Source organism: Malaclemys terrapin, chromosome 1 (genome assembly GCF_027887155.1).
Source record: "Malaclemys terrapin pileata isolate rMalTer1 chromosome 1, rMalTer1.hap1, whole genome shotgun sequence".
Lineage (NCBI taxonomy): Eukaryota > Metazoa > Chordata > Testudines > Emydidae > Malaclemys > Malaclemys terrapin.
This window is the reverse complement of record NC_071505.1, coordinates 345,977,467-346,083,730: the sequence shown is the minus strand read 5'-3', so window position 1 is coordinate 346,083,730 and position 106,264 is coordinate 345,977,467. Positions and strand designations below refer to the sequence as shown.

The 106,264-nt window shown below is 47.8% G+C and overlaps 3 protein-coding genes across 4 annotated transcripts; 2 read left to right on the top strand and 1 right to left on the bottom strand.

Annotated features, from left to right (window-relative positions):
• The first annotated feature begins 16,430 nt into the window (after positions 1-16,430).
• Positions 16,431-32,904, top strand: LOC128830177 (ecto-ADP-ribosyltransferase 5-like). Of its 2 annotated transcripts, XM_054015949.1 has the most exons (5): positions 16,431-16,494; positions 24,035-24,122; positions 26,113-26,809; positions 31,126-31,158; positions 32,126-32,904. In XM_054015949.1, exons 2-5 carry the CDS (start codon positions 24,057-24,059, stop codon positions 32,158-32,160), a joined length of 831 nt encoding a protein of 276 aa, XP_053871924.1. In that variant the 5' UTR covers positions 16,431-16,494; positions 24,035-24,056; the 3' UTR covers positions 32,161-32,904. The 2 variants fall into 2 exon arrangements, with proteins under 2 accessions (XP_053871924.1, XP_053871923.1); XM_054015948.1 differs by lacking the exon at positions 32,126-32,904 and having other exon boundaries at positions 31,126-31,214.
• Positions 32,905-47,176: 14,272 nt separating this feature from the next.
• Positions 47,177-73,618, top strand: LOC128830175 (T-cell ecto-ADP-ribosyltransferase 2-like). Its single transcript, XM_054015946.1, has 5 exons — positions 47,177-47,234; positions 67,078-67,165; positions 68,141-68,852; positions 71,956-71,988; positions 73,180-73,618. The coding sequence occupies exons 2-5, from the start codon at positions 67,100-67,102 to the stop codon at positions 73,284-73,286; spliced, it is 918 nt and encodes a 305-aa protein (XP_053871921.1). The 5' UTR covers positions 47,177-47,234; positions 67,078-67,099; the 3' UTR covers positions 73,287-73,618.
• Positions 73,619-98,986: 25,368 nt separating this feature from the next.
• LOC128831959 (ecto-ADP-ribosyltransferase 5-like) lies at positions 98,987-104,090 on the bottom strand. Its single transcript, XM_054018933.1, has 4 exons — positions 104,025-104,090; positions 102,365-103,082; positions 100,521-100,553; positions 98,987-99,673 (listed from the first exon to the last, which is right to left on the bottom strand). The coding sequence occupies exons 1-4, from the start codon at positions 104,088-104,090 to the stop codon at positions 99,567-99,569; spliced, it is 924 nt and encodes a 307-aa protein (XP_053874908.1). The 3' UTR covers positions 98,987-99,566.
• Between the last annotated feature and the right edge of the window lie 2,174 nt (positions 104,091-106,264).

Genomic DNA, 106,264 nt, shown 5'->3' with positions numbered 1-106,264 from the left:
AGGACTAATCAGAATTCCTATGAATGGGTGCCTGGCAAGAGGAGAAATACTCATTGGAGTGTGCTGCACTTGGGCAGATCTGGGACCCCTCTTCCCTCCCAACTACCCTCTCTGCTTCCCCCACCCAATGCTCACAATGATCAGAGTGCGAGCTCCCCTCCCAGCTGAGCCCTGCAAAGGGGTCACTAGTCAATCCCCTGCTGCTAACTAGACAGAGGGGGAACCTGAGGCAGAACAGTTCAGTGATTTGTCCAAGGACGGAGTCACTGGGAGAAGCTCTGGCTCCTAGGCCTGTGTTCCCAGCACCAGACCACACCTCTCTCCTATTGCTTTGACCAGTAAACCCAGTAGCTGCATCGCCTAATGCAGTGACTCTCTTGTAGGGCACCTGAATTTCCTAGGTCCCCACCCCCACCGCTGCCCCTACATGTGTGAGATGGGAATGCACAGAACCTCCCTTCACGGGGAACCAAGATCTGCACCTAACTTGCCTCCATTTTAGGACTGTAACTCCAGGGCAGATTCATAGGTGGTGAGTGAAGCTTCCCCTTGGGGAGGCTAGCCCCCTGTCCTGCCTCTCCCACGCACGGCCCCGCCCCTTCTGCCTGCAGGCTCACCCACACTGCATCCCCACTCCTCCCCCGGCCCCACCACTGCTCCGCCCCAGATCCCACTCTCGCTCGGCCCCCTTCCCTACTTGGCCCCCTCACTGTCCGCTCACTGTTCGCTCCTCTCATCTGCTATGGAGCTGCTTGGCTCCCTCCCTGTTTGGCCCACCCGCCTGCTGTCACCGCTCGCTCCTCTTGTCCGCCACGGAGAAGAGAAGTGACTCAGTGAGTGGCAGGTGGGGGGAGGGGCCATAGGAGAAGGGGTGGAGCAAGGATGGGAAGGGGTGGAGCAAAGGGGGCCTCGGGGGAAGAGCGGGGCCTCGGCGGAACGCAGGTGGGGCCACAGCGCAGGCGTTGGTGCTCAAAGGCGGCAGATTGGCTGTTTGGGGAGGTTTAGCCTCCCCTGAGCTATGATACCCACTGCCCATGGGCAGGTTGTTAATTAGCTGGACAGACCTGCAGGGAAGGACTCGGTCCCTGCTCTAAAAAGCTTATGACCAGCTTAGGGCAGAGATTTTTACCGTTGATCACTTTGAACCAACCAGGGTTGATGGGGATCAACTAATTATTGTGAGGCCCATCGGACAGGGGCACTGCATCAAGGGAAATAAACACCAGGCCTCCCAGAGCTACCAAAATCCAGAAGCCCCCTGATATCTAGTGTGTTTGAGAACAAAGGGGGACTGTAAGGAAGGCTCAATGAATAACCAGGCTGTGCCTAGAATCAGGGTAGTGCAGAGCATGTGAGGCACTAACTCCTCCCTCCCCTTCAAGGCCATGTGCTGCTCCCACAGTAACAGGGAGAACCGACTCCCCGGGCACAGGAAGAGCAGTGCTGGCCCCTGCTGCTCAAAGGGTGAACTGTCCAACTCAGCACTATTTCAGCTGCACTGGCTGCGTGTACAGGAGTGTGGGCTTCTTGTTATAAGCACAGGCATGGGTACTAGGACTCCTGGGTCCACCACTGCAGCAAAGCCACAGAGCAGGCTACAGCTGGAGTTCCTGCTAGGGTTGCCAGGTGTCCGGTTTTCAACCAGAACGCCTGGTCAAAAACGGACCCTGGTGGCTCCGGTCAGCACCGTTGACTAGGCCGCTAAAAGTCCACTTATCTGCAGTGCCAGCGGGGCACGCAGGCTCTGTGCCTTGCTCGGCATGGCTCCTGCACCCCAACCCCCTTGGACCTACCCTAGAGCCCGCACCTCCAGCTGGAGCCCTCACCCCCTCCCACACTGCAACCCCCCTGCCCCAGCCAGGTGAAAATGAGTGAGTGTAAGCAGAGTCAGGATGAGCTCTACCCTGACATCTGGTGGTGAATTATGGTGAGGGTGGAAAAGAACTTCAGGGGCTGATCTTGTTTGCATAGGCACACCCACCCACCTAGCCTGGGACAACAGCAACTGAAAGTGGTTACTTTGGCTGGTGTGGGATCCCCAGTTTCTCTGTTACTGGGGCAGGAAGAATAAAGTGTTGTTACCCTGATTCTGTGAATCAAGGCCAGTGGAACTGTTGTATGACAGAGGGACTCACCAGTAACTAAGTAGCACTTGCTAGACAAGGGGCATGGGTTACACTTCCTAGTGAATGGAGAAAGGCTGGGGATAGGTATTTGTACCTGATAGCATGGGTACCCTTTGAGGGCCTAGAACACCAATTGCACTATTGTCTCTCTCCACTGTTAAATAGAGCTAATTTTAATTCTGTTATGAGTCTAATTACAGGTGGCTATGCTGAATTCGTTTTGGGTCAATAGTACACTAGCACTGGGACTCCCCTACTACAAGCTGAAATCACTATGAGCTGAGATCACTGAGTGCTGTGTTAACTAGTGGGGGAGCCTGAAGATTTATTGCTAAGCAGTTTGTGGGACAGTTGGTGCAGTCTATGCGATGGGGAGCAGAGTGGAGCAGTTTGCGGGATGGCTGGAGCAGCTCACAGGACTGCTGGAGGGGTGGAATGGAGTGGCTTGTGGTGAAGACTGCAGCAGAACCCCATGGAGAGGCAGGGCAGTTGGCCTTGGACTATGTAAGGTGTCCCTTAATACCCCGTGTGCCCCTTTCTTCCCCCCATTTTCACCCAGGCTGGTGGGGGAGGAAAGACTCTGCAGATAAACTTTTGAACTCTGGGGCCTTGTCTACACTACGAGAGTAGTTCGATTTTACTTAAATCGAATTTTTGGAATCGATATTGCAAAGTCGAACGTGTGTGTCCACACTAAGGACAGTAATTCGACTTTGTGAGTCCACACTAACGGGGAAAGCGTCGACATTGGAAGTGGTGCACTGTGGTCAGCTATCCCACAGTTCCCGGAGTCCCCGCTGCCCATTGGAATTCTGGGTGGAGCCGCAAATGCCTTCTGGGTAAAAAAAAGGTGTCCAGGGTGCTTTTGGGTAACTGTCGTCATCCGTCCATCACTCCCGCCCTCCCTCCCTGAAAGCGCCGGCGGGAAATCAGTTCGCGCACTTTTCTAGTCAGTGACAGCGCGGACGCCACAGCACTGCGAGCATGGAGCCTGCTGCAACCATCACTGCAGTTGTGGCCGCTCTCAACGCCTCGCAACTTATCATACACCTTTCCCTGAGGCAGATGCAGAAAAGTCAGGCGAGGAGGCTACGTCAACTGGGCACGGGAAACAAGCACTGAGTGGTGGGACCGCATAGTGCTGCAGGTCTGGGATGAATCCCAGTGGCTGCGAAACTTTCGCATGCGGAAGGGAACTTTCCTGGAACTTTGTGAGTTGCTGTCCCCTGCCCTGAAGCGCAATGACACCCGGATGCGAGCAGCCCTGACTGACCAGAAACGAGTGGCCATAACCCTGTGGAAGCTTGCAACGCCAGACAGCTACCGGTCAGTCGCGAACCAGTTTGGGGTGGGCAAATCTACCGTGGGGGTTGTTGTGATGCAAGTAGCCAAGGCAATCGTTGATGTACTGCTGCCAAAGGTAGTGACCCTGGGAAACGTGGAGGCGATCATAGATGGCTTCGCAGCGATGGGATTCCCAAACTGCGGTGGGGCCATAGATGGAACTCACATCCCTATCCTGGCACCGGAACACCAGGCCAGCCAGTACATTAACAGAAAGGGCTACTTTTCCATGGTGCTGCAAGCACTGGTGGACCACAGGGGACGTTTTACCAACATCTACGTGGGATGGCCGGGCAAGGTTCATGATGCTCGTGTTTTCAGGAACTCTGGTCTGTTTAGACGGCTGCAGCAAGGTATTTACTTCCCGGACCACAAAATAACTCTTGGGGATGTGGAGATGCCTATAGTCATCCTCGGGGACCCAGCCTACCCGCTAATGCCCTGGCTCATGAAGCCCTATACTGGCGCCCTGGACACTGAAAAAGAACTCTTCAACTACCGGCTGAGCAAGTGCAGAATGGTGGTGGAGTGTGCTTTTGGCCGTCTCAAGGGGAGATGGAGAAGCTTACTGACTCGCTGTGATCTCAGCGAAACCAATATCCCCATTGTTATTGCAGCTTGCTGTGTGCTCCACAATCTCTGTGAGAGCAAGGGGGAGACCTTTATGGCGGGGTGGGAGGTTGAGGAAAATAGCCTGGCTGCTGATTACTCACAGCCAGACAGCCGGGCGATTAGAAGAGACCAGCGGGAAGCGCTGTGCATCCGGGAGGCTTTGAAAGCAAAGTTCCTGAGTGAGCAGGGTAACCTGTGACTTTAAAGTTTGTGTATTGAGAAGCTAAACCTGCCCCCATTTCTTTGCCCAGTTAATGTTGACTATCCTATCCAGTTACATACCCCCTTCACCCCACTTCCAACACACATTTCAAAATAAAAATAGTTCTACTTTGTTAAAGCACACCGTTTTCTTTAATACTGTATTCGCGGGAATTTTTTAAAACTGGGACGCAGACTGTGGTGCGGAGCGGGTGTACTGTAGTGGCGCGAATGCAGCTTCTAAACTCAAGGATTGACAGGCTCCGCTGCGGTGGGATGGTTGTTTCAACGGAGCCTGTCACCCCTCCTGATAGGGACTGTGTGTATGGGGGGGTCTATGTGACTTTGTGGCAGGGGGAGGACGGTTACAGATCCCCTGCTGTGTGGCTCTGTGATCCTGCCTAAGGACCGCCGCTTAAGATCTGTAACTGCCCTCCCCTGCCACAAAGTCACAGAGCAACCCACCCCCCACCACATAACATGAAAACAACCTCCCAGACTAACCAGGGTAACTAGTCACTGCATCACTGCACTATGTATGTGCCCTGCTGCTGTGCCTGCCCCCGACTATATACCCTGCCAAAGGTGACTGTCCTGTCGAATTACCAACCCCCTATCCCCCCCTCCTGCAAAAGAACATGATGGAAACAGTAGTTAACAGAAACGTATTTTTTATTATCAACCAAACATGGAACTGGGAAAGTGAAACTTGGACGGGGGCTTGTGTCAGGCGGGAAGGAAAGAACTTGTCAAATTTTGGGGAATGAGAGCCTTCTGCTACTAGAGCTCTCTGCAGGGGTGGAGTGAGAGTTAGCAGGGACTCTGCCGCCTCTCCTTCTGTGCACTTTGGGTGAGGGGAGTATGGGACTTGGTGGCGGGGGAGGGCGGTTAGAGATGGACTGCAGCGGGGCTCTGTCCTCCTGCCTCCGTTCCTGCAGAACATCCACAAGGCGCCGGAGCGTGTCCGTTTGCTCCCTCATTAGTCCAAGCAGGGTTTGAGTCGCCTGCTGGTCTTCCTGACGCCACCTCTCCTCCCGATCCATGTTGGCTTGGTGCATTCGGGTCAAGTTCTCCCGCCACTGGGTCTGCTGTGCTGCCTGGGCTCTGGAGCAGGCTATAAGCTCCGAGAACATGTCCTCCCGTGTCCTCTTCTTCTTATGCCTAATCCGCGCTAGCCTCTGGGAGTGTGATGACAGGCTAGGTTGTGAGACAGTCGCAGATGGGGCTGTGGGAATGGGAAAAAGGGAGTGAATTCCTCAGAAAGATAAATGTAGTTGTGAACAAAGAACATAGTCTTTCTCTGTTAACAAGACCATGCACAGCACCTCTCACATGCGCACTCAGCACAAGGTCGAATTCTCGGCCTTCGCATTCAGTGCCTGGGGTCTTGCACAGCACATTTGAGAACCGTGTCAGGACAACGGAATTTCTGTTGCAGGCAGACATGGTAAGCCGTAGACTTGTGGCAGCTTAAAACTTTAATATTAGCAATGGCCTCATTTCACATTGAAATCAATGTCAGTCCCTGCTGCCAGCAATTCGGCAAGCAGGAAGTCTGCTCCTGTCCCACACCCTCGCGGCTGTCCCCGGGAACGATCCCTTTCGGCTGCCCCTCTCCCGCCTCCACCGCGTGGCTGCAAACCAGCGGTTACAGTTCTGTAAAGGAACGGCAAAGCAGTCCCAACACTAACATTCCCCTACCTCATTCAAAGCAGGTCATCATGAGCGACATCACCCTCATGAGGATCTCTGACAGCGAGAAAGAGAGAATGCTCCGGGAAAGCCTGCAAAGACCAGGGCCGTATGCCGCCATGCTGTGCAGAGCAATGATTCCAGAGTACTTGATAGTCTCGTGGCGTGGCAACGTGTCCTACTACGGAGGACCCAATAAGGCCGCTCTCCCCAAGAACCTAATGCAGCGGATTTCCAATTACCTCCAGGAGAGCTTCCTCGAGATGTCACAGGAGGATTTCTGCTCCATCCCCGGACATATAGACCGCATTTTACTGTAGCTGCTGTAGCAGTGACTAACCAGTAGAGCGGCTTGGGCAGGACAATCATGCAAAACCGGACATTGCTAGATTTTTTTTCAATAGTTGCACTGCCCATGACTGAACCGTTAAGCTAATCAAACTAATCATGAGAAACCCATTTTTTAAATTGTTAATATTCCTGTTCTGTTACAAATAAATGTTTAGATTTTTACAACACTTACTGGCTGATCCTTCCCCAGATTCTGTGTCCGGGGTAACGGCTGGGGAGGGTTGGTAGGGGATCTCTGTAAGGGTGATGAAGAGATCCTGGCTGTCGGGGAAATCAGCGTTGTGAGCGCTGTCGACTGCCTCGTCCTCCTCATCTCCTTCCTCATCTTCCCCGTCCGCTAACATGTCCGAGGATCCAGCCGTGGACACTATCCCATCCTCAGAGTCCACGGTCACTGGTGGGGTAGTGGTGGCGGCCGCACCGAGGATGGAATGCAGTGCCTCGTAGAAACGGGATGTCTGGGGATGGGATCCGGAGCGTCCGTTTGCCTCTTTGGTCTTCTGGTAGCCTTGTCTCAGCTCCTTGATTTTCACGCGGCACTGCGTTACATCCCGGCTGTATCCTCTCTCTGCCATGTCTTTAGAGATCTTCTCGTAGATCTTTGCATTCCGTCTTTTGGATCGCAGCTCGGAAAGCACGGACTCATCGCCCCACACAGCGATGAGATCCAAGACTTCCCGATCAGTCCATGCTGGGGCCCTCTTTCTATTCTGAGATTGCACGGCCATCACTGCTGGAGAGCTCTGCATCGTTGCCAGTGCTGCTGAGCTCGCCACGATGTCCAGACAGGAAATGAGATTCAAACTGGCCAGACAGGAAAAGGAATTCAAATTCAAATTTTCCCGGGGCTTTTCCTGTGTGGCAGTTCAGAGCATCCGAGCTCGTACTGCTGTCCAGAGCGTCAACAGAGTGGTGCACTGTGGGATAGCTCCCGGAGCTATTAGCGTCGATTTCCATCCACACCTAGCGTAATTCGACATGGCCATGTCGAATTTAGCGCTACTCCCCTCGTCGGGGAGGAGTACAGAAGTCGAATTAAAGAGACCTCTATGTCGAACTAAATACCTTTGCGGTGTGGACGGGTGCAGGGTTAATTCGATGTAACGGCGCTAACTTCGACATAAACGCCTAGTGTAGACCAGGCCTGGGGCTGCACTGACCTGGGACAGAGACTTTTGGGTTGTTGGACTTTTGGGTGATTTTGGGGTTGCTGGACTCAAGAGACTTTTGGGGTGTTGGACTTTTGGGACTTTGGGGGGGGGGGTCTTTTGCTCCTGGTTTGTGCTATGAATCCTGTTTGTGGTGTTTTCCCAATTTAATGCTGATGTCGTTTACCTCATGTTATTAAACATTTTCTGCTACACTCAGACTCCGTGCTTGCGAGAGGGGAAGTATTGCCTCTTAGAGGCGCCCGGGGGGTGGTATGTAATTGTCCCAGGTCACTGGGTAGGGGCTCAAGCCGGTTTTGCATTGCGTTAATGAAACGGAACCCCTAGATACTGAACCCGGCCCTTGTTGCTGCCAACTCAGATGGGCAGAAGAGTTACACAAGTGAGCAAGGGTGGGGGAGAGCAAGCGACAGGGTGGGGATGGAGGGGTGGGGAGAGGGGTCTCGGAGAAGGGGTAGGTCCTTGGGGAAGGGGTGGGGCTGGGGGAAGGGCAAAGGTATTCAGTTTTCTGCAATTAGAAAGTTGACAATCCTAGCTCACGCTTCCAGGAAGAGCATGACGTGTTACCCAGCTTCCAAGGGGCAGTGCTGGCTAAGAGTCCCCCCAGCCCAGCCCCAGCCTTCTCCCTGCCCAGGCCTCAGACATAAGACATGAATTTCTGATCAGCAAAACGCTCTTCAGCTCCTGTTGAGCTTCTGGATTCTGCTCTGCGTCAGCGAGGGCCTAGACGGTGCCACTGGCTCCCAGTATCCCTGTGACCCCTCAATACCCCCAGCCCTGCATTACCCCGTGCTCCCCAGCCATTGCCCCTGGTCCTCGCAACCCCCCACTGCTGGGCAGGATGAGGGGATGGGTCCCTGCCTCCCCTCCTGTGTTTGCAGTGTGCAGAGGACCTGGAGGGGGAGCCTCACACCCATGTTGACTCCTGCTCCTGGACTGAGTCCCGCAGGTCGCCATTTGTCCTGTCCAGGGCCGTCCTTTGGCTTTATGGAGCCCTAAGCAGTGCCCCTATCCCCCAGTGCCTCTATTCCAGACAGCAGCCCAGACTCAGAGCCCGGGGGGGGAGGGATGAGGCAGCAAAGGATACTGAGCCACTCGGCCCGCCTCACAGTGGTGGAGACCCCTGTACCCTCTCCCTCATGTAGGATGTGCGGCGCCGGCGCATTCAGTTCTGTGAATACGGCCCCTGCCTAAGGACACTGCAGCGTGCGCTGGGTCTGCGGGAGCTGACCTGCTCTTACCTGCTGTCATGGGTGGTGGATGAAGCTGCCACATGGGGAAGCTAGCTCCCCACCCACCTCTTCTGCCTGTGCCCTGCCCATACTCCACCCCTGCTCTACTCCAGGCCCCGCCCCACTCTGCCCAGGCCCCGCCCTCTCCCCATCTCTCTCCTCTCTTCCCTCCCCCACCCTGCTCACCCCCTTCTAGCCAAATCCCTGAACCCTGAGTGAAGCAAATGACATTTGAAAAAAACACTCTCTGCAATTTCTTTCTAAAGAAAATGGAGCCTGTTTTCCACTGCAGGCCAGATGGGTGAAGACTGGACATGCAGAAGGTACCTAATGAAAAGCACTAAACTTGGGACTAAAAAATGTCAGTCACAGGTTTTTTGATATGCCCTGAAGTTTGTCAGAGATTTATTTGCAAAAACTTTGTAGTAAGGGCAAGTCATCTGTCTTGCTGAATCCAACATTCAATAGTATGGAATACATGCTGCAGCTCTTCTCTGTTTTACATTTTCTTAATCAGTATTTCTAAGCTGATTTACTATTTTAAATGTACTCTTAAGCCTTCATAAGGTAATGATTTCAGATTATTACATAGTTAACTCACTGAAACAAAGACATTATTTTAAATTAATCAGTCACAGAGATTTAGGGTGTTCATAACAATGTTCATTGCTTTTGGGAAAAGGGAACACTAATTTACTTTGTGTGGTGTCCATAACAATAGACGTGTTTATGAAATTTCACCAACTTTAAAAAATACGTTTCCAAAGATTTTAGGCATAACAGAGCATTTTATATCTGACTAGGTACTGATTTTGCCGGAGGGTTCTCTTAAAACTAGCTCATCAGATAGTCAGAAGTAAAGAAAGGGAAACTCTTTGTCCAGTTATCTGGAAGGAAAGGGGTGTTGTCCCTTAACGGGCTCTCTTCAAGGGGGGAGGAGGGGTGAAGGGAGAAAGGGATGGACAGAAAGGACAGGAAGACTTTAGAAGCAAGTTCTTTTTACCCTAGTAATTAAAATTAAAATGTGTATTTTAGATACGGGTGGTAACAACTCAGCTGCACCGACTTACCTTTCCAACTGCAGCGACTCAGCTTTCAGGCATGCGGCAACAGATTATCCCTGACCAGAGCCCAGGTGAGAGACCCCCAGGCTCAGGTATTTTCCCAACCCTGCCAGAGCTGCAAAGTCACTCTGTGAACAGCACCACCTGGCCAGGAACCCTCCTGCCTCCCAGTGTCATAGACTCTCTAGGCTCCCAACTTGTTCTTGATCTGGTTCCTGTACCAGCCTTGCCCGAGCCCTGTTCCAGCTGCTCCAGACTTGTCCCTGCCCTATTCTGGCCTTGCTCCAGCCCTGTTACTGACCAGCTCCCGCCCTGTCTCCGCCTTCTGGCCCCTCTCCTGGACACTTGGACACTTACTGCCCAGCCTTGACCTTTAGCCAGTATCTGGACTCCGGCTATGATATTGATTTGGCTTGTCCATGGACTCTGATCTTGGTTCTGGTCCTGGCCTGACCCCGAACCCTGGTTCCATGGCTGCCCTTGGCCCAGTCCTGACCCTACGACCAGCTTCTCATAACACAAGAACTAGGGGTCACCCAATGAAATCGATAGGCAGCAGGTTTAAAACAAACAAAAGGAAGTACTTCTTGACACAACGCACAGTCAGTCTGTGGAACTCTTTGCCAGAGGACGTTGTGAGGGACAAGACTATAACAGGGTTCAAAAAAGAACTAGATAAATTCATGGAGGACAGGTCTGTGACTGCGGTGCCAGGGGGCTGCACTGAGGTTAATCAATTAGGGCAAATTGCAAAAAATGGGGCAGACAATCCCCAAAACTGATGGTCATTCCATTACTTAGATCCACCAAGTTAGCATCAAAACAGCTTCTACAATACCTTCCTGTTACCCAGAAACCAAAACACAGCTCCCTTAAAGCAACCCAGCCTTAGGCCTGTAACCAGACACCCAAATCAAATTTGGTGAGGATTACTGAAAATCTTATTCACCATAGAAGAAAGTTCTACCAATCCCAAAGGATCAGACACATTACCTCCCAGGTCAATGAATATTTCACATCTCACCCAAATATATGCCTACCACCAATAATTATTAACAAAACTAAAATTTATTAAAAAAAATAAGAGAGAGAGTATTGATTAAAAGATCAGTATACATACACACATGAATACAGTTCTGAGATCAGATTCATAGTAGACATGTAAAAAGCAACAGAGGGTCCTGTGGCACCTTTGAGACTAACAGAAGTACTGGGAGCATAAGCTTTCGTGGGTAAGAACCTCACTTCTTCAGATGCAAGTAATGGAAATCTCCAGAGGCAGGTATATATCAGTGTGGAGATAACGAGGTTAGTTCAATCAGGGAGGGTGATTGAACCCTCCTCCTCACCCTCCCTGATTGAACTAACCTCGTTATCTCCACACTGATATATACCTGCCTCTGGAGATTTCCATTACTTGCATCTTAAGAAGTGAGGTTCTTACCCACGAAAGCTTATGCTCCCAGTACTTCTGTTAGTCTCAAAGGTGCCACAGGACCCTCTGTTGCTTTTTACAGATTCAGACTAACACGGCTACCCCTCTGATAGTAGACATGGTGAGCTTCGTAGCTGCAAAGAGTTCTTTCAGAATTAGTCCATAGTTATAGTCCAATATCCATATTCAGGATGATCCAGATGGACTGGAGATCTCAGTCTTACAACTCAAGCTTCCCCTGCATAAAGCATCAAGCAGATCCGAGAGAAAAGGACCAGGTCCCAAGAGTTTTTATACGGTTTTCTGGCAGCCTCTTGACCATACAGTCCTGGGTGAACGATGGGCTTTGGATGTAACCTTCTGTTTCCCAAACATCACCAGTAATTAACTACATGGATTAACATAAGGTATTTTATCCATTAAGCAGTTTATCACAAACTTTAAAGACACATATAGACAATGACATTATTTCACCCAAGATTCATCTAAATGTGAATATTCCCTTTTGATCTCTGAATCAATAGCTATAGTAATAGACAGGAACTGTGTTTACATGGCTAACATCTAACAAGATATAAGTAAACACACAATTAGTATCACCTCTAATTTACTAACAATACAGATTTGCATTTCAAAGTTCTAGCCTATCTAACATGGAATAGCCCTAATTACCATTTACATACTTTTCTAACATGTCTCTAAAGGTTGAATCTGGGTCATTTAGCCTGCAAGCTACTTATCCCTTTCTGGCCATGTGTCACAAGGTCCATCATTGGCTATTAGTCAGGATGGGCAGGGGTGGTGTTCCTAGCCCCTGTTTGCCAGAAGCTGGGAAACCCATCCTGACAATTAGGAAGTTTTTCCTCATGTCCAACCTAAAGCCATTTTCACAAGACAAAGACTCTGTTTGCCAGAAGCTGGGAATGGGCGACAGGGGATGGATCACTTGATGATTCCCTGTTCTCTTCATTCCCTCTGGGGCACCTGGCACTGGCCACTGTCAGAAGACAGGACACTGGGCTAGATGGACCTTTGGTCTGACCCAGTGTGGCTGTTTTTATGACCTCCACTGCAGCCACTAGGCTAGACTTTCTCCATCACTTACCTCCTTTGCCACCCAGCTTATACATTAAGGCAAAAGGTCATTTCATTTCAGCAGCCCATTTTCCAGGCCAGTGGCCCTTACACTTGCTACCAGGAAGCAGTGCCTGACACAGACAAAGAGTCAAAGAACCACAGTAACTGTAAGATAAGCAACCGTTCTTTTCTTCTAAAACATTTCAAAGATCCAACATTCTCTGCTGGCTGAACGTCAGGCTACAGGCACACCTGTGTGACAGGAGTCCGAGACTCAGGGAGGCGGCAGCAAATGAAGAGGCTGTTGCAGAGACACTTCACAGAATTTGTTGCATCATTTCTCTTTGCAAAGTTAGGTGTGAACAGACAGCAACACCGGTTTTGACAGAACTAGCTTGCAGAACTGGGACACCTCTGTGCTAGGAGCGAAATGTTTGCTCTAGGGGAAGAAAACAAAGTCTGGAGTAACTAACAGAAGTAACAGTAGAGGATCATGGGATGGTGTGAATCTCCCAGGAGATATTCGTTCAGTTGAGAACCTGGAAACTGCTTAAAAGTTTTCATATCTCTACATCTCAGCCACAAGATACAGAACTTGTTTGTCACAATGCACAGGAATGGAACGGAGAAACCAAAGACTTCTGTCATTTAAGTGTGTGATCTGCACTTCCTCTGCACCCCTGCTTAAACTATTACATCTGAGCCCTAAGGTACAGAAAGTTTCTGTCCTATGCACAGTTGCGCCGGTGAGACGTCTCTCATAATACACTCCCACGGTATTTCTACACATGGCTAGCCACAGCTCTGTCCTGCTAACCTAGATTGTATCTCCTTTCCGAAGGTAGAGGGTTAGGCAGAGTTCAGCTGCCCGGTAGCTGTTAGAAAATGAGCAGGCTGACCCAGAGGCGGATTGACTAAATGGGCTTCTTTATTGCGGTACTTGTTCCCCTCGACCCAATTGTCGAGTAAGCACTGAATTAGTTACAGCACACTCTTTTTATCTGAGTTAGTATGTAAATACCTACATTTACTACAACACCCCCCAAGGCCTTACTGAGTAATATGAACGCCCATACAATGAATATTAATAACTATATACGAATATAATTATCCCTGCTCCTGTTTACTGTTTACAGCATTGAGCATATTCTACAGACAATTTTACCTTGAAGATACATTTTTTTTCAGTAATTACAAATTCCCTTGATCAGCAGTTCTCAGGGAAGGGAGGAAGGGGCCATGACCCCGATCTCATTTATATAGCTGGAAAAGGAAGTGGGAGGAGATAACACCTCTTTGCACAAAGGGGATCCTTTAAACAACCACAGTCCTTATGCAGCTGCAACGCTTATCAATCCTTAACAAGCAGAAGGGAAGGGAGAGGGGTAACACTTTATCTATCAAGCGCAGAAACAGTGCACGCCCGTGTTTCTGCTCCCTAATACCATGTCAGCACACCAGCAGTTTCCCAGGTCTCTACTTAACCCTACATGTACCAACAGTATCGAGGGGCTTTTGCATAACATCATTGCTAGGGGAGCTGGAACCATGCGAGGATATTCCATCCAGTCCATTCCCAAGGCACTATGCAGAACTGTTTCCTGAACTATTTTATTTTGTTCCCTATATTTTCCAGTGCTCTTTTCCTCCATTGTTAAATGGCCCCAGGCATGTGGTTTCCATCACTTCCCTTAGGAACTTGTTTATAGACTGCTAGTTTAAAAAGGGTAAACGGGATGATCCAAGTAATTGCAATGTAGGCCTGGCTTTGACACTGATTCCAGGCAAAACAGAACAGCAGTTATGGGACTCTGTAAAGAATGGAAATATGAAACGAAAACTTCCTTATTGTCAGAGTGGTTAAGCCCTGGAATAAATTGCTTAGGGAGGTTGTGGAATCTCCATCATTGGAGATTTTTTAAGAGCAGGTTGGACAAACACCTGTCAGGGATGAACTAGACCAGGGTGGGCAAACTTTCCGAAACTGTATGGAGGGCCGGGTAGGGAGGGCTGTGCCTCCCCAAACAGGCTGGTCCCCGCCCCTTATCCGCTCCCTCCCACTTTCCGCTCCCTGACTGCCCCCCTCAGAACACCCAACCCATCCAACCCTCCCTGCTCCTTGTCCCCTGACCGCCCCCTCCTGGGACCCCCAGGACCCCTCCCATCCAACACCCTCCCCCCCGCTCCTTGTCCCCTGATATGGACTTTTGTAAGGTATTTGTCTTAGTACTGCAGGCAATTCTGATTTTAAACTAGCACTGTACAAAATCAATGGCACATATTAAATGGGTTAAAATCTGGCTAACTGATAGATCTCAAAATGTAATTGTTAATAGTGGTAAATCATAAATGAGATGAGGTGTTTCTAGTGGGATCCTGCAGGGACCACATTTTCAGACCAACACTGTAAATTATTTTAATCAATGGTCTGGAGGAAAATACAATATCTTTACTGGTAAAGTTTGCAGATGACACAAACGTTGGTGGGATGATAAACAACAAATAGCAAAGACAGCGATACAGAGTTATATGAATCACTTGGGAAGCTTGGCATGATCAAATAATGCACAGTTTAACACAGTCAAATGCAAGGGTATATATCTAGACCATGGGTTCTCAAGATACCTGTGTTTATGGAATTAGTGAGATCATTACTGGTTTTGTAAAGGGACCACGCAGTGCAAAAGAAACACACTTTACTTACAGTACCTCAGGCCGGGCCTGTGCTACTTGAACTACATAACAAATAGAGTGTGGAAAAACACCCAGCAACTAAACACCATCCAGGCCAGGGCCTTAAGATGCAGCCCCTATTCCCAGCTGGGAGTATCTGGGCAAAGTGCTCTCGTAGGACTCTTGGATCCCATCCTGGATTCTGGTTTGAGACACCACTAGAAGGAGTCCTGCAGTTTCTGTGCTATGCCCAAGGGCTGGGCTCAGACGGGATATGTCTGTTCCTGGAGGTGCTGGCAGAAGGTCTTTTCAGAGATCATTAAATGTTCCAAGATGGCAACTTAGATTTGTGGATAATTCTGCTCCGCTTCGGGATCCAGGCTACCATGGTTGACCTGGGCTGCCCCAATCAAATATGGAGCCACCTGGACCACCCAGTGTTCTGGCAGACAATGCACTACTACCACTGCCCATTCAAACATCTCAAGGAAGGCATCTGAGTCAACATTGGAACCCAGCTTCATTGGACCGGTATGGCTGAAGTCACCAGAGCTACAGCCATTGGCCTGCAGCAGAAGACCCAGTCATTGTGGGAGGTCACAAAAGGGCCACCATGTGGTGTATGAGCTGTTGTTGCTGGACAGACAGTTCCTGGGTCAGCTGCTGGATGGGCATTATTTGTAACAACTGCTGCTGCTGGAGTTGGGTGCGCGAGTGACAGTCCCTTGCGGCATTTGCTTGATATGTCCAAGTCACATGAGTTTTTTTTTTACTAACCAACGTTCCCGTGAATGAAATATCAGCACAGTTTAACACTTCCACATTTGTCAGCCTCTCTTCCCATTTTATTTGTAGAATTTTACGCAAGCATCTGATATGAAAACTGTTTAGTCTTTTGGTATCTTTGGTGTAAGTTGTCCATGTCTCTGAGCCATATAGAAGACTGGATAAAGCACATGTCTCACCAATACAGATTTTCACTTTAGTTGACAATTTGCTATTGTTCCAGGCTCCGTCTTGCAAAAGACCAAAGTTCCTGACAGCTTTGCCAATTGTACTAGTAAGCTCAGCATAATGATCTACATTGCTGTAACAGTAGAGCCAAGGTAGCAAAATTGCTTGGCTTTAACATCTGGGACAGGGAGGTAAAGAACGCTAGAACAGGAAGCACAGAGGATAAAACGGGGGTAGTTTTGTGGATACGTTTGGGAACAGGTGTTATTGGGAATACTCAGGAGCCCTGGCCCTAGCTCATGGTAACGGTTTGACTCTGTACAGGCCTGGTCCAACGCCCATTGCAATCAATGAGAGTCTTTCCATTGGCTTCAGTGGGATTTAGCTCAGACTCCTATTTCCTAAAAAAAAAACGTAGTTCATTCTGAAAGTGAAAGTCTGCAGGGAGATAAAGTCAAACTATTTCCCGTGTTATGAACACTGCAGATTAAGTTCTACAACTGCAGCCAGCTCTTGCTCGGGTCAGCAGCCTGCCAGGGACTCAGACACACTTGGGAAAGTCAGGTATTGTAACATCATTCAATTCTTACTCTTCATTATCCTAATTACAGACACTTCTGCTGCATTTATCTCTAGACAACAGGTCGCATAGTGGTTTAGACAATGATACAAATCTGCCCGCAGTTACATCTGTCCAGTACCTATGGAACCGAGGGGGAGGGTGGGCCAGTGGATAAGGCAGCTGGCTGGGAATGAGGAGACCAAGGCTTTCATCCCAGCTCTGCCCCTGGCCTGCTGTGTGTGACAATGGGCAAGTCACTGTACCTCGCTTTCTTCTACCAGCCTTTGTCTGCCCTAGACTGTAAGCTTTTGGGGATTGGCACGGCCTCCCTATGTACAGCCCCTAGCACAACAGGGCCACAATCTGGGTTGGGAGCTCTAGGCACTTTTGTTATGCAAATTGTGTAGAATCTGGGGGTGCACAGAATGAAAAGTCCAATATTTTCTGTTGAGTTGATTTTAGAGCTTTAATTTGTTATAAAATTATAAAAGCTTTTGGGACGGGGAAACTACAGAAATATTTAAAACCCTGTGTAGTGAAAACAAAAAAAATCTGCTTATTTTGCTCACATCTACATCATAACATACATTGACCACAACTATTTCCATAGAGTGCAAACAACCCTGATTGTTCATTGTTAAGATCCATCCTCTGTTGACACAACTGCTCAGACAATCTGTTCATAACATCAGGCGAGCCTCCCAAGCAGAACGCTGTTCATCTCTTCCCAGAGATTGCCAGGACAGCTGATATCGATCCATACCTAGCTGCCACTTTAGGCATCTCAGTCCCAGAATGAGGCCCCCACCCCAGATTCATAGAGCCCCTGCTCAGCAGCCCGTGAACGCTGTAGGCGCATAAACTCACTCGGCACCTACATTTCTGCAGTAACCAATTCCCCAGGCTCCTATGTTTCTACCTCTGAGCATGTGCACTGCAGGCCCATGCCAGGCCAGAGCATTTCATGTCCAAGGGGAAACAGGCGTTCCTGCACCTAACTCACCTGTGGGACCTGATATGGTAAGCGTGCTTGGACCTTGCTTACCAGATCAGCCCCTGTAGAGAAACTCACACAAAAAGCTAATTGGGGCGGGTGGGAGGGGAGGGAATGAGCATTTTCCTCATAACTTTTAGCCCAGTGGTTAGGGTACTCACCTGGGATGTAAGAGACCCCTGGTTCAAGTCCTCCCCCCAATGGAGGTGGAGAAAGGAGTGGAACTGGGATCTGTCAGGTGAGTGCTCTAACCATTGGGCTACAGAGCCATATTTCTTTTTCAGTACAACTTTAATTCTATTTTTTTGTTTGTTTGTTTCTGACTCTTTATACAAAGGAAACTGAGTCTATTCATAATATAGTGTGGCCGAGTTCATTGCGTACATAAATCATGTTCTATACAGCATATGATAGGAGCATAACTTGAACTCCAGTTTCCCCAGCATTCTCTCCTTGGCTTTTATCTAAATAAGCTTAAGGGGAAAAGCTTCCACCCATTTGGAGAATGGATCAATAATAAGTAGATATTGTTTTTTTCCTGATCGTAATGGTTGGATTGATCTAGGAAAGAGCAATATGCTTCGAAGATTTTTATTTTGGGAAGTATTAATGTGAAAAACTGGGTCAAGGTTTTTCCTTAATCATCCTCTGGGTACACATGAAGGTTCCCAGAATACAACAGGGCATCCAGCAATGGAGCTAAGGTCCATACTGGGGTCACTGTTATATCTTTGTCACGCAATACCAAAGCCCAGTGCACTAGCTGAGCGTTAGACACGTGTCCATCCTCAATTTGAATATAAAGCAAGAACTGGAGAGGGATGTGTGTGGAATGTAGAGCTATTGGATTTAAATAAATTAAAATGCAAAATGCTCGGTTGTCCAGCTGGTGAAAAATATATATTTAACAAGTGGAATATTTAAGTTCCACTAGGCTCATTCTCTTAGCGCAGTGGTTCTCAAACTGTGGGTCAGGACCCAAAGTGGTTTGTGAACCCGTTTTAATGGGGTCACCAGGGCTGTCTTAGACTTGCTGGGGCCCAGGGCCAAAGCCCGAGTCCACCGCCCAGGGCCAAAGCCGAAGCCCGAGCCCCACTTCCTGGGGTCAAAGCTGAAGCCAGAGGGCTTTAGCCCTGGGCATCGGGGCTCACGTTATAGGCCCCCTGCCTGGGCCTACAGTCCTTGTGCTTTGGCTTTGGCCTCCCTGCTCAGGGTAGTGAGGCTTGGGTTTGGGCTTTGTCCCCCCTACTCCCCCAGTGCAGTGGGTGTCTGGCGGGCTGAGGCTTTGGTCCTCCCTCCTGGGGTTGTGTAGTCATTTTTGTTGTCAGAAGGGGGTCGCAATGAGAACAGCTGTTTTAGAGCAGAGGCTACTGGGCTACATTTGTTCATGCCTTTCTTTTAGAAGCTATTGTTGCAAGTGCAATTGTGCTCAGAGACCTCTAAGGCCTGGTCTATACTACCCGCCTGAATCGGCGGGTAGAAATCGACCTCTCGGGGATCGATTTATCGCGTTCCGTCGGGACGCGACAATCGATCCCCGAATCGGCGCTCTAACTCCACCAGCGGAGGTGGTAGTAAGCGCCGCCGACAAAAAGCGGCAGAAGTCGATTTTGCCGCCGTCCTCACAACGGGGTAAGTCGGCTGTAATACGTCGAATTCAGCTACGCTATTCACGTAGCTGAATTTGCGTATCTTAAATTGACTCCCTGCTGTAGTGTAGATGTACCCTCAGTGATACGGGTTGCTGGGATCGGGAGTGATCAGCACAGGTGCTTGCATATTGGGGTGTACATGCATTATTACTCTATCCTGAACCACTGGCAAAGAATTGTTAACTAACGAATCAATACATCGAGGGTGTTTCCTTTCCAGGCATTTCATTAGGGATCCAAGCTGCTGAAAGTTTAGTGTGAAATTTAGGCAGGGACTCACCTTCCTGCTGTTCCATGTCAGCTACCAGGGTGACCCCGACTGTCCTGGGTGCCGGTCTAACAGACGTACAGTGTCCTTAACTGAGCTTTCTCCTGCTTGAAATTCTGGTGGCATTTCACAAAGCTCTGTCTACAGTTACCTGTCAAATCTCAACCAAGTTCTTTTTGTCTAAAAAATAATTTTACTGCTGTTTCCCAATGTGCTGCATGTGCTACAACTGGAGCTCCTTTTTTTATTCGCTCTCCCTAGTTTGCAATGGCATTTAGTGTTTTTACATTTGTAAACACTGCTATTGGAGAGACATGACGACTCAATCCTGACGGTTCCGATTTAGAAGTTGATTTTTTCCCTCCTTTACAGTTATATGTGGGATTTCCTTTTTCAAAGGAACCGGTGTCTCCCATGTTTGAGCAGCTTCTACAGTGGATAATTTAGGTGGGGAGTTTTGCTTTAACCTTTTATAACTTTTCTTGATTGGGGCAGGTACCTGCACCTTCTGACGGTCGGGTATTGGCCCTCATCCCCTTGCACCCAAATCCTCTGCCCCAGACCCATCCTGTACCCCAAATCCCTCATCCCCAACCCCAACCCAGAGCCCACACCCCCAGCTGGAATTCTCACCCCCGCCACACACCCCAACCCTCTGCCCCAGCATGGAGCCCTCTCCCGCACTCTGAACCCCTCATTTCTGGCCCCACCTCGAGCCTGCACCCCCAGCCCAGAGTCCCTAACCCCCCACCCACCCCAATCTCCCTGCCCCAGCCCGAAGCCCTCTCCAAACCCCTCATCCCCAGCCCCACCCTAGAGCCTGCAACCCCAGCCAGAGCCCTCACCTACCTCCCAAAACCCAACCCCCCTGCCCCAGCCCGGTGAAAATGAGTGAGGGTGGTGGAGAGCGAGCAGCAGAAGGAGGGGGGATGGAATCCTGGGCCCAGCCTTGTTGGGGTTACGAGGACTCTGCCACACAAGAAAATGGAAGGGGAGTCCTCAAGGGCAGGGAGGCCTCTGGGTAAGTGGGAGCGAAGACTCAGATTCTTTCACTAGCACAGGGGTGGTGTATAAGCCAGGAAAGTTCCCCACAATAGCGGGACCATTCCCCCGCTTACATGTTGTTTCCAAGTAAGCTGTTGCCCCTAAAATACCAGAGTGTTTGGAGTCTTTACTTGGCTTTAACATCTGGTTCAGGGAGGTAAAAAAATCTCCAACAGGATTCACAGGATAAAACGGGAGGTAGTTTTGTGGATATATTTGGAAATAGGTGATATTGGGAATACTCAGGAGCCCTGGCCCTAGATCACAGTAACCTTTTGAGTCTGTGTAGGCCCGATCCAAACCCATTGAAATCAATGGGAGTCTTTCCATTGGCTTCAGTGAGATTTAGCTCAGCCTCTTATAGCTAAAAACAATTCCATTAATTCTGAAAGTGAAAGTCAACATGGAAGTTTCTTAGCTAAAGACAGGCCATTTCCTGTGGTAGAAACATTTGCAGCTGTAGTATTTAGTCTGTAGCCATCTCTTGCTTGGGTCAGCAGCCTGCCAGGGAATCGCAGCCACTCGGGGAAGTCAGGTCTAGTAACAGCTTTAAATTCTTACTCTTCATTAACCTCATTACAGACACTTGTGCTACATTCATCTCTAGACAGCAGGTTGGTCTGTGGTTTAGCCAGTGATACAAATCTGCTTTGGTCGCTGAAACATTCATCTTGCAAAAATGGAAAAGTCCATCCCCACCAAACGTTAATGCCTGGCTCAGTGATATGGCCGACCTCGGAGCCAACCAATGACTGCATTCCGCAGTCTTTGTGCTGACTTCTTAGAGCTCTGTGATTAATGCAGAGGCTGAAGATAGATATGTCGCTTCCTCACCCCTTTGGCCTGACCCGCCTTTACTTACTGTCTGTATTATGATGAATCTGGTAGTTTGGACTATTTGTTGTATTTGGAAAAATTAATAACAAGTTATAAATGGAAAAAAAGTCAATGATACAGATCTCACCACAGCTACATCTGTCCAGCCCCAATGTACCTGTGAGGTGCTGTGGTCTGGTAGGTAAAGCACCGGTTTGAGAGCCAGGTGATCTAGGGTCTCGTCCCAGCTCTGTCATTGGCCTGGTGTGTGTCACATTGGGCAAGTCACTTTACTTCTTTCTCTACCAGCCTTTGTCTGTCTCAGACTGCAAACCCCTCGTCACATAGCGTGTTGGGGTTTTGGGGATTGTCTTGTTTTGCCCTTGTTTTCAATAGGATTAGGTTGACTTTTGGCTTATTCTGAAAGTCAGGGTGCTTATTTACCATGTGAAAGTTGGCAACTGTGCATTAACCCCAAGGCTAGGATTACTGGGGTTCGACGCCCAATCTTGCGCTACTCACTTAGGACAGGGTCTAGGGTGGCCTCACTCCAGGGTGCTTTCTCCTCACCAGTGACTTTCTTGACCCACTGATTACGTCATTAAGTTCAGACCACATACAATTTATTAAACAACAGCAGCAAGAGAAATAAGGGAAAATGGGAAAGGTTAAAGGAAACAGGGAACCCGCACTGTGGCTCTCTCCTTTACTCTGCCCTTGGCAGCCCCAGCTCACACCGGTCCCCAGGCTCCTGACTCCTTCATTGGCCTGCCTGCCCTGTCAATCAGGCTGACCTGGAGCGTTGGCCTCTCCCATTGGCCCTGGGGACTGCCAGCCTCAGGATCCTGATTTCTCTTCCACCCTTTCTCAATCAAGGAGAAAGTGGGGATTTTTAGTTGACCCTCCCTCTGAGTTTCAGTGAGGGACCAGCAGCCCCCTCACATAAGGTTCTATTCAATACATTTACAAGGTATCACCTTAAATAAATAACACATAGAAAAACATCTGCGGGATGATGTGTTAAGTGCTGTCGAATGTCATTGCTGTGGTAACACTGTCCAGACTGCTAGGCTATTACAGCTGCTCATTTTAGGGACAAAATAAAGGCCAAGGCACAAAACAAGATTAAACTAGCTAGAGACATAAAGGGTAAAAAAGAAAACATTCTACAAATATATTAGAAGCCAGGGAAAGACCAATGACAGGGCAGGCCTGTTATTCAATGAGCGGGGTGAACAACAACAGAAAATGTGGAAATGGAAGAAATGCTAAATGACTTTTTTGTTTCAGTTTTCACCAAAAAGGTGAGTAGCGATTGGATGTCTAACATAGTGAATGCACGTGAAAAGGAGGTAAGATCAGAGGCTAAAATAGGGAAAGAACGAGTCAAAAATTGCTTAGACAAGTTAGATGTCTTCAAGTCACCAGGGCCTGATGACATACATCCTAGAATACTCAAAGAGCTGACTGAGGAGATATCTGAGACAGTAGCGATTATCTTCAAAAAGTCGTGGAAGACGGGAGAGATTCCAGAGGACTGGAAAAGGGCAAATATAGTGTCCATCTATAAAAAGGGGAATAAGGACAACCAAGGGAATTACAGACCAGTCATCTTAACTTCTGTACCCGGAAAGATAATGGAGCAACTAATTAAGCAATCAATTTGTAAACACCTAGAAGATAAGAAGGTGATAAGTAACAGTCAGCATGGATTTGTCAAATACAAATTGTTTCAACGGGGGAAGTGGTAGACATGGTATATCTTGAGTTTAGTAAAGCTTTTGATACTGTCTCACATGAACTTCTCATAAACAAACTAGGGAAATGCAACCTAGATGTAGCTACTATAAGGTGGGTGCATAACTGGTTGGAAAACTGTTCCCAGAGAGTAGTTATCAGTGGTTCACAGTCATGCTGGAAGGGCATAACACATGGGGTCCCACAGGGACTGGTTCTGGGTCCAGTTCTGTTCAATATCTTCATCAATGATTTAGATAATGGCATAGAGAGGACACAAAGTTTGCGGACGATACCAAGCTGGGAGGGTTTGCAAGCGCTTTGGAGGATAGGATTAAAATTCGAAATGATTTGGACAAACTGGAGAAATGGTCTGCAGCAAATAGGTGAGGCACTGAAATATTCAGTTATATTGTTATTTTAGCCCCGTTCTCTAGGACAGGGGTTCTCAAACTGGGGATCGGGACCCCTCAAGTGGTTGCGAGGTTATGACGTGGGGGGTCGCGAGCTGTCAGCCTCCACCCCAAACCCTACATCACCTCCAGCATTTATAATGGTGTTAAGTATTTTTAAAGTGTGTTTTTAATTTAGGGGGGGGGGTCGCACACAGAGGCTTGCTGTGTGAAAGGAGTCACCAGTACAAAAGTTCGAAAACCGCTGTTCTAGGATACGATTGACAGACCTGTTCGGCCTGTTGGATTCTGTGTATTGTGCAACACTTGAACAGCACTTTTGAGTAAACACAGCAGCACTAGGTACAGTATTTCCACCCCCCAGAATCCTTTAGGAAGTGAAAGCAGGATTTCCCCACAACTACTCCCCACCCCTCCAGCTGAGAACTGTATTTCAGGGTCAAACCCGCCTCCATTACGGCTGGGCTGCTGTCCGTGAAATAACAATTCCTGCCTGGGAAATCCCAGTCACTGAATGTGGAACAACAGAACACAGTGAAACAATGGGGAGGATGTTTGGGTTTGATGTGTTCTTTCCCCCCAAATCTCCACTGACGTTCCTGATGGATTCTCCTGCAGCCGCACCGGGGAAGTTGGAACCATGCTGAGGCCTCTGCTGATCCCCTTGACGTACTTCTGTCTTCAGACCTGGCTGGGAATCCCTCAGGTAAACTCTTGAGCTTTGCCAGTGAAGCACTTTGTGTTTTCTCGTGTTTCTGCTCAAGGCTATGCAGGCAGCCATACTGCCTTATACCCATAGACATGCAGGGCTGGAAGGGACCTCGAGAGGTTATCTAGTGCAGCCTTGTGTGCTGAGGCCGGACCAAGTGCACCGAGACCAGCCCGGACAGGTGTTTGTCTAATCAGGGCCCCACACCCACTTCCACAGTGGTTCCAGTCCAGGGACCATCTGACCAGCAGCCAAGGTCTGCTCCGTCAGACTCCTTGCTGCTGCCTCCCTGGATATCTTCCTACCACAGCTTTTCCCAGCCCGCACAGCCTCTCCCAGCTCATCCTTCTTTCAGGGCCGGGCTCACAGGGATCCCCCGGGGAATCCCCCAACACAATCCCAAACAAAAAGGACAAAATTAAACTAATTTCTGCCTGGCTCAGGCTTCCTCCTCACCCTGCAGGAGCCTCCCTGTTCCCCTCAGGTCTCTCTGCTCTTTACTGCCAGGAGAGGGACTGCCGAGGTCTTCCCCCCCTCCCTGCCGCCCCTCAAACACCCCCTAGGCTTTACCAACACTGCCGCCGGCTTCCTCCTGGCCCGAGGCAACTCACCTCCGGCCACAGTCTTCACTGCCCCCAGCCTCCCAGGCCTCCTCCTGGCTCCGGGCCCTCCAGTTCTGGCTCCAGGCCTCTCTCTGCCTTTAGCCCACAAGGGAACGTCCCCAGCTGGGTTTGATCACCACCTATGCGTAATGCCCTCCAGGTGCTACCCAGTAGCCTAAAGGGGCTCAGGCTCCTGTCAACCCCTGGTTAACCAGTGTGGGGTTTATACAACCCACCACAACGGTGTTGCCTCCCTCCATGTGCATTCGGGGGTTGGATCCTGGATGGAACCTTCCCACGGGCATCGCCAGCCCTGTAGCATGCAGTGCATGCCTGGCATACGGAGATGGCAACCCGCTGCCTCCCCCTGAGGTAAATGGGTGTGATTTTAGATATCCCAGTGGGAGTGGATTGGGATCTCAGTCTCTCCTAGCTCCCTTCCTTCTATGTTCCTTGTTCTCCCTGCTTTGTCTTCCCTATTAATGTATCCCTTCCTGCCTTCTTCCTAACCCTACATCTAGACACAGCCCAGTAAACTAAAAACACCTCTGTCATGGGTACGTGGCTCACTGGTCTCTGAGTGCAGCCCTTCGGGTGTCAGGCCTTGTGCCTTTACCCTCCTGGGCAGGAATCCTGTGATTCTCCCTCTCTCAGACAGGGCCCAGAGCGGCGATACCTGTGAGTCCATCATGCTTTCCAGCAGCTCCGGCTGAGTTCAGGTCCCTGTGGCTCATCCCTTTGGGAGTCGGTGCCCAGTGGTGTATCTGCTGATACCAAACAAAGTGTTGTTCATTTTACTGTAAGAACAAATTGTTTAGAGAAACAGACTTTTAAAACAACCCACAGTCCACACTCACATCGGTCTTACCTAAAGGGCTACCATCCCCTTGGGCTAATGTAGGCAGGCTCTGCACCCCAGCAGGACCTGCGCCGGAGCCTGGCCCCCCCCAAACAACTCCCTCTCCCCTCTTAAATGAGTGTTCCTCTTTAAACCCGACACAGACCTTCTGATCACCTGCATTCCCAGACCTCTTGTATCCATCCCTGCTTCTTTTCCCCAGGAACCGGGCAACAGACAGTATTAATCCATTATTACAGGGCAGCTACAAATCCATCAGCTCCACCCCGCTCCTCCCTCCCAAAAATCAAGGCACCAATGTGGACATTTGCCAAACAACACACTGAGGATTCTGCTTGTGTGTTCCATCCCTTTCTCCCCCCTTTCCTCTGCCTTGTCTCTTTAGAGGTAAGCTTCTAGGGCAGAGGCCATTCCTAGTGTGTTTGTACAGGGCCGAGCACAATGGGGCCCTGATCCTGGGTGTGACCTCTAGGTGCTATTGTAACACAAATGCCAATGTGATTGTATGTTTCTTTTATTCTCCCAGGCAAAATGCCAGGTGGAGCTGAGCATGATGGATGACGCTTTTGATGACCAATATATAGAATGTGCTGAAGAAATGGATGGAATTGCACCTGAACTGCTAAAGGAAGAAAAGTTCATGCCCTCAGTGTTTAGCAGGGTGTGGGAAAACTCAGAACAAAAATGGGAACTTGTAAAGAAAAAGATTCCTCTGCCCACAGGCTTTAAAGATGAGCATGGACGAGCCATAATAGCCTATACTGACGATGACTTTCACAGTGAGTTGAATAAGGCAGTGAGAGAGAATGGGACATCTCGAGTTCATTACATGGCCAGTTTCCAGTTCAAAGCCTTTCATTATTACTTGACAAGAGCATTACAGCTCTTACGAGGGAGGTGTGATGTGATGTACAAAATGACGTTGTATCGGGGAGTTTCTGTCAGATTTCAGCACACGAGATCAGGTCACATTAGGTTTGGATACTTCGCCTCTTCGTCTTTTGATATAGGAATAGCTAAGAAATTTGGCAATGCCACATTGTTCACTATCCACACGTGCTTTGGTGCTGAGATCAGGAACTTCTCACACTTTCAGGAGGAGGAAGAAGTGCTAATCCCAGTCCATGAGATATTCAATGTGGCCCGAGGACAAGGGAGTAACAGCTTTGTCCTACGGAGCACAAACCGGACCTGCAGCCATTTTAACTGCGCGTATCTGGGCGGTGAGTACTGGGCTGAAGACGAGAAATATTTGGGTGGGGCTATTTGCTGCGGAGATTTGAAAACCCCACTTCAGGGAGAGCTGATGAGAGGGACGCTGAGTTGGGGACTTGCCACCAGGGTTGTGGGAGACAGGCTGCCACGACTCTTACTGCTAGAGAGGCCTCGGGCTAGGGTGGGTGGACACTGGGTCCCAGGTGCTCACTGAGGAAAGAGAAGGTGCCTAGACACCCTGGCGATGGGAGCACTAGAAAGGCAGGTGAAGGCCCCAAACCACCGCGAGTCTTCAACACACACACGCCCCGTACAGAGTCCACAGGAGCCCTGACAGAACAGCTGTGGCCCCTCAGACACGGCACAGCAAATCTATAGGGTGTGTGTGACGTTCCCCTGGTGCTATCTGGACCGGTGATCTGCTAGGTCACTCCAGTCCTTGACTCGGGGAGCCAGCCTTACCCTGCTCTGCTGTGAGAACCCCCACTCCTGGGCCGTTCACGCACAGCCTCTGGCATGTAAGCTGCTCCTTGGATTGTGCAACCGAATGACACTAGCCAATATCTCCGGTCCCAGACACAACCCTAGGAACCTCCGTCTTGCAGTGTCCAGTTATGCCCGCTGGACGCTGCAAGCTTATATGAGTTTGTCAATTTAACAAAAAAATGTATATGCACCAGGCTTGTTATCCCAAGAGGAGTCTCTGACACATTTCAAACCAAACGCACTGCTTCAGGTAGAATAAACAAACAGATTTATTAACTACAAAGATAAATTATAAGTGATTATAAGTCAAAGCACAACAAGTCAGATTTGGTCAAATGAAATAAAAGCAAAACGCATTCTAAGCTGATCTTAACATTTCAGTGCCCTTACAAACTTAGAGGCTTCTCACCACAGGCTGGCTGGTTGCCCTTCAGCCAGGCTCTCCCCTTTGATCAGCGCTTCAGTCGCTTGGTGGTGATGTCTGTAGGTGGAGGAGGAAGAGCAGGGCAAATGTTTCTCCCTTTTATCATGTTCTTTCTTTCCTTTTGTCTTTGCCCCCGCCCTTCAGAGTCAGGTGAGCATCACCTCATCCCAGTCCCAAACTGACCAAGGGAAGAGGGGTGACTCACTCAAGAGTCCAACAGATCCTTTGTTGCTGCCTAGGCCAGTGTCCTTTGTTCCTGTGAGTCTGGTCTGGTCTGGTCCCATACATGCCTGGATGAGGTGTGAACTGTCCCTCTGCTTTTAGAGAGTTTTTCCCTGGGCTTGCTTTAAGCCATAAGGATACATTTTCAGCCTCATAACTATATACCTGAAATTATAACCTATAACATTACTATAACATCACTATAACAACAATGCTCAGTGCATCATGAGCCTTCCGAAGACACCCGACATGACAAACTTTGCATTGGATACCACACAATCTATATGGTTGCCTCTATATAAATCCATGGTACGCTCACATCTTGAATACTGTGTGCAGATGTGGTCGCCCCATCTCAAAAAAGATATATTGGACTTGGAAAACATTCAGACAAGGGCAACAAAAATGAGTAGGGGTATGGAACAGCTTCCGTATAAGGAGAGGTTAATAAGACTGGGACTTTTCATCTTGGAAAAGAGACGGCTAAGGGGAGATTTGATTGAGGTCTATAAAATCATGACTGGTATAGAGAAAGTAGATAAGGAAGTGTTGTTTACTACTTCTCATAACACAAGAACTAGGGGTCACCCAATGAAATTAATCGGCAGCAGGTTTAAAAGAAATAAAAGGCAGTATTTCTTCACACAATGCACAGTCAATGTGTGGAACTCCTTGCCAGAGGATGTTGTGAATGCCAAGACCATAACAGGGTTCAAAAAAGAACTAGATAAATTCATATAGGATAGGTCCATCAATGGCTATTAGTCAGGATTTGCAGGGATGGTGTCCCTACCCTCTGTTTGCCAGAAGCTGGGAATGAGCGACAGGGGATGGATCACTTGGTGATGACCTGTTCTGTTCATTCCCTCTGGGGCACCTGGCACTGGCCACTGTCGGAAGACAGGATATTGAGTTAGATGGACCCTTGGTGTGACCCAGTAGGGCCATTCTTATGTTCTTAATAATTTTACAAGGATGAACATGGGAGTACTGGATGCTCCCTCGAGGTAAAAAGCGTCACAATGTGGAAAAGGGAGGAGTCGGGTGGCCTAGTGTGCAGATGGCACATTATTTGGGGCAGTCAGGACTAGGGACGACAGTGAGGAACTTCAGAGATCTAACCGAGTTGGGTGAATGGGCAACGCAACATCAGGTGAAATTCACTGACACACATTCAAGGTAATGCACATTGTGAGGAATAATTTCACTGGATTGTTAATGAGCTGTATCAACTCAGAAAGAGACCGGGCCAGCATTGTGGAGAGTCGGTGCAAATCTCAATGAAAATCTCTGTTCAATGTGCTGCTAGGTCTATAAAGCAAACAAAATGTTAGCAAACATGAAGAATGATGGGATGGAGAATAATGTGAAGATATTATAACACCATTATATGAATCAATGGGGCACTCTTCCTTGGGATACTAGGTTCAGTTCTGATTATCCTAGTTCTAAAAGTGTTGAAAATGATGAGAGGTCTGGAGAGATTTATAAAGGTGAAATTGGGATGTTTAATTAGCAGAAAAGACACATAAAAAGAAACATGATGGAGATATACAAAATAATAAATGAGACAGTGGCAAATTAGAGAGTGCCATTTTCCTGTTCTCATAAAACAAGAATAAACTGAAGGCAACAAATTTTAACTAGTAAAAGGGAATGCCCTGTTATAGAATGCAGGGTTAACTTGTGGAACTCATTGCCACATGGTTTCCATAAGGCCAAGAGTTCAATAGAATTCAATAAAAGAATTAGCCATTTATACAGAAAGTGAGAATCTCCACAGTTATGTTACATAGAATAAAATAATTGTTTTTAAAAGGAGTATAATCCCTTAGGCCTATGACATAAGGCAGTCACTAACTGCCAGGGTGGGGAAGAAACTTCCCCTATGTGTTGGTAATTCCAGAATTGTTCACTGGGGATTTCTTGCAGCTTCCCCTGAGGCAGCTGGGTCTCACCTCAATCAGGGACAGGATACCAGACTAGATGGAGCCCATTGGTGGAATCCAATTCAACAGTTCCTATGTTTCTTTGGAAACAGTAGAGTGAAGTTGTGACAATGCGGTTCTGGTGGAACCCAACTGAGAGCGCCAACTCAGGACAAATTGCTCAAATAGGGCAGTTACAGCCCAAGGCTGGGGTTTTTTCCACCTCTAAGGCAAACCAACCAGCCAGACTAGGAGGACTTCGGTCTCACCCCCTGGCTAACCGCAAGTCTCACAAGCAATCTCCTTAGACACCCCAGTTTCCCAGTATTACCACCAGTGCCACTCGTTATGGGGAAAAATGGTTATGAAAACCAATACCCCAGTAAAAGAAAAAGGTTCTCCTGATCCCAAAGGACCAAGCCCCAGACCCAGGTCAATATACAAATCAGATCTTACCCACAAATCACGCTGTTGCCAATCCTTTAGAATCTAAAATCTAAAGGTTTATTCATAAAAGGAAAAAGATAGAGATGAGAGTTAGAATTGGTTAAATGGAATCAATTACATACAGTAATGGCAAAGTTCTTGGTTCAGGCTTGCAGCAGCGATGGAATAAACTGCAGGTTCAAATCAAGTCTCTGGAATACATCCCCCGCTGGGATGGGTCCTCAGTCCTTTGTTCAAAGCTTCAGCTTGTAGCAAAGTTCCTCCAGAGGTATGAAGCAGGATTGAAGACAAGATGGAGATGAGGCATCAGCCTTATATAGTCTTTTCCAGGTGTAAGAACACCTTTGTTCTTACCGTGGAAAATTACAGCAAAATGGAGTCTGGAGTCACATGGGCCAGTCCCTGCATACTTTGCTGAGTTACAAGGCGTATCTGCCTTCTCTCAATGGGTCCATTGTATAGCTGATGGTCCTTAATGGGTCATCAAGCAGGCTAGGCAGAGCTAACACCATGTTGTCTGGGATGTCACCCAGCAGCATAGCCTAAGTTTGAAATGCAGATAGTATAGAGCCAATATTCCTAACTTCAACTACAAAATTGATACATACATATAGACAGCATAATCATAACCAGTAAACCATAACCTTGTCTTAGACACCCCATTTGACCTCCTTTACACAAGATCTGGGTGCCACTATAGGACCTTGGTTGCAACAATGATCTATATGGTCCCAGAGTATATCAATAACGTCACAGAAGTTGAAAATTCTACCTGGACAGATCCCATTTCATTGACCCTCTCTGTTTTGTACCGTAGGAGAAAAGGACCAATCATGTGTTTACAATTCTGGTAAGAAAGAATCTTTTTTTTTACAATTTTTGAAAATGATTTGCCCTTTGTATTGAAGTGCAGAGCCAAGAGCAACCCCACCAGGCAAACATGTCACAGGAAACCAGTTGAGAAATAAGTGGGTTTAACTGTAGGTTCTGTCTGTTTATCCAATTTCTCATATGTCCTTCATGACTAGTATCAGAGCATCTTCAGGTCTCAATGAATTCTAAGTGCAGTTGATTTCAGAAAAGAAAATGTGGGGAGAATTAGTCCTTAGAGCACTAAAGAGTCATCTTCAGTGTCCTGAACTATAATCTGAACACACATCCCCTAACGCAACATCACAAGTGTGTCTCCACATCCCTCCTCTCATAACTAGACACATTCTATCCCCAGTGGAACTACATCCTCTCAAGGACTAAACAGGACTATTTTACCAGAGCAGGTCAGAGAAATCTCAATGAAACATTTTCTTGTTGGAATTTGACAATAGGGCTGCCTAGGAATCATGGACCCCAGGACTTCCAGTGCCCCCAACCCCGGGACAGCCTGCTTGGTGCACTGCCCCAGAGCTGACGCTCCCTTCCCTTGTGTGGAGAATTTCAAAATTTTTGGTTTTCATTTCAAATCAGAACAAAATGAAATTTTGAAATATCAAAATCCTCCACAAAATGAAATGGCCTTTCTCTGCCCAGCTCTACATTTCCCCCTAAAGCCAATAAAAAACCCCAAGAGAAATGGTGCTACTGGTGTTTGTGGCCAGTTTCCACAGACTCATGTCTTTATTACTCATAACTGGAATACACTTACGCAGCAGACAACAAGCTGCAAATCTGAACCTCTGGGACTGTCTTGGGGGAAACGTGCTCACCAGTGATTCATACCAAAGGAACAAGCAGGCTGAGGAGGGAGGAAGCAGGTGAAATCTCTGTCAGTGTGAAATAATTTCCTATCAATTCTTTGATCTGCTTTTTCCTATTAACAGCTACCAGAAGAGGCCTGGCCTTCCCAGTGAGCTGAGCTCTTCACTGTTTGGAGGATCCGTCATCCTGGTCCACGTTGCTGCTCTGAAGCTGTTTGCCAGTTTCTAAACTGTCCTATTCATGTTACTCACTTTTTCTCTCTAACACAAATCATGGTGATGGGACTTGCCAGATCCAAAGCCGTCCTGCTATGCTATGCTGACAGCGTTCCAACCAGGAACATAGGCGCCGACTTCCCCTTTGCCGGGTGGTGCTTGACGTCCCCCCTCTGACCCTGACCCCGCCCCGTCCCTGCCTCTTCCTGCCCCTGCACCACCCTCGCCCCGCCCCATTCCACCACTTCCCCAAAGTCCCCAGCCCCATTCCACCCTCTTCCCCCAAGTCCCCATCCCTGCCCCGCCTAGTCTCCACCTCCTCCCCTGAGCGTGCTGCATCCCCAGTTCTTCCCCTCCCTCCCGGAAAGTCGAAAGCACCACCAAACAGCTGTTAGGCGTCAGGGAGGCAGGAAGCACTGGGAGGTAGGTGGAGGAGCGGCGATGCAGCACGCTCAGGGGAGGAGGTGGGGAAGAGGCAGGCTGGGGGGAGCTTGGCTGCCAGTGGGTGCAGATCACCTATGACCAGAAACATTGGGGAGTGTCGCTGGTACCTGCTTGGGCAAGCTTTGATTATACATTACTGACTGGAAGATCAAAATGTAAGCTCACAGTATTATTCCAGGTAGGATTTGTTTTACAATGGTAGAGCTTTAAATGGGTGCACGTTAGATAAATAATTACTTATATTCCTGTCGTGCTAGCACTTTTTGTACCGACTTTTGATGACTTCAGTAAAAGACTTTTCAGAAATGAACTAAGTTGGAGTATTTTCATTCATACACTGGACGGATTAAATCTGTGTCTCGGCCAGGTGAATCTGTAACAGCACAGTTTGTGGCATCCCATGTCTCTATCTCTCAGTCACTTTCATATCAAATTTGCTCAAAAGATGATATTTCTAACTGGTGAAATCAAAGGTCCAATTTTATATGCTCACTGGCTGTACTGGGATTGCACGGGGGCTAATCAGTAACAGCATGGAGGTAAGCCTGACCGCTACCATGGCAACTGACATATTCCAGCAAGGGGCAGGGCGTGTGTATGGATATTCTGAATAGCTAGATTGGGCCATCAGGAGTATACCAGAACTGGACACCGTATCAGTAATGGTCTCGCCAATGCTTTATATAGAGGTAGTACCACATCCCTGCTCCTATTCTATATTCCAGTCCCTTATCTTGTAAGTGTGAGCTACATCCTTTGTTCTGCGTTGTTTTAGATGTATCAAAATACCTGTTAATTAAATTAGCCCTCTTTACCAAATACCTAGATCACTCTGACCTGTATAACTGACTGCTTATATTTTGTTCCAGCTCTTTGATAAACATATTGAAAGCTACTTGGCCAAGAAGAGATCCCTACAGGACCCCACTACAAACACCCCATTGGATGTTGTGTGGGACTAGATCACATGCCGTACAGAAATAGAACTCTATTATGCCAAACCAGTTCTGCTGCCCTTGAGTCACACAAGGATAACAACCCTTTAGTACCCCTGCCCCAATAACAACGTGACTTGTGATCCAACACCAGCCAAAAGTGATCATTTGAGCAAAGCAATCCCATCATGCTGAGCACCTAGGCAGGGTGGAGGTGCCCATGGAAACAAGGTCGGCTCTTGAAGTCCTCTTCCCCAGCTCACCACTAGATGTCAGGGGAGAGCTCCTTCAGCGCTGCTTACAAAACACACTCAGCCCCTGCATGGGATGGGAACTCAGATCCAACTCCAGCTCCAGCCCCATCACGTCCAGGCATGGGGAGAAGAAATAGAGGGACACACACGCAAACACACAGAGTCAGACGAGACGCCCCATCACGTGGGGAGAACAGACCCTCTTGGGAGAAGGGAGGCTGTGAGGAAACAGAGCAGGGAGATGAACCCTGAAGAGGAGGACAGAGATGGAGGAGGGACACATGGCCAGATGGGGGGTGACAGACCAACAGAAACGGTCTATAAATTACAGGCCCTTCTGCTATTTCGTACTTTGTGTCCATCCTGTCCAGAGGTCAGAGCTGCAAGGAAAGAGATGCAATCAGCAGGTTCTGCCATCAGGAATATCGCAGCCCCTCTCCCCCAGCCCACGCCGGGCACTGTGTGGCTGTGGGGAAGGAGGCTGCACAAGCCACTTACCCTGCTGGTTTGTGCCAAGCCACTACTAAGTGGGGATGTGCCGCTGAGCTGGGGGTCTGCTGACTCTGCCCGGGTCCCAGGCCCAGCCGTGCAGTGGCCGGAGCAGCTCCCTGCTAGGTCCCTGCTGCCCTCGGTTTGCCCCAGACCCACTGCCCCGGGAAGAGGGGGCTCCCACTCTCCATTCTGGCCCATCCAGGGGATTTCATGGAGCTGCACGGAGGAATCCCAGGGGATGGGGAAGTTCCCTGCTCCTGGGGCACCCTGAGGAGAGACCCATTGACAGCTCCTCTGGGGCCAGCTGCTCCAGAATGTGGACAGGGCTGCTGGAGAACAGGTTGGAGAACACTTCAATCTCCCTGGACGCACAATAGCAGATTTAAAGGTAGCCATCCTGCAGCAAAAAAACTTCAGGACCAGACTTCAAAGAGAAACTGCTGAGCTTCAGTTCATTTGCAAATTTGACACCATCAGCTCAGGATTAAACAAAGACTGTGAATGGCTAACCAACTACAAAAGCAGTTTCTCCTCCCTTGGTGTTCACACCTCAACTGCTAGAAGAGGGCCTCATCCTCCCTGATTGAACTAATCTCGTTATCTCTAGACTGATCCTTGCCTGCATATTTATACCTGCCTCTGATGAAGTGAGTATTCACTCACGAAAGCGTATCCTCCAATATGTCTGTTAGTCTATAAGGTGCCACAGGACTCTTTGTCACTTCTTGCGGAGTAGATCAGCAAACCCCTTGTCAAGGCTGGATCCCCACTTTGAACTTTAGGGTACAAATGTAGGGGCCTGCATGAAAACTTCTAAGCTTAAGTACCAGCTTAGCTCTGGTTCCGCTGCCACCATTTCCCTCCCTGGGAAGCCTGAGAAACCTTTCACCAACTCCCTGGTGAGTACAGATCCAAACCCCTTGGATCTTAAAACAAGGAGAAATTAACCATCCCCCCTCCTTCCTCCCACCAACTCCTGGTGAACACAGATCTAATCCCCTTGGGATCTAAAACAAGGAGAAATTAACCATCCCCCCTCCTTCCTCCCACCAACTCCTGGTGAATCAAGATCCAAACCCCTTGGATCTTAAAAACAAGGAAAAATCAATCAAGTTCTTAAAAAGAAGGCTTTTAATTAAAGAAAAGAAGTAAAAATCATCTCTGTAAAATCAGTATGGAAATTAACCTTACAGGGTAATCAAACTTAAAGAGCTCAGAGGACTCCCCCCTAGTCTCAGGTTCAAAGTACAGCAAACAAAGATAAACACTCTAGTAAAAGGTACATTTACAAGTTGAGAAAAACAAAGGAAAACTAACACGCCTTGCCTGGCTATTTACTTACAAGTTTGAAATAGGAGAGACTTGTTTAGAAAGATGTGGAGAACCTGGATTGATGTCTGGTCCCTCTCAGTCCCGAGAACGAACACACTCCCAAACAAAGAACACACACAAAAGCCTTCCCCCTCCCCAAGATTTGAAAGTATCTTGTCCCCTTATTGGTCCTTTAGGTCAGATGCCAGCCAGGTTACCTGAGCTTCTTAACCCTTTACAGGGAAAAGGATTTTGGAGTCTCTGGCCAGGAGGGATTTTATAGTATAGTACACAGGACAGCTGTTACCCTTCCCTTTATAGTTATGACACACCTCCCAAATCACAGATAGTGTTGGACGTTCGGTTCCACACTGGCTGTGATTTCTTCCTGGAGTTCTAGGAGCAAACAGAGTTAATAAGACACATGTACCTTTAGACATACTACTGATTATATAAAAACTAACAATATGTTTCATTCCAAGAACAATTGTTAACCAGTTAACTCTGGGAAACTTTCCCGGGAGAGTGCATCAGCCACTTTGTTAGAAGCTCCTGAAATGTGTTGTATTTCAAAATCAAAATCTTGGAGAGCTAAACTCCACCGAAGAAGTTTTTTGTTATTTCCCTTGGCGGTATGAAGCCACTGTAGTGCAGCATGGTCTGTTTGTAGTTGGAAACGCCGTCCCCAAACATATGGGCGTAGCTTTTCCAGCGCATACACAATGGCATAGCATTCCTTTTCGCTGATTGACCAATGGCTTTCCCTCTCAGACAGTTTCTTACTGAGAAACACGACAGGATGGAATTCTTGATCCGGTCCTTCCTGCATTAAAACTGCTCCCACGCCTCGCTCGGACGCATCTGTGGTTACTAGGAACGGTTTGTCAAAGTCTGGGGCCCTTAGCACAGGGTCAGACATGAGTGTTGCCTTAAGCTGGTTAAAGGCCTTTTGACACTCATCAGTCCACCGAACTGCATTTGGCTGTTTCTTTCGGTTAGGTCTGTCAGCAGGGCGGCGATTTGGCTGTAGTGGGGTACAAATCGCCTATAATATCCAGCCAAGCCTAAGAAGGATTGGACCTGTTTCTTAGACTTTGGAACCGGCCACTTTTGGATAGCATCCACTTTGGCCTGTGGGGGATTTATAGTTCCTTGACCCACCTGGTGCCCCAGGTAAGTCACTCTGTTTTGGCCTATTTGACACTTTTTAGCCTTAACAGTTAGTCCTGCCTGCTGGATGCGCTCGAAAACTTTTTCCAGGTTCTCCAGGTGCTCTGCCCATGAATCAGAAAAAATGGCCACATCATCGAGGTAGGCAACTGCAGATTCTCCCAATCCTGCTAGGAGACCATCTACAAGTCTTTGGAAGGTGGCGGGTGCATTTTGCAACCCGAAAGGGAGTACATTGAATTCATACACCCCTGCCTGGGTGACGAAGGCTGACCTTTCCTTAGCGGGTTCATCTAGTGGTACTTGCCAGTACCCCTTGGTTAAGTCCAAAGTAGAGATGAATTGGGCATGTCCCAATTTCTCCAATAGCTCATCTGTGCGTGGCATTGGATAGTTGTCAGGACGAGTTACAGCATTTAGCTTACGGTAGTCCACACAAAAGCGTATTTCCCCATCTGGTTTGGGAACTAGAACCACTGGAGATGCCCATGCACTCTTAGAGGGGCGGATTATACCCATCTGTAGCATGTCCTGGATCTCCCTTTGTATAGCAGTTTTGGCATGAGGTGACTCCCGGTAGGGTGGGGTTCTAATAGGGTGAGCATTACCTGTGTCAATGGAGTGGTATGCCCGTTCGGTCCATCCTGGAGTGGCTGAGAAAATTGGTGCAAAGCTTGTGCACAGCTCCTTGATCTGCTGTCGCTGCAGACGTCCAAGGGTCGTGGAGAGGTTCACCTCTTCCACGCCACCATCCTTTTTTCCTTCGTAGTAGACACCTTCAGGCCACTCCACGTCATCTGTTTCCTGGGCTGTAAACTGGGAGACCTTTAATTCTCTGGAATAAAAGGGCTTAAGAGAATTAACATGGTATACCTTAGGCTTTATGTTGGAGGTGGGGGAGGCTATGAGATAGTTAACAGCTCCTAGGCGCTCCTGGACCGTGAATGGTCCTTCCCACGACGCTTCCATTTTATGGGCCTGGAGCGCCTTTAAGACCATGACTTGGTCTCCTACTTTGAAGGACCGTTCTCTGGAATGTTTATCATACCAGGCCTTTTGCTCTTCCTGAGCATCCTTTAGGTTTTCTTTAGCAAGGGCTAAAGAATGTCGGAGGGTGTTTTGTAGGTTGCTTACAAAGTCTAGAATGTTAGTTCCTGGAGAAGGCGTAAACCCCTCCCATTGCTGCTTCACCAACTGTAATGGCCCCTTAACCTCACGGCCATACACAAGTTCAAATGGTGAAAACCCTAAACTGGGATGTGGTACAGCCCTGTAGGCAAAAAGCAACTGCTGCAACACTAGGTCCCAATCATTGGAGTGTTCATTTACAAATTTACGTATCATGGCCCCCAAAGTTCCATTAAACCTCTCCACCAGGCCATTGGTTTCATGGTGGTAAGGGGTGGCAACCAAGTGATTCACCCCATGACCTTCCCACAGGTTTTCCATGGTCCCTGCCAGGAAGTTAGTTCCCGAATCTGTAAGTATGTCGGAGGGCCAACCTACCCTGGCAAAAATGTCTGTTAATGCCTGGCACACACTTTTAGCCCTGGTGTTGCTTAAGGGTACTGCTTCCGGCCATTGGGTAGCAAAATCCATGAAAGTCAGTACGTACTGCTTTCCTCTGGGTGTCTTCTTTGGGAAAGGACCCAGAATATCCACAGCTACGTGCTGAAATGGGACCTCAATTATGGGTAGTGGCTGGAGAGGGGCTTTAACCTGGTCTTGGGGCTTTCCCACTCGTTGGCACACCTCACAAGACCGGACATATTTAGCAACGTCCTTGCCCATTCCCTCCCAGTGGAAGGACTTCCCCAACCGGTCTTTGGTTCTGTTCACCCCAGAATGGCCACTGGGATGATCATGGGCTAAGCCCAAGAGCTTTACCCGATACTTAGTGGGAACTACCAACTGTCTTTGAGGATGCCAGTCTTCCTGGTGCCCACCAGAAAGAGTCTCCTTGTATAAAAGTCCTTGTTCTACAACAAACCGGGATCGGTTAGAAGAGCTGAGAAGCGGTGGGGTGCTCCGCACCGCCGCCCAAGCTTTCTGAAGGCTGTCATCTGCTTCCTGCTCGGCCTGGAACTGTTCCCTTGATGCTGGAGACATCAGTTCCTCCTTGGACTGTGGACTGGGGCTTGGTCCCTCTGGAAGCGATGCAGGTGCTGGGGCTGTTTCCACTGACTGTGAACCGCTGTCCGCTGGTGCACTATGTGGTAACTCAGGCTCTGGCTGAGCCTTTTGGGTAGGGTTATCTGCTGCTTCTGCCAGGTCAGGCTCGCTGGTGCCCTCTGGCGTTGGAGTTGTAGACGGGTTTGCAAGCGCTGGACTCAGTGCTGGCAATGGTTCTGGTGCTGGTTGCGTTGCCAGTTCCGGTTCTGGGACTGGCTTTGGCTGGGTCTCTGGGATTGGATCCACTACGGCTGTTGCAGTCGTTGGCAGGGGATCCAGTTCCACCACCTTTGTCTGGGTCTCCGGTAACACAGACGGGGCCCTGGTGGATGGCTCAGGAACAGGGATGGGGGTGAAAGTTTGCTTAGCCTGGCTGCGGGTGACTATTCCCACCCTCTTGGCTAGCTTCACATGGTTGGCCAAATCTTCCCCCAGCAGCATGGGAATGGGATAATTGTCATAGACTGCAAAAGTCCACATTCCTGACCAGCCCTTGTACTGGACATGCAACATGGCTGTAGGCAAGGTTACAGACTGTGACACGAAGGGTTGAATTGTCACTGTAGCCTCCGGGTTGATGAGTTTGGGGTCCACTAGGGATTGGTGGATAGTTGACACTTGAGCCCCAGTGTCCCTCCAAGCGGTAACCTTCTTTCCGCCCACTCTCAAGGTTTCCCTTCGCTCCGAGGGTATGAGAGAGGCATCTGGGTTTGGGGATCTTTGGTGTGATTGGGGTGTAATGAACTGTAATCGGTTGGGGTTCTTGGGGCAGTGAGCCTTTATATGTCCCAGTTCATTACATTTAAAACATCGCCCTGCTAAGGTATCACCGGGACGATGTTGGTTGGTGGAGACTGGTGTGGTGGGGTGAGAAGGCGTCTGGGGTTTCCCTTGGGATGTGGGTGGGGCCTTGGGTTGTCCCCGGTGGTAAGGTTTTGTTTCGGCTTGCCCCTTCTGATATTCGCTCCAACTGCTACTAGTTTTTTTCTTTTCTGCCACCTCCACCCATTGGGCTCCAATCTCCCCCGCCTCAGTTACAGTTTTGGGCTTCCTATCTAGGATGTACCTTTCTATTTCCTCAGGAACACCCTCTAAAAACTGCTCCATTTTTACTAGGGAAAGCAGATCTTCCAGAGATTTAACATTTGCTCCTGATACCCAGGCATCACAATTTTTGTCAATGTGGTAGGCATGACGGGTAAATGACACATCGGGTTTCCACTTTAGGGCTCTGAACCGCCGACGGGCATATTCGGGTGTTAGCCCCATTCTGAGTCTGGCCTTGTTTTTAAAAAGTTCATAACTGTTCATGTGTTCCTTAGGCATTTCAGCCGCCACCTCTGCTAAGGGTCCACTGAGCTGCGGCCTCAGCTCTACCATGTACTGGTCTGCAGCGATGCTGTATCCAAGGCAGGCCCTTTCAAAATTTTCTAAGAAGGCCTCAGTATCATCGCCTGCCTTGTAGGTGGGGAATTTTCTGGGATGGGAAGTGGTACCTGGAGGGGGGTCGTTAGCATTGGCTGGTGCACCCTGCTTAGCCTTTGCTACTTCCAGTTCATGCTTCCTTTCTTTTTCTCTCTCCTCCATCTCTTTTTCTTTCAGCTACATAGTTCTCTTGTGAGCCTCCTCTTTGGCTTTTTCCAGCTCCATCTCTCTTTCATGGGCCTCCTTTTTGGCTTTCTCCTCTCTTGCTCTCTGCTCTGTCTTGAGTTTTGTTAATTGAAGCAGTCTCTGATGTTTTCTTTCATTTTCTTCTGCTTCTAGTTTGGCCAGTTCTATTTTTTTAGCTTCTTCTTTGGTAGTCATTTTCCTGTTTTCTTGTGCTGGGTCACCCCCTCTGCAGTTGACTGAAACTGGGAAGCTCTCAGCTCTGGCTGCTGCTGAGTTAACAGAGACTTTCTAACTAGCTACTCCTGAGGATGTAAAAAGAAAAAGAAAAACAATTCAGCTTGTAAAGTCCTTTTACCAGTCAAGTTTGCTAATTGAACCCTTCTCTTAACAAAGGACCTTGTTAAAAAAACTTAACACCTCTGCCTTCAGGCAAGGAGAGATAAGATATGCATCTATCTACCTCCAGCTCGTCTTTCCAAGCAGCTGGAAGGAAAAAAAAATCTCACTGGCTTTTGGGTTTAAAATGATCCCACTGCTCTACCACCATGTCAAGGCTGGATCCCCACTTTGAACTTTAGGGTACAAATGTAGGGGCCTGCATGAAAACTTCTAAGCTTAACTACCAGCTTAGCTCTGGTTCCGCTGCCACCATTTCCCTCCCTGGGAAGCCTGAGGAACCTTTCACCAACTCCCTGGTGAGTACAGATCCAAACCCCTTGGATCTTAAAACAAGGAGAAATTAACCATCCCCCCTCCTTCCTCCCACCAACTCCTGGTGAACACAGATCTAATCCCCTTGGGATCTAAAACAAGGAGAAATTAACCATCCCCCCTCCTTCCTCCCACCAACTCCTGGTGAATCAAGATCCAAACCCCTTGGATCTTAAAAACAAGGAAAAATCAATCAGGTTCTTAAAAAGAAGGCTTTTAATTAAAGAAAAAAAGTAAAAATCATCTCTGTAAAATCAGTATGGAAATTAATCTTACAGGGTAATCAAACTTAAAGAGCTCAGAGGACTCCCCCCTAGTCTCAGGTTCAAAGTACAGCAAACAAAGATAAACACTCTAGTAAAAGGTACATTTACAAGTTGAGAAAAACAAAGGAAAACTAACACGCCTTGCCTGGCTATTTACTTACAAGTTTGAAATAGGAGAGACTTGTTTAGAAAGATGTGGAGAACCTGGATTGATGTCTGGTCCCTCTCACCAGTCCCGAGAACGAACACACTCCCAAACAAAGAACACACACAAAAGCCTTCCCCCCCCAAGATTTGAAAGTATCTTGTCCCCTTATTGGTCCTTTAGGTCAGATGCCAGCCAGGTTACCTGAGCTTCTTAACCCTTTACAGGGAAAAGGATTTTGGAGTCTCTGGCCAGGAGGGATTTTATAGTACTGTACACAGGACAGCTGTTACCCTTCCCTTTATAGTTATGAAACCCCTTTCAAGGTAAAATAGGAAACACCTCAGGCAGGAGGAGACAGGAGATCGCTGGCACTTCGCCCGCACTCCCCTTAGGCAGGGGAGACAGTCAGGGGATCGCCCGCACTCCCCTCAGGCAAGGGAGACAGTCAGGGGACACTTTGGATATGTCTTGTAATCTGTTAGCAGATTCAGGTACACCTGATTCCATGTGGAAGCCGAGGTCATGTTATTTCATTACACGAGAACACAATTTCTGTTAAAAGGATGTATGATATTGATAGTTCACAGCTAGTGCCTACAAACAATCTTAGCACTTTTCACAGCAGAAAAACCACTCTGACAATAAGGAAGTTTTCGTTTCATATTTCCATTCTTTACAGAGTCCCATAACTGCTGTTCTGTTTTGCCTGGAATCAGCGTCAAAGCCAGGCCTATATTGCAATTACTTGGATAATCCCATTTACCCTTTTTTAAACTAGCAGTCTATAAACAGGTTCCTAAGGGAAGTGATGCAAACCACATGCCTGGGGCCATTTAACAATGGAGGAAAAGAGCACTGGAAAATATAGGGAACAAAATAAAATAGTTCAGGAAACAATTCTGCAGAGTGCCCTGGGGATGGACTGGATGGAATATCCTCGCATGGTTCCAGCTCCCCTAGCAATGATGTTATGCAAAAGCCCCTCGATACTGTTGGTACATGTAGGGTTAAGTAGAGACCTGGGAAACTGCTGGTGTGCTGACATGCTATTAGGGGGCAGAAACACGGGCATGCACTGTTTCTGCGCTTGATAGATAAAGTGTTACCCCTCTCCCTTCCCTTCTGCTTGTTAGGGATTGATAAGCGTTGCAGCTGCATAAGGACTGTGGTTGTTTAAAGGATCCCCTTTGTGCAAAGAGGTGTTATCTCCCCCTCTTCCTTTCCCAGCTATATAAATGAGATCGGGGTCATGGCCCCTTCCTCCCTTCCCTGAGAACTGCTGATCAAGGGAATTTGTAATTACTGCAAAAAAATGTATCTTCAAGGTAAAATTGTCTGTAGAATATGCTCAATGCTGTAAACAGTAAACGGGCAGGGATAATTATATTCGTATATAGTTATTAATATTCATTGTATGGGCGTTCATATTACTCAGTAAGGGCTTGGGGGGTGTTGTAGTAAATGTAGGTATTTACATACTAACTCAGATAAAAAGAGTGTGCTGTAACTAATTCAGTGCTTACTCGACAATTGGGTCGAGGGGAACAAGTACCGCAATAAAGAAGCCCGTTTACTCAATCCGCCTCTGGGTCACCCTGCTCATTTTCTAACAGCTACCGGGCAGCTGAACTCTGCCTAACCCTCTACCTTCGGAAAGGAGATACAATCTAGGTTAGTAGGACAGATCTGTGGCTAGCCATGTGTAGAAATACCGTGGGAGTGTATTATGAGAGACGTCTCACCGGCGCAACTGTGCATAGGACAGAAACTTTCTGTACTTTAGGGCTCAGATGTAATAGGTTAAGCAGGGGTGCAGAGGAAATGCAGATCACACACTTAAATGACAGAAGTCTTTGGTTTCTCCGTTCCCTTCCTGTGCATTGTGACAAACAAGTTCTGTATCTTGTGGCTGAGATGTAGAGATATGAAAACTTTTAAGCAGTTTCCAGGTTCTCAACTGAACGAATATCTCCTGGGAGATTCACACCATCCCATGATCCTCTACTGTTACTTCTGTTAGTTACTCCAGACTTTCTTTTCTTCCCCTAGAGCAAACATTTCGCTCTTAGCACAGAGGTGTCCCAGTTCTGCAAACTAGTTCTGTCAAAACCAGTGTTGCTGTCTGTTCACACCTAACTTTGCAAAGAGAAATGATGCAACAAATTCTGTGAAGTGTCTCTGCAACAGCCTCTTCATTTGCTGCCGCCTCCCTGCGTCTCGGACTCCTGTCACACAGGTGTGCCTGTAGCCTGACGTTCAGCCAGCAGAGAATGTTGGATCTTTGAAATGTTTTAGAAGAAAAGAACGGTTGCTTATCTTACAGTTACTGTGGTTCTTTGACTCTTTGTCTGTGTCAGGCACTGCTTCCTGGTAGCAAGTGTAAGGGCCACTGGCCTGGAAAATGGGCTGCTGAAATGAAATGACCTTTTGCCTTAATGTATAAGCTGGGTGGCAAAGGAGGTAAGTGATGGAGAAAGTCTAGCCTAGTGGCTGCAGTGGAGGTCATAAGAACAGCCACACTGGGTCAGACCAAAGGTCCATCTAGCCCAGTGTCCTGTCTTCTGACAGTAGCCAGTGCCAGGTGCCCCAGAGGGAATGAACAGGACAGGGAATCATCAAGTGATCCATCCCCTGTCGCCCATTCCCTGCTTCTGGCAAACAGAGTCTTTGTCTTGTGAAAATGGCTTTAGGTTGGACATTAGGAAAAACTTCCTAACTGTCAGGATGGGTAAGCACCGGAATAAATTGCTTAGGGAGGTTGTGGAATCTCCATCACACGAGATTTTTTAAGAGCAGGTTGGACAAACACCTGTCAGGGATGAACTAGACCAGGGTGGGCAAATTTTCCGAAACTGTATGGAGGGCCGGGTAGGGAGGGCTGCGCCTCCCCAAACAGGCTGGTCCCCGCCCCTTATCCGCTCCCTCCCACTTTCCGCCCCCTGACTGCCCCCCTCAGAACACCCAACCCATCCAACCCTCCCTGCTCCTTGTCCCCTGACCGCCCCCTCCTGGGACCCCCGGGACCCCCCCCATCCAACACCCTCCCCCCCCGCTCCTTGTCCCCTAATATGGACTTTTGTAAGGTATTTGTCTTAGTACTGCAGGCAATTCTGATTTTAAACTAGCACTGTACAAAATCAATGGCACATATTAAATGGGTTAAAATCTGGCTAACTGATAGATCTCAAAATGTAATTGTTAATAGTGGTAAATCATAAATGAGATGAGGTGTTTCTAGTGGGATCCTGCAGGGACCACATTTTCAGACCAACACTGTAAATTATTTTAATCAATGGTCTGGAAGAAAATACAATATCTTTACTGGTAAAGTTTGCAGATGATACAAACGTTGGTGGAATGATAAACAACAAATAGCAAAGACAGTGATACAGAGTTATATGAATCACTTGGGAAGCTTGGCATGATCAAACAATCCACAGTTTAACACAGTCAAATGCAAGGGTATATATCTAGACCATGGGTTCTCAAGATACCTGTGTTTATGGAATTAGTGAGACCATTACTGGTTTTGTAAAGGGACCACGCAGTGCAAAAGAAACACACTTTACTTACAGTACCTCAGGCCGGGCCTGTGCTTAGGGTGACCAGATGTCCCGATTTTATAGGGACAGTCCCGATATTTGGGACTTCTTCTTATATAGGTTCCTATTACCCCCCACCCCCTGTCCCGATTTTTCACACTTGCTATGTGGTCACCCTACCTGTGCTACTTGAACTACATAACAAATAGAGTGTGGAAAAACACCCAGCAACTAAACACCATCCAGGCCAGGGCCTTAAGATGCAGCCCCTATTCCCAGCTGGGAGTATCTGGGCAAAGTGCTCTCGTAGGACTCTTTCAGCCACTTGGATCCCATCCTGGATTCTGGTTTGAGACACCACTAGAAGAAGTCCTGCAGTTTCTCTGCTACGCCCGAGGGTTGGGCTCAGAGGGGATACGTCTGTTCCTGGAGGTGCTGGCAGAAGGTCTTTTCAGAGATCATTAAATGTTCCAAGATGGCAACTTAGATTTGTGGATAATTCTGCTCCGCTTCGGGATCCAGGCTACCATGGTTGACCTGGGCTGCCCCAGTCAAATATGGAGCCACCAGGACCACCTAGTGTTCTGGCAGCCACTGCACTTCCACCACTGCCCAGTCAAACATCGCAAGGAAGGCATCTGGGTCAACATTGGAACCCAGCTTCATTGGACCCGTATGGCTGAAGTCACCAGAGCTACATCCATTGGCCTGCAGCAGAAGACCCAGTCATTGTGGGAGGTCGCAAAAGGGCCACCTTGTGGTGTATGAGCTGCTGTTGCTGGACAGACCGTTCCTGGGTCAGCTGCTGGATGGGCAGCTGCTGCTGCTGGAGTTGGGTGCGCGAGTGACAGTCCCTTCCACAGGTTGGGCACCCCCACGCACTAGCAAGGCTCTGAATCCGAGCAGCTGATTCTTTCCTCCTCTGACACCAGTCATCACAAAGCTTCATCCAGTCTGACTCGCAACTCCTCGCTCCATCTACAAGCTGACTCTGCCAACCAGAGCAGTATTCTGCACTCCTTCCCCAATCATCCACCGAGATTCCAAAGGATACTAAGTCATCTTTCCAAGCATCCCCAAGTCTGCGCAGTGGTCTGCCTCTTTCTAGTCCCTCCGTGAACTTCAGAGTACAGCACGCTCTTCGAGATCCTGTAATGCGGCATTCGCTTGATATGTCCAAGCCACGTGAGTTTTTTCTTACTAACCAACGTTCCCGTGAATGAAATATCAGCACAATTTAACACTTCCACATTTGTCAGCCTCTCTTCCCATTTTATTCGAAGAATTTTACGCAAGCATCTGATATGAAAACTGTTTAGTCTTTTGGTAACTTTGGTGTAAGTTGTCCATGTCTCTGAGCCATATAGAAGACTGGATAAAGCACATGTCTCACCAATACAGATTTTCACGTTAGTTGACAATTTGTTATTGTTCCAGGCTCCGTCTTGCAAAAGACCAAAGTTCCTGACAGCTTTGCCAATTGTACTAGTGAGCTCAGCATAATGATCTACATTGCTGTAACAGTAGAACCAAGGTAGCAAAATTGCTTGGCTTTAACATCTGGGACAGGGAGGTAAAGAACCCTAGAACAGGAAGCACAGAGGATAAAACAGAGGTAGTTTTGTGGATAAGTTTGGGAACATGTGTTATTGGGAGTACTCAGGAGCCCTGGCCCTAGCTCATGGTAACGGTTTGTCTCTGTACAGGCCTGGTCCAAAGCCCATTGAAATCAATGAGAGTCTTTCCATTGGCTTCAGTGGGATTTAGCTCAGACCCTTATTTCTAAGGGGGGGGGAAAAACGCCATTAGTTCTGAAAGTGAAAGTCTGCAGGGAGGTTTCTTAGATGAAGTCAAACTATTTCCTGTGTTATGAACACTGCGGATTAAGTTCTACAACTGCAGCCATCTCTTGCTCGGGTCAGCAGCCTGCCAGGGACTCAGACACACTTGGGAAAGTCAGGTATTGTAACATCATTCAATTCGTACTCTTCATTATCCTAATTACAGACACTTCTGCTGCATTTATCTCTAGACAACAGGTCACACAGTGGTTTAGACAATGATACAAATCTGCCCACAGTTCCATCTGTCCAGTACCTATGGAACCGAGGGGGAGGGTGGGCCAGTGGATAAGGCAGCTGGCTGGGAGTGAGGAGACCCAGGCTTTCATCCCAGCTCTGCCCTTGGTCTGCTGTGTGCGACAATGGGCAAGTCACTCTACCTCGCTTTCTTCTACCAGCCTTTGTCTGCTCTAGATTGTAAGCTTTTGGGGATTGGCACGGCCTCCCTATGTACTGTCCCTAGCACAATGGGGCCACAATCTGGGTTGGGAGCTCTAGGCATTTTGGGGTAGAATCTGGGGGGTGCATAGATGAAAAGTCTAATATTTTTTGTTGAGTTGATTTTAGAGATTTAATTTGTTATACAATTATAAAAGCTTTTGGGACGGGGAAACTACAGAAATATTTAAAACCCTATGTATTGAAAACAAAAAAAAATCTGCTTATTTTGCTCACATCTACATCATAAAATACATTGACCACTATTTCCATAGAGTTCCCTGATTGTTCCTTGTAAAGACCCATCCTCTGTTGACACAACTACCCAGACGATCTGTTCATAGCATCAGGCAAGCCTCCCAAGCAGAACGCTGTTCATCTCTTCCCAGAGATTGCCAGGACAGCTGATATCGATCCATACCTAGTGGCATCTTTAGGCACCTCAATCCCAGAATCAGGCCCCCACCCCGGATTCATAGAGCCCCTGCTCAGCAGCCTGTGAACGCTGTAGGCGCATAAACTCACTCAGCACCTAAATTTCTGCAGTAACCAATTCCCCGGGCTCCTATGTTTCTGCCTCTGAGCATGTGCACCGCAGCCCCATGCCAGCCCTGTGGGTCCTGATCTGGTACGCGTACTTGGACCTTGCTTACCAGATCAGCCCCTGTAGAGAAACTTACACAAAAAGCTGAGTGGGGAGGAGGGGAGGGAATGAGCATTTTCCTCATAACTTTTAGCCCAGTGGTTAGGGTACTCACCTGGGATGTAACAGAGGGTCCTGTGGCACCTTTAAGACTAACAGATGTATTGGAGCATAAGCTTTCATGGGTGAATGCCCACTTCATCGGATGCATGAGACCCTGGGATGAAGTCCTCCCCTCAATGGAGGAGGAGAAAGGAGTTGAACTGGGATCTGTCAGATGAGTGCTCTAATCATTGGGCTACAGAGCCATATTTAGGCCTGCTAAGAAGGAGGAGGGGGAATGGAGAATGGGGACAAAGGCAAGGCTCTGCAGTGTCAGAGCTGGGAATGGGGATGCAGGCAAGGCTCTGTGGTGTCAGAGCTGGGAAGCGGGATATGGAGAAAACGCTCTGCGGTGTAGGAACTGGGAACGGAACACTGGGGAACAGACTCTGCCGGCGTGTAGAGCTGTGGACATGTTTGCTTGGAACTAACCCCATGTCACATTGCCTGCACTTTGGACTTCTGGTCTTCTGCTTTCTGTCTGCGTGACAAGAACCAGGAGAGGGAATGAAGGGAAAGCCCTCTAACAATTGTTCTTTCAATCCTTGGTCTGAGTTTATTCATTCTTGTGTCCAGATCATTGTTATCTTTGCATCCTGAACCTCAATAGGCAAGTCTGAGTTCAGTTCCAACATAAAATTTTGATTTGCCTTCACTAGTCTTCGCTCTTGTTGTACAGGAATAATCTGTTGTTCAGTTTGAAGTGCAGTATTAAGGCAATAATATATCATCAATGTTGTTAAGACATGAATTTCTTTTCTTTTTACTGTGGCTGGCTCTCTGATCCTTTACTTCCTCTTTTGTGGTTAATGTCTCTGGTTCCTCCGCCTGTGGAGAAATATTTCTTTTCTGGTACAACTTTAATTCTATTAACATGATATAATTTATTTACCATTTTTTGTTTGTTTGTTTCTGACTCTGTATATAGAGGAAACTGAGTCTACTCATAATATAGTGTGGCCCAGTTCATTGCTTACATAAATCGTGTTCTATACAGCATATGATAGGAGCATAACTTGAACTCCAGTTTCCCCAGCATTCTCTCTTTGGCCTTTATCAAGATAAGCTTTTGCCTTCTGTTTGGATTTTTCTCAATTTGGCAGCTACCTTGTGGGGAGTTTCCAATGAAAGAAGACTTGTTTCACCAAGATTTTTGTTGTGGCTAAAGCAACATTTACCTTAAGGGGAAATGCTTCCACCCATTTGGAGAGTAGATCAATAACAAGATACTGGCTTTTCCTGATCATAGTGGTTGGATTTATCTATGAAAGAGCAGTATGCTTCTAAGATTTTTATTTTGGGAGATATTCATGTGAAAAACTGGGTTCAGGTTTTCCTTAATCAACATCTGGGCACACATGAAGGTTCCCAGAATACAACAGAGCATCCAGCAATGGAGATAAGGTCCATACTGGAGTCACTTATATCTTTGTCACGCAATACCAAAGTCCAGTGCGCTAGTTGAGCATTAGACACGTGTCCATCCTTGATTTGAATATAAAGCAAGAAATGGAGAGGGGGGTGTGTGTGCTCCACTGCCCAAGGCCAAAGCTGAAGCCGAAGCCCAACTTCCTGGGGTCTAAGCTGAACCCCGAGGGCTTCAGCCCCGGGCGGTGGGGCTCACGTTACAGGCCCACTGCCTGGGGCTGCAGCCCTTGGGCTTTGGCCTCCCTGCCCAGGGGGCAGTGGGGCTTCAGTTTGGGCTTTGCCCCCTCCACCCCCTGGAGGGGGGCAGCGGGTCTCTGGCAGGCTCAGGCTTCAGTCCCCCTTCCTGGGGTCATGTAGTAATTTTTGTTGTCAGAAGGGGGTCGCAGAGCAATGAAGGTTGAGAACCGCTGTTTTAGAGCACAGGCTAAATTTTTTCATGCCTTTCTTTTAGAAGCTATTGTTGCAAGTGCAATTGAGCTTTCTCCTTCTTGAAATTATTCTCAAAGCTCTGTCTACAGCTAACTGTGAAATCTCAACCAAGTTCTTTTCCTCTAAGTGAAATAATTTTACTGCTGTTTCCCAGTGTTGCTGCAACTGGAGCTCCTTTTTTCATTCGCTCTCCCAATTTTGCAATGGCATTTAGTGTTGTTACATTTGTTATCGCTGCGATTGGAGAGACACGACGACTCAATCCTGAAGGTTCCGATTTAGAAGTTGATTTTTTCCCTTCTTTACAGTTATATGTGGGATTTCCTTTGCCTCTTTTTTCAAAGGAACCAGTGTCTCCCGTGTTTGGTCAGGTTCTACAGTGGACAATTTAGATGGGGAGTTTTGCTTTAACCTTTTCTATCTTTTCTTGATTGGGGCAGGTGCCTGCACCTTCCGATGGTGGGGTATTGGTAGGTTTCTGTAGAGATTCTGGTTTTGGCTCTAAAGTGGCTTGGGGTACAATGGGCAGATCAGATTCAAAATGAATTATGCCACTTGTTCTTTTCATTTTTCCTTCTCACTCAATAGACTTAAAGATATCAAAATTACTTGCTGGAATTTCAGGTTGCAAAGACTTTCATCTTTCCTGAGAGGTCCTGATATCTAGGATTGCCTCCTTACAGGCCTTCACAGCAATGTCTATACTTCCCTGAGTTTCTTGTAATAAGTGGTCCGATTGCGGATGGGTTTGTGACGTGTCTGGCTTACTTACTCTTTGTCTTAACTTCTCACTAATCCCTTTCTCCTGGGATAAAGCTCGTTGTGCCTGATCCAACTGTTCTAATGTCCTTCTCAATTTTCTTTCTAAATTGTTACCTACAATGGATACATCGTCCCTTTCCTCCACCTCCTGAGATTTTCTCTTTAATTTTTCTTTCTCAAAATGGAACACCTTAAGTTCCATGGATCTGGGTGATCTATGTGGATTTGGTAATTCAGCATTTTTGCTGACACTCCACCATAGGTTTCAATGTAGTCGCATACAAAGGTCTTGAGGGGTGTCTGTGGGGCCATTAGGGCGACTACCTGAATTGGCACCTGACCTTGTTTAATGTATTCCTGAGGGAATCCTGCACCACTGTGGATGCGCAGGATTCATGTCCCCCATAGATTGCTTTGCTTCCCCACAGAAAAATGACTTTCTGACAGGGAAGCAAAGGGAAGCCAGACAGTATGTGTTGGGTGCCCAGGGCAGCCAGCAGAGAGGTAAATCACTGTGAGGTACGGGGCAGGACTGGAGAAGATCCAGCTGGTGGCTCCTACCCTGTGCCAGGCTCAGCTGTTGGTCCCAGCTGGACTGGGCAGGACAGGATTTCCTCTTCCTCTGCACGGCAGCCGGGTCCGGGTCAGACCCACCCCCAGATTTCTCCCCCAGGACACAGGAAGCTCGGCAAACTCTCCTCTTCCCTGCTCCCCCCCTCCCCGCCTGCTTCCTGCCCCCATCGCTCTTCAGCTGCAGGGGAGGGATCACTGTATGGGGAGCTGCTCCCCCATCCACCTAACCACCGTGCATTCAGACCCCCTCATACCTAGAGCTTCCTGCTGAGCCTCACCCTCCCCGCACCCAGAACCTCCCTGCCAAGCCCCACTCCCCTTGCACCTGGACCATCTCAACAAGCCACCTGCTCCCGTATCCCCACCAAGCCCCAACCACCAACATCTGGACCCCCCCACCCACAGCCTCCTTTACTGAGGTCTATCCCCCCACATCCAGACCCCCTCCGTTGAGCCCCAACCACCTTCACCAGGCCCCCACTGCAGAATCCCATTACTTTGCACCCAGAACCCCCGAACAAGCCCCTGTGCATCCAGATCCTCCCCACACCTGGATCCCCAACTGAGCCGCCCACACCCAGATTGCCCCACACAGAACCCTCTCAACCCACACCTGGATCCTCCCACACTAAGCCCCTCCACACTTGGATCCTGCTGGACTGAACCTGCCTGCCCACACCTGGAGCACCTGACACAGAGGGGCAGGGCCCTGGGATGTTTCTGGGGCAGGCCCAGCCCTTGTGCTCAGTCAGGGTTGGGTGCAGCCTCACCGCTGAGTCTGTGTCCTTGGGGGGAGCTGCAGTGTGATCTCCCATCTCTGTGCAGCCAGTGGCCTGTGCTCCCCAATGCCATGCTGGAGCCTCCACATTTATTTTACAAATAAAATTTGCAGAATTTTGCAGAATTTTAAATATTGTGTGCAGGATTATTAATTTTTGGCACCGAATTTTTATTTTTTTGGTGCAGAATGGCCTCAGGAGCAATTTAATGACTCTCTTAAGGGTTCTTTATTAGGAGTTCGGAAGGCGTCTCTCCCTTAGTTGCTTCCTAATTTAAATAAACATTTTATAGGGTATTACCCCTGCTGAGATGTGCTTGTGGTGCTTCCTTCCCCTTCAGCTGTTTACAGCTGGAGAACACCAAGAGGAGGGGCGGTGACCAAGGTAACTCCACAAAGTTTTACTTGATCCTCCATCGGCGGTGCAGTCCAGGGGAGTCCAGAGTTTGGGGAGCTTATTAACAAGTTTGGGGAGGTGATTAATGAAGGTGAACCATCTGACTCACTCTGCCACACCTGATAGGGTTTCTACCCGCACATGAATGCTGGGTCCCTTACACACAACTGCTATTTAGTTGTTTGGTACCATCCTATGATAATCTTCCCCTTAAATATTACTCTCAATAAGACATCTTCATTATTCTCAATACTTGCAGTATGAATAAGAGGATACTTCCCCTTTACATTTTTCCTGAGCTCAGTCGTTACATCACATAGACACACAAGCAAAACCACACAATGAATGCAATAGCAAACATAAGCAAAAGCAGGAAGTTCCCTCTGTTAGTTACTGTGAGCATGACAGGATTCTCCTACTTGCATGATTATCAATTGATTTTCAAAAATAGGAGTAAGTAAACCATTCCCTTGTTATCTAAGCTGGTCTTTTTTCTGTGTTCTCTAGAGCCATGTGTTGGTGCCACTCTGTAGCCTTTTATTTTATTTAAAGTGAATTTTGTACTGTGGCGTTACACCACCGTGGGTTCGGCTCTGATGGCTACGGTTTCATGCTAAACAGAGTGAACGTCACCTCTGCTAATTTGCTTCAGATTTAGAGTCTCTAGGAACATAAAGACCCAGGATAATGACCACACAAACATTCATAAGCAGGTTATTTTCCAGTATTGGCTTATGATTAGAGTTGCCAGACAATCGTTTTTCGACTGGAACGCCCGGTCAAAAAGGGACCCTGGTGGCTCCGGTCAGCACCGCCAACCAGGCCATTAAAAGTCCGATCGGTGGCATAGCGGGGGCCCAGGGCTAAGGCACGCTCCCCACCTGCCCTAGCTCTGTGTGGCTCCCGGAAGGGGGCACCAGGTCTCTGCGGCCCCTAGATGAAGGGCGGCCAGGGAGGCTCCGTGTGCTATCCCCGTCCCCAGGGTCTGCTCTGCAGCTCCCATTGGCTGGGAACCACGACCAATGGGAGCTATGGAGGTGGCACCTGCAGGCACCAGGGTAGCGTGCAGAGCCTCCCTGGCTGCCCATGTGTCTAGGGGCTGCAGGGACCTGGTGGCTGCTTCCTGGGAGCTGTGATAAGTCCTGCGGGGACCCCGCACCCCAACCCCCGCCGCAACCAGGAGTCCCCTCCCACGTCCAAACTCCCTCCCGGAGCCCTCACCCCCAAAAACCCCTGCCCCAGCTCCCTCTTGCACCCCAAACCTCTCATCTCTGGCGCCACCCCAGATCCCACACCCCCAGCTGGAGCCCTCACCCCCCTTGCATTCCCACCCCCTGTCCAAGACCCCTCCTTTACCCCAAACCCTTCATCCCTGGCCCCACCCCAGAGCCCATACCCCAAGCCAGAGCCCTCACCCCCCCTGCACCCCAAACCCTCTGCCCCAGCCCAGACCCCTGTCCTTCAGCCCAAACCCCTCATCCCTGGCCCCACCCCAGGGCCTGCACCCCCATCTGGAGTCCTCACCTCCCCCCCCACACACTCCCAACCCTCTTCCCCAACCTGGAGCCCTCTCCCACACTCTAAACCCCTCATTTCTGGCCCCACCTGCAGCCCGCACCCCATCTCCCTGCCCCAGCCCGGAGCCCTCTCCCACACCCCAAACCCCTCATCCTCAGACCTACCCCAGAGCCTGCAACCCCAGTCAACTTTCCAATCCAAGTGTAAAAACGTTATCAATGTGTTTGTGAGGGGACTGTTGGCCCCTTACTAAAACGCAGTGGGGGTTATGGTTGCTAGTTCCCAGTACCAAAAGAAAGGGGAAGGGTCGATGGGAAAGCAGGACTGTGAGACTGACAGTCCCCAGGAACAATGGGGAGAGGCCAATGCTCCAGGTCAGCCTGATTGACAGGACGGGCAGCTAATCAGGGAGTCAGGAGGCCAGGGGGCCCCATCCTCCAGGTGAGCTGGAATGGCCTGGGTCAGACAGAGTGGGGCTGAGCTAAGGAGAGAGCAAGAGCCCGAGCCAGAGCTGAGCTGGGGAGCAGAGCCGTGCCAGCCAGAGATAACCAGACAAGCAGCCCAGAGAGCAGACCTGCCCTGGGGGCAGAGCTGTAGCAACCAGAAGCAGAGGGGCCAGAGAACAGCCCAGGGAGCTGGAGGCAGAGCAGCAGCAGTGCTGGGGCAGAGTGGAGCTGGAGCTGTCCGGAGCCGCTGGAGAGAGCGAGGGGGAGCCTGGGCAATGGGACCAGTGCAGGGAGATTGCTGTTTAATAAATTGGATTTGCTTTGAGCTGCATGTAATGATCAGTGGGTCAGGGAAGTGTCCAGTGAGGAGAGAGTACCCCGGAGTGGGGACACTCTAACCCCTGCCCTAAGTGACCATGAGTGGGGGTCGAGCCCCCCAGGAATCCTAGGCCCAGGCTTGTTGGGGTTACGAGGACTCTGCCACACAGGAAAGTGGAAGGGGAGCCCTCGAGGTCAGGCAGCCTCTGGGTAAAGGCAGTGGGAGCGAGGACTCAGATGCTTTCGCTCGCCCATTTCACTGGGGTGGTGTATAAACCAGGAAAGTTCCCCACAATAGCGGGACCATTCCCCAGCTTACATGTTGTTTCCCTTGGTTTCTAAGTAAGCTGTTGCCCCTAAAATACCAGAGTGTTTGGAGTCTTTACTTGGCTTTAACATCTGGTTCACGGAGGTAAAAAAATCTCCAACAGGATTCACAGGATAAAAAAGGGATAGTTTTGTGGATACATTTGGAAATAGGTGATATTGGGAATACTCAGGAGCCCTGGCCCTAGATCACAGTAACCTTTTGAGCCTGTGTAGGCCTGATCCAAACCCATTGAAATCAATGTGAGTCTTTCCATTGGCTTCAGTGAGATTTAGCTCAAGCCCTGATTGCTAAAAACAATTCCATTAACTCTGAAAGTGAAAGTCAAGAGGGAGGTTTCTTAGCTAAAGACAGGCCATTTCCTGTAGTATAAACATTTGCAGCTGTAGTATTTAGTCTGCAGCCATCTCTTGCTTGGGTCAGCAGCCTGCCCGGGAATCGCAGCCACTCGGGGAAGTCAGGTCTAGTAACATCTTTAAATTGTTACTCCTCATTACAGACACTTGTGCTACATTCATCTCTAGACAGCAGGTTGGACTGTGGTTTAGCCAACGATACAAATATGCTTTGGTCGCTGAAACATTCATCTTGCAAAAATGGAAAAGTCCATCCCCACCAAATGTTAATGCCTGGCTCAGTGATATGGCCGACCTCGGAGCCAACCAACGACTGCATTCTGCAGTCTTTGCGCTGACTTCTTAGAGCTCTGTGATTAATGCAGAGCCTGAAAACAGATATGTCGCTTCCCCGCCCCCCCTTCGCATAGCCTCCTTTACTTACTGTCTGTATTATGATGAATCTGGTATTTTGGTCTATTTGTTGTATTTGGAAAAATTAATAAAAAGTTATAAATGCAAAAAAAGTCAATGATATAAATCTCACCACAGCTACATCTGTCCAGCACCAATGTACCTGTGGGGTGCTGTAGTCTGGTAGATAAGGCACCGGCCTGAGAGCCAGGTGATGATCTAGGTTCTCATCCCAGCTCTGTCATTGGCCTGCTGCTGGTGACATTGGGCAAGTCACTTTACTTCTCTTTCTCCACCAGCCTTTGTCTGTCTTAGGCCTGGTCTACACTGCGGGGGTTCGACCTACGATACACAAAACTTCAGCTACGCAAATAGCGTAGCTGAAGTCGGTGTATCTTAGGTCGACTTACCTGGCCGTCCTCACGGCGGCGAGTTGACTGCTCCCCCGTCAACTCCGCTTCCACCTCATGGGGAGGTGGAGTTCCAGAGTCGACACGGAGCGCGTTCAGGGATCGATTTACCGCGTCTAGACGAGATGCAATAAATTGATCCCTGATAGATCGATCACTACCCGCTGATCCGGCGGGTAGTATTAACATACCCTTAGACTGCAAAGTCCTCAGCAGAGGGACTGCGTCCCTATGTACAGCCCCAAGCACAATGGGACCACACTCCAGGGTGGGATCGCTAGGTGGTTCTGTAATACTAATTACAGTCTCAGAGGGAAGAATTTGGTGCTTAGAATTAAAAGTCCAACATTTTCCATTGAGTTGATTTTAGATCTGAGATTTGTTACAAGATTAGAAAAGTTTCAGGACGGGGAGAAGATACAGAAATATTTCAAACCCTAGGGAGTGAAAACAAAGAATCCACTTACGGTGCCCACATCTACATCCTAACACACTTGGACTGCAACTATTTCCATAGAGTGCAAACATCCCTGTTTGTTCATTTTAAAGATCCGCCCTCTATTGATACAACCACCGAGACGATCCATTCATAGCATCAGTGAACCTCCCAGGCAGAAAGCTGTTCATCTCTTCCCAGAGATTGCCCAGGTAGCTGATATCTATCCATCTATCCATCCCTAACTGTCACTTTTGGCACCTAAATCCCAGAATCAGGCCCCCATTGGGATTCCCCACTCAGCTGCTCCTGAACCCTAGAGGTGCGTAAACTTGCTTAGCACCTGAATTTTTCAGTAAAAAACATAGGCTCCTATGTTTCTGCCTCTGCACATGCCCCCTGCAGCTCCACAGTGGTGCATGAACAAGGGGAAAACAGGCGTTCCTCCACCTAACTTGCCTGTGGGACCTGATCTAATCCCCCCTATAAAGAAGCTTACACAAAAAGCGGGGGTTGGGAGGTAATATGAGGACTTCCCTCCTAACTTCAAGCCCAGGGCAGGAATACCCCCCATCTACCGGAGAGGGATTTGAACTAGGGCCTAGTACTTAGGTGGTGAGGGCACTAACCATTGGACTACAGAATCATTCCCATGCTTAGCTGCTTTGGTTCTCGCTTTCTCTGGCCCACTGCTGAATGTGTTCCATTGTGGAGACATAGTGAAAGAATCATTCACAGAATCATAGAATATCAGGGTTGGAAGGGACCTCAGGAGGTCAACTAGTCCAACCCCCTACTCAAAGCAGGACCAATTCCCAACTAAATCATCCCAGCCAGGGCTTTGTCAAGCCTGACCTTAAAAACCTCTAAGGAAGGAGATTCCACCACCTCCCTAGGTAACCCATTCCAGTGCTTCACCACCCTCCTAGTGAAAAAGTTTTTCCTAATATCCAACCTAGACCTCCCCCACTGCAACTTGAGACCATTACTCCTTGTTCTGTCATCAGGTACCACTGAGAACAGCCGAGCTCCCATCCTCTTTGGAACCCCCTTTCAAGTAATTGAAAGCAGCTATCAAATCCCCCCTCATTCTTCTCTTCTGCAGAATAAACAATCCCAGTTCCCTCAGCCTCTCCTCATAAGTCATGTGCTCCAGCCCCCTAATCAGTTTTGTTGCCCTCCCCTGGACTCTTTCCAGTTTTTCCACATCTTTCTTGTAGTGTGGGGCCCAAAACGGGACACAGTACTCCAGATGAGGCCTCACCAATGTTGAATAGAGAGGAACGATCACGTCCCTCGATCTGCTGGCAATGCCCAAAATGCCATTAGCCTTCTTGGCAACAAGGGCACACTGTTGACTCATATCCAGCTTCTCATCCACTGTAACCCCTAGGTCCTTTTCTGCAGAACTGCTTCCTAGCCATTCGGTCCCTAGTCTGTAACAGTGCAACATGTAACATTGGCCTGAGAGAGAGAGCAAGTGTGAGAGAGACCCTGTACCCTAGTGTTTCTGGCACCTGTCTTGGCAGTGGGATTTCCAGCCTCCCATCCCCCTCCTCCAAGGTCTCTTTAAAACTATGTATCCCCGGGGGAACAGCATGAACAGCAGAGATTGAGGGAGCCCCACACCAGACTATCCCATAAGCCAGTTGACAGGGCATTCCCCTCAAAGGTGATTGATACCTGTTCAAATCTCTTCTCCTCTCAGGTGGAGGAAGGACTTGAACTGGGGGGTCTCCCAGAAACAGGGCAACAGACTAATGTAATAGGGTGTGAACAGTTCTTAGCCAGTTGGCATTACTAAGTCTGTTCAATATTTTATTTCTGTCACAGTCAGAATAAGAGCTGGTTCACTTTGGAGGAAGAACATTGAGAGCCGTCCGACATTCTTTTACTGGCACAGTTTTGTAGCTGTTATTTACACCTATAAGGGGCTCTGTAGTTTTTACTCTGATGTAGCTGGGCAAGGTCACCACTGCATCCCCTCCCGCACACTCATGGCTGACCTTGCCTAGTCACACGGTGTTAATACTCCGGAGCCTTGTCTCCATTAGGGTTTTACAGCACTGTAGCTAAAGCACCGTAGTTCTCCTCCTGTGGAATGCTAGTGCTTTACCCTGGAGCTCAGCTGGAACAAACATTTGTGAAGTGTCTAAATTAGCATTTTAAAGATGTCTGTTAGGTGTGTTAATTGGCAATCAGTGAACTCCACTCAAATTAGGACTTCAAAACTCCTGTCTAGACATACACACATGGGTAAGTATAAGTGGGAGAATGGTTCTGTTAGTGTGGGGAACTTTCCTGGCTTCTGCACTACCCCTGGAATTGGCTAGTGAAAGGATAAGTCCTCACCCCAGTTCCCTTTACCCAGAGGCCTGCCTGACCTCAAGGACTCCTGTGATAAATAACGTGGTGGGGTAGCTCCCTTTGATGGACACCCAGACAGCCAGTTAGCTGTAAAATCTCTCTTGGTGGCTGTTCTCTGCTTGCTTTACTTGTAAAGGGTTAACAAGCCCACAGGTAAAAGAAAAGAAGTGGGCACCTGACCAAAAGAGCCAATGGGAAGGTAGAACTTTTTAAAATGTGGAAAAAACTTCCCTTTGTCTTTGTGCTGTGAGCAGAAATGCTATAAGCAGAAATGCTGAATAAGGGTTGAACCAGGTATGAAAATTCATCAGATCATACCTAGAATTACTTATTTGAAAACCCCCATATAAGTAAGTAAATTAGGAATGTTTAGCTAGACGTGATCAGGGTTATTTTTTTTTTGTTTTAGCTTGTGGATCTCCTCTGTGCTAACCCCAGATGCTTTTGTTTGCTTGTAACCTTTAAGCTGAACCCCCAAGAAAGCTATTTTGGGTGCTTAATTTTTGGAATTGTTTCTTTTAAGATCTAGCAAAAAGCCTAAGTTCCAGATGTATTTTTTTCCTTTTTTTTAAATAAAATTTACCTTTTTTAATAACAGGATTGGAAATTTGGTGTCCTAAAAGGTGTGTGCATGTTGTTTGATTAGCTGGTAGCCACAGCTAATTTCCTTTGTTTTCCTTCTCAGCTCTTCCCCGGAGGGGGGGTGAAAGGGCTTGAGGGTACCCCACAGGGAGGAATTCCCAAGTGCTCCTTCCTGGGTCCAAGGGTTATTTGTTTTTTGCATTTGGGTGGTGGCAGCATTTACCAAGCCAAGGTCAGAGAAAAGCTGTAACCTTGGGAGTTTAATACAAGCCTGGAGTGGCAGGTATTAATTTTTAGAATCCTTGCAGGCCCCCACCTTCTGCACTCGGAGTGACAGAGTGGGGATTCAGCCTTGACAACTCCCCTTCCACTCTCCTGTGTAGCAGAGTCCTCATAACCAGACATGCCAAACCAGCACACACACACACACAAAAAAAAGGCTGAAATTGGGCTTGTGTTTGGCTTAATTGGCTTGTAAGTTGTTTGTTGTAGTTTGTTATAACTTGTTGCTTCTTTTTTTGATCAGCTCCCGGCAAGCAGGGACAAGGGGGGCAAGGGGCAAACAGGAGCAAAGGGGGGAGAGAGTCAGGGGTGCACAGCGGGCCCACCACAGTCCCAGACTGCAGGCCGAGGGGGGGGGGGTGTGGAATCTAGTCACACACACAGTTGGGGTTTTTAGGGATTGGCTTGTTTTGAAATGGGATTAGGTTGATTTTTGGCTTATTGTGAAAGTCGGGGTGCTTGTTTACCATGTGAAAGTTGGCAACTGTGCGTTAACCCCAACAAGGCTGGGCCCAGGATTCCTGGGGGTTCAACCCCCAATCTTGTGGTGGTCACTTAGGACAGGGTATAGGATGGCCCCACTCCAGGTTACGCTCTCCTCAGCAGTGACTTTCTTGACCCACTGATTACTTCATTAAGTTCAAACCACATACAATTTATTAAACAGCAGCAGGAAGAGAAATAAGGGAGAAATGGGAAAGGTTAAAGGAGACAAGGAACCCGCCCTGTGGGCACAGGGGAAACCACAAACAGTGTCTCTGGGACATAAGTGAAGTTAATAGTCTGTTCCTCCCACATCCCAGGCCTCCCTCCCAGGCCCTGGCTGTGCTGCAGTGATACAGCAGGTCAGACACCTGCTTTGGCGGTGGCCACACGCCCGCAGGGTCTAGGTGGCGGGACCCTTCTCCCCAGCATCAGCTCCCCTGTTGGGTTCGTGTTTCCCTCCAAGTCCAGCCTGCAAGGGCTCTTGTCAGGTGACGTATCACTGCACTCCCCCGTCCCCCCGGCTCTCCCAGCCACTCACTGCACTTGGCTGCAGTGTTATATGTGGCACAGCCGGCATCCGCTAGCCTGGCTCTGGGCCCGCGGCTCCTCACTATAGCTAAGCCCTGGATCCTCATCAGGGCAACTGGTCTGCACTGCCCCAGCTCTGCCCCCAGCCCAGCTCTGGCTGCGGCTCTCTCCTTTACTCTGCCCTTGGCAGCCCCAGCTCACACCGGCTCCTGACTCCCTCATTAGCCTGCCTGCCCTGTCAATCAGGCTGACCTGGAGCATTGGCCTCTCCCATTGGCCCTGGGGACTGTCAGCTTCAGGATCCTGATTTCTCTTCCACCCTGTCTCAATCTAGGAGAAAGTGGGGTTTTTTAGTTGATCCTCCCTCTGAGTTTCAGTGCGGGACCAGCAGCCCCCTCACATAAGGTTCTATTCAATACGTTTACAAGGTATCACCTTAAATAAATAACATATAGAAAAACATCTGCAGTATGATGTGTTAAGTGCTGTCGAATGTCGTTGCTGTGGTAACACTGTCCAGACTGCTAGGCTATTACAGCTGCTCAGTGTAGGGACAAAATAAAGGCCAAGGCACAAAACAAGATTAAACTGGCTAGAGACATAAAGGGTAAAAAAGAAAACATTCTACAAATATATTAGAATCCAGGGAAAGACCAATGACAGGGTAGGCCTGTTACTCAATGAGTGGGGTGAACAATAACATAGTGAATGCAAGTGAAAAAAGAGGTAGGATCACAGGCTAAAATAGGGAAAGAACAAGTTAAAAATTACTTAGAGAAGTTAGATGTCTTCAAGCCACCAGGGCCTGATGAAATACATCATCCTAGAATACTCAAGGAGCTGACTGAGGAAATATCTGAGCCACTAGCAATTATCTTCAAAAAGAAGACAGGAGAGATTCCAGAGGAAAAGGGCAAATATATTGGCAATCTATAAAAAGGGGAATAAGGACAACCCGAGGAATTACAGACCAGTTGGCTTAACTTCAGTACCCGGAAAGATAATGGAGCAACTAATTAAGCAATCCATTTGCAAACACCTAGAAGATAAGAACGTGATAAATAACAGTCAACATGGATTTCTAAAGAACAAATTGTTTCAAATGAACCTAATATATTTCTTTGACAAGGTTACAAATCTTTTGGATAGCGGGGAAGCTAGACATAGTATATCTTGACTTTAGTAAGGCTTTTCATACTGTCTCGCATGACCTTCTCATAAACAAACTAGGCAAATACAACCTAGATGGAGCTACTATAAGGTGGGTGCATAACTGGCTAGAAAACCATTCCCAGAAAGTACTTATCAAGGGTTCACTGTCATGATGGAAGGGCATAACACATGGGGTCCCACAGGGATCAGTTCTGGTTCTGGTTCTGTTCAATATCTTCATCATCAATGATTTAGATAATGGCATAGAGAGTACACTTATAACGTTTGTGGATGATACCAAGTTGGGAGGGGTTGCAAGTGCTTTGGAGGATATGATTAAAATTCAAAATAATCTGGACAAACTGGAGAATAGTCTGAAGTAAATAGGATGAAAGTCAATAAGGAAAAATGCAAAGTACTCCCCTTAGGAAGGAACAATCAGTTGCACACTTACAAAATGGGAAATGACTGCCCAAGAAAGAGTACTGCAGAAAGGAATCTGGGGGTCACAGTGGATTGCAAGCTAAATATGAATCAACAGTGTAACACTGTTGCAACAAAAGTAAACACCATTCTGGGATCCTGGGAATGGGCAAAGGGATGGATCACTTGTTCTGTTCATTCACTCTGGGGCACTTGGCATTGGCCGCTGTCAGAAGACAGAACACTGGGCTAGATAGACCTTTGGTCTGATCCGGTATGGCCGTTCTTATGTAGTAGCAGGAGTGTTGTAAGCAAAACACGAGAAGTAGTTCTTCCTATCTACTCCACACTGATAAGGCTTCAGCTGGAGTATTGTGTCCTGTGTTGGGTGCCACATTTCAGGAAAGATGTAGACAAATTAGAGAAAGTCCAGAGAAGAGAAACAAAAATGATTAAAGGTCTAGAAAACAGGACCTAGGAGGGAAGATTGAAAAAATTGGGTTTGTTTAGTCTGGAGAAGAGAAGAAGATGAGGGGGGATACATGATAACAGTTTTCAAGTACATAAAAGGCTGTTACAAGGAGGAGAGGAAAAATTGTTCTTCTTAACCTCTGAGGATAGGACAAGAAGCAATGGTCTTAAATTGAAGAAACGGCAGTTTAGGTTGAACATTAGGAAAAACTTCCTGTCAGGGTAGTTAAGCACTGGAATAAATTGCCTAGGGAGGTTGTGAAATCTCCATCATTGAGATTTTTAAGAGCAGGTTAAACCAACATCTGTCAGGGATGGTCTAGATAGTACTTAGCCCTGCCATGAGTGCAGAGGACTGGACTAGATGACCTCTCAAGGACCCTTCCAGTCCTAAAATTCTATGACTCTTGGAGCTCCAGTGTTAGGTGCATGAGCAGAGAGCACAGCTTGCTGATTCAGCAGACCTCAATGTTATTCATAAGGAAAGACCAGAGGCTCAGTTCGGTGGTGAAAGGGCTCGGCCAGGTTTACTGTCAACAAAGTACAGTCCTAGCGCCCCATAGGAGCTGCAGGGACACTAACATATGTATGCCTGCGACAGTGGACCAGCTCAGTCAGTGCACTGGGACACTGCTGGACAAAGGTGCCCCTCCTATGGCTTCTCCTTTTATTCATGAATATAGACAAATTGCATATTGCACTCCAGATGTGGATGGTTACCGGCCTTATCCTGGACATTCCGGGAGGGAGGGGGAGGAGTGGGAGTTAAAATGCTCGGGGAGGAGGTGGTAAAAAGGCGGGACAGGGGTGGGGACTTTGGGGAAGGGAGTGGAATTGGGGTGGTGAGGGTGGTGCAGGAGCAGGCAGGGGTGGGGCCAGAGGTGGGGGGGGCGAGCATGATGGGGCAGAGGGGAAGTCGGCACCTATGCCTGCTAGTTCCACCAAAACATCCCCATCTGTTATCCTGTCATCCCATCCTTATCTGACTTAGGATTGGCGTGTCCCTGTACCATCTCCTAGGAATGTGTTCACGCCGTTACTTGAGAACTCTGGGAGTCCTGTACCATCATCTCCGGTCAGGAACGTACTTATTGATGTTAGCCAGTACCTGGTGCGTTGCTATATTGTCAAGGCGAGGCCTAGTCTGGTTCACAGCCTTTGGTTCACGCTGTTAGTTAGGCCAAGGGCTCCAGCAAGGCCTACATCATGCTTCTGTGCTGAGAGAAGACTACATTAGGGGGAAGAAAATCCTGTAACAGAATGAAAATTTATCCACATTTTAGTGATATATCATAGAATTTCTAGGGGCAGGGACTGGAAAAATCCACATCATCCTCCCGTCAGCCCTAGATAAGATGTGTAAAAAAATAAGAGCCTGGAACTGTATTAAGTATTTTGCAGAGCCTTCAACACTACTAAAAACCCCCAGGCAAAGTTATAGCCAATGGAGTCTTTGGAGAGCAACTCCATTACTGGTCCTATAGCAAGATGGCTGAGAGAGAGAGGAAATGTGTAAAAAAATATCAGTCTAAGGTTTGAAAAAGGACACAAATGTGGGGTTTTGCAGTGGAAAGGCTGTGTTCTCTCCTTGAGAATCAGGCATTTATTTGGATTTACATTCAAAAAGGGAATCCGGTCCTTAAAAAAGAAAACGTGAACCACTGAGAATGTGGCCGTGTGACAGGTTTCTGTTACCAATCTGCTGGTGCCTCAGTTGATCAGGCTGAGGCCGCAGAATCGTTTGGGGCGGAGATACAGGAACACACCAAGTGACTAAATTTTAAAGCTTTATTAAGAAAATAATAAAACAACAGCAGTGAGTGTTGGGACTGCTCCCACGTCAAAGAAAGGAAGAAAGCGTTAGTGCCCGAGCCCTAACCCACTTTTATACTCACACATGGACAACCCAAGGCTGGCCAAGCTGGGGTGTAACATAGGAAGAAGAAGGGGGGAAGGGTGGACGGGAGTTCTGCCCTGTGCAAAGGTTGTCCGGCGTCCGCTGTAGATTCCAACTTTCTACCACTCTCGGGAGGGTTTTAAGTCCTGGGTATTCCTGGGGGCGTCTCGGTCAGGGGAGTCCCCCTCATCCCCCGTGCTCTCTGCTCTTTACACCAGTTAGTCCAGGCTTTCTGCAGCTTCCTCGACTTCCCCAAAACACACCAGCTTCAGGGTCTCAAGACAAACTGATTCCCAATTCGCTGACATTCGCAGTCTTGCTGTTTTTGCAGCCCCCGCAGTTTCTGTTCTGTGATTCTCCTTTCTCACAGCAGGGCAGGGTTGGAAGCTTGGCCCCCCGCTTTCTTGGCAGATAGCAGAGAATCGGTTGTGCGCAGTGACCTTGGGCTGGAACCAACCTCTTATCTTCAGGCCTAGCTGGAGTGTCAACTTAACCCATTCTTTCCCCCCCCCCCCCTCTGCCTCCTGAAACCTGCAAAGGAACCTTCCATTCCCCACTCAGTCACACCTTTAACCCTTCCCTACCGCCAATCCACTATATATTTAGAAATATTACCAAGGTATGCTGCTGGAGCTTACCCAGGGGACCCCAAAAGTAGGGGGGATAGTTCATAATGTGACCGCTGTATCCCCCCCCAATGTCTCAAAGCTCAGATATTTATTCGCAATGTCAAGCTACCGTGCAAGAGCCATTTAAAAGGAAGAAGCATCACCCGGCCATTTCTTGTTAATAGAAATGTGTAGAAGTGTGTAATAGAAGTGTGCTTAGATTCATTTTCCACTGTTCAGTACACACATCACACCCCTATATTTCGTATCCATTCACTCTGTGCGCACATCCATCCCATCGCCCCACGTACAGCTCAGCAGTCACCCCACGAAGCCAACCCCTCAGCTAGACCAACGGAGGGAGAGCACCACCACACACCCTCTCCTTTACGGGCAAAGGCCGGGGGAGCGATGGCATTTCCATGTGTTCAGTGGAAGTCCCACCCACTCCAGTAAACACCCCAGGCCTGTTGCTCCCCATTCCTGACCCTATCCCTGCTTTCCCTGAGCAAGACACTGCCACGCCCTAGTCCCCATGTCACTGGCTCTCCCCCAGGATCCAAATTCCAATGCCTGGCTCCCTTTCCCTGGCCAGAAAAATCTGCCCCCAAAGACCCAACTCCCCAGCAGACCCTCTAAACAAGGGATCAGCTCAGCAGGCGAACAGGAGAGGCAAGCAGGGGAGTTTTGGAGGGTGTAGCTGTGAATCCGGTGCATGGAGGTAAAGGGACTTGGTGAACTGTGTGCTGGTCTGTTTGCTGTTTGTCTCTGTGTGGGTCGTGTGGCTGGGGTTTGGGTCCCTGACCGGGCGACGTGAAGGAAGGTCTGTCTGTGTCTCTGAGAGGGCTGTGTGGCTCTGACCCTTGGGCCTAGGATCAGCCCTGGTGTTGGACATCTGAGTTGTCCATCACCCCTTTAGCCACAGGGCAGAACTAAGCAGCAAGGTGCAGAGTGTATAAGTTAGTTGCCGAACAAACACTTGACCAGGCACTTGGGTGAGGCACTGAACCATTCAGTTATATCGTTATTTTAGCCCCATTCCCTAGGATACGCTCGACAGACCTGCCCGGCCTGTTGGGTTCTGTGTATTGTGCAGCAGTTTAACGGCACTTTTGAGTAAACACAGCAGCACTAGGTACAGTATTTCCACCCCCCAGAATCCTTTAGGAAGTGAAAGCAGGATCTCCCCACAGCTACTCCTCACCCCTCCAGCTGAGAACTGTATTTCAGGGTCAAACCCGCCTCCATTACGGCTGGGCTGCCATCCGTGAGAGTGCAATTCCTGCCTGGGAAATCCCAGTTACTGAATGTGGAACAACGGATCACAGTGAAACAATGGGGAGGATGTTTGGGTTTGATGTGTTCTTTCTCCCCAAATCCCCACTTACGTTCCTGATGGATTCTCCTACAGCCGCACCAGGGAAGTTGGAACCATGATGAAGCCTCTGCTGATCCCCTTGACATACTTCTGTCTTCAGACCTGGCTGGGGATCCCTCAGGTAAACTCTTGAGCTTTGCCAGGGAAGCACTCTGTGTTTTCTCGTGTTTCTGCTCAAGGCTATGCAGGCCAACGGCTTCCTCCTGGCCCCAGGCAACTCACCTCTGGCCGCAAGCTTCACTGCCCCCAGCCCCCTAGGCCTACTCCTGGCTCCGGGCCCTCCAGTGCTGGCTCCAGGCCTCTCTCTGCCTTTAGCCCAAGAGGGGACATCCCCAGCCACCCCAGCTGGGTTCGATCACCAGTTGTGCCTAACACCCCTCCGGGTGCCACTCCGCAGCCTAAAGGGGCTCAGGCTCCTGTTAACCGCTGGTTAACCAGTGTGGGGTTTATACAACCCACCACAACGATGTTGCCGTCCTCCATGCACATTCGGGGCTTGGATCCTGGATGGAACCTTCCCACGGGCACCACCAGCCCTGGAGCATGCAGTGCATGGCTGGCATACGGAGATGGCAACCCGCTGCCTCCCACTGAGGTAAATGGGGGTGGTTTCTAGATATTCCCGTGGGAATGGATTGGGATCTCAGTCCCTCCTAGCCCCCTCCTTTCTATGTCCCTTGTTCCCCCTGCTTTGTCTTCCCTATTAATGTGTCCCTTCCTGCCTAACCCTACATCTACACACAATATATTTATTACACTAACAAAGTCCCGGGTAAACTAAAAATGCATCTGTAATGATTACAGGGCTTGCTGGTCCTCAGGTGTGCCGTGCCCCTCCCCCCCCCCCCCCCAAAATCATGGAGCCAACATAACATTTGCCAAGCAACACACTGATGATAGTGACTAAATGTTCCATCCCTTTCTCCCACCTTTCCTCTGTCTTGTCTGTTTAGAGGTAAGCTCCTACGGGCAGAGACCATCTCTTAGTGTGTTTGTACAGGGCTAAGCGCAACGGGGCCCTGATCCTGGGTGTGACCTCTAGGTGCTATTGTAACACAAATGCTAATGTGACCGTATGTTTCCTTTATTCTCCCAGGCAAAATGTGAGGAGGAGCTGAACATGACGGAGAATGCTTTTGATGACCAGTATCTAGGATGTGCTAAAGAAATGGAGGAAAAAGCACATAAACTGCTAACGGAGGAAATGTCCCCACCATTTAGCACGGTGTGGCAAAACGCAAGAAAAAAATGGGAAGATGTGAAAAGCACTTCTCCCCTCAGGGCCTATAAGGATGAGTATGGAATAGCCCTAGTAGCCTATACTGACAAAACCGAATACATCGAATACGACGGCAAAACTTTTTCAACTACATTTAAAGCAGCAGTGAAAGGGGCTGGGGCATCTCGAGCTTATTACATGGCCAATTTCAAGTTCAAAGCCTTTCATTATTACTTGACAAGAGCTTTGCAGCTCTTACGGGAGGGGTGCAAGACGGTGTACCGGGGGGATTCTAAAAGTTTTGAGTACAAGAAGGGTGACATCAGGTTTGGACACTTTGCCTCTTCATCTATTAATAAAAAAGTGGCAGAGGGATTTAGGACTAAGAGGGCAATAGAGAAGGGCACACTCTTCACCATCCGCACGTGCTTCGGCGTGAAGATCCAGGCCCTGTCATACAATCCTGACCAAGAAGAAGTGTTAATCCCAGTCCATGAGAAATTCAGTGTGTCCCCCAAAGGGAAGAACCACTTTGACCTCCAGAGCACAAAACAGACCTGCAGCTATTTTAACTGCGCGTACCTGGGTGGTGAGTACTGGGCTGAACAGGAGAAATATTTGGGTGGGGCTATTTGCTGTGGTGAATTTGAAAACCCCACTTCAGGGAGAGCTGACGAGAGGGACGCTGACTTGGGGACTTGCCACGAGGGCTGGGGGAGACAGGCTGCCACGACTCTTGCTGCTAGAGAGGCCTTGGGCTGGGGTGGGTGGACGCTGGGTCCCAAGTGCTCACTGAGGAAAGAGAAGGTGCCTAGACGTCATGGTGATGGGATCTCTAGAAAGGCAGGTGAAGGCCCCAAACCACCGCGAGTCTTCAACACACACACGCCCGTACAGAGTCCACAGGAGCCCTGGCAGAGCAGCTGTGGCCCCTCAGACACGGCACAGCAAACCCAGGGGCTGTGGGAGGGGAGCAGGGGGGGGGCCTAGTGTGCAGATGGCGCATTATTCGGGGCAGTCAGGACTAGGGACGAAGGTGAGGAATGTCAGAGAGATCTAACCGCGTTGGGTGAATGGGCAACGCAACATCAGGTGAAATTCACTGACACACATTCAAGGTAACGCCCATTGTGAGGGGTAATTTCACTGCATTGTTAATGAGCTGTATCAACTCAGACAGAGACCTGGCCAGCATTGTGGTGAGTTCAGTTTAAATATCAATGAAAATCTCTGTTCAATGTGCTGCAAAGTCTATAAAGCAAACAAAACGTTACCCTGCATCGAGAATGATGGGCTAGAGAATAATGTGGAGATAGTATAACTAAGGCTAAGATTTAGTTATTCTTTTTAGTAAAAGTCATGGACAAGTCACAGGCAATAAACAAAAATTCACAGCCCTGTGACCTGTCCATGACTTTTACAGGGGTGAGAGAGGGATAGCTCAGTGGTTTGAGCATTGGCCTCCTAAACCCAGGGTTGTGAGTTCAATCCTTGAGGAGGCCACTTAGGGATCTGGGGCAAAATCAGTACTTGGTCCTGCTAGTGAAGGTAGGGGTCTGGACTTGATGACCTTTCAAGGTCCCTTCCAGCTCTAGGTGAGTGAGTAAGTAAGTAAGTAAGTGAGTGTGTGTGTGTGTGTGTGTGTGTGTATATATATATATATATATATATACACACACACACCCCAAACTAAATCTTGGGTGTTTGAGGTCTCTGGGGTACCCACTGACAGGGCCATGCATAGGCAACATACACAGCTGTGTAGAGCACCTGAAAATTTGTGGCACCACAGGGTCTTAGTGTCCATCCTCCAGGCTTTCCTATCCCTGGTCTGACCCTTCCTGCAGGCTCCCACAACTGGCTGCTGCTGCCTGGTGGGTCTTCCTCAGAGGGGGATCTAGTAGTTAAAAGTGAAAAAGCCTCCAGCCTGCCAGACCTAGTAGCACAACATTGAAACTGTTAAAGAGCCATTCAAGCGGTAATGAAACCATTTAACAGGCATTCGCCAACCCCCAGGTCTATACTGTCAGTTTCTGAATTTACTGACAAAAAAAGTTGTACATGACTAATATTTACTCAGAACAGGTCAGTCTACAGGACCTTAGTTTAAAATTTGCTTTAAAAATATTTCATTAGTGAGTGGGTGAAGATTATAAAAATCACATCTCTCAAAAAATCCTTGCATAGATTTTTAGATGTAGAATCATCTTTAGCCTTAAATGCTTGGATCTTCAAACATATAGTTTAAATAAATCCTTCAAAAGACCACCTTTATCTAAAATACACAAGTAGTTTTACGAGAACTCTCCAGCAAAATCAGTACCTTAAGTAAGATATAAAATCTTTTGTTATGCCTAAAATCTTTGGAAACATTTTTTAAAGTTGGTGAAATTTCATAAACATGTGTATTGTTATGGAGATCACACACAGTAAATTAGTGTTCCCTTTTTCTAAAAGCAATGAACATTATTATAAACACACTAAACCTCTGTGACTGATTAACTTAAAATAATGTCTTTGTTTCAGTGAGTTAAATATGTAGCAATCGGGAATGATTACTTTATGAAGGCTTCAGAGTACATTTAAAATATAAAATCAGCTTAGAAATACTGATTAAGAAAACGTAAAACATAAGAGTTGCATCATGTATTCCATAATATTTAATGTTGTATTCAGCAAGACAGCTGACTCGCTCTTACTACAAAGTTTTTGCAAAGAAATGTCTGACAAACTTCAGGGCATATCATAAAACCTGTGACTGACATTTTTATTCCCCAAATTTAGTGCTTTTAATTAGGTACCTTCTGCTGGGGGGGAGGGGGGAGGGCAGTGTGGCTGGCACCGGAGCCTCCCAAGCTGCTCAGGTGGTCCTGGGCTCAGTTGCACCTACCAGGTGTGGAAGTCACAGAATCTGTCACTTCCATGACCTCCGGGACAGACTCACAGCCTTAATTATGACACCATTGCATGAATCAATGGGACACTCTTCCCTGGGATACTAGGTTTGGTTCTGATCACTGAGCTCTAAAAGATTTATCGGGGGCGGGGATGGAGAAAGTTCAGAGGCAAGGGATGAAAGTGATCAGAGGTCTGGAGAGGTTTCTATTGGAGTGATTGGGATGGCTGAGCTAAGAGAAAAGACAAAAGCAAACATGATGGAGATATACAAAATAATAAATGAGATGGGGAAATGGCAGTATGTAATTTACCACTGTCTCATAAAACAAAAATAAACTGAAGGCAACATATTTTAACTAGTTAAAGGGTATGCCCTGTTATATACAATGCAGGCTTAACTTGTGGAACTCATTGCCACAATGTTTCCATGACTCCAAGAGCTCTGTAGAATTCAAAAAAAGAATTAGCCATTGATATAGACAGAATCTCCACAGTTATGTTACATAGGATAAACTAATTGTTTTTAAAAGGGCAATAAACCCTTAGGCCTGAGGACAAAAGGCCGTCACTAACTGCCAGGGCTAGGGAAGAAATTTCCTCTATGTGTATGTTATTCCCCTCCTGGGTTTCTTGCAGCTTCCCCTGATGCAGCTGGGTCTCACCTCAATCAGGGACAGGATATGAGGCTAGATCCAGTCCGACAGTTCCTATGTTTCTTTGGAAATAGTAGAACACGGTTGAAAATTCTACCTGGGCAGATCCCATTTCATTGACCCTCTCTGTTTGTACTGTAGGAGAGAAGATCGAAACATGTGTTAACAACTCTGGTAAGTTTCATTGTTTTGAAAGTGACACCCTCTGTGTTGAAGTGCAGAGCAGAGACCAACCCCACCAGACAAACATGTCACATGAAACCAGTTGAAAAATAAGTGGGGTGAACTGCACGTTCTGTCTATTTATCCAGGTTCTCATAGGGGGCTCATGACTAGTATCTGAGCACCTTCCCGTCTGACTCAATTCCAGGCGCAGTTGATTTCAGAAAAGAAAATTTAAGGAGAATAACCCCTTCGAGGACTAAAAATTCATCTTCGGTGTTCTGAACTATAAGCTGAACACACATCCCCTAACCCAACACCACAAGTGTGTCTCCATCTCCCTCCTCTCATAACTAGACCCATTCTATCCCCCGTGGAACTACATCCTCCCAAAGCACTAAACAGGACTGTTTTACCAGAGCAGGTTAGAAAAATCTCAACAAAACATTTTCTTGTTGGAATTTGACAATGTGTCAAACTCTAAACCTTCTGCAGAGGTGGTTTGATTTCGACACTGTTCTGTCAGAACGCTGCCTGGGTTCTGGTCAGCTCACCCGCGTGGCTCCTTGGCAGCTTGGCTGGTGGGCTGCCGAGGAGTCATAGACCCCAGGACTTCCAGTGCCCCTGACCCTGGGACAGCCTGCTTGGTGCACTGCCCCAGAGCCGACACTCCCTTCCCTTGTGTGGAGAATTTCAAAATTTGGGGTTTTTTTATTCCAAGTCAGAACAAAACCAAATTTTGAAATATCAAAATCCTCCACAAAATGGAATGAGCCTTCTCTGCCCTGCTCTACATTTTACCCCTAAGCCAATTAAAAACCCCAACAGAAATGGTGTTACTGGTGTCTGCGGCCAGTGTTCCACAGATTCATGTCTTTATTACTCACAACTGGAATACACTTACGCAGCAGACAACAAGCTCCAAATCTGAACCTCTGGAACTGGCTTGGGTGAAACGTGCTCACCAGTGATTGATACCGAAGGAACAAGCAGGCTGAGGAGGGAGGAAGCAGGTGAAATATCTCAGCAGTGAGGTGAATGTCCCAGGCTGGAGTGTCCTGCTGAGGGGAAATGGGTTAATGTCTCTCTGCAATAAGCAGATTCCAGCAGCTGTTGGGAAGGGTACCTGTGTCCAGCTTTAAGGATCTGTCAGTGTGAAGTAATTTCCTATCAATTGTTTGATCCGCTTTTCCCTGCTAACAGCTACCAGAGGTGGCCTCGTCTTCCCCGGTGTTCTGAGCCCTTCACTGTTTGGAGGATCCATCATCCTGGTCCACGTTGCTGCTCTGAAGCTGTTTGCTGGTTTCTAAACTGTCCTATTCATGTTACGCACTTTTTCTCTCTAACACAAATCATGGCGATGGGACTTGCCAGATCCAAAGCCGCCCTGCTATGCTGTCAGCGTTCCAAAGGGAAACCAGGAACACAGAGGGAGTGTTGCTGGTACCTGCTTGGGCAAGCTTTGATTATACATTATCAATGAGTAGATCAAAATGGAAGCTCATAGTTCTATTCCAGGTGGGATTTCTCTTACAGTGTTAGCGCTATAAATGCATGTTAGATAAGTTACTTGTATTCCAGTCAAGCTAAAATTTTTGTACCAACTTTTGATGACTTCACTAAAAGACTTTTCAGAAATGAACTAAGTTGGAGTATTTTCATTATTACAATTAATTTTTCCAAATACAACTAATAGTCCAAAATACCAGATTCATCATAATACAGACAGTAAGTAAAGGCGGGTCAGGCCAAAGGGGTGGGGAAACGACATATCTATCTTCAGGCTCTGCATTAATCACAGAGCTCTAAGAAGTCAGCGCAAAGACTGCAGAATGCAGTCGTTGGTTGGCTGCGAGGTCGGCCATATCACTGAGCCAGGCATTAATGTTTGGTGGGGATGGACTTTTCCATTTTTGCAAGATGAATGTTTCAGCGACCAAAGCAGATTTGTATCATTGGCTAAACCACCGTCCAACCTGCTGTCTGGAGATGAATGCAGCACAAGTGTCTGTAATGAGGTTAATGAGGAGTAAGAATTTAAAGCTGTTACTAGACCTGACTTCCCCGAGTGGCTGCGATTCCCTGGCAGGCTACTGACCCAAGCAAGAGATGGCTGCAGACTAAATACTACAGCTGCAAATGTTTCTACCACAGGAAACGGCCTGTCTTTAGCTAAGAAACCTCCCTGTTGATTTTCACTTTCAGAATTAATGGAATTGTTTTTAGCAATAAGGGTTTGAGCTAAATCCCACTGAAGCCAATGGAAAGACTCCCATTGATTTCAATGGGCTTTGGATCGGGCCTGTACAGACTCAAAAGGTTACTATGAGCTAGGGCCAGGGCTCCTGAGTATTCCCAACATCACCTATTTCCAAATGTGTCTATGTGATGTAATAACTGAGCTCATGAAAAATGTAAAGGGGAAGTATCCTCTTATTCATACTGCAAGTATTGAAAATAATGAAGATGTCTTATTGAGAGTAATATTTAAGGGGAAGATTATCATAGGATGGTACCAAATAACTAAATAGCAGTTATGTGTAAGGGACCCAACATTCACGTGTGGGCAGAAACCCTATCAGGTGTGGCAGAGTGAGTCAGATGGTTCACCATCATTAATCACCTCCCCAAACTTGTTAATAAGCTCCCCAAACTCTGGACTCCTCTGGACTGAGCTGCCGACGGAGGATCAAGTAAAACTTTGTGGAGTTACCTTGGTCACCGCCCCCTCCTCTCAGTGTTCCCCAGCTGTAAACAGCTGAAGGGGAAGGAAGCACCACAAGCACATCTCAGCCGGGGTAATACCCTATAGAACGTTTATTTAAATTAGGAAGCAACTAAGGAAAAAGAAAGAGAAGAAAAATGTTTAAAAGAAGCAATGTCATTATGTGACCCGAGGTGCCTATGGTAGCCCACAGTGAAAATGCAGTTGTGCTCCCAACAAGTAAACTATCTTGGAGTGATTTGGGGGCAGGAGGGGCGTTCCCCTGACCAACAGGGAGTGGAGCTGATTCTTAAATTACCAGCTCTTAGATCCAGTCTGGAAATGGTTAATTTCTCCCAAGATTTTATTGCGGGATTTGCAGAGAAGGCAGCCCTGCTACATGAACTGTTAAAGAAAGGGGTGGAATGAAATTGAGGCCTTCTGCTGCAGGAAACCATGGTCCAGTTAAAACAGGCCTTGGTCAGGCTCCAGTGTTAGCATATCCCCAATGGGACAGCTGTTTGTGAGGCAGCTGGCTACTGAAACGGGGATGGAAGCTGTACTGAGTCAGAACCATGGAACAGGGCTCTGCCCTGTGGCTTATGCCTCCAAAATTGTAAGTGAAGTAGAGAAAGGATTCACCCCCTGTAAAAAGGAGGGTTTGATACTAGTTTGGGCTTTGCAGCAGTGGGAATACCTGGTGGGATTGTCTTCTGTGTTATTGAAAACCGCCCGCTCCCCAGTGAAATATGTGCTTACTGGCAAGACGAACAATGGTCACGTGCCCAGCCCCAGCAAGCCCCAAGCAAATCAGGGCTGATGAATTTGCTGAGCCCCAAGTGGGTGTTCAAAGCACAGTTAAAAGTTTAAGATCCCCCTCTGTAGCCTATAGGACTAACCTGCTTGCTTGTATATGTCTTTCTGTATCTTTTCTTATAGTTTAAGTATTTGGTTTATTGAAATAGGTTTATAAATGTATATTAAAAATAAGTTTGGCTGTAATGCAAGAGACCTACAGGCTATATCCTGTATGTTAAGCTAAAGCAAAGTTAACATGTCTATATTAAGACCTTTTACTCAAAAAGCAAAGTTGACATATATCTTGTTTCCTAATTAGATGAGTACCCACGCCTATGTCTATAACCTTTTATCTAAACCAACAGACAATGGAGAATGGCATAGGGGGGTTTTCAATGTTGTACCTACAGACTTAACAAGTACACCACAAGAGACTGATGTGCGTACATACCTGTCATCAATACACACATACATATTAGCCTATGGGGTAAATGTACCCTAACATTTCTGTGGGTGAGGAATGAAATTTGGGTATAAGAGGAAGGATTTCCGGTGTTTGCCCTATAAAAGAGGTAACTCACCTCAATAGAGTACTCCATTTCTCACTTTACTCCATCTCCATTCTCACTTTACTCTATTCTCACTTACTTCCTCCACTCTATTTTATCTATTTGTGATGACTGCTACTATCACTAGACTATACTTGTTCTTCTTAAACTTTAAGTTTCAAAGGAACTAGGCCAAGCTGGGTTTCCCTAAGTTTTATTCTTTGTTTATTAGGTTTTGATTTTAAGTTTAAGTTAGTCAAGTAAACCCTAAGTTCACTTTAATAGCTCGTAGCATTAGTTTCTTCTAAGCACTGCATCCCTCACTCAAGAATTGAGAAACCTGAACCACAAGCAGGGGTGGTTCTATGTATTTTGCCGCCCCAAGCACGGCAGTCAGGCAGCCTTCGGCGACATGCCTGGGGGAGGTTCCCCGGTCCTGCGCCTACTCATCACTTGCAAGGTTGGGTTTGGATCTGCTGCCTTTGCCTACCCCTGGGCTGCCCTCTGCAATGCCCAATACTCATTGGCCTTCTGCTAGGCCGCAGCCTGGGGCTTTCCAGGCTGGAGCCTCCCCTGCTCCTCAGCCTTTCCCCAGCCCTGCTTCACTCAGGTACTCTGCTCTGGTCCCTGCAGCCAGGTCCATCTCCCTCTACAGCTAGAGAGAGACTGCTGAGCTCCTGGCTCCCAGCCTCTTATATAGGGCCAGCTGAGGCCTGATTGGTGCATGGTCCAGATGCGGCTGCTTCCCCAATCAGCCTATTAGCTGCTTTCCCTGCCACAGCCCTCTCCCAGGGCTGTTTTAAGCCCTTCGGGGCAGGAGCAGGGTAACCAACCTGCTACACCTTCCAAATCATATTTTTACACTTCATTTGCCCGTGTTTATGGTCCTTTCTATTTTCCTCACTAGGATTTAACTTCCACTTTTTAAAGGATGCCTTTTTTCCACTCACTGCTTCTTTTACTTTGTTGTTTAGCCAGGGTGGCTCTTTTTTGGTTCTCTTACTATGTTTTTTAATTTGGGGTATACATTTAAATTGAGCCTCTATTATGGGGTTGTAGACGAGCCCTTCCTTGCTTGTGGTACAAATAGGGTGACCAGACGTCCCGATTTTATCGGGACTGTCCTGATATTTGCTTCTTTGTCCCGCGTCCCGACCAATGTTTGGTCGGGACACTGGACAAACAAGAAATTTTGCCCTTCCGGAGGGACTCTCGCCCCCACCCCAACCCCGGCTCCGCCCCCTCCTTCCTCCATTGGCTTCCTCCTCAAATCCCCGCCCTGGCCCCGCCTCTTCCCCAACCACGCAGCATTCCTCCTCCCTCTCAGGCTTGCAGCTGCATGGAGGCGCAAGCCTGGAGGGAGGGGGTGGCTGCGGTGCCTGGATCCTGGAGCTGGTGAGTCAGCTCCGGCACCCAGGCACCGGGTGGGCGGGCAAAGGCGGGCTGGCAAGGGAGGGAGACGGGGGGCTCAGGTCTGAGCCCCCCGCCGCACCAGAGGGCTCCTGCCTGGGCCGCTGCAGTCTAGCCTCCGGACCAGGAGACTGTGGACCATTCCCCACCGAACCCAGCCGGCATCAGACAGGTGAGAGACCTTTTAAATCTCTATTTGGGTTATCTGTGGGGGACTGCCCGTAGGCCCTGGGTCAAATGAGTAGTAAGCTGGATACGGACCTTTGCTGCCAGACTCGCCTGACAACCTTTTGGTTTCCCCGGGAGGAGCCACAGGTAACACTGCTCTACAGCCAAAATGCTTCTGAAATAAATGTAGTCAAACTTTACTAACTCTGGGTCACTGAGAACGAAAATGATGCTTAAAATTGTTGAATGGCTCTAGTTTTCAAGATATGCTATTGGGTCAGTATATACGACCCTTGACTTGGGAATGGCGGAGGATAAGTGAGTTATAAAGGGAAGTGATCTCAATTTAAACCAGAAATGACTAAAATACATCTTTGACTGGATCTATGAATAAATCTATAACTGGGTTTGGACAGTACTTGCTTTTTAGGCAAAACAATGAATGATGCAGACTGAAGCTGGTATTGCGTCATACATGATATGAATTGCATCATGTTATTCCTAGAAGTCATGGATGATGCAATCATAACAAAGCTTACATCACTCTGCTGAACAAATTGCCCTATATCAGCTCTAGAAATCATACAGTGTCGTGCTCTCTTATTTGTCAGTGTTTGATTTTGCAAAGGGACACATTTCTGTTTAGCCAAAGTGAGCAGAGATGCCTTGTACTTGTGTGAAGAGTGCAGATAACTTCTGCTATGTTTGTGGTGAAGTGACTTTTGCATCACAAAAGCGCAGTATAACCACTATGGTTAAGAAAGCCTATCACCTTTATTTTGGCTGCAAAATTGGAGATCAGGACAAGAGGTGGGCCCCACACATATGCTGCAACACTTGTGCAAAAAATCTTCACCAGTGGTTGAACAGGAAAAGGAAATCTATGCCTTTTGCAGTGCCAATGATTTGGCGAGAGCCAACAGATCATACCAGCAATTGTTACTTCTGCATGGTGCCTCCAGTTGGGAAAGGTATGTCAAAGAAGAAAAAGTGGACTTTGCATTATCCAAACATTCCATCAGCTATACGCCCAGTACCCCACGGAGAAGGACTGCCGGTTCCTGATGCACCAGAATCATTCTCACTTGAGTCAGACGAGAAAGAGGAAGAGGATGAAACTTCTGGTCCTGAACCATCAATGTCACAGGACCCACATTTTCTCCCATCCTCCTCCTCTGAACCACACCTCATAACACAAGGTGAACTGAATGACCTTGTCAGGGATTTGGAACTACCCAAGAGTAAGGCAGAGCTGTTGGGCTCCAGACTACAGCAGTGGAATCTCCTGGCAGGTGATGTTAGGGTTTCCATGTTCCGTGACCGTCAAAAGGATCTTGTCCCATTCTTCTTCATGGAAGGTGATCTTGTAGCCTGCAACAACATCGATGGTGTGATGGCAGCCCTCAACATCGTTCACGATCCAGATGAGTGGAGACTGTTCATTGATTCATCGAAGACAAGTCTTAAAGCTGTTTTACTGCATAATGGAAATGTTTTGCCATCAATTCCAGTTGGTCATGCAGTCCATATGAAGGAAACCTATGACAATATGAAACAACTTTTGAGGTGCATAAACTATGACCAACATCAGTGGCAGCTTTGTGACTATTTGAAGGTTGTTGCTCTCTTGCTTGGTCTGCAGACTGGATACACAAAGTATTGCTGTTTTCTCTGCAAATGGGATAGTTGTGCAAGAGATTCCCACTACATCAAGAAAGATTGGCCACTCCGACAGTCATTGGAGCCTGGGAGGAAAAGTGTTCAGCATCCACCACTTGTTGAATCAAGGAAGATTTTGTTACCACCCTTACACATCAAGCTGGGTCTGATGAAGAACTTTGTCAAGGCCATTGACAAAACACAAGCAGCTTTCAAGTACCTCCGTGGAAAATTTCCAAGGTTAAGTGAAGCTAAGATAAAGGAAGGTGTCTTTGTTGGTCCTCAGATTCATGAACTTCTTCGAGATGATGCATTTGACCATGCACTGCGTGGCAAGGAAAAGACAGCATGAAAAGCCTTCCAGTTAGTGGCAATAAATTTTCTCGGAAACAACAAGGCAGACAACTACAGCTTGTTGGTGGAAAACCTCCTCAAGGCATACAAAAGCCTTGGTTGCAACATGTTACTAAAGATACATTTTTTGCACTCTCATCTAGATTTTTTTCCACCGAACTGCGGAGCAGTGAGTGATGAGCACGGCGAGCGATTTCACCAGGACATTGCAACAATGGAGAAATGCTATCAGGGCAAATGGAGCCCATCAATGCTTGCAGACTATTGCTGGACAGTGACAAGAGATGCTCCATTTAATGAATACAAGAGACAAGCCAAGAAGCACCGAGTAGACACTGAATAGGACTAAACTATGTACATAATAGTTTTTTGCCTTTTGTTTCATAATAAATTTTATTTATATAACCCTTTTGCTGATTTTTAAAGTGTTACATAAAGAGGACAGGTGAAATATTATCATGTAAAGCAACCATAAACACATGAAAAGACCTAGGTTTACAATTTATGATTAAAACTCTACTAGCTACACAATATACATAGACATAAAATGTAAAAACTTAAATATCTTAGAAACAGTAGCCAATCAGTTGTTTTAATTGTCATATTTGAATTCAGCACATCAAAATACATAATAAATAGCACATTTTATCTCTGAAGCAGACGACTTCTCAAAAATTGTAGACCAGTGTAAGTGGCTGGGAGTCGGGGTTCCCACCAGAGTAGGCCTCGGTTGTAGGCCTCACCTCAGCGGTTGTGTGCAAGTGTGAATGGTTGAAACGAGTGAGGGTCATAGGAAGACGCCCACAGCTTTCTGTGAGGCCTTGGGGCTTATGACCAGGAATGTATCTAAAGCAAGCCCTATGACCTGTGTGATTGGCCTGATTGACAGTGTTCTGGGGAGCTGGGGATCGTGGGGAAAAGGGATTGTGGGCTCAGGTCAGGCGATCGGAAACTTAGGGATTGAGATTGGATCTCACAGTCGGTAACCTAGGGATAGCTGACCAAAGCCCTACGATCAGGTAGACTCCGGGAAAAATGGGGGGCAGAGAGTCCAAGAAACCTGCCGTGCCACCAAAAGGCACACCAGCGTTTTATATGTATAAGAATTATAGTCCTTTTACTTGTAAGTTTTTAGATAAATGGAATTGGTATACCAGAGATGATGCAAATTTACAGTTTCCCATAGAGGGAAGCTTCGACCTTGACAAGATTGTGCACCTTAGAAGTGTGCTATTGGTTAACAAAGTGGGGCAGGGTCATTATGATGCATATTTTGATTGGTATGGGGAAACAGAAAAACGGCGCCGGGATACTCAATTGAGGAGTCTTAAGGACTCCCAGGAGAAACTTAAAACCCAACTAAATGAGACAAAAGAGAAATCTACCTTTTTCCAAGCCCCGGCTGGTCAGCAAGTTCCCCTTTATTCCTCCAGGCCCCCCAAAGTAGAGAACCCTTCAGCTCCTTCCTATGACCTTATAGACTTGTATGTGGAAAAGAGATCTTTTGCACCTATTGTGCAGGCAGCACCTGTTGCCCCCGCTCAGGTCCAGAGAGAACGTGGGCCCTCACTTCCCCCGCCAGTAGTTGAAGCAATGGCAGATTCCACCGTCCAAGTTCCCCTTCAGGATCCCCCGACCCTAACCACCAGGTCGCCATCAGAAACAGATCCCCGTTCACCCTCTGATTCTCCAGTCACAATGGTAAATAAAACAAACCAGTCCCTTGATAGGTCCCTTGCTCGAATGACTGAGCTCTTGGAGAGCATTCACAAAGAGAGGCAAGAAACAGAATTAAACCTGGCAGGAGTCCAGGAGGAGGAGGAGGAAGAGGGAGAGGGAGAATGGTTACCTAGCACAAGTTCTAGAGGACCCATTACCAGAAGCAAAGGGAGAGGGGCTTTACTTACCTCCACCCCAAAACTTAACTGCGCAACTGGTTTGCATCCTCTACGTAAGCTCCCAGGCATAGACACCCGGGGGCAGGGAACCACAGTGACTGTGCATGTGCCTTGGTCATCTGCAGATTTATTTCATTTAAAGAAAACATTTCCCAATATCAGGGAGGATCCCGTGAAATTTCAAGAGGAGTTAGGAATTGTTATAAATTGATATAATCCCACGTGGGCCGATTTAAGTCAGCTCCTGAGGGGAATGGTGCCCAGGGAAACCTTAGATCGCATTTACGACACCGCAGGAAGACCTGAGGTTGACCCGGGCACTGGACAAGCATTATCAGACCTTAGAGACAAAATAATGGATGCAATTTTAAAGGTTTGCCCAAAGAAAGCAGATTGGACAAAAATTAACGCGTGTAAGCAAAATAAAGGAGAGAATCCTGCGGATTACATGCAGCGCCTTAAACAAGTATTTGAAAGGCACTCCAGCATTAATAATGCCGAAGAGGATGCTGAGCAGGCTGTGGTAGCGGCCTTTGTGCAAGGACTCACTCAGAAGCTGAGTGACCAGCTAAAGATAGGCATGTTGATTGGGAAGGAAAGAACCTGAAGGAAATATTAGCGGCAGCCCAGCATTATTATCGCCAGCTAGAAAGAAGAAAGGAGGACACCGAGACTAAGTTGCTGGCCCTTCAGGTCCAAACAATGCAGGAAGCCCATGGGAAGGTGGGAGGTAAAAAGGGACAGTCCAAACAAAATTATAATTGCTCAGCCCCTTTGCAACAAAGTAATACTGCATGTTTTTATTGTAAACGAGAGGGTCACTGGAAAAGGAACTGCCCCTTCTGCCCCAACCGCCGCCCCAACCAACCTGCCTATCCTGCATTTCCACCTCCTTTTCCTCCCCCTGCTCCTTTTCCTTCCGAAAACCCATAGGATAGCCAGGAGACTGGTAACATCATCACTTCACTTATCCCTTTAGATCAATCTGGACCGTATGTAACCTGTGCTGTAGACGGTATGCCCACCTCCTTTTTGGTGGATACCAGCGCTTCGCGGTCTACTCTTCGCACCAGTGATTTTCCCTCTCTCCCCTTGACTTCTGAGATTGTAAACGCAGTGGGGGTAGGTAACACTCCTGTCATAACTATAAAGGGAAGGGTAACAGCTCTCCTGTGTACAGTACTATAAAATCCCTCCTGGCCAGAGACTCCAAAATCCTTTGACCTGTAAAGGGTTAAGAAGCTCAGGTAACCTGGCTGACACCTGACCCAAAGGACCAATAAGGGGACAAGATACTTTCAAATCTGGGGGTGGGGAAGGCTTTTGTTTGTGCTCTTTGTTTTGGGTGTTGTTCGCTCTTGGGACTGAGAGGGACCAGACATCAATCCAGGTTCTCCACATCTTTCTAAACAAGTCTCTCATATTTCAAACTTGTAAGTAAACAGCCAGGCAAGGCGTGTTAGTTTTCCTTTGTTTTCTCAACTTGTAAATGTACCTTTTACTAGAGTGTTTATCTTTGTTTGCTGTACTTTGAACCTAAGACTAGAGGGGAGTCCTCTGGGCTCTTTAAGTTTGATTACCCAGTAAAGTTATTTTCCATCCTGATTTTACAGATGATTTTTACCTTTTTCTTTAATTAAAAGCCTTCTTTTTAAGAACCTGATTGATTTTTCCTTGTTTTTAGATCCAAGGGGGTTGGATCTGTATTCACCAGGAGTTGGTGGAAGGAAGGAGGGGGGATGGTTAATTTCTCCTTGTTTTAAGATCCAAGGGGTTTGGATCTGTATTCACCAGGGAATTGGTGAAGGTCTCTCAAGGCTACCCAGGGAAGGGAATCAGCTTTGGGATGGTGGCAGCGGACCAGATCTAAGCTGGTAGTTAAGCTTAGAAGTTTTGTACCCTAAAGTTCAAAGTGGGGAAGCAGCCTTGACAACTCCCATTCCCCATCCTGTCTCTTCACCCCTGTCTGTTTCCATCGGCCCTCTGTCAGACTGTCATGCCTTTCTTCTCAGCCCTTGCTCACCTGTAAACCTGTTGGGGAAAGATTTGCTGTGTAAATTAAATTGTACCATATATTGCTCCCTGGAGGGAGTGTATTTGGATGTTCCTGATCCAAGCCACATTAGGGTTCTGGCAATCCTTCAGGAAGGCATGCTAAGAGGGGAGTTGGACCCCAGCCCTTCCTTGTTGCAACAGGAATTGCTGGCGAAAGTTCCCCCCTCCTTGTGGTCGGATCACGCTAACCAGGTCGGGTGCATTGGAACGGCTCGACCTGTTAAGATTCCCCTAAGCCCAGCAAAGTCTCTACCCAGGGTTCAGCAGTACCCTCTTTCAAAACAAGCCGAAGTGGGAATTCGGCTAGTGATTGATTCCTTAATTCAACAAGGGGTTATTGTGCCAACAACTAGCGAATGTAATACCCCCATTCTACCGGTCAAGAAACCAGGCAAGGAGACTTGGTGCTTTGTCCAGGATCTCCATGCTGTTAATGCAGCCATTCTCCCTGTCTTCCCCTTTGTTCCTAACCCTGCAACTATTGTTTCCTCTATTCCCTCTTCTACCACTTATTTTACTGTCATTGATCTCTGTTCAGCTTTCTTTTCTATTCCTATACATGAAGATAGCCAGTATTCGTTTGCTTTTACCTATCAAGGACTCTAATATATTTGGACCAGGCTGCCCCAAGGTTATACCGAATCACCCGCCTTGTTCTCTCAAGCCCTTAAAAGGGACTTAGATGATATTGTGTTCCCAATGAAGTCCACCCTGGTCCAGTATGTAGATGATCTGCTCTTAGCGTCTCCATCTCTAGAAGCTTCCCAGACCGATTCCCTTGTGCTTTTATGGGCACTAGCCCGAAAGGGCCATAAGGCCTTTAAAGCAAAATTGCAGCACTGCCTACTGAGGGTCCATTATTTGGGGCATGACATCTCAGCTGGAGAAAGACACCTGTCCCCTGCACGAGTGCAGGCCATTCTCCAGGTGCCTAGGCCAACCACCAAGAAGCAGATGAGGGGCTTCTTGGGGATGGCCGGGTACTGTAGGCAATGAATCCTCGGGTATGCAGCCATCGTTAAACCTTTACATGAAATGACTCTTGATAGAGTCCCAGAACCCCTTCAGTGGACACCTGAGACCGAGGAAGCCTGTATCCATATTAAAAAGGCGCTTACAAGATCCCCTGCTTTGGGTCTTCCAGACTATCAGAAACCTTTTATTCTTTATTGTCATGAGAGGGAAGGAATAGCCCAGGGGGTCCTTACTCAGACGCATGGCGCTGTTCAACGGCCTGTTGCCTATTATAGCTCCCCTCTGGACCCAGTAGCAACTGGACTTCCTCCTTGCCTCAGGGCAGTGGCTGCAGCTGCAGCCCTTGTAGAGACTTCTGTCACTCTCATTCTGGGATCCCCTTTGTGCGTTGCTATTCCGCATGCAGTAACAGCCCTACTTTTAAAAGGAAGTACCCAGCATCTTCCTAACTCTAAACTTACCAAGTATGAAATGTTACTTATAAATGCTTCTAATGTAACTCTTACTCGTTGTTCTGTCCTCAGCCCTGCCTCTCTTCTCCCTATCGCATCTGATGGGGAACTGCATAATTGTCTCACTGTAACCGCCGAGCTTTCTACCCCCTGAATTGATTTAAAGGATACCCCGCTTCATAATCCCGACCTATTGTTTTATGTAGATGGGTCCTGTCTTAGGAATTCAGCAGGTTCGCTTGTTGCGGGTTATGCTGTTTGCTCTCAACACAAGCCTGTTGAGACTCATTCCCTCCCAGAAGCCCACTCAGCCCAAGTTGCTGAATTAGTGGCCCTTACCCGAGCCTGTACCCTGGCAACGGGAAAATCTGTTACGATTTATACAGATTCTCGGTATGCATTCAGGGTGGTCCATAATTATGGACAGCTCTGGAAACGCTGAGGGTTTCTCACGTCAAAAGGGGGGGAAATTTGTATTGGATCTTATGTTGATGCCCTTCTCTCTGCTCTGCAACTTCCTTCTGCCATAGCGGTTGTGAAGTGTGTTGCTCACCAAAATCCCTATGATGATGTTACTAAAGGAAATGCCTTGGCAGACGCTGATCCAAGCATGCGGCCCTTTCCGGGTCTCCGGCTCCAACTGAGTCTGTTTTTGTCTCACAATCCCCCTCCATAGCTGCTACCTATCAGGATTTAGCTCTCATGCAAGATTCGGCTCCCGAGTCTGAAAAAACCCGATGGAGGCGGGATGGTTATTTTCTACATCCGGATACCTTGTGGCGCTCTCTCACTGGTCGTTTGGTGGCGCCCAAGGCCTTACTCCCCTGCCTTGCCCGTGTGGCCCATGGCATGGCACACATAAGCAAAGGGGGGATGATTGCATCCGTATTGCAGCATTGGTATGCCCCAAATTTTTCTATGATGGTCCAGCAATACTGTAACTCCTGTCCTATCTGCCTACCCCACAATAGTGGCAAACCGGTACAAACCAGGCCTGCTGGGCATCCCACCCCTTGGGGACCCTTTGTAAACATTCAGATTGATTTTATTAGTATGCCTCAATGCTGTTCTTATGAATATGTTCTTGTTTGTGTTTGTATGTATTCCGGATGGGTAGAGGCCTACCCTTGTGTGAAGGCCGATTCCCTCACCGTAGCAAAAAGATTGTTAAAAGACTTCATTCCCCGGTTTGGCCTACCTCTCTCAGTTAACAGCGATAGAGGCACCCACTTTACAGGCCAAATCATGCAACAGATTTGCAAGGCCCTCAACATTTCCCAGCACTTGCATTGTGCTCACCATCCCCAGAGTGCAGGGGCGGTGGAACGGAAAAATGGGGAACTGAAGAACAAGATCTCTAAGATCTGTACGGAAACTGGTTTAAAGTGGCCTGATGCCCTCCCCCTTGCTCTCATGTATATGAGAAGCACTCCCTCGCGTAAGCATGGCCTATCCCCATATGAGATCCTTATGGCCAGGCCCATGAGGATGCCAGTATCCCCTCCCCCACTCCCACACCACTTGGACTTGCAATTAAATGACGATACTATTAAAGCATATTGCCAGACTCTAATATGGTGCGTCAGGTTTCTCCATACACAGGTCCAAAGTGCTCTGCCTGAACCAGCTGATATCCCATGCCACCCCTTACAGCCGGGAGATTGGGTCTACATCAAGGTGCATCAAAGGAAGACTTCCTTGGAGCCCTGCTGGAAAGGCCCTCACCAGATCTTGTTGACCACCCGCACCGGAGTCAAGTGCAAGGGACTAGCTAACTGGGTCCACGCTTCTCACTATAAGCAGGTCTCGCCACCCTTGAACCCAGACGTCGAAAAATTCCATCCTGTAAACCCTATCTTGGGAAGCAGCCCCGGTGTCAGTGACTGTATCCCCTCCCCTGGCCCAGACAAGGAACCCAGATATAACCTCAGGAGGAGAAAATAGATCAACCCACCTCTAGCCTAAAGGCCAAAATAACGCCTTTTACAAGCCCAGTGGTGAGCCTAGCGCCCGCTGGCACCTCGACTGCCATGACCGATCCAACAGCCAGAATAAAGGAATCGGCCATGGTGCGGAAATGGCTCATGCCTTCCATCTGGTTCATATGTGTAACCATGTTTTTATTACTATTGTTGAATTTTCATGATACTTTTATGTTTTTCTGGGCATCTGGAATCACCAGTGCTCCTCTGGTAGCACCCTCCCCCACGGCTGTTGACCAGCCCACAGAACCCCTAAATCCTACCCTGCAGGTAACCTCTCCCCGGTATTGTACTAAACCACGACCATCTCATGGAAAGAAAAGAGATGTTTGCTCAATTAAAACCAGCGAGGCCCAAGAATTTTTGACCACACAGGATATTGAAAATTGGCCCTGGTGGAAAAGGCGGACTATTGTAAATTGGCAGGGAGGAACTTGTGCCTATCGTAATTGGGAGTGCGGAGTTCAATGGTTCGGAGGGTTTCTCCCAGGGGCTGCAATTTGTGCATACGGTCAGGTGCCATCTGGATGTATTGCCCTCCCAAATTGGCTTCCAGATACCGAACACCAGAAGCTCTGGAAGCTCCTTGCTACCTCGAGTTTTCCTCCAACCCTTGACCCCGCCCCTGTGGGTTATCCAGACATAACTAGGCCCGTGCATTCTACCGAAATCCATTGGCCCAGACCCTCCCATCTCAGTGACCTGTTAGAGTTTTGTTCGAGAAATTTATTTTTTTCCGTTCAGAGTAGGTCTTATGAGTGAACTATTGAATGGAAAACAGATGGATTGGTAGAAATAGAAGTATTTGATATTACTACCAATGAGCCCAAAGAATCGGAACTTAAAATTATTGGATTTTATAGAGGAGTAGACATGATGGCCATCCCCGGAATTTGCAACACCTCAATGAGAAAGGGTCCTTTTTGTTATTTAGTCACCCAGTTAATAGATGGTCAAGTATATACCCAAAGGCTCTGTTCAGTTTCAAGGAATTTTAATTGTGTTCAAATAATCCCTGTAACCACTAATGTAACCTGTACCCTATTACAGTATGTCCCTCCCTATGTTTTTAGGGTTAATGATACCTGAAAATATATGAATGTATTTGGGCAACAAATGTGGTATAAGACTAAACCAAAAAGGGATATATATGGAAATCGATGGACCATAATTAATGCCACACTGGGGACCATAAGATTCATGTTACCCTTATCTAGCTTCCAAGTTACCTCTAAATATTACAACTGTTCGCGAAGGGCTGCTCTCCGAATAGCTCAGCAAAGGGCCTGGGCTTTCCCCAAAAGGAAAAGGGATTTGACTGGACACCTGTGGGATGGGGCCAATAGCGCAGCTGCAATTTGGAATATCCAAAACAGCCAACAGCATGAAGAAAAATTGGGCCAATTGGAAAAGGCCACTGAGTTCATTTATTACAGGGGCACAACTAACCCAGGTGCAGGCCGGGGTGGGTGAGTTACATATCATTTCTGCCCTTAGTTCCTTAACCCAGAGGCTGCTAGCAGAGATGGTCTGGAACGTCACTGGTATTGGGGAGGCATCGTGGTGGGACATGGCATGTTCGGAAGTCCAAGACTTTCTGAATGACCAGTTAACGGCCATATGGAATGACCTTGAGCATCAGGCCTGGCCCACTGCCCTCACAGACACCTCAGGGGTACCATCTAACCTGTGGCCATGGAGACATACCTGGAGGTTTTCAGAGTGGAAATGTGTACAGTCCCAATGCTCCTTCCATAGCACTGGGATCATGGAGACCGCTCATATCACCGCGGCAATTATGAGCACTATGAACACCACGCGCATTGTCCTGGAGTATATGCAGAGCCAGAACATGCCAAAGCAAAACCAGGCGAGGAGGCGATTGCAGCAATTGCAGCGATTGCAGCACGGCGACGACAGTGATGAGGAAATTGACATGGACATAGACCTCTCACAAAGTACAGGCCCCAGCAATGTGGAAATCATGGTGTTACTGGGGGAGGTTCATGGCGTGGAATGCCGATTCTGGGCCTGGGAAACAAGCACAGACTGGTGGGACCGGATCGTGTTGCAGGTATGGGATGATTCCCAGTGGCTGCGAAACTTTCGCATGCGTAAGGGCACTTTCATGGAACTTTGTGACTTGCTTTCCCCTGCCCTGAAGCGCCAGAATACCAGGATGAGAGCAGCCCTCACAGTTGAGAAGCGAGTGGCAATAGCCCTGTGGAAGCTTGCAACGCCAGACAGCTACCGGTCAGTCAGGAATCAATTTGGAGTGGGCAAATCTACTGTCTGGGCTGCTGTGATCCAAGTAGCCAACACAATCAAAAACCTGCTGATCTCAAGGGTAGTGACTCTGGGAAACGTGCAGGTCATAGTGGATGGCTTTGCTGCAATGGGATTCCCAAACTGTGGCGGGGCAATAGACGGAACCCATATCCCTATCTTGTCACTGGAGCACCAAGCCACCGAGTACATAAACCACAAGGGGTACATTTCAATGATGCTGCAAGCCCTGGTGGATCACAAGGGACGTTTCACCAACATCAATGTGGGATGGCCGGGAAAGGTACATGATGCTCACGTCTTCAGGCACTCTGGTCTGTTTCAAAAGCTGAAGGAAGGGACTTTCTTCCCGGACCAGAAAATAACTGTTGGGGATGTTGAAATGCCTATCGTGATCCTTGGGGACCCAGCCTACCCCTTAATGCCATGGCTCATGAAGACGTACACAGGCAGCCTGGACAGTAGTCAGGACCTGTTCAACTATAGGCTAAGCAAGTGCCGAATGGTGGTAGAATGTGCATTTGGACATTTAAAAGCGCGCTGGCGCAGTTTACTGACTCGGATAGACCTCAGCGAAGCCAATATTCCAATTGTTATTGCTGCTTGCTGTGCGCTCCACAATATCTGTGAGAGTAAGGGGGAGACATTTATGGCGGGGTGGGAGGTTGAGGCAAATCGCCTGGCCGCTGATTACGCGCAGCCAGACACCAGGGCAGTTAGAAGAGTACAGCAGGGCGCAGGGCGCATCAGAGAAGCTTTGAAAACCAGTTTTGTGACTGGCCAGGCTACGGTGTGAAACTTCTGTTTGTTTCTCCTTGATGAACCCTTCCCCCCCCCTCCGGTTCACTCTACTTCCCTGTAAACTAACCACCCTCCCCTCCCCCCTTCGAGCACCGCTTGCAGAGGCAATAAAGTCATTGTTACTTCACATTCATGCATTCTTTATTAATTAATCACACAACTAGGTGGATAACTGCCAAGGTAGCTCGGGAGGGGTGGGGGAGGAGGGAAGGGAAAGGATACACTGCAGTTTAAAACTTTAAAATTTTAACACTTATTGAAGGCCAGCCTTCTGATGCTTGGGCAATCATCTGGGATGGAGTGGCTGGGTGGCCGGAGGCCCCCCCCACTGCATTCTTGGGCGTCTGGGTGAGGAGGCAATGGGACTTGGGTAGGAGGGGTGTTGGTTACACAGGGGCTGTAGCAGTGGTCTCTGCTCCTGCTGCCTTTCCTGCAGGTCAACCATACGCTGGAGCATATCAGTTTGATGCTCCAGCAGCCGGAGCATCGACTCTTGCCTTCTGTCAGCAAGCTGACACCACCTATCCTCTTCAGCCCGCCACTTGCTCTCTTCAGCCTGCGATTCAGCCCACCACCTCTCCTCTCGTTCATATTGTGCTTTTATGCACTCTGACATTGACTGCCTCCACGCATTCTGCTGAACTCTGTCAGCGTGGGAGGACATCTGGAGATCCGAGAACATATCATCCCGAGTCCGCCGTTTTCTCCTACTAATCTTAACTAGCCTCTGTGAAGGAGAAACATTTGCAACTGGTGGAGGAGAAGGGAGAGGTGGTTAAAAAGACACATTTTAGAGAACAATGGGTACACTCTTTCACATTAAAGTTTGCTGTTCACATTACACAGCACATGTGTTTTCGTTACAAGGTCGCATTTTTCCTCTTATATTGAGGGCCTGCCAGTTTGGTGTGAGAGATCACTCACACAGTGCCAGGCAACAGAATTCGGCTTGCAGGCAGCCATGGTAAGCCACCGTCTTTTGGCTTTTTTAACCTTCGTAACATGTGGGAATGGTTTCAAACAGCAGCGCCCTCATTTCCCATACCAAGCACCCGTTGGGTTGGCCATTTAAAATGGGTTTGCAATGTAAAAGGAGGGGCTGCGGTTTCAGGGTTAACATGCAGCACAAACCCAACTACCCCCCCCAGACACACACACAATTCTCTGGGATGATCACTTCACCCCTCCCCCCCACCGCGTGGCTAACAGTGGGGAACATTTCTGTTCAGCCAAGCAGGAACAGGCACCTCTGAATGCCCCCTTAATAAAATCACCCCATTTCAACCAGGTGACCGTGAATGATATCACTCTCCTTAGGATAACAAAGAGAGATAAGGAATGGATGTTGTCTGCATGCCAGCAAACACCGGGACCATACGCTGCCATGCTTTGTTATGCAATGATTCCAGACTACGTGCTACTGGCCTGGCGTGGTAAAGTGTCCTACCATGGCAGACGGGATAAGGCAGCCCTCCCCAGAAACCTTTTGCAAAGGCTTTGGGAGTACATCAAGGAGAACTTTCTGGAGATGTCCCTGGAGGATTTCCGTTCCATCCCCATACACGTTAACAGACTTTTCCAGTAGCTGTACTGGCCGCGATTGCCAGGGCAAATTAATCATTAATCATTAAACACACTTGCTTTTAAACCATGTGTAATACTTACAAAGATACACTTACCAGAAGTCCCTTGTGTGCCCTCAGGGTCTGGGAGCACGCCTTGGGTGAGTTCGGGGGTTACTGGTTCCAGGTCCAGGGTGATAAACATATCCTGGCTGTTGGGGAAACCGGTTTCTCCGCTTCCTTGCTGTGAGCTATCTTCATTGTCTTCATCATCATCTTCCCCGTACCCGGAACCCGCTTCCCTGTTGCGTGATTCTCCATTGATGGAGTCAAAGCACACGGTTGGGGTAGTGGTGGATGCACCTGCTAGCTTGGCATGCAGCTCCGCGTAGAAGTGGCATGTTTGCATCTCTGCCCCGGACCTTCCGTTTGCCTCTGTGGCTTTGTGGTAGGCTTGCCTTAGCTCCTTAATTTTCACACAGCACCCTGTTATGACCTCTGTCCTTCATGGCCTTTGAGACTTTTTCTAATATTTTGCCATTTCGTTTACTGCTACGGAGTTCAGCTAGCACTGATTCGTCTCCCCATTTGGTGAGCAGATCCCGTACCTCCCGTTCGGTCCATGCTGGAGCTCTTTTGCGATCCTGGGACTCCATCATGGTTACCTGTGCTGATGAGCTCTGCGTGGTCACCTGTGCTCTCCACACTGGGCAAACAGGAAATGAAATTCAAAAGTTCGCGGGGCTTTTCCTGTCTACCTGGTCAGTGCATCTGAGTTGAGAGTGTTGTCCAGAGCGGTCACAATGAAGCACTGTGGGATAGCTCCCGGAGGCCAATAACGTCAAATTCCGTCCACACTACCCCAAATCCAACCCGCAAAGGCTGATTTCAGCGCTAATCCCCTCGTCGGAGATGGAGTAAAGAAACCAGTTTAAAGGGCCCTTTAAGTCGAAAAAAAGGGCTTCATCGTGTGGACGTGTCCAGGCTTAATTCGATTTAACGCTGCTAAATTCGACCTAAACTCGTAGTGTAGACCAGGCCCTAGCCAATTTACAGTCGGTGCTCCTGAAATAACACCCAATATTTGGATTGGATTAGGAAATCAGTGGACTCTCTGGCCATTGGAACCCCCACAGCTTTAATGTATACGTAAACTTAAACCAGGAGAGATAGACACTGTTCATGACAATGTTTGTTGGGAGGGTGAGGGATTGGGGACCCTCCTGACAGGAGATGTAATTTTCCAGGCCAATGACAGCTCTGTGATTGTCAAAGCTCATATCATGCACGACACCCATTTTAACCTCTCCACAACTGCTGGTAGCCAGGTTATCTATTGGCCAGCGGATAAAAGATTTCAATCCACTCTCTGGTATGAGATGCTCTTTAACTGGACCTCCCTAGTGCCCGACCGTTTCCAGAATTTGCTTTTATTGTTACCCGAGATCCAGAAAATTTCTGACTTACAGGGACAAATTCACATCCTTGGGAATGTATATCAAATCGAAAAAGGTGCCTTTCAGACAGCCTATAGACTGTCTTCCTTGTGCACTAGTCAAGACATGCTGTGTGCAGTAACCAAAATTATACACGAACCCACCGTATTGTTGAAATAGGTGGATTAACTGCTGTACTAGGATTGCTTGTTTTGGGATTGTGCCTTTGCTATTGCTGTTGTAAGGGATATTGCTGTGCCTGTAATTTTTCTGCTAGATCTACTTCAAGAGAACATGACCTTAATGATTGTTAATGAGATTTATGATAAAAGTTGGGATGAGAAAAGGGAAAAGGAAAGGGAGGAAATTAAAGGGCTCATAAATATGGAAATTTAGGCCGACGGTGATGCCGAATAGGCATCTAAGGGGGGATTGTGGTGGAAAAATTGCTAGGGTCTGAACTTTAGTTGGCTAGGGCCAGAACTTTGGTTCAGACCTGGGCATTAGTTAAGTTTACTGGAGAAGAGGGGATTTAGAGGCAGGGTGAAGGAAAAGTACAAAAGCAGAACTATCTATAATCACAAGGCCTATGATTCATAACTACCCCGGATAATGTTAGGAAGCTTGAAAACCGCAAAAGGAAAACTGAAAAACAGGAAAGTTTGCTAAGCTAAATTCCCTTTTATGGAGAAAGAAGAACAGGAGTACTTGTTTCAGAGTAGCAGCCGTGTTAGTCTGTATCCACAAAAAGAAGAACAGGAGTACTTGTGGCACCTTAGAGACTAACAAATTTATTAGAGCATAAGCTTTCGTGCAACCACACATCACTGAACAAAACCACTAACCCAGGAACCTATCCTTGTAACAAAGCCCGATGCCAACTCTGTCCACATATCTATTCAAGTGACATCATCATAGGACCTAATCACATCAGCCATACCATCAGGGGCTCGTTCACCTGCACATCTACCAATGTGATATATGCCATCATGTGCCAGCAATGCCCCTCTGCCATGTACATTGGCCAAACCGGACAGTCTCTACGCAAAAGAATTAATGGACACAAATCTGACATCAGGAATCAAAATACTCAAAAACCAGTGGGAGAACACTTTAACCTGTCTGGTCATTCAGTGACAGACCTGCGGGTGGCTATATTACAACAGAAAAACTTCAAAAACAGATTCCAAAGAGAGACTGCTGAGCTAGAATTGATATGCAAACTAGACACAATCAACTCCGGTTTGAATAAGGACTGGGAATGGCTGAGCCATTACAAACATTGGATCTATCTCCCCTTGTAAGTATTCTCACACTTCTTAACTGTCTGTACTGGGCTAGCTTGATTATCACTTCAAAAGTTTTTTTTCTCTTAATTAATTGGCCTCTCAGAGTTGGTAAGACAACTCCCACCTGTTTATGCTCTCTGTATGTGTGTATATATATCTCCTCAATATATGTTCCATTCTATATGCATCCGAAGAAGTGGGCTGTAGTCCACGAAAGCTTATGCTCTAATAAATTTGTTAGTCTCTAAGGTGCCACAAGTACTCCTGTTCTTCTTTTTGCGGATACAGACTAACACGGCTGCTACTCTGAAACCTTTTATGGAGAATGTATTACAAACATGGCAATAATGTTGGTACGAAAGTATGTGAGGAATGTATTCCAAATATGGCAATAATGTTGATAAGAAAGTATGCATTACTAATTGTGGTTTTGTGCTATATAAGCTACCCCAAAAATCTGTAGGGGTGGGATTGCCAGTTCGCTGGTACCCCCCACCCTCCATGCATGCATGGTAAGAAAGAGGCCTCAGGCGATTCTAATCCAAACACAACACATGGTCGATTTTCCACGACACTGTGTTATAAACATTGCAGATTAAACAGATTAAAAAATTTTATTAAGATGATGTTTAAAAAAAAAGTGAACGGTACAGAGTTTAAGCGTAGAAGTTTCTGGTGATCAGGGAATAATGTACAGATTATTGAGGGGTGCAAAATTCGGTTTAAGATCGGATGGCGTAAGGAATACACTACAACTGCAGGACAACTCTTGCTTTTGTCAACAGCCTGCCAGGAAATCAGACACACTTGGGAAAGTCAGGTATAGTAACATCATTATATTCGTACTCTTCATCATCCTAATTACAGGACTTTTGCTGCATTCATCTCTAGACAACAGGTTGCACAGTGATTTACCCTAGGGGTACGCAGAGGTCTTCCAGCACATACGTCAACTCATCTAGCTATTTGCCTCATCAAGCTACGTAAAAAGCACTAGAGAAGGCACTACAAACTAAACTTTCATACCGACAGTGACTTCTTTATACTGGTCTATATACTATACACTGAAATGTAAGTACAATTGTAAGATTTTGGGGTTGGCACAATCACAGCTCTGTCCACCAGTAAAGGTTTTCCTGCCCCTGTCCCCTCTCCTCTTTCTTAGCAGGCTTAATTATACCTTAATTATAACAGATCCCAATGCAGATTTTGGCCCCGTTGTGTTAGGGGCTGTACTTATGGGAGGGGGGCGGCTGTGCCAACCCCCAAAAGCTTACAATCTAGGGCAGACAAAGGTTGGTAGAAGAAAGAGAGATAAAAGTAACTTGCCCATTGTCACACACAGCAGGCCAGGGGCAGAGCTTGGAGGAAAGCCTTGGTCTCTTGACTCCCAATCAACTGCCTCATCCACTCACCCACCCTCCCCCTTGGTCCCATAGCTACTGGACAGGTGTAACTGCGGGCAGATTTGTATCATTGTCTAAACCAGTGGCTCTCAACCTTTCTAGACTGCTCTACCCCTTTCAGAAGTTGGATTTGTCTTGTGTAACCTCAAGTTTCACTACTTGCTTACAAAATCAGACATAAAAATACAAAACTGACACAGCACACTTACTGATAAATTGCTCACTTTCTCATTTTCAGTATATAATTATAAAATAAATTAATTGGCATATAAATATTGTACTTACATTTGTACTCTGTACCATATACTTTTTTTAAAACATCATCTTAATAAAAAATTTTAATCTGTTTAATCTGCAATGTTTATAACACAGGAACAGCTGGAATTTATCTAAGAAACCTCCCTGCTGACTTTCACGTTCAGATTTAATGATTTAATTTCAGGTTAGTTAAACAGAAATTGAAGGGTACCGTGTAAAAGTGAAATCTCTGCAGGCTGCGTGGAAACTTTTTAAAGACCCCTGTAACAGGGTGCTGGCCTAAGAGGCACTGAACCAGCCCCTGTTAGCTCAGCTCCTGCTAGCTCAGCTCCCATTAAGGGGAAGTAATTGGAGCTGGCAGGGTGTGGCTCATTAAAGGGCTGCAAGGTAATCACTTGTGAGCTTTATGGGGGAAGGCCTATAAAGCTAGCAGGAAGGAACAGGGAAAGGGGGACAGGAAAAGGAGGCGTTAGGGATCGCTGTTCCCACCTAGCTACCATAGCTAGCTGTTCCCCAGGTGGCTACCTGAGTAATACTGAAGCGTACAGAACTGTATATAGGTGGTGGTGGAAATGCACGCAGAGAAATAAAAGGCACTGGGGTTTGCAAAAGACTGGTCTCTGACTGATTTGTACCACGAGCAAGGAAGGGCTCGTCTACAACCCCATAATAGAGGCTCAATTTAAATGTATACCTCAAATTAAAAAACATAGTAAGAGAACCAAAAAAGAGCCACCGTGGTTAAACAACAAAGTAAAAGAAGCAGTGAGCGGCAAAAAGGCATCCTTTAAAAAGTGGAAGTTAAATCCTAGTGAGGAAAATAGAAAGGACCATAAACACGGGCAAATGAAGTGTAAAAATATGATTTGGAAGGTGTAGCGGGTTGGTTACCCCGCTCCTGCCCCGAAGGGCTTAAAACAGCCCTGGGAGAGGGCTGTGGCAGGGAAAACAGCTAATAGGCTGATTGGGGAAGCAGCCGCATCTGGGCCATGCCCCAATCAGGCCTCAGCTGGGCCTACATAAGAGGCTGGGAGCCAGGAGCTCAGCAGTCTCTCTCTAGCTGTAGAGGGAGATGGACCTGGCTGCAGGGACCAGAGCAGAGTACCTGAGTGGAGCAGGGCTGAGGAAAGGCTGAGGAGCAGGGGAGGCTCCAGCCTGGAAAGCCCCAGGTTGCAGCCTAGCAGAAGGCCAAGGGGTACTGGGGGTTGCAGAGGGCAATCCAGGAGTAGGCAAAGGCAGCAGGTCCAAACCCAACCTTGCCAGTGATGAGTAGGCTGATACTGCAGTCTGCCCCAGGGTGCGGGCACTAGACGATGACAGGCTGTAGCCTTATACTGAGGCGAGGTGGGGATAGTGGGTGGGGGCTCCCTGGGGAGGGAGACCCTGAGACAAAGGGGTTACTGCCAAGGGGCAGCACCCCAGATAACGGGGGTCGGGGAGGGACACGGAGGGCCAAGCGGCAGTGGGACACTGGCCTGCAGAGGGCGCTCCGGAGGCTGGACATGCTAATTCCCAGAGACAACCAGCAGGAGGCACCGCAGGGGTGAGTCCCGCATCGCTACAGAAGGCCAAAAAAGAATTTGAAGAACAATTAGCCAAAAACTCAAAAAGTAATAGCAATTTTTTTTAAGTACATCAGAAGCAGGAAACCTGCTAAACAATCAGTGGGGCCACTGTATGATTGAGGTGCTAAAGGAGCACTCAAGGATGATAAGGCCATTGCAGAGAAACTAAATGAATTCTATTCATCGGTCTTCATGGCTGAGGATGTGAGGGAGATTCCCAAGCCTGAGCCATTCTTTTTAGGTGACAGATCTCTCCCAGATTGAGGTATCATTAGAGGAGGTTTTGGAACAAATTGATAAATTAAACAGCAATAAATGACCAGGACCAGATGGTATTCATCCCCGAGTTCTGAAGGAACTCAAATCTGAAATTGCAGGACTACTACCTGTAGTCTGTAAACTATCATTTAAATCAGCTTCTGTACCAGATGACTGGAAGATAGCTAATGTGACACCATTTTTTAAAAAGCTGTTTTGCAGAATTCAGGAGGCTCTGAGGAGGGAGGAGCAAAGACATGGTGCACTAGGGGGAGTGGAACTGGGCAGGAAGGGGTGGTCTGGGGATGGAGCAGGGGCAGAAAGAGGTGGGGTGAGAGTGGGATCTTAGGGGAAGGGGTGAGTGGGTGTGGGGCCTGGGGCAGAGCCGGGGGTTGAGCCGCTCTCCCCTCCCCCTCAGCACTTTTGAAAGTCGGTGCCTACGATATTAAGCCAGCAATATCCAGTGGGGTTAGAAACTGTTTAGTCTAGATGTTGCCCAGTCTAATCAGGCTGAGAGTTTAGACTGTATGCTTTTTTCTTTTGGTAACTAACTCTGACTTATTGCTTAACTCTTATCGTCACTTAAAATCTATCTTTGTAGTCAAGAAATTTGTTTAGCTTTACCAGTGAGTTTGCCTGAAGTGCATGACAAATGTGCTCAGGTATGGCTCAGGCTCAGGCTTTGTAAGGCTAGCGTATGTCCACTTTCCATTGTTGAAGTGGTGAACCAACTAATACATTTGCACTGCCCATCTTGAGCAGAGCAAGGTGGTATATTCCTGGGGTACAAGGCTGGAAGCTGGGGGAATTTGGCTGGTGCCCTTCTCTGTGTGATCCATGAGTGGCTCTGGGAGCATTCATGCGATATAGCTGGGTGTGGGGCTCCACAGGCTGCTGTGCTGAGTGATCACAGCGCCTGGAGGGGTTTGCTGCTGGTCACTAGCAAGGCATTGTGAGACAGCCCAGGCTGGAGAGAGTTTTGGGGGCACAGTGGTCCCACAGTCCCAGGCTGCACCCTGGGAATCCCGTCACACTTATCCAGTTCCGGTGTCCTCCTGATGGCCCAATCTGGCTATTCAGAATATCCATACACACGCCCTGCCCCTTGCTGGAATACGTCAGCTGCCATGGTAGTGGTGAGGCCTACCTATGCTGTTACTAATTAGACCCCATGCAATCCCAGGACATTCAGTGGGCAGGCAGGTGAGTAAAGTAGCCCAGAATTGGACCTTTGATTTCATGAGTTAAAAATGTTATCTTCTGAGCAAATTTGATATGAAAGTGACTGAGAGATATAGACATGGGACCCCACAAACTGTCCTGTTACAGATTCACCTGGCCGAGAGACAGATTAAACCATCTACTGTATTCATGAAAATACTTTGACTTAGTTCATTTCTTAGTCTTGTACTGAAGTCATCAAAAGTCGGTACAAAGTGCTAGCATGACAGGAATACAAGTAATTAGTTATCTAACAGGCACCACTTTATAGCTCTACCATTGTAAAACAAATCCTACCTGGACTAGAACTATGAGCTTTCATTTCGATCTATTCATTGATAACGTATAATCAAAGCTTGCCCAAGCAGGTACCAGTGACACTCCCTCCATGTTCCTGGTTTCCCTTTGGAACGCTGGCAGCATAGCAGGACGGCTTTGGACCTGGCAAGTCCCATCACCATGATTTGTGTTAGAGAGAAAAAGTGAGTAACACGAATAGGACAAATTAGAAACCAGCAAACAGCTTCAGAGCAGCAACGTGGATCAGGATGACGGATCCTCCAAACAGTGAAGGGCTCAGCTCACTGGGGAAGGCCGGGCCGCCTCTGGTAGCTGTTAATAGGAAAAAGCAGATCAAAGAATTGATAGGAAATTATTTCACACAGACAGATCCTTAAAGCTGGACAGAGCTGCTTCCTCCCCCTCAACCTGCTTGTTCCTTTGGTATCCATCATTAATGAGCACCTTTCACCCAAGCCAGTCCCAGAGGCTCTGATTTGGGAAGGGAGCGTCGGCTCTGGGGTGGTCCATCAAGCAGGCTGTCCCAGGGTCAGGGGCACTGGAAGTCCTGGGTCTATGACTCCCAGGCAGCCCCCCAGCCAAGCTGCCATGGAGCCAGGTGGGTGATCTGGCCAGAACCCAGGCAGCGTTCTGACAGAACAGTGTCGAAATCAAACCAGCTCTGCAAAAGGTGAAGAATTTGATGATTTGTCACATTCCAATGAGAAAATATTTTGAGATTTTTTCTGATCTGCTCTGGTAAAATAGTCCTGTTTAGTCCTTTGGGAGGATGTAGTTCCACTGGGGCTAGAATGGGGCTAGTTATGAGAGGAGGGAGATGGAAACACACTTGTGGTGTTGGGTTAGGGGATGTGTGTTCAGTTTATAGTTCAGAACACTGAAGATGAATCTTTAGGGCTCGAAGGGGTTATTCTCCTTAAATTTTCTTTTCTGAAATCAACTGCGCCTGGAATTGAGTCAGACGTGAAGGTGCCCAGATACTAGTCATGAGCTCCCTACAAGTACCTGGATAAATAGACAGAACACACAGTTAACCCCACTTATTTCTCAACTGGTTTCATGTGACATGTTTGCCTGGTGGGGTTGCTCTCTGCTCTGCACTTCAATAGAGAGGGTGAGACATTTTCAAAAGAATGAAAACAAAAATGTTCTTTCTTACCAGAGTTGTAAACACATGTTTGGGTCATCTTTCCTACAGCACAAACAGAGAGGGTCAATGAAATGGGATCTGCCCAGGTAGAAATTTCAGCTGAATTCTACTATTTCCAAAGAAACACAGGAACTGTTGGACAGGATCTAGCCTGGTATACTGTCCCTGATTGAGGTGAGACCCAGCTGTAACAGGGGAAGCTGCAAGAAACCCCAGAGGGGAATAACATACACATAGAGGAAATTTCTTCCCCAGCCCGGGCAGTTAGTGAATGTCTTTTGTCCTCAGGCCTAAGGGTTTATTGCCCTTTTAAAAACAATTAGTTTATCCTATGTAACATAACTTTGGAGATTCTGTCTATATCAATGGCTAATTCTCTTTTTTAATTCTACTGAGCTCTTGGAGTCATGGAAACGTTGTGGCAATGAGCTCCACAAGTTAAGCCTGCATTCTATATAACAGGGCACACCCTTTAACTAGTGATAAATTACACACTGCCATTTCCCCATCTCATTTATTATTTTGTATATCTCCATGTTTCCTTTTATGTCTTTTCTCTTAGCTCAATCATCCCAATCCCTCCCATAGAAACCTCTCCAGATCTCTGGTCATTTTCACCCCTTGTCTCTGAACTCTTTCTCCACCCCCCCAATAAATCTTTTAGAGCTCGGTGATCAGAACCAAACCTAGTATCCCAGGGAAGAGTGCCCCATTGATTCATGCAATGATGTTATAATTAAGGCCGCGAGTCTGTCCCGGAGGTCATGGAAGTCACAGATTCCGTGACTTCTGAACTTGGTAGGTGCAACTGAACCCAAGACCACCTGAGCAGCATGGGAGACTCCAGTGCCAGCCACACTGCCCTCCCCCCACAGCAGCGGTCCCGGGCCAGCAGGGACGCCCCCCGCCAGCAGCAGCAGGGATGATCCCGGGCTACCCCTCCCCTCCCCCGAGCACCAGCGGGTGCCCCGGAGGCCCCAAGAACACCCAAGATTTAGTCTGGGGTATATAGTACAAGTCATGGACAGATCACAAGGCCGTGAATTTTTGTTCATTACCTGTGACTTCTCCATGACTTTTACTTAAAAAACCAAAAACCCATGACTAAATCTTAGCCTTAGTTCTAATATCTCCACATTATTCTCCATCCCATCATTCCCAATGCATGGTAACGTTTTGTTTGCTTTATAGACCTAGAAGCACATTGAACAGAGGTTTTTACTGAGATTTCCACCGAGCTCACCACAATGCTGCCCAGGTTTCCTTCTGAGTTGATACAGCTCATTAACAATCCAGTGAAATTACCCCTCACAATGGGCGCTACCTTGAATGTGTGTCAGTGAATTTCACCTGATGTTGCGTTGCCCATTCACCCAACTCGGTTAGATCTCTCTGACATTCCTCACCGTCGTCCCTAGTCCTGACTGCCCCGAATAATGTGCCATCTGCACACTGGGCCACCCCCTGCTCCCTTCCCACAGCCTCTGGGTTTGCTGTGCCATGTCTGAGGAGCCACAGCTGCTCTGTCAGGGCTCCTGCGGACTCTCTAGGGGGCGTGTGTGTGTTGAAGACTCGCAGTGGTTTGGGGCCTTCACCTGCCTTTCTAGTGCTCCCATCGCCATAACGTCTAGGCACCTTCTCTTTCCTCAGTGAGCACTTGGGACCCAGTGTCCACCCACCCCAGCCCGAGCCCTCTCTAGCAGCAAGAGTCGTGGCAGCCTGTCTCCCTCAGCCCTGGTGGCAAGTCCCCAAGTCAGCGTCCCTCTCATCAGCTCTCCCTGAAGTGGGGTTTTCAAATTCATTACAGTAAATAGCCCCACACAAATATTTCTCGTGTTCAGCCCAGTACTCACCGCCCAGGTACGCGCAGTTAAAATAGCTGCAGTTCTGCTTTGTGCTCTGGAGGACAAAGTGGTTACTCCCTCGTCCTGGTAACACGCTGAATATCTCATAGGCTGGGATTAACACTTCTTCTTGGGAACGATTATATGACATGTCCTGGATATTCACGCCAAAGCACGTGTGGATGGTGAAGAATGTGGCCTTGCCAAAACTTTCAGCCACTGTTCTATTAATAGATGAAGAGGCAAAGAATCCAAACCTGATCTTACCCGATCCCTTGTAGTTAGAAGTTTCATTAACCCCCCGGTACACCGTCGTTTTATACATCGCACCACACTTTCCTCCTGCGTCCTTCCATAAGAGCTGCAAAGCTCTTGTCAAATAATAATGAAAGGCTTTGAACTGGAAACTGGCCATGTAAGCAGCTCGAGATCTGTTAGTCCCACTCACTGCATCATTAAATAGAGTTGGAAAAATGCTGCCGTTGTATGGCCTGTGGTCAGTATAGGCTACTATGGCTATTCCATACTCATCCTCAAAGCCGTCGGGGGGAGAAATCGTTGTTTTCACACGGTTCCATTTTTCTGTTGCCTTTTCCCACAGCGGGCTAAACGGAGACATTTCCAGCTGTAGCAGTCCAGATGCTTCTTTAGCCATTTCTTCAGCACATCCTAGATATTGGTCATCAAAAGCATCTTCCATCATGTTCAGCTCCACCTGACATTTTGCCTGGGAGAATAAAGGAAGCATATGGTGGCATTAGCATTTGTGTTACTATAGCAACTAGAAGTCACACCCAGGATCGGGGCCCTATTGTACTCAGTCCTGTACAAATACACTAAGAGATGGTCTCTGCCCTTAGGAGCTTACCTCTAAATAGACAAGACAGAGGAAAAGTGGGAGAAAGGGATGGAACATAGAGGCAAAATCCTCAGTGTGTTGCATGGCAAATGTTATGTTAGCTTCATGATTTTTTTCTGGGGGGGGGGGGTGGCACACCCAAGGACCAGCAAGCCCTGTAATCATTGCAGATGCATTTTTAGTTTACTGGGGACTTTTAGTGTAATAGATATATTGTGGGTAGAGGGAGGTTAGGAAGAAAGGCAGGAAGGGATACATTAATAAGGAAGACAAAGCAGGGGGAACAAGAGACATGGGAGGGAGGGAGCTAGGAGAGACTGAGATCCCAATCCACTCCCACGGGAATATCTAGAAACCCCCCTCATTAAACTCACTGGGAGTCAGTGGGTTGCCATCGCTGTATGCCAGCCATGCACTGCATGCTCCAAGGCTGGTGGTGCCCATGGGAAGGTTTCATCCAGGATACAACCCCCAAATGCATATGGAGGACGGCAACACTGTTGTGGTGGAGCAGACCTTGGCTGCTGGTCAGAGGGTCCCTGGACTGGAACCCAGTTTAGTGGGAGGGCTGGGGTTCCCCTACCAGTCACTGCAAAATGTGGCGTGGGGCCCTGAATAGACAAAAACTGTCGGAGGTGGTCTCAGAGCACTTCGTCCTGCCTCAGCACACAAGGCTGCACTAGATAACCTCTCGAGGTCCCTTCCAGCCCTGCATGTCTATGGGTCTAAGGCAGTATGGCTGCCTGCATAGCCTTGAGCAGAAACACGAGAAAACACAGAGTGTTTCACTGGCAAAGCTCAAGAGTTTACCTGAGGGATTCCCAGCCAGGTCTGAAGACAGAAATATGTCAAGGGGATCAGCAGAGGCCTCAGCATTGTTCCAACTTCCCCAGTGCAGCTGCAGGAGAATCCATCAGGAACATCAGTGGGGATTTGGGGAAAGAACACATCAAACCCAAACATCCTCCCCATTGTGTCACTGTGATCTGTTGTTCCACATTCAGTGACTGGGCTTTCTCAGGCAGGAATTGCTATCTCATGGACTGCAGCCCGGCCGTAATGGAGGTTGGTTTGACCCTGAAATACAGTTCTCAGCTGGACGGGTGGGGAGTAGCTGTGGGGAAATCCTGCTTTCACTTCCTAAAGCATTCTGGGGGGTGGAAATACTGTACCTAGGGCTGCTGTGTTTACTCGAAACTCCTGCACAATACACAGAACCCAACAGGCCGGGCAGGTCTGTCGATCGTATCCTAGAGCAGCGGTTTTCGAACTTTTGTAGTGGTGACTCCTTTCACACAGCAACTCTCTGAGTGTGACCCACCCCCGATATAAATTAAAACACTTTTTTATATATTTAACACTATTATAAATGCTGGAGGTGAAGTGGGGTTTGGGATGGAGGCTGACAGCTTGCAACCCCCCAGGTCATAACCTCGTGACCCCCTGCGGTGTCGGCTGACCTTGCCTAGTCACACGGTGTTAATACTCCGGAGCAGTGGTTCTCAAACTTTTGTACTGGTGACCCCTTTCACATAGCCAGCCTCTGAGTGCGACCCCCCCTTATAAATTAAAAACACTTTTTTATATATTTAACATCATTATAAATGCTGGAGGTGAAGCGGATTTGGGATGGAGGCTGGCAGCTTGCGACCCCCCATGTAATAACCTCACGACCCCCTGAGGGGTCCCGACCCCCAGTTTGAGAATCCCTGCTCCAGACCTTTGTCTCTATTAGGGTTTTACAGCATTGCAGCTAAAGCACCATAGTTCTCCTCCTGTGGAATGCTAGTGCTTTACCCTCGGGCTCAGCCGGAACAAACATTTGTGAAGTGTCTAAATTAGCATTTTAAAGCTGTCTGTTAGGTGGGTTAACTGGCAATCAGTGAACTCCACTCAAATTAGGACTTCAAAACTCCTGTCTAAACATACCCATGTGTGTAAGTGTAAGTGGGGGAATGGTCCTGCTGTTGTGGGGAACTTTCCTGGCTTCTGCAAAAGGATAAGTCCTCACCCCAGCCCCCTTTACCCAGAGCTCTGCCTGACCTCAAGGACTCCCCTTCCACTCTCCTGTGTGGCAGAGTCCTCGTAACCAGACATGCCAAACCCATGGGGGAAAAATGCAGAAATTGGACTTGTTTTTGGCTTAATTGGCTTGTGAGTTGCTTGTTGGCTAAATTTTGGCTTGTAGTTTGTTGTAACTTGTTGCTTCTTTTGTTTTGATCGGCTCCTGGCCAGCAGGGACAAGGGGAGCAAGGGGCAAACAGGGGCAAGTGGGGAGAGAGTCAGGGGTGCACAGCGGGCCCACCACAGTCCCAGACGGCATGCCAGGGGGATCTAGTAACATAGAGTGTTGGGGTTCTTAGGGATTGGCTTGTTTTGGCCTTGTTTTGAATGGGATTAGTTTGATTTTTGGCTTATTGTGAAAGTCGGGGTGCTTATTTACCACGTGAAAGTTGGCAACTGTGTGTGAACTCCAACAAGGCTGGGCCCAGGATTCCTGGGGGCTCAACCCCCAATCTTGTGCTGGTCACTTAGGACAGGGTCTAGGGTGGCCCCAGTCCAGGGTGCTCTCTCCTCACCAGTGACTTTCTTGACCCACTGATTACGTCATTAAGTTCAAACCACATACAATGTATTAAACAGCAGCAGTAAGAGAAATAAGGGAGAAATGGGAAAGGTTAAAGGAGACAAGGAACCCGCCCTGTGGGCACAGGGAAACCACAAACAGCGTCTCTGGGACGTAAGGGAAGTTCACAGTCTGTTCCTCCCACATCCCAGGCCTCCCTCCCAGGCCCTGGCTGTGCTGCGGTGATACGGCAGGTCAGACCCCTGCTCTGACTGTGGCCACATGCCCGCAGGGTCTAGGTGGTGCAACCCTTCTCCCCAGCATCAGCTCCCCTGTCAGGTTCGTGTTTCCCTCCGAGGCCTGGTCTACACTAGCCTGTTATTTCATAATTAGCCGAGTTATTTCGGGGGAAAAATTATTCCGTCCACATGACCAAAGGGTTTTTTTCGATTTAAAGGGCTCTTTAATTCTATTTCTGTACTCC

Excerpts from the sequence above, each read along its gene's own strand:
- LOC128830177 (XM_054015948.1), top strand. The coding sequence starts at position 24,057 with ATGCTGAGGCCTCTGCTGATCCCCTTGACGTACTTCTGTCTTCAGACC. Across the intron at positions 24,123-26,112 it reads CCTGGCTGGGAATCCCTCAG|GCAAAATGCCAGGTGGAGCT; the intron begins GTAAACTCTTGA and ends TTATTCTCCCAG. Across the intron at positions 26,810-31,125 it reads TAACTGCGCGTATCTGGGCG|GAGAAAAGGACCAATCATGT; the intron begins GTGAGTACTGGG and ends TTTGTACCGTAG.
- LOC128830175 (XM_054015946.1), top strand. The coding sequence starts at position 67,100 with ATGATGAAGCCTCTGCTGATCCCCTTGACATACTTCTGTCTTCAGACC. Across the intron at positions 68,853-71,955 it reads TAACTGCGCGTACCTGGGTG|GAGAGAAGATCGAAACATGT; the intron begins GTGAGTACTGGG and ends TTTGTACTGTAG. Across the intron at positions 71,989-73,179 it reads AACATGTGTTAACAACTCTG|CTACCAGAGGTGGCCTCGTC; the intron begins GTAAGTTTCATT and ends CCCTGCTAACAG.
- LOC128831959 (XM_054018933.1), bottom strand. The coding sequence starts at position 104,090 with ATGCTGAGGCCTCTGCTGATCCCCTTGACATATTTCTGTCTTCAGACC. Across the intron at positions 103,083-104,024 it reads CCTGGCTGGGAATCCCTCAG|GCAAAATGTCAGGTGGAGCT; the intron begins GTAAACTCTTGA and ends TTATTCTCCCAG. Across the intron at positions 100,554-102,364 it reads TAACTGCGCGTACCTGGGCG|GAAAGATGACCCAAACATGT; the intron begins GTGAGTACTGGG and ends TTTGTGCTGTAG.